This window comes from Oncorhynchus nerka, linkage group LG26 (genome assembly GCF_034236695.1).
Source record: "Oncorhynchus nerka isolate Pitt River linkage group LG26, Oner_Uvic_2.0, whole genome shotgun sequence".
NCBI lineage: Eukaryota > Metazoa > Chordata > Actinopteri > Salmoniformes > Salmonidae > Oncorhynchus > Oncorhynchus nerka.
This window is the reverse complement of record NC_088421.1, coordinates 37803129-37947307: the sequence shown is the minus strand read 5'-3', so window position 1 is coordinate 37947307 and position 144179 is coordinate 37803129. Positions and strand designations below refer to the sequence as shown.

Sequence of the window (144179 nt, the reverse complement as noted above, 5' to 3'; positions counted from 1 at the left end):
GAAGTTAACCTGAAGTTAACGTTACCTTATTCTGAAGTTAACCGGTACCGTTATTCTGAAGTTAACCGGTACCTTATTCTGAAGTTAACCGGTACCTTATTCTGAAGTTAACCGGTACCGTTATTCTGAAGTTAACCGGTACCTTATTCTGAAGTTAACCGGTACCTTATTCTGAAGTTAACCGTATTTATTCTGAAGTTAACCGGTACCGTTAACCGGTACCTTATTCTGAAGTTAACCGGTACCTTATTCTGAAGTTAACCGGTACCTTATTCTGAAGTTAACCGGAAGTTAACCGGTACTGTTATTCTGAAGTTAACCGGTGCCGTTATTCTGAAGTTAACTGTTCCGTTATTCTGAAGTTAACCGGTACCTTATTCTGAAGTTAACCGGTACCGTTATTCTGAAGTTAACCGGTACCTTATTCTGAAGTTAACCGGTACCTTATTCTGAAGTTAACCGGTACCTTATTCTGAAGTTAACCGGTACCTTATTCTGAAGTTAACCGGTACCTTATTCTGAAGTTAACCGGTACTTATTCTGAAGTTAACCGTACCTTATTCTGAAGTTAACCGGTACCGTTATTCTGAATTTAACCGGTTCTGAAGTTAACCGGTACCTTATTCTGAAGTTAACCGGTACCTTATTCTGAAGTTAACCGGTACCTTATTCTGAAGTTAACCGGTACCTTATTCTGAAGTTAACCGGTACTTATTCTGAAGTTAACCGGTACCTTATTCTGAAGTTAACCGGTACCTTATTCTGAAGTTAACCGGTACCTTATTCTGAAGTTAACCGGTACGTTATTCTGAAGTTAACCGGTACCTTATTCTGAAGTTAACCGGTACCGTTATTCTGAAGTTAACCGGTACCTTATTCTGAAGTTAACCGTACCGTTATTCTGAAGTTAACCGGTACCTTATTCTGAAGTTAACCGGTACCTTATTCTGAAGTTAACCGGTACCTTATTCTGAAGTTAACCGGTACTGTTATTCTGAAGTTAACCGGTACCTTATTCTGAAGTTAACCGGTACCTTATTCTGAAGTTATTTATTCTGAAGTTAACCGGTACCTTATTCTGAAGTTAACCGGTACCTTATTCTGAAGTTAACCGGTACCTTATTCTGAAGTTAACCGTACCTTATTCTGAAGTTAACCGGTACCTTATTCTGAAGTTAACCGGTACCTTATTCTGAAGTTAACTGTATTCTGAAGTTAACCGGTACCTTATTCTGAAGTTAACCGTATTCTGAAGTTAACCGTACCGTTATTCTGAAGTTAACCGGTACCTTATTCTGAAGTTAACCGGTACCTTATTCTGAAGTTAACCGGTATTATTCTGAAGTTAACCGGTACCTTATTCTGAAGTTAACCGTACCTTATTCTGAAGTTAACCGTTATTCTGAAGTTAACTTATTCTGAAGTTAACCGGTACCTTATTCTGAAGTTAACCGGTACTCTTATTCTGAAGTTAACCGGTACCTTATTCTGAAGTTAACCGTACCGTTATTCTGAAGTTAACCGGTACCTTATTCTGAAGTTAACCGGTACCTTATTCTGAAGTTAACCGGTAGCTTATTCTGAAGTTAACCTGTACTTATTCTGAAGTTAACCGGTACCGTTATTCTGAAGTTAACCGGTACTGTTATTCTGAAGTTAACCGGTACTTATTCTGAAGTTAACCGGTACCTTATTCTGAAGTTAACCGGTACCGTTATTCTGAAGTTAACCGGTACCTTATTCTGAAGTTAACCGGTACCTTATTCTGAAGTTAACCGGTACCGTTATTCTGAAGTTAACCGGTACTGTTATTCTGAAGTTAACCGTTACCTTATTCTGAATTAACCGGTACTGTTATTCTGAAGTTAACCGGTAACCGTTTATTCTGAAGTTAACCGGTACTGTTATTCTGAAGTTAACCGGTCCGTTATTCTGAAGTTAACCGTTTATTCTGAAGTTAACCGTACCGTTATTCTGAAGTTAACCGTTACCTTATTCTGAAGTTAACCGGTACTGTTATTCTGAAGTTAACCGGTACCTTATTCTGAAGTTAACCGGTACCTTATTCTGAATTTAACCGGAACTGTTATTCTGAAGTTAACCGGTACTGTTATTCTGAAGTTAACCGGTACTGTTATTCTGAAGTTAACCGGTACCTTATTCTGAAGTTAACCGGTACCTTATTCTGAAGTTAACCGGTACCTTATTCTGAAGTTAACCGGTACCTTATTCTGAAGTTAACCGGTACCTTATTCTGAAGTTAACCGTTTATTCTGAAGTTAACCGGTATTCTGAAGTTAACTGTTATTATTCTGAAGTTAACCGGTACCTTATTCTGATTAACCGGTCCTTATTCTGAAGTTAACCGGTACTGTTATTCTGAAGTTAACCGGTACCTTATTCTGAAGTTAACCGGTACCTTATTCTGAAGTTAACCGGTACCTTATTCTGAAGTTAACCGTACCTTTATTCTGAAGTTAACCGGTACCTTATTCTGAAGTTAACCGAATTCTGAACCGGTACCTTATTCTGAAGTTAACCGGTACTGTTATTCTGAAGTTAACCGGTACTGAAGTTAACCGGTACCTTATTCTGAAGTTAACCGGTACCGTTATTCTGAAGTTAACCGGTACCTTATTCTGAAGTTAACCGGTACCTTATTCTGAAGTTAACCGGTAGCTTATTCTGTTAACCTGTATTATTCTGAAGTTAACCGGTACCTTATTCTGAAGTTAACCGGTACTTATTCTGAAGTTAACCGGTACCTTATTCTGAAGTTAACCGGTACCTTATTCTGAAGTTAACCGTTTATTCTGAAGTTAACCGGTAGCTTATTCTGAAGTTAACCGTTTATTCTGAAGTTAACCGGTACCTTATTCTGAAGTTAACCGGTACCTTATTCTGAAGTTAACCGGTACCTTATTCTGAAGTTAACCGGTAACTGTTATTCTGAAGTTAACCGGTACCTTATTCTGAAGTTAACCGGTACTGTTATTCTGAAGTTAACCGGTTAACCGTTATTCTGAAGTTAACCGGTACCGTTATTCTGAAGTTAACCGGTACCTTATTCTGAAGTTAACCGTTTATTCTGAAGTTAACCGGTACTGTTATTCTGAAGTTAACCGTACCTTATTCTGAAGTTAACCGGTACCTTATTCTGAAGTTAACCGGTACCTTATTCTGAAGTTAACGGTACCTTATTCTGAAGTTAACCTTACTGTTATTCTGAAGTTAACCGGTACCTTATTCTGAAGTTAACCGGTACCTTATTCTGAAGTTAACCGGTACCTTATTCTGAAGTTAACCGGTACCTTATTCTGAAGTTAACCGGTACCTTATTCTGAAGTTAACCGGTACCTTATTCTGAAGTTAACCGGTACCGTTATTCTGAAGTTAACCGTACCTTATTCTGAAGTTAACCGGTACCTTATTCTGAAGTTAACCGGTACCTTATTCTGAAGTTAACCGGTACCTTATTCTGAAGTTAACCGGTACCTTATTCTGAAGTTAACCGGTACCTTATTCTGAAGTTAACCGGTACCTTATTCTGAAGTTAACCGTTATTCTGAAGTTAACCGGTACCGTTATTCTGAAGTTAACCGGTAATTCTGAAGTTAACCGGTACCGAAGTTAACCGTTCTGAAGTTAACCGGTACCGTTATTCTGAAGTTAACCGGTTTATTCTGAAGTTAACCGGTACCTTATTCTGAAGTTAACCGGTACCTTATTCTGAAGTTAACCGGTACCGTTATTCTGAAGTTAACCTTATTCTGAAGTTAACCGGTACCGTTATTCTGAAGTTAACCGTACCTTATTCTGAAGTTAACCGGTACCTTATTCTGAAGTTAACCGGTACCTTATTCTGAAGTTAACCGGTACCTTATTCTGAAGTTAACCGGTACTGTTATTCTGAAGTTAACCGGTACCTTATTCTGAAGTTAACCGGTACCTTATTCTGAAGTTAACCGTACCTTATTCTGAAGTTAACCGGTACCTTATTCTGAAGTTAACCGGTACCTTATTCTGAAGTTAACCGTACTGTTATTCTGAAGTTAACCGGTACCTTATTCTGAAGTTAACCGGTACCTTATTCTGAAGTTAACCGGTACCTTATTCTGAAGTTAACCGGTACCTTATTCTGAAGTTAACCGGTTTATTCTGAAGTTAACCGGTACCTTATTCTGAAGTTAACCGGTACCTTATTCTGAAGTTAACCGGTACTGTTATTCTGAAGTTAACCGTACCTTATTCTGAAGTTAACCGGTACCTTATTCTGAAGTTAACCGGTACTGTTATTCTGAAGTTAACCGAAGTTAACCTACCTTATTCTGAAGTTAACCGGTACCTTATTCTGAAGTTAACCGTACCTTATTCTGAAGTTAACCGGTACCTTATTCTGAAGTTAACCGGTACCGTTATTCTGAAGTTAACCGGTACCTTATTCTGAAGTTAACCGGTACCTTATTCTGAAGTTAACCGTTTATTCTGAAGTTAACCGTTACCTTATTCTGAAGTTAACCGGTACTGTTATTCTGAAGTTAACCGGTACCTTATTCTGAAGTTAACCGGTACCTTATTCTGAAGTTAACCGGTACTGTTATTCTGAAGTTAACCGGTACCTTATTCTGAAGTTAACCGGTACCTTATTCTGAAGTTAACCGGTACCTTATTCTGAAGTTAACCGGTACCTTATTCTGAAGTTAACCGGTACCTTATTCTGAAGTTAACCGTACCTTATTCTGAAGTTAACCGGTACTTATTCTGAAGTTAACCGGTACCTTATTCTGAAGTTAACCGGTACTGTTATTCTGAAGTTAACCGGTACCTTATTCTGAAGTTAACCGGTACCTTATTCTGAAGTTAACCGGTAATGTTATTCTGAAGTTAACCTGAAGTTAACCGGTTTATTCTGAAGTTAACCGGTACCGTTATTCTGAAGTTAACCGGTGTTATTCTGAAGTTAACTGTTCCGTTATTCTGAAGTTAACCGGTACCTTATTCTGAAGTTAACCGGTACCTTATTCTGAAGTTAACCGGTACTGTTATTCTGAAGTTAACCGGTACCTTATTCTGAAGTTAACCGGTACCTTATTCTGAAGTTAACCGGTACCTTTATTCTGAAGTTAACCGGTACCTTATTCTGAAGTTAACCGGTACTGTTATTCTGAAGTTAACCTGTAGCTTATTCTGAAGTTAACCGGTACCTTATTCTGAAGTTAACCGGTACCTTATTCTGAAGTTAACCGGTACCTTATTCTGAAGTTAACCGGTACCTTATTCTGAAGTTAACCGGTACCTTATTCTGAAGTTAACCGGTACCTTATTCTGAAGTTAACCGGTACCTTATTCTGAAGTTAACCGTATTATTCTGAAGTTAACCTGTACTTATTCTGAAGTTAACCGGTACCGTTATTCTGAAGTTAACTGTTATTCTGAAGTTAACCGGTACCTTATTCTGAAGTTAACCGGTACCTTATTCTGAAGTTAACCGTACCGTTATTCTGAAGTTAACCGGTACCTTATTCTGAAGTTAACCGGTACCGTTATTCTGAAGTTAACCGTACTGTTATTCTGAAGTTAACCGGTACTGTTATTCTGAAGTTAACCGTACTGTTATTCTGAAGTTAACCGGTACTGTTATTCTGAAGTTAACCGGTACCGTTATTCTGAAGTTAACCGGTACCTTATTCTGAAGTTAACCGTACCGTTATTCTGAAGTTAACCGGTACCTTATTCTGAAGTTAACCGGTACTGTTATTCTGAAGTTAACCGGTACCTTATTCTGAAGTTAACCGGTACCTTATTCTGAAGTTAACCGGTACTGTTATTCTGAAGTTAACCGTACTGTTATTCTGAAGTTAACCGGTACTGTTATTCTGAAGTTAACCGGTACCTTATTCTGAAGTTAACCGGTACCTTATTCTGAAGTTAACCGGTACTGTTATTCTGAAGTTAACCGGTACCTTATTCTGAAGTTAACCGGTACCTTATTCTGAAGTTAACCGGTACCGTTATTCTGAAGTTAACCGGTACCGTTATTCTGAAGTTAACTACCTTATTCTGAAGTTAACCGTACTGTTATTCTGAAGTTAACCGGTACCTTATTCTGAAGTTAACCGTACCTTATTCTGAAGTTAACCTGTTATTCTGAAGTTAACCGGTACCTTATTCTGAAGTTAACCGGTACCGTTATTCTGAAGTTAACCGGTACCTTATTCTGAAGTTAACCGGTACCTTATTCTGAAGTTAACCGGTACCTTATTCTGAAGTTAACCGTACCTTATTCTGAAGTTAACCGGTACCTTATTCTGAAGTTAACCGGTACCTTATTCTGAAGTTAACCGTACCTTATTCTGAATTTAACCGTTATTCTGAAGTTAACCGGTACCTTATTCTGAAGTTAACCGGTACCGTTATTCTGAAGTTAACCGGTACCTTATTCTGAAGTTAACCGGTACCTTATTCTGAAGTTAACCGGTACCTTATTCTGAAGTTAACCGTTATTCTGAAGTTAACCGGTACCTTATTCTGAAGTTAACCGGTACCGTTATTCTGAAGTTAACCGGTACTGTTATTCTGAAGTTAACCGGTACTGTTATTCTGAAGTTAACCTGGTTAACCGGTACCTTATTCTGAAGTTAACCGGTACCTTATTCTGAAGTTAACCGGTACTGTTATTCTGAAGTTAACCGGTACCTTATTCTGAAGTTAACCGGTACCGTTATTCTGAAGTTAACCGGTACCGTTATTCTGAAGTTAACCGGTACCTTATTCTGAAGTTAACCGGTACTGTTATTCTGAAGTTAACCGGTACCTTATTCTGAAGTTAACCGGTACCTTATTCTGAAGTTAACCGGAACTGTTATTCTGAAGTTAACCGGTACTGTTATTCTGAAGTTAACCGGTACCTTATTCTGAATTTAACCGGTACCTTATTCTGAATTTAACCGGTACCTTATTCTGAAGTTAACCGGTACTGTTATTCTGAAGTTAACCGGTACCTTATTCTGAAGTTAACCGGTACCTTATTCTGAAGTTAACCGGTACCGTTATTCTGAAGTTAACCGGTACCGTTATTCTGAAGTTAACTGTTCCGTTATTCTGAAGTTAACCGGTACTGTTATTCTGAAGTTAACCGGTACCTTATTCTGAAGTTAACCGGTACCGTTATTCTGAAGTTAACCGGTACCTTATTCTGAAGTTAACCGGTACCTTATTCTGAAGTTAACCGGTACCTTATTCTGAAGTTAACCGGTACCTTATTCTGAAGTTAACCGGTACCTTATTCTGAAGTTAACCGGTACCTTATTCTGAAGTTAACCGGTACCTTATTCTGAAGTTAACCGGTACTGTTATTCTGAAGTTAACCGGTACCTTATTCTGAAGTTAACCGGTACCTGTAGCTTATTCTGAAGTTAACCGGTACCGTTATTCTGAAGTTAACCGTTATTCTGAAGTTAACCGGTACCTTATTCTGAAGTTAACCGGTACCTTATTCTGAAGTTAACCGGTACCGTTATTCTGAAGTTAACCGGTACCTTATTCTGAAGTTAACCGGTACCGTTATTCTGATTCTGAAGTTAACCGGTACTGTTATTCTGAAGTTAACCGGTACCTTATTCTGAAGTTAACCGGTACCGTTATTCTGAAGTTAACCGGTACCTTATTCTGAAGTTAACCGGTACTGTTATTCTGAAGTTAACCGGTACTGTTATTCTGAAGTTAACCGGTACCGTTATTCTGAAGTTAACCGGTACCGTTATTCTGAAGTTAACCGTTACCTTATTCTGAAGTTAACCGGTACTGTTATTCTGAAGTTAACCGGTACCTTATTCTGAAGTTAACCGGTACCTTATTCTGAATTTAACCGGAACTGTTATTCTGAAGTTAACCGGTACTGTTATTCTGAAGTTAACCGGTACTGTTATTCTGAAGTTAACCGGTACCTTATTCTGAATTTAACCGGTACCTTATTCTGAAGTTAACCGGTACCTTATTCTGAAGTTAACCGGTACCTTATTCTGATTAACCGGTACCTTATTCTGAAGTTAACCGGTACCGTTATTCTGAAGTTAACCGGTACCGTTATTAACTGAATTCTAACCGTACCTTATTCTGAAGTTAACCGGTACCTTATTCTGAAGTTAACCGGTACCTTATTCTGAATTTAACCGGTACTGTTATTCTGAAGTTAACCGGTACCGTTATTCTGAAGTTAACCGGTACTGTTATTCTGAAGTTAACCGGTACCGTTATTCTGAAGTTAACCGGTACCTTATTCTGAAGTTAACCGGTACCTTATTCTGAAGTTAACCGGTACCTTATTCTGAAGTTAACCGGTACCTTATTCTGAAGTTAACCGGTACCTTATTCTGAATTTAACCGGTAGCTTATTCTGACGTTAACCTGTAGCTTATTCTGAAGTTAACCGGTACCGTTATTCTGAAGTTAACCGGTAGCTTATTCTGAAGTTAACCGGTATCTTATTCTGAAGTTAACCGGTACCTTACTCTGAAGTTAACCGGTACCGTTATTCTGAAGTTAACCGGTACCTTATTCTGAAGTTAACCGGTACCTTATTCTGAAGTTAACCGGTACTGACGTTAACCTGTAGCTTATTCTGAAGTTAACCGGTAGCTTATTCTGAAGTTAACCGGTATCTTATTCTGAAGTTAACCGGTACCTTACTCTGAAGTTAACCGGTACCGTTATTCTGAAGTTAACCGGTAGCTTATTCTGAAGTTAACCGGTACTGTTATTCTGAAGTTAACCGGTACCGTTATTCTGAAGTTAACCGGTACCTTATTCTGAAGTTAACCGGTACCTTATTCTGAAGTTAACCGGTACCTTATTCTGAAGTTAACCGGTACCTTATTCTGAAGTTAACCGGTACCTTATTCTGAAGTTAACCGGTACCTTATTCTGAAGTTAACCGGTACCTTATTCTGAAGTTAACCGGTACCTTATTCTGAAGTTAACCGGTACCTTATTCTGAAGTTAACCGGTACCTTATTCTGAAGTTAACCGGTACTGTTATTCTGAAGTTAACCGTTACCTTATTCTGAAGTTAACCGGTACTGTTATTCTGAAGTTAACCGGTACCTTATTCTGAAGTTAACCGGTACCTTATTCTGAAGTTAACCGGTCCGTTATTCTGAAGTTAACCGGTACCTTATTCTGAAGTTAACCGGTACCTTATTCTGAAGTTAACCGGTACCGTTATTCTGAAGTTAACCGTTACCTTATTCTGAAGTTAACCGGTACTGTTATTCTGAAGTTAACCGGTACCTTATTCTGATTAACCGGTCTGAAGTTAACCGGTACTGTTATTCTGAAGTTAACCGGTACCGTTATTCTGAAGTTAACCGGTACCTTATTCTGAAGTTAACCGTTACCTTATTCTGAAGTTAACGGTACTGTTATTCTGAAGTTAACCGTTATTCTGAAGTTAACCGTACCTTATTCTGAATTTAACCGGTAACTGTTATTCTGAAGTTAACCGGTACTGTTATTCTGAAGTTAACCGGTACTGTTATTCTGAAGTTAACCGGTACCTTATTCTGAAGTTAACCGGTACCTTATTCTGAAGTTAACCGTACTGTTATTCTGAAGTTAACCCTTATTCTGAAGTTAACCGGTACCTTATTCTGAAGTTAACCGGTACCGTTTATTCTGAAGTTAACCGTTCCGTTATTCTGAAGTTAACCGTACCTTATTCTGAAGTTAACCGTACCTTATTCTGAAGTTAACCGGTACTGTTATTCTGAAGTTAACCGTACCTTATTCTGAAGTTAACCGGTACCTTATTCTGAAGTTAACCGGTACCTTATTCTGAAGTTAACCGGTACCTTATTCTGATTCTGAATTTAACCGGTAGTTATTCTGAAGTTAACCGGTACCTTATTCTGAAGTTAACCGGTACCTTATTCTGAAGTTAACCGGTATCTTATTCTGAAGTTAACCGGTACCTTATTCTGAAGTTAACCGGTACCGTTATTCTGAAGTTAACCGGTACCTTATTCTGAAGTTAACCGGTACCTTATTCTGAAGTTAACCGGTACCTTATTCTGAAGTTAACCGTACCTTATTCTGAAGTTAACCGGTACTTATTCTGAAGTTAACCGGTACCTTATTCTGAAGTTAACCGGTACCTTATTCTGAAGTTAACCGGTACCTTATTCTGAAGTTAACCGGTACCTTATTCTGAAGTTAACCGGTACCTTATTCTGAAGTTAACCGGTACCTTATTCTGAAGTTAACCGGTACTGTTATTCTGAAGTTAACCGGTACTGTTATTCTGAAGTTAACCGGTACCTTATTCTGAATTTAACCGGTACCTTATTCTGAAGTTAACCGGTACTGTTATTCTGAAGTTAACCGTTACCTTATTCTGAAGTTAACCGGTACTGTTATTCTGAAGTTAACCGGTACCTTATTCTGAAGTTAACCGGTACCGTTATTCTGAAGTTAACCGGTACCTTATTCTGAAGTTAACCGGTACCGTTATTCTGAAGTTAACCGGTACCTTATTCTGAAGTTAACCGGTACCTTATTCTGAAGTTAACCGGTACTGTTATTCTGAAGTTAACCGGTACCTTATTCTGAAGTTAACCGGTACCGTTATTCTGAAGTTAACCGGTACTGTTATTCTGAAGTTAACCGGTACTGTTATTCTGAAGTTAACCGGTACTGTTATTCTGAAGTTAACCGGTACCTTATTCTGAATTTAACCGTACCTTATTCTGAAGTTAACCGGTAATGTTATTCTGAAGTTAACCGGTACCTTATTCTGAAGTTAACCGGTACCTTATTCTGAAGTTAACCGGTCCGTTATTCTGAAGTTAACCGGTGCCGTTATTCTGAAGTTAACTGTTCCGTTATTCTGAAGTTAACCGGTACCTTATTCTGAAGTTAACCGGTACCTTATTCTGAAGTTAACCGGTACTGTTATTCTGAAGTTAACCGGTACCGTTATTCTGAAGTTAACCGGTACCTTATTCTGAAGTTAACCGGTACCTTATTCTGAAGTTAACCGGTACCTTATTCTGAATTTAACCGGTAGCTTATTCTGACGTTAACCTGTAGCTTATTCTGAAGTTAACCGGTACCGTTATTCTGAAGTTAACCGGTAGCTTATTCTGAAGTTAACCGGTATCTTATTCTGAAGTTAACCGGTACCTTACTCTGAAGTTAACCGGTACCGTTATTCTGAAGTTAACCGGTACCTTATTCTGAAGTTAACCGGTACCTTATTCTGAATTTAACCGGTAGCTTATTCTGACGTTAACCTGTAGCTTATTCTGAAGTTAACCGGTACCGTTATTCTGAAGTTAACCGGTACCTTATTCTGAAGTTAACCGGTACCTTATTCTGAAGTTAACCGGTACCTTATTCTGAAGTTAACCGGTACCGTTATTCTGAAGTTAACCGGTACCTTATTCTGAAGTTAACCGGTACCTTATTCTGAAGTTAACCGGTACCTTATTCTGAAGTTAACCGGTACTGTTATTCTGAAGTTAACCGTTACCTTATTCTGAAGTTAACCGGTACCGTTATTCTGAAGTTAACCGGTACCTTATTCTGAAGTTAACCGGTACCTTATTCTGAAGTTAACCGGTACCTTATTCTGAAGTTAACCGGTATTCTGAAAGTTAACCGGTACCTTATTCTGAAGTTAACCGGTACTGTTATTCTGAAGTTAACCGTTACCTTATTCTGAAGTTAACCGGTACTGTTATTCTGAAGTTAACCGGTACCTTATTCTGAATTTAACCGGTACTGTTATTCTGAAGTTAACCGGTACTGTTATTCTGAAGTTAACCGGTACTGTTATTCTGAAGTTAACCGTTTATTCTGAAGTTAACCGGTACCTTATTCTGAAGTTAACCGGTACTGTTATTCTGAAGTTAACCGGTACCTTTATTCTGAAGTTAACCGGTACCTTATTCTGAAGTTAACCGGTACCGTTATTCTGAAGTTAACCGGTACCTTATTCTGAAGTTAACCGGTACCGTTATTCTGAAGTTAACCGGTACTGTTATTCTGAAGTTAACCGGTACCTTATTCTGAAGTTAACCGGTACCGTTATTCTGAAGTTAACCGGTACTGTTATTCTGAAGTTAACCGGTACCTTATTCTGAAGTTAACCGGTACTGTTATTCTGAAGTTAACCGGTACCGTTATTCTGAAGTTAACCGGTACTGTTATTCTGAAGTTAACCGGTACTGTTATTCTGAAGTTAACCGGTACTGTTATTCTGAAGTTAACCGTTACCTTATTCTGAAGTTAACCGGTACCTTATTCTGAAGTTAACCGGTACCTTATTCTGAAGTTAACCGGTACCTTATTCTGAAGTTAACCGGTACCTTATTCTGAAGTTAACCGTTATTCTGACCGTACCTTATTCTGAAGTTAACCGTACCTTATTCTGAAGTTAACCGTTACCTTATTCTGAAGTTAACCGGTACCTTATTCTGAAGTTAACCGTACCGTTATTCTGAAGTTAACCGGTAATGTTATTCTGAAGTTAACCGGTACCTTATTCTGAAGTTAACCGGTACCTTATTCTGAAGTTAACCGGTACCTTATTCTGAAGTTAACCGGTACCGCTATTCTGAAGTTAACCGGTACCTTATTCTGAAGTTAACCGGTACCTTATTCTGAAGTTAACCGTTATTCTGAAGTTAACCGGTACCTTATTCTGAAGTTAACCGGTACCTTATTCTGAAGTTAACCGGTACCGTTATTCTGAAGTTAACCGTACCGTTATTCTGAAGTTAACCGGTACCTTATTCTGAAGTTAACCGGTACTGTTATTCTGAAGTTAACCGTACCTTATTCTGAAGTTAACCGTACCGTTATTCTGAAGTTAACCGGTACCTTATTCTGAAGTTAACCGGTACCTTATTCTGAATTTAACCGGTACCTTATTCTGACTTTATTCTGAAGTTAACCGGTACCGTTATTCTGAAGTTAACCGGTACCTTATTCTGAAGTTAACCGTTATTCTGAAGTTAACCGGTACCTTATTCTGAAGTTAACCGGTACCGTTATTCTGAAGTTAACCGGTACCTTATTCTGAAGTTAACCGGTACCTTATTCTGAAGTTAACCGGTACCGTTATTCTGAAGTTAACCGGTACTGTTATTCTGAAGTTAACCGGTACCTTATTCTGAAGTTAACCGGTACCTTATTCTGAAGTTAACCGGTACTGTTATTCTGAAGTTAACCGTTATTCTGAAGTTAACCGGTACTGTTATTCTGAAGTTAACCGGTACCTTATTCTGAAGTTAACCGGTACTGTTATTCTGAAGTTAACCGGTACCTTATTCTGAAGTTAACCGGTACTGTTATTCTGAAGTTAACCGGTACCTTATTCTGAAGTTAACCGGTACCTTATTCTGAAGTTAACCGGTACTGTTATTCTGAAGTTAACCGGTACCGTTATTCTGAAGTTAACCGGTACCTTATTCTGAAGTTAACCGGTACCTTATTCTGAAGTTAACCGGTACTGTTATTCTGAAGTTAACCGGTACCTTATTCTGAAGTTAACCGGTACCTTATTCTGAAGTTAACCGGTACCTTATTCTGAAGTTAACTGTTCCGTTATTCTGAAGTTAACCGGTACCTTATTCTGAAGTTAACCGTACCTTATTCTGAAGTTAACCGGTACTGTTATTCTGAAGTTAACCGGTACCTTATTCTGAAGTTAACCGGTACCTTATTCTGAAGTTAACCGTTATTCTGAAGTTAACCGGTACCTTATTCTGAAGTTAACCGGTACCTTATTCTGACGTTAACCTTCTTATTCTGAAGTTAACCGTACCGTTATTCTGAAGTTAACCGGTACCTTATTCTGAAGTTAACCGTACCTTATTCTGAAGTTAACCGGTACCTTATTCTGAAGTTAACCGGTACCTTATTCTGAAGTTAACCGGTACCTTATTCTGAAGTTAACCGGTAATTCTGACGTTAACCTGTAGCTTATTCTGAAGTTAACCGGTACCGTTATTCTGAAGTTAACCGGTAGCTTATTCTGAAGTTAACCGGTACCGTTATTCTGAAGTTAACCGGTACTGTTATTCTGAAGTTAACCGGTACCTTATTCTGAAGTTAACCGTACTTATTCTGAATTTAACCGGTAATGTTATTCTGAAGTTAACCGGTACCTTATTCTGAATTTAACCGGAACTGTTATTCTGAAGTTAACCGGTACTGTTATTCTGACGTTAATCGGTCCGTTATTCTGAAGTTAACCGGTACCGTTATTCTGAAGTTAACCGGTACCGTTATTCTGAAGTTAACCGTTACCTTATTCTGAAGTTAACCGGTACTGTTATTCTGAAGTTAACCGGTACCTTATTCTGAAGTTAACCGGTACCTTATTCTGAATTTAACCGGAACTGTTATTCTGAAGTTAACCGGTACTGTTATTCTGAAGTTAACCGGTACTGTTATTCTGAAGTTAACCGGTACCTTATTCTGAATTTAACCGGTACCTTATTCTGAAGTTAACCGGTACTGTTATTCTGAAGTTAACCGGTACCTTATTCTGAAGTTAACCGTTTATTCTGAAGTTAACCGGTCCGTTATTCTGAAGTTAACCGGTTACCGTTATTCTGAAGTTAACCGTACCTTATTCTGAAGTTAACCGGTACTGTTATTCTGAAGTTAACCGGTACCTTATTCTGAAGTTAACCGGTAATTCTGAAGTTAACGGTACCTTATTCTGAAGTTAACGGTACCTTATTCTGAAGTTAACCGTACCTTTATTCTGAAGTTAACCGGTACTGTTATTCTGAAGTTAACCGGTACTGTTATTCTGAAGTTAACCGGTACCGTTATTCTGAAGTTAACCGGTACCTTATTCTGAAGTTAACCGGTACCTTATTCTGAAGTTAACCGTACCTTATTCTGAAGTTAACCGTACCTTATTCTGAAGTTAACCGGTACCTTATTCTGAAGTTAACCGGTACCTTATTCTGAAGTTAACCGGTACTGTTATTCTGAAGTTAACCGGTACCTTATTCTGAAGTTAACCGGTACCTTATTCTGAAGTTAACCGGTACCTTATTCTGAAGTTAACCGGTACCTTATTCTGAATTTAACCGGTAGCTTATTCTGACGTTAACCTGTAGCTTATTCTGAAGTTAACCGGTACCGTTATTCTGAAGTTAACCGGTACCTTATTCTGAAGTTAACCGGTACCTTATTCTGAAGTTAACCGGTACCTTATTCTGAAGTTAACCGTACCTTATTCTGAAGTTAACCGTTTATTCTGAAGTTAACCGGTACCTTATTCTGAAGTTAACTACCTTATTCTGAAGTTAACCTGTAGCTTATTCTGAAGTTAACCGGTACCGTTATTCTGAAGTTAACCGGTAGCTTATTCTGAAGTTAACCGGTATCTTATTCTGAAGTTAACCGGTACCTTACTCTGAAGTTAACCGGTACCGTTATTCTGAAGTTAACCGGTACTGTTATTCTGAAGTTAACCGGTACCGTTATTCTGAAGTTAACCGGTACTGTTATTCTGAAGTTAACCGGTACCGTTATTCTGAAGTTAACCGGTACCTTATTCTGAAGTTAACCGGTACTGTTATTCTGAAGTTAACCGGTACCTTATTCTGAATTTAACCGAACTTCTGAAGTTAACCGGTACCTTATTCTGAAGTTAACCGGTACCTTATTCTGAAGTTAACCGGTACTGTTATTCTGAAGTTAACCGGTACCTTATTCTGAAGTTAACCGGTACCGTTATTCTGAAGTTAACCGGTACCGTTATTCTGAAGTTAACCGGTACCTTATTCTGAAGTTAACCGGTACCTTATTCTGAAGTTAACCGTACCGTTATTCTGAAGTTAACCGTACTGTTATTCTGAAGTTAACCGGTACCTTATTCTGAAGTTAACCGTACCTTATTCTGAAGTTAACCGTACCTTATTCTGAAGTTAACCGGTACTTTATTCTGAAGTTAACCGGTACCTTATTCTGAAGTTAACCGGTACCTTATTCTGAAGTTAACCGGTACCTTATTCTGAAGTTAACCGGTACCGCTATTCTGAAGTTAACCGGTACCTTATTCTGAAGTTAACCGTTACCGTTATTCTGAAGTTAACCGTACCTTATTCTGAAGTTAACCGTACTGTTATTCTGAAGTTAACCGGTACCTTATTCTGAAGTTAACCGGTACCTTATTCTGAAGTTAACCGGTACTGTTATTCTGAAGTTAACCGGTACCTTATTCTGAAGTTAACCGTACCTTATTCTGAAGTTAACCGTTTATTCTGAAGTTAACCGTTACCTTATTCTGAAGTTAACCGGTACCTTATTCTGAAGTTAACCGGTACCTTATTCTGAAGTTAACCGGTACCTTTATTCTGAAGTTAACCGGTACCTTATTCTGAAGTTAACCGTACCGTTATTCTGAAGTTAACCGTACCTTATTCTGAAGTTAACCGTACCTTATTCTGAAGTTAACCGGTACCTTATTCTGAAGTTAACCGGTACCTTATTCTGAAGTTAACCGGTACCTTATTCTGAAGTTAACCGGTACCTTATTCTGAAGTTAACCGGTACTGTTATTCTGAAGTTAACCGGTACCTTATTCTGAAGTTAACCGGTACCTTATTCTGAAGTTAACCGTACCTTATTCTGAAGTTAACCGTACCTTATTCTGAAGTTAACCGTACCTTATTCTGAAGTTAACCGGTACCGTTATTCTGAAGTTAACCGGTACCTTATTCTGAAGTTAACCGTACCTGAAGTTAACCGGTTCTCTGAAGTTAACCGGTACCGTTATTCTGAAGTTAACCGGTACCTTATTCTGAAGTTAACCGTTATTCTGAAGTTAACCGTAGTTATTCTGAAGTTATTCTGAAGTTAACCGGTACCGTTATTCTGAAGTTAACCGGTACCTTATTCTGAAGTTAACCGGTACTTATTCTGAAGTTAACCGGTACCTTATTCTGAAGTTAACCGGTACCTTATTCTGAAGTTAACCGGTACCTTATTCTGAAGTTAACCGTACTGTTCTGAAGTTAACCGGTACCGTTATTCTGAAGTTAACCGGTACTGTTATTCTGAAGTTAACCGGTACCTTATTCTGAAGTTAACCGGTACTGTTATTCTGAAGTTAACCGGTACTTTATTCTGAAGTTAACCGGTACCGTTATTCTGAAGTTAACCGGTACCGTTATTCTGAAGTTAACCGTTACCTTATTCTGAAGTTAACCGGTACTGTTATTCTGAAGTTAACCGTTATTCTGAAGTTAACCGTACTATTCTGAAGTTAACCGGTACTGTTATTCTGAAGTTAACCGGTACCGTTATTCTGAAGTTAACCGTACCGTTATTCTGAAGTTAACCGGTACCTTATTCTGAAGTTAACCGGTACCTTATTCTGAAGTTAACCGTACCGTTATTCTGAAGTTAACCGGTACTGTTATTCTGAAGTTAACCGGTACCTTATTCTGAAGTTAACCGGTACCTTATTCAAGTTAACCGGTACTGTTATTCTGAAGTTAACCGGTACTGTTATTCTGAAGTTAACCGGTACCTTATTCTGAAGTTAACCGGTCCGTTATTCTGAAGTTAACCGTACCTTTATTCTGAAGTTAACCGGTACCTTATTCTGAAGTTAACCGTACCTTATTCTGAAGTTAACCGTTACCTTATTCTGAAGTTAACCGGTACTGTTATTCTGAAGTTAACCGGTACCTTATTCTGACGTTAACCGGTACCGTTATTCTGAATTTAACCGGTACCGTTATTCTGAAGTTAACCGGTACCGTTATTCTGAAGTTAACCGGTACCTTATTCTGAAGTTAACCGTACCTTTATTCTGAAGTTAACCGTACTGTTATTCTGAAGTTAACCGGTACCTTATTCTGAAGTTAACCGGTGAAGTTAACCGGTACCTTATTCTGAAGTTAACCGGTACCTTATTCTGAAGTTAACCGGTACCTTATTCTGAAGTTAACCGGTACCGTTATTCTGAAGTTAACCGGTACCTTATTCTGAAGTTAACCGGTACCTTATTCTGAAGTTAACCGTTTATTCTGAAGTTAACCGGTACCTTATTCTGAAGTTAACCGGTACTGTTATTCTGAAGTTAACCGGTACCGTTATTCTGAAGTTAACCGGTACTGTTATTCTGAAGTTAACCGGTACCTTATTCTGAAGTTAACCGGTACTGTTATTCTGAAGTTAACCGGTACCTTATTCTGAAGTTAACCGGTACTGTTATTCTGAAGTTAACCGGTACTGTTATTCTGAAGTTAACCGGTACCGTTATTCTGAAGTTAACCGGTACCTTATTCTGAAGTTAACCGGTACCTTATTCTGAAGTTAACCGGTACCTTATTCTGAAGTTAACCGGTACCTTATTCTGAAGTTAACCGGTACCGTTATTCTGAAGTTAACCGGTACTGTTATTCTGAAGTTAACCGGTACTGTTATTCTGAAGTTAACCGGTACTGTTATTCTGAAGTTAACCGTTACCTTATTCTGAAGTTAACCGGTAATGTTATTCTGAAGTTAACCGGTACCTTATTCTGAAGTTAACCGGTACCTTATTCTGAAGTTAACCGGTCCGTTATTCTGAAGTTAACCGGTACCGCTATTCTGAAGTTAACCGGTACCTTATTCTGAAGTTAACCGTTACCGTTATTCTGAAGTTAACCGTTACCTTATTCTGAAGTTAACCGTACTATTCTGAAGTTAACCGGTACCTTATTCTGAAGTTAACCGGTACCGTTATTCTGAATTTAACCGGTTCTGAAGTTAACCGGTACCGTTATTCTGAAGTTAACCGGTACCGTTATTCTGAAGTTAACCGGTACCTTATTCTGAAGTTAACCGGTACCTTATTCTGAAGTTAACCGGTACCTTATTCTGAAGTTAACCGGTACCTTATTCTGAAGTTAACCGGTACCTTATTCTGAAGTTAACCGGTACTGTTATTCTGAAGTTAACCGGTACCTTATTCTGAAGTTAACCGGTACCTTATTCTGAAGTTAACCGGTACCGTTATTCTGAAGTTAACTGTTCCGTTATTCTGAAGTTAACCGGTACCTTATTCTGAAGTTAACCGTACCTTATTCTGAAGTTAACCGTTTATTCTGAAGTTAACCGGTACCTTATTCTGAAGTTAACCGGTACCTTATTCTGAAGTTAACCGTTATTCTGACCGGTACCTTATTCTGAAGTTAACCGGTACTTTATTCTGAAGTTAACCTTACTTATTCTGAAGTTAACCGGTACCTTATTCTGAAGTTAACCGGTAGTTATTCTGAAGTTAACCGGTACCTTATTCTGAAGTTAACCGGTACCTTTATTCTGAAGTTAACCGGTACCGTTATTCTGAAGTTAACCGGTACCTTATTCTGAAGTTAACCGGTACCTTATTCTGAAGTTAACCGGTAGCTTATTCTGACGTTAACCTGTTTATTCTGAAGTTAACCGGTACCGTTATTCTGAAGTTAACCGGTACTTATTCTGACCGGTACCGTTATTCTGAAGTTAACCGTTAACCGGTACCTTATTCTGAAGTTAACCGTACCTTATTCTGAAGTTAACCGGTACTGTTATTCTGAAGTTAACCGGTACCTTATTCTGAAGTTAACCGTACTGTTATTCTGAAGTTAACCGGTACTGTTATTCTGAAGTTAACCGGTACCTTATTCTGAAGTTAACCGGTACCGTTATTCTGAAGTTAACCGTACCTTATTCTGAAGTTAACCGTACCTTATTCTGAAGTTAACCGGTACTGTTATTCTGAAGTTAACCGGTACCTTATTCTGAAGTTAACCGTACCTTATTCTGAAGTTAACCGGTACTGTTATTCTGAAGTTAACCGGTCCGGTACTGTTATTCTGAAGTTAACCGGTACCTTATTCTGAAGTTAACCGGTACCTTATTCTGAAGTTAACCGGTACTGTTATTCTGAAGTTAACCGGTACTGTTATTCTGAAGTTAACCGGTACTGTTATTCTGAAGTTAACCGGTACCGTTATTCTGAAGTTAACCGGTACCTTATTCTGAAGTTAACCGGTACTGTTATTCTGAAGTTAACCGGTACCTTATTCTGAAGTTAACCGGTACTGTTATTCTGAAGTTAACCGGTACCTTATTCTGAAGTTAACCGGTACCTGTATTCTGAAGTTAACCGGTTATTATTCTGAAGTTAACCGGTACCTTATTCTGAAGTTAACCGGTACCTTATTCTGAAGTTAACCGTACCTTATTCTGAAGTTAACCGGTACCTTATTCTGAAGTTAACCGTACCGTTATTCTGAAGTTAACCGTTACCTTATTCTGAAGTTAACCGGTACTGTTATTCTGAAGTTAACCGGTACCTTATTCTGAATTTAACCGGTACCTTATTCTGAAGTTAACCGGTACCGTTATTCTGAAGTTAACCGGTACCTTATTCTGAAGTTAACCGGTACCTTATTCTGAAGTTAACCGGTACCTTATTCTGAAGTTAACCGGTACCTTATTCTGAAGTTAACCGGTACCTTATTCTGAAGTTAACCGGTACCTTATTCTGAATTAACCGGTACCTTATTCTGAAGTTAACCTGTACCTTATTCTGAAGTTAACCGTACCGTTATTCTGAAGTTAACCGGTACCTTATTCTGAAGTTAACCGGTACTCTTATTCTGAAGTTAACCGGTACCTTATTCTGAAGTTAACCGGTACCTTATTCTGAAGTTAACCGTACCTTATTCTGAAGTTAACCGGTACCTTATTCTGAATTTAACCGGTAGCTTATTCTGACGTTAACCTGTAGCTTATTCTGAAGTTAACCGGTACCTTATTCTGAAGTTAACCGGTACCTTATTCTGAAGTTAACCGGTACCTTATTCTGAAGTTAACCGGTACCTTATTCTGAAGTTAACCGGTACCGTTATTCTGAAGTTAACCGGTACCTTATTCTGAAGTTAACCGGTACTGTTATTCTGAAGTTAACCGGTACCTTATTCTGAAGTTAACCGGTACTGTTATTCTGAAGTTAACCGGTACCTTATTCTGAAGTTAACCGGTACTGTTATTCTGAAGTTAACCGTACCGTTATTCTGAAGTTAACCGGTACCTTATTCTGAAGTTAACCGGTACCTTATTCTGAAGTTAACCGGTACTGTTATTCTGAAGTTAACCGGTACCGTTATTCTGAAGTTAACCGGTACCGTTATTCTGAAGTTAACCGGTACTGTTATTCTGAAGTTAACCGGTACCGTTATTCTGAAGTTAACCGGTACTGTTATTCTGAAGTTAACCGTGTTATTCTGAAGTTAACCGGTACCTTATTCTGAAGTTAACCGGTACCTTATTCTGAAGTTAACCGGTACTGTTATTCTGAAGTTAACCGTTACCTTATTCTGAAGTTAACCGGTAATGTTATTCTGAAGTTAACCGGTACCTTATTCTGAAGTTAACCGGTACCTTATTCTGAAGTTAACCGGTCCGTTATTCTGAAGTTAACCGGTACCGCTATTCTGAAGTTAACCGGTACCTTATTCTGAAGTTAACCGTTACCGTTATTCTGAAGTTAACCGTTACCTTATTCTGACGTTAACCGGTACTGTTATTCTGAAGTTAACCGGTACCTTATTCTGAAGTTAACCGGTACCGTTATTCTGAAGTTAACCGGTACCGTTATTCTGAAGTTAACCGGTACCGTTATTCTGAAGTTAACCGGTACCTTATTCTGAAGTTAACCGGTACCTTATTCTGAAGTTAACCGGTACCTTATTCTGAAGTTAACCGGTACCTTATTCTGAAGTTAACCGGTACCTTATTCTGAAGTTAACCGTACCTTATTCTGAAGTTAACCGGTACCTTATTCTGAAGTTAACCGGTACCTTATTCTGAAGTTAACCGGTACCTTATTCTGAAGTTAACCGGTTTATTCTGAAGTTAACCGTACCGTTATTCTGAAGTTAACCGTACCGTTATTCTGAAGTTAACCGGTACTGTTATTCTGAAGTTAACCGTACTTATTCTGAAGTTAACCGTACCTTATTCTGAAGTTAACCGGTACCTTATTCTGAAGTTAACCGGTACCTTATTCTGAAGTTAACCGGTACCTTATTCTGAAGTTAACCGTACTTATTCTGAAGTTAACCGTACCTTATTCTGAAGTTAACCGGTACCGTTATTCTGAAGTTATTTATTCTGAAGTTAACCGGTACCGTTATTCTGAAGTTAACCGGTACCTTATTCTGAAGTTAACCGGTACTGTTATTCTGAAGTTAACCGTACCTTATTCTGAAGTTAACCGGTACTGTTATTCTGAAGTTAACCGGTACCTTATTCTGAATTAACCGGTACTGTTATTCTGAAGTTAACCGGTACTGTTATTCTGAAGTTAACCGGTACCGTTATTCTGAAGTTAACCGTACCGTTATTCTGAAGTTAACCGTACCGTTATTCTGAAGTTAACCGTTACCTTATTCTGAAGTTAACCGGTACTGTTATTCTGAAGTTAACCGTTTATTCTGAAGTTAACCGGTACCTTATTCTGAAGTTAACCGTACTGTTATTCTGAAGTTAACCGTACCTTATTCTGAAGTTAACCGGTACCTTATTCTGAAGTTAACCGGTACCTTATTCTGAAGTTAACCGTTTATTCTGAAGTTAACCGGTACCTTATTCTGAAGTTAACCGGTACCTTATTCTGAAGTTAACCGGTACTGTTATTCTGAAGTTAACCGTACCTTATTCTGAAGTTAACCGGTACCTTATTCTGAAGTTAACCGGTACCTTATTCTGAAGTTAACCGGTACCTTATTCTGAAGTTAACCGGTACTGTTATTCTGAAGTTAACCGGTACCTTATTCTGAAGTTAACCGGTACTGTTATTCTGAAGTTAACCGGTACCTTATTCTGAAGTTAACCGGTACCTTATTCTGAAGTTAACCGGTACCGTTATTCTGAAGTTAACCGGTACCTTATTCTGAAGTTAACCGGTACTGTTATTCTGAAGTTAACCGTACCTTATTCTGAATTTAACCGGTACCTTATTCTGAAGTTAACCGGTACCGTTATTCTGAAGTTAACCGGTACCTTATTCTGAAGTTAACCGGTACCTTATTCTGAAGTTAACCGGTACCTTATTCTGAAGTTAACCGGTACCTTATTCTGAAGTTAACCGGTACCTTATTCTGAAGTTAACCGGTACCTTATTCTGAAGTTAACCGGTACCTTATTCTGAATTTAACCAGTACCTTATTCTGAAGTTAACCGGTACCGTTATTCTGAAGTTAACCGGTAGCTTATTCTGAAGTTAACCGGTATCTTATTCTGAAGTTAACCGGTACCTTATTCTGAAGTTAACCGGTACCTTATTCTGAAGTTAACCGGTACCTTATTCTGAAGTTAACCGGTACCTTATTCTGAAGTTAACCGGTAGCTTATTCTGACGTTAACCTGTAGCTTATTCTGAAGTTAACCGGTACCGTTATTCTGAAGTTAACCGGTACTTTATTCTGAAGTTAACCGGTACCTTATTCTGAAGTTAACCGTTATTCTGAAGTTAACTGTTCCGTTATTCTGAAGTTAACCGGTACCTTATTCTGAAGTTAACCGGTACTGTTATTCTGAAGTTAACCGGTACCTTATTCTGAAGTTAACCGGTAATGTTATTCTGAAGTTAACCGGTACCGTTATTCTGAAGTTAACCGGTACTGTTATTCTGAAGTTAACCGGTACCTTATTCTGAAGTTAACCGGTACTGTTATTCTGAAGTTAACCGGTACCTTATTCTGAAGTTAACCGGTACTGTTATTCTGAAGTTAACCGGTACCTTATTCAGAATTTAACTGGTACCTTATTCTGAAGTTAACCGGTAATGTTATTCTGAAGTTAACTGTTCCGTTATTCTGAAGTTAACCGGTACCTTATTCTGAAGTTAACCGGTACTGTTATTCTGAAGTTAACCGGTACCGTTATTCTGAAGTTAACCGGTACTGTTATTCTGAAGTTAACCGGTACCTTATTCTGAAGTTAACCGGTACTGTTATTCTGAAGTTAACCGGTACTGTTATTCTGAAGTTAACCGGTACTGTTATTCTGAAGTTAACCGTTACCTTATTCTGAAGTTAACCGGTACCGTTATTCTGAAGTTAACCGGTACCTTATTCTGAAGTTAACCGGTACCTTATTCTGAAGTTAACCGGTACCTTATTCTGAAGTTAACCGTACCGTTATTCTGAAGTTAACCGTAATTCTGAAGTTAACCGTTACCGTTATTCTGAAGTTAACCGTTACCTTATTCTGAAGTTAACCGGTACTGTTATTCTGAAGTTAACCGGTACCTTATTCTGAAGTTAACCGGTACCTTATTCTGAAGTTAACCGTACTGTTATTCTGACCGGTACCGTTATTCTGAAGTTAACCGTTACCTTATTCTGAAGTTAACCGGTACCTTATTCTGAAGTTAACCGTACTGTTATTCTGAAGTTAACCGGTACCTTATTCTGAAGTTAACCGGTACCTTATTCTGAAGTTAACCGGTACCGTTATTCTGAAGTTAACCGTACCGTTATTCTGAAGTTAACCGGTACCTTATTCTGAAGTTAACCGTACCTTATTCTGAAGTTAACCGGTACTTATTCTGAAGTTAACCGTACCTTTTCTGAAGTTAACCGTACCTTATTCTGAAGTTAACCGGTACCTATTCTGAAGTTAACCGGTTCTGAAGTTAACCGGTTAACCGTTATTCTGAAGTTAACCGTACCTTATTCTGAAGTTAACCGGTACTGTTATTCTGAAGTTAACCGGTACCTTATTCTGAAGTTAACCGTACTGTTATTCTGAAGTTAACCGTTATTCTGAAGTTAACCGGTACTGTTATTCTGAAGTTAACCGGTACCTTATTCTGAAGTTAACCGTACCTTATTCTGAAGTTAACCGAACTGTTATTCTGAAGTTAACCGGTACCTTATTCTGAAGTTAACCGGTACTGTTATTCTGAAGTTAACCGGTACCTTATTCTGAAGTTAACCGGTACCGTTATTCTGAAGTTAACCGTACTGTTATTCTGAAGTTAACCGGTACCGTTATTCTGAAGTTAACCGGTACCGTTATTCTGAAGTTAACCGTACCGTTATTCTGAAGTTAACCGGTACCTTATTCTGAAGTTAACCGGTACTGTTATTCTGAAGTTAACCGGTACCGTTATTCTGAAGTTAACCGGTACTAAGTTAACCGGTACTGTTATTCTGAAGTTAACCGGTACTGTTATTCTGAAGTTAACCGTACCTTATTCTGAAGTTAACCGGTAATGTTATTCTGAAGTTAACCGGTACCTTATTCTGAAGTTAACCGGTACCTTATTCTGAAGTTAACCGGTACCGTTATTCTGAAGTTAACCGGTACCGTTATTCTGAAGTTAACCGGTTTATTCTGAAGTTAACCGTACCGTTATTCTGAAGTTAACCGTTACCTTATTCTGAAGTTAACCGGTACTGTTATTCTGAAGTTAACCGGTACCTTATTCTGACGTTAACCGGTACCGTTATTCTGAATTTAACCGGTACTGTTATTCTGAAGTTAACCGGTACCTTATTCTGAAGTTAACCGTACCTTATTCTGAAGTTAACCGTACCTTATTCTGAAGTTAACCGGTACCTTATTCTGAAGTTAACCGGTACCTTATTCTGAAGTTAACCGGTACCTTATTCTGAATTTAACCGTACCTTATTCTGAAGTTAACCGGTAATACCTTATTCTGAAGTTAACCGTTATTCTGAAGTTAACCGTACCTTATTCTGAAGTTAACCGGTTTATTCTGAAGTTAACTGTTCCGTTATTCTGAAGTTAACCGGTACCTTATTCTGAAGTTAACCGGTACCTTATTCTGAAGTTAACCGGTACCTTATTCTGAAGTTAACCGGTACCTTATTCTGAAGTTAACCGTTACCTTATTCTGAAGTTAACCGTACCTTATTCTGATTCTGAAGTTAACCGGTAGCTTATTCTGAAGTTAACCTGTAGCTTATTCTGAAGTTAACCGGTACCTTATTCTGAAGTTAACCGGTAGCTTATTCTGAAGTTAACCGGTACTTATTCTGATTAACTGAAGTTAACCGGTACCTTATTCTGAAGTTAACCGGTACCTTATTCTGAAGTTAACCGGTACCTTATTCTGAAGTTAACCGTAGCTTATTCTGAAGTTAACCTGTAGCTTATTCTGAAGTTAACCGGTACCGTTATTCTGAAGTTAACCGGTACTGTTATTCTGAAGTTAACCGGTCTGAAGTTAACCGGTACTGTTATTCTGAAGTTAACCGGTACCTTATTCTGAAGTTAACCGTACCTTATTCTGAAGTTAACCGGTACCTTATTCTGAAGTTAACCGGTACCTTATTCTGAAGTTAACCGGTACTGTTATTCTGAAGTTAACCGGTACCTTATTCTGAAGTTAACCGGTACCGTTATTCTGAAGTTAACCGGTACCGTTATTCTGAAGTTAACCGGTACCGTTATTCTGAAGTTAACCGTACCTTATTCTGAAGTTAACCGGTACTGTTATTCTGAAGTTAACCGGTACCTTATTCTGAAGTTAACCGGTACCTTATTCTGAAGTTAACCGGTACTGTTATTCTGAAGTTAACCGTTTATTCTGAAGTTAACCGGTACTGTTATTCTGAAGTTAACCGGTACCTTATTCTGAAGTTAACCGTACCTTATTCTGAAGTTAACCGGTACTGTTATTCTGAAGTTAACCGTTACCTTATTCTGAAGTTAACCGGTAATGTTATTCTGAAGTTAACCGGTACCTTATTCTGAAGTTAACCGGTACCTTATTCTGAAGTTAACCGGTCCGTTATTCTGAAGTTAACCGGTACCGCTATTCTGAAGTTAACCGGTACCTTATTCTGAAGTTAACCGGTACTGTTATTCTGAAGTTAACCGGTACCTTATTCTGAAGTTAACCGGTACCTTATTCTGAAGTTAACCGGTACCTTATTCTGAAGTTAACCGGTACCTTATTCTGAAGTTAACCGGTACTGTTATTCTGAAGTTAACCGGTACCGTTATTCTGAAGTTAACCGGTACTGTTAACCGGTCTGAAGTTAACCGTACCTTATTCTGAAGTTAACCGGTAGGTTATTCTGAAGTTAACCGGTACCGTTATTCTGAAGTTAACCGGTACTGTTATTCTGAAGTTAACCGGTACTGTTATTCTGAAGTTAACCGGTACCGTTATTCTGAAGTTAACCGTTACCTTATTCTGAAGTTAACCGGTACTGTTATTCTGAAGTTAACCGTTACCTTATTCTGAATTTAACCGGAACTGTTATTCTGAAGTTAACCGGTACCTTATTCTGAATTTAACCGGAACTGTTATTCTGAAGTTAACCGGTACTGTTATTCTGACGTTAATCGGTCCGTTATTCTGAAGTTAACCGGTACCGTTATTCTGAAGTTAACCGGTACCGTTATTCTGAAGTTAACCGGTTAACCTTATTCTGAAGTTAACTTATTCTGAAGTTAACCGGAAGTTAACCGTTATTATTCTGAAGTTAACCGGTACTGTTATTCTGAAGTTAACCGGTACCTTATTCTGAAGTTAACCGGTACCTTATTCTGAATTTAACCGGTACTGTTATTCTGAAGTTAACCGGTACTGTTATTCTGAAGTTAACCGGTACTGTTATTCTGAAGTTAACCGGTACCTTATTCTGAATTAACCGTACCTTATTCTGAAGTTAACCGGTAATGTTATTCTGAAGTTAACCGGTACCTTATTCTGAAGTTAACCGGTACCTTATTCTGAAGTTAACCGGTACCGTTATTCTGAAGTTAACCGTTATTCTGAAGTTAACTGTTCCGTTATTCTGAAGTTAACCGGTACCTTATTCTGAAGTTAACCGGTACCTTTATTCTGAAGTTAACCGGTACCTTATTCTGAAGTTAACCGGTACTTATTCTGAAGTTAACCGGTACCGTTATTCTGAAGTTAACCGTACCTTATTCTGAAGTTAACCGGTACCTTATTCTGAAGTTAACCGGTACCTTATTCTGAAGTTAACCGGTACCGTTATTCTGAAGTTAACCGGTACCTTATTCTGAAGTTAACCGGTACCTTATTCTGAATTTAACCGGTACTTTATTCTGAAGTTAACCGTACTTATTCTGAAGTTAACCGGTACCGTTATTCTGAAGTTAACCGGTTTATTCTGAAGTTAACCGGTACCTTATTCTGAAGTTAACCGGTACCTTATTCTGAAGTTAACCGGTACCTTATTCTGAAGTTAACCGGTACCTTATTCTGAAGTTAACCGGTACTGTTATTCTGAAGTTAACCGGTACCTTATTCTGAAGTTAACCGGTACCTTATTCTGAAGTTAACCGGTACTGTTATTCTGAAGTTAACCGTTACCTTATTCTGAAGTTAACCGAACTGTTATTCTGAAGTTAACCGGTACCTTATTCTGAAGTTAACCGGTACTGTTATTCTGAAGTTAACCGGTACTGTTATTCTGAAGTTAACCGGTCCGTTATTCTGAAGTTAACCGGTACCTTATTCTGAAGTTAACCGGTACCGTTATTCTGAAGTTAACCGTTTATTCTGAAGTTAACCGGTACTGTTATTCTGAAGTTAACCGGTACCTGTTATTCTGAAGTTAACCGGTACCTTATTCTGAAGTTAACCGGTACTGTTATTCTGAAGTTAACCGGTACTGTTATTCTGAAGTTAACCGGTACTGTTATTCTGAAGTTAACCGGTACCTTATTCTGAAGTTAACCGGTACCTTATTCTGAAGTTAACCGGTACCGTTATTCTGAAGTTAACCGGTACCCGTAGCTTATTCTGACGTTAACCTGTAGCTTATTCTGAAGTTAACCGGTACCGTTATTCTGAAGTTAACCGGTAGCTTATTCTGAAGTTAACCGGTATCTTATTCTGAAGTTAACCGGTACCTTACTCTGAAGTTAACCGGTACCGTTATTCTGAAGTTAACCGGTACCTTATTCTGAAGTTAACCGGTACCTTATTCTGAAGTTAACCGGTACCGTTATTCTGAAGTTAACCGGTAGCTTATTCTGAAGTTAACCGGTACCGTTATTCTGAAGTTAACCGGTACTGTTATTCTGAAGTTAACCGGTACCTTATTCTGAAGTTAACCGGTACCTTATTCTGAAGTTAACCGGTACCTTATTCTGAAGTTAACCGGTACCTTATTCTGAAGTTAACCGGTTTATTCTGAAGTTAACCGGTACCGTTATTCTGAAGTTAACCGGTTTATTCTGAAGTTAACCGGTACCGTTATTCTGAAGTTAACCGGTACCTTATTCTGAAGTTAACCGGTACTGTTATTCTGAAGTTAACCGGTACCGTTATTCTGAAGTTAACCGGTACTGTTATTCTGAAGTTAACCGTACCTTATTCTGAAGTTAACCGGTACTGTTATTCTGAAGTTAACCGTTACCTTATTCTGAATTTAACCGGAACTGTTATTCTGAAGTTAACCGGTACCTTATTCTGAATTTAACCGGAACTGTTATTCTGAAGTTAACCGGTACTGTTATTCTGACGTTAACCGGTCCGTTATTCTGAAGTTAACCGGTACCGTTATTCTGAAGTTAACCGTTACCTTATTCTGAAGTTAACCGGTACTGTTATTCTGAAGTTAACCGGTACCTTATTCTGAAGTTAACCGGTACCTTATTCTGAATTTAACCGGAACTGTTATTCTGAAGTTAACCGGTACTGTTATTCTGAAGTTAACCGGTACTGTTATTCTGAAGTTAACCGGTACCTTATTCTGAATTTAACCGGTACCTTATTCTGAAGTTAACCGGTAATGTTATTCTGAAGTTAACCGGTACCTTATTCTGAAGTTAACCGGTACCTTATTCTGAAGTTAACCGGTGCCGTTATTCTGAAGTTAACTGTTCCGTTATTCTGAAGTTAACCGGTACCTTATTCTGAAGTTAACCGGTACCTTATTCTGAAGTTAACCGTTACTGTTATTCTGAAGTTAACCGGTACCGTTATTCTGAATTTAACCGGTACCTTATTCTGAAGTTAACCGGTACCTTATTCTGAAGTTAACCGGTACCTTATTCTGAAGTTAACCGGTACCTTATTCTGAAGTTAACCGGTACCTTATTCTGAAGTTAACCGGTGCCGTTATTCTGAAGTTAACTGTTCCGTTATTCTGAAGTTAACCGGTACCTTATTCTGAAGTTAACCGGTACCTTATTCTGAAGTTAACCGGTACCTTATTCTGAAGTTAACCGGTACCTTATTCTGAAGTTAACCGGTATCTTATTCTGAAGTTAACCGGTACCTTATTCTGAAGTTAACCGGTACCTTATTCTGAAACCTTAACTTATTCTGAAGTTAACCGTACCTTATTCTGAAGTTAACCGGTACCTTATTCTGAAGTTAACCGGTACCTTATTCTGAAGTTAACCGGTAGTTATTCTGAAGTTAACCGTTATTCTGAAGTTAACCGGTACCGTTATTCTGAAGTTAACCGGTACCTTATTCTGAAGTTAACCGGTACCTTATTCTGAAGTTAACCGGTACCTTATTCTGAAGTTAACCGGTACTGTTATTCTGAAGTTAACCGGTACCTTATTCTGAAGTTAACCGGTACCTTATTCTGAAGTTAACCGGTACTTATTCTGAAGTTAACCGGTACCTTATTCTGAAGTTAACCGGTATTTATTCTGAAGTTAACCGGTACCTTATTCTGAAGTTAACCGGTGCCGTTATTCTGAAGTTAACTGTTCCGTTATTCTGAAGTTAACCGGTACCTTATTCTGAAGTTAACTACCTTATTCTGAAGTTAACCGGTACTGTTATTCTGAAGTTAACCGGTACCTTATTCTGAAGTTAACCGGTACCTTATTCTGAAGTTAACCGGTACCTTATTCTGAATTTAACCGGTAGCTTATTCTGACGTTAACCTGTAGCTTATTCTGAAGTTAACCGGTACCGTTATTCTGAAGTTAACCGGTAGCTTATTCTGAAGTTAACCGGTATCTTATTCTGAAGTTAACCGGTACCTTATTCTGAAGTTAACCGGTACCGTTATTCTGAAGTTAACCGGTACCTTATTCTGAAGTTAACCGGTACCTTATTCTGAAGTTAACCGGTACCTTATTCTGAAGTTAACCGGTACCTTATTCTGAAGTTAACCGGTACCTTATTCTGAAGTTAACCGGTACTTATTCTGTTATTCTGAAGTTAACCGGTACCTTATTCTGAAGTTAACCGGTACTTATTCTGAAGTTAACCGTTCTGAAGTTAACCGGTACCTTATTCTGAAGTTAACCGGTATCTTATTCTGAAGTTAACCGTACCGTTATTCTGAAGTTAACCGGTACCGTTATTCTGAAGTTAACCGGTACTGTTATTCTGAAGTTAACCGTTACCTTATTCTGAAGTTAACCGGTACCTTATTCTGAAGTTAACCGGTACCTTATTCTGAAGTTAACCGAACTGTTATTCTGAAGTTAACCGGTACCGTTATTCTGAAGTTAACCGTACCTTATTCTGAAGTTAACCGGTACCTTATTCTGAAGTTAACCGGTACCTTATTCTGAAAGTACTGTTATTCTGAAGTTAACCGGTACCTTATTCTGAAGTTAACCGGTACCTTATTCTGAAGTTAACCGGTACTGTTATTCTGAAGTTAACCGGTACCTTATTCTGAAGTTAACCGGTACCGTTATTCTGAAGTTAACCGGTACCTTATTCTGAAGTTAACCGGTACCTTATTCTGAAGTTAACCGGTACCTTATTCTGAAGTTAACCGGTACCTTATTCTGAAGTTAACCGGTACCTTATTCTGAAGTTAACCGGTACCTTATTCTGAAGTTAACCGGTACCTTATTCTGAAGTTAACCGGTACCTTATTCTGAAGTTAACCGGTACCTTATTCTGAAGTTAACCGGTAGCTTATTCTGAAGTTAACCGGTATCTTATTCTGAAGTTAACCGTACCGTTATTCTGAAGTTAACCGGTACCTTATTCTGAAGTTAACCGGTACCTTATTCTGAAGTTAACCGGTACTGTTATTCTGAAGTTAACCGGTACCTTATTCTGAAGTTAACCGGTACTTTATTCTGAAGTTAACCGGTACTGTTATTCTGAAGTTAACCGGTACTGTTATTCTGAAGTTAACCGGTACTGTTATTCTGAAGTTAACCGGTACCGTTATTCTGAAGTTAACCGGTACCTTATTCTGAAGTTAACCGGTACTGTTATTCTGAAGTTAACCGGTACCTTATTCTGAAGTTAACCGGTACCTTATTCTGAAGTTAACCGTTATTCTGAAGTTAACCGGTACTGTTATTCTGAAGTTAACCGGTTTATTCTGAAGTTAACCGGAACTGTTATTCTGAAGTTAACCGTACTGTTATTCTGAAGTTAATCGGTCCGTTATTCTGAAGTTAACCGGTACCTTATTCTGAAGTTAACCGGTACTGTTATTCTGAAGTTAACCGTACCTTATTCTGAAGTTAACCGGTACTGTTATTCTGAAGTTAACCGGTACCTTATTCTGAAGTTAACCGGTACCTTATTCTGAATTTAACCGGTACCTGTTATTCTGAAGTTAACCGGTACTGTTATTCTGAAGTTAACCGTACTATTCTGAAGTTAACCGGTACCTTTATTCTGAAGTTAACCGGTACCTTATTCTGAAGTTAACCGGTACCTTATTCTGAAGTTAACCGGTACCTTATTCTGAAGTTAACCGGTACCTTATTCTGAAGTTAACTGTTACCGTTATTCTGAAGTTAACCGGTACCTTATTCTGAAGTTAACCGGTACCTTATTCTGAAGTTAACCGGTACCTTATTCTGAAGTTAACCGGTACCTTATTCTGAAGTTAACCGGTATCTTATTCTGAAGTTAACCGGTACCTTATTCTGAAGTTAACCGGTACCGTTATTCTGAAGTTAACCGGTACCTTATTCTGAAGTTAACCGGTACCTTATTCTGAATTTAACCGGTACCTTATTCTGAAGTTAACCGGTAGCTTATTCTGAAGTTAACCGTACCGTTATTCTGAAGTTAACCGGTACCTTATTCTGAAGTTAACCGGTACCTTATTCTGAAGTTAACCGGTACCTTATTCTGAAGTTAACCGGTACCGTTATTCTGAAGTTAACCGGTAACCTTATTCTGAAGTTAACCGGTACCTTATTCTGAAGTTAACCGGTACTGTTATTCTGAAGTTAACCGGTACTGTTATTCTGAAGTTAACCGGTACCGTTATTCTGAAGTTAACCGGTACCTTATTCTGAAGTTAACCGGTACCTTATTCTGAAGTTAACCGGTACTGTTATTCTGAAGTTAACCGGTACCTTATTCTGAAGTTAACCGGTACTGTTATTCTGAAGTTAACCGGTACTGTTATTCTGACGTTAATCGTTTATTCTGAAGTTAACCGGTACCGTTATTCTGAAGTTAACCGGTACCGTTATTCTGAAGTTAACCGGTACCTTATTCTGAAGTTAACCGGTACTGTTATTCTGAAGTTAACCGGTACCTTATTCTGAAGTTAACCGGTACCTTATTCTGAAGTTAACCGAACTGTTATTCTGAATTTAACCGTACTGTTATTCTGAAGTTAACCGGTACTGTTATTCTGAAGTTAACCGGTACCTTATTCTGAAGTTAACCGGTACCTTATTCTGAAGTTAACCGGTACCTTATTCTGAAGTTATTCTGAAGTTAACCGGTACCTTATTCTGAAGTTAACCGGTACCTTTATTCTGAAGTTAACCGGTACCTTATTCTGAATTTAACCGGTAATTCTGACGTTAACCTTATTCTGAAGTTAACCGGTACCGTTATTCTGAAGTTAACCGGTACCTTATTCTGAAGTTAACCGGTATCTTATTCTGAAGTTAACCGGTATCTTATTCTGAAGTTAACCGGTACCGTTATTCTGAAGTTAACCGGTACCTTATTCTGAAGTTAACCGGTACCTTATTCTGAATTTAACCGGTAGCTTATTCTGACGTTAACCTGTAGCTTATTCTGAAGTTAACCGGTACCGTTATTCTGAAGTTAACCGGTAGCTTATTCTGAAGTTAACCGGTATCTTATTCTGAAGTTAACCGGTACCTTATTCTGAAGTTAACCGGTACCGTTATTCTGAAGTTAACCGGTATCTTATTCTGAAGTTAACCGGTATCTTATTCTGAAGTTAACCGGTACCTTATTCTGAAGTTAACCGGTAGCTTATTCTGAAGTTAACCGGTACCTTATTCTGAAGTTAACCGGTAGCTTATTCTGAAGTTAACCGGTACCTTATTCTGAAGTTAACCGGTATCTTATTCTGAAGTTAACCGGTACCTTATTCTGAAGTTAACCGGTAGCTTATTCTGAAGTTAACCGGTATCTTATTTTGAAGTTAACCGGTACCGTTATTCTGAAGTTAACCGGTACCTTATTCTGAATTTAACCGGTACCTTATTCTGAAGTTAACCGGTAATATTATTCTGAAGTTAACTGGTACCTTATTCTGAAGTTAACCGGAACTGTTATTCTGAAGTTAACCGGTACTGTTATTCTGAAGTTAACCGGTACTGTTATTCTGAAGTTAACCGGTACCGTTATTCTGAAGTTAACCGGTACCTTATTCTGAAGTTAACCGGTACCTTATTCTGAAGTTAACCGGTAATGTTATTCTGAAGTTAACCGGTACCTTATTCTGAAGTTAACCGGTACCTTATTCTGAAGTTAACCGTCCGTTATTCTGAAGTTAACCGGTACCTTATTCTGAAGTTAACCGGTACCTTATTCTGAAGTTAACCGGTACCTTATTCTGAAGTTAACCGGTACCTTATTCTGAAGTTAACCGGTACCGTTATTCTGAAGTTAACCGGTACTGTTATTCTGAAGTTAACCGGTACCGTTATTCTGAAGTTAACCGGTACCTTATTCTGAAGTTAACCGGTACTGTTATTCTGAAGTTAACCGGTACCGTTATTCTGAAGTTAACCGGTACCGTTATTCTGAAGTTAACCGGTACCTTATTCTGAAGTTAACCGGTACTGTTATTCTGAAGTTAACCGGTACCTTATTCTGAAGTTAACCGGTACCTTATTCTGAAGTTAACCGGTACCGTTATTCTGAAGTTAACCGGTACTGTTATTCTGAAGTTAACCGGTACCTTATTCTGAATTTAACCGGTACCTTATTCTGAATTTAACCGGTAGCTTATTCTGACGTTAACCTGTAGCTTATTCTGAAGTTAACCGGTACCGTTATTCTGAAGTTAACCGGTAGCTTATTCTGAAGTTAACCGGTATCTTATTCTGAAGTTAACCGGTACCTTACTCTGAAGTTAACCGGTACCGTTATTCTGAAGTTAACCGGTAGCTTATTCTGAAGTTAACCGGTACCGTTATTCTGAAGTTAACCGGTACTGTTATTCTGAAGTTAACCGGTAATGTTATTCTGAAGTTAACCAGTACCGTTATTCTGAAGTTAACCGGTACTGTTATTCTGAAGTTAACCGTTACCTTATTCTGAATTTAACCGGAACTGTTATTCTGAAGTTAACCGGTACCCTATTCTGAATTTAACCGGAACTGTTATTCTGAAGTTAACCGGTACTGTTATTCTGACGTTAATCGGTCCGTTATTCTGAAGTTAACCGGTACCGTTATTCTGAAGTTAACCGGTACCGTTATTCTGAAGTTAACCGTTACCTTATTCTGAAGTTAACCGGTACTGTTATTCTGAAGTTAACCGGTACCTTATTCTGAAGTTAACCGGTACCTTATTCTGAATTTAACCGGAACTGTTATTCTGAAGTTAACCGGTACTGTTATTCTGAAGTTAACCGGTACTGTTATTCTGAAGTTAACCGGTACCTTATTCTGAATTTAACCGGTACCTTATTCTGAAGTTAACCGGTACCTTATTCTGAAGTTAACCGGTATCTTATTCTGAAGTTAACCGGTATCTTCTTCTGAAGTTAACCGGTACCTTACTCTGAAGTTAACCGGTACCTTATTCTGAAGTTAACCGGTACCATTATTCTGAAGTTAACCGGTACCATTATTCTGAAGTTAACCGGTATCTTATTCTGAAGTTAACCGGTACCTTATTCTGAAGTTAACCGGTAGCTTATTCTGAAGTTAACCGGTATCTTATTTTGAAGTTAACCGGTACCGTTATTCTGAAGTTAACCGGTATCTTATTCTGAAGTTAACCGGTATCTTATTCTGAAGTTAACCGGTATCTTATTCTGAAGTTAACCGGTCCGTTATTCTGAAGTTAACCGGTGCCGTTATTCTGAAGTTAACTGTTCCGTTATTCTGAAGTTAACCGGTACCTTATTCTGAAGTTAACCGGTACCTTATTCTGAAGTTAACCGTTACTGTTATTCTGAAGTTAACCGGTACCGTTATTCTGAATTTAACCGGTACCTTATTCTGAAGTTAACCGGTACCTTATTCTGAATTTAACCGGTAGCTTATTCTGACGTTAACCTGTAGCTTATTCTGAAGTTAACCGGTACCGTTATTCTGAAGTTAACCGATGGCTTATTCTGAAGTTAACCGGTATCTTATTCTGAAGTTAACCGGTACCTTATTCTGAAGTTAACCGGTACCTTATTCTGAAGTTAACCGGTACCTTATTCTGAAGTTAACCGGTACCTTATTCTGAATTTAACCGGTAGCTTATTCTGACGTTAACCTGTAGCTTATTCTGAAGTTAACCGGTACCGTTATTCTGAAGTTAACCGGTAGCTTATTCTGAAGTTAACCGGTACCTTATTCTGAAGTTAACCGGTACCGTTATTCTGAAGTTAACCGGTATCTTATTCTGAAGTTAACCGGTATCTTATTCTGAAGTTAACCGGTACCTTATTCTGAAGTTAACCGGTAGCTTATTCTGAAGTTAACCGGTACCTTATTCTGAAGTTAACCGGTAGCTTATTCTGAAGTTAACCGGTACCTTATTCTGAAGTTAACCGGTATCTTATTCTGAAGTTAACCGGTACCTTATTCTGAAGTTAACCGGTAGCTTATTCTGAAGTTAACCGGTATCTTATTTTGAAGTTAACCGGTACCGTTATTCTGAAGTTAACCGGTACCTTATTCTGAATTTAACCGGTACCTTATTCTGAAGTTAACCGGTAATATTATTCTGAAGTTAACCGGTACCTTATTCTGAAGTTAACCGGTACTGTTATTCTGAAGTTAACCGGTACTGTTATTCTGAAGTTAACCGGTACTGTTATTCTGAAGTTAACCGGTACTGTTATTCTGAAGTTAACCGGTACCTTATTCTGAATTTAACCGGTACCTTATTCTGAAGTTAACCGGTAATGTTATTCTGAAGTTAACCGGTACCTTATTCTGAAGTTAACCGGTACCTTATTCTGAAGTTAACCGGTCCGTTATTCTGAAGTTAACCGGTGCCGTTATACTGAAGTTAACCGTTCCGTTATTCTGAAGTTAACCGGTACTGTTATTCTGAAGTTAACCGGTACCTTATTCTGACGTTAACCGGTACCGTTATTCTGAATTTAACCGGTACTGTTATTCTGAAGTTAACCGGTACCGTTATTCTGAAGTTAACCGGTACCGTTATTCTGAAGTTAACCGGTACCGTTATTCTGAAGTTAACCGGTACTGTTATTCTGAAGTTAACCGGTACCTTATTCTGAAGTTAACCGGTACCGTTATTCTGAAGTTAACCGGTACCTTATTCTGAAGTTAACCGGTACCTTATTCTGAAGTTAACCGGTACTGTTATTCTGAAGTTAACCGGTAATGTTATTCTGAAGTTAACCGGTACCGTTATTCTGAAGTTAACCGGTACTGTTATTCTGAAGTTAACCGGTACCTTATTCTGAATTTAACCGGAACTGTTATTCTGAAGTTAACCGGTACTGTTATTCTGACGTTAATCGGTCCGTTATTCTGAAGTTAACCGGTACCGTTATTCTGAAGTTAACCGGTACCGTTATTCTGAAGTTAACCGTTACCTTATTCTGAAGTTAACCGGTACTGTTATTCTGAAGTTAACCGGTACCTTATTCTGAAGTTAACCGGTACCTTATTCTGAAGTTAACCGGTACTGTTATTCTGAAGTTAACCGGTACTGTTATTCTGAAGTTAACCGGTACTGTTATTCTGAAGTTAACCGGTACCTTATTCTGAATTTAACCGGTACCGTTATTCTGAAGTTAACCGGTAGCTTATTCTGAAGTTAACCGGTACCGTTATTCTGAAGTTAACCGGTACTGTTATTCTGAAGTTAACCGGTAATGTTATTCTGAAGTTAACCAGTACCGTTATTCTGAAGTTAACCGGTACTGTTATTCTGAAGTTAACCGTTACCTTATTCTGAATTTAACCGGAACTGTTATTCTGAAGTTAACCGGTACCTTATTCTGAAGTTAACCGGTACTGTTATTCTGAAGTTAACCGTACCGTTATTCTGACCCGGTACCGTTATTCTGAAGTTAACCGTACCGTTATTCTGAAGTTAACCGGTACCGTTATTCTGAAGTTAACCGGTACCTTATTCTGAAGTTAACCGGTACTGTTATTCTGAAGTTAACCGTACCTTATTCTGAAGTTAACCGGTACCTTATTCTGAATTTAACCGGTACTGTTATTCTGAAGTTAACCGGTACTGTTATTCTGAAGTTAACCGGTACTGTTATTCTGAAGTTAACCGGTACCTTTATTCTGAATTTAACCGGTACTTATTCTGAAGTTAACCGTACTTATTCTGAAGTTAACCGGTACCGTTATTCTGAAGTTAACCGGTACTTATTTCTGAAGTTAACCGTTATTCTGAAGTTAACCGGTACCTTATTCTGAAGTTAACCGGTACCGTTATTCTGAAGTTAACCGGTACCTTATTCTGAAGTTAACCGGTAGCTTATTCTGAAGTTAACCGGTATCTTATTCTGAAGTTAACCGGTACCTTACTCTGAAGTTAACCGGTACCGTTATTCTGAAGTTAACCGGTAGCTTATTCTGAAGTTAACCGGTACTGTTATTCTGAAGTTAACCGGTACCGTTATTCTGAAGTTAACCGGTACTGTTATTCTGAAGTTAACCGGTACTGTTATTCTGAAGTTAACCGGTACCTTATTCTGAAGTTAACCGGTACCTTATTCTGAAGTTAACCGGTACTGTTATTCTGAAGTTAACCGTTACCTTATTCTGAATTTAACCGGTACCTTATTCTGAATTTAACCGGTACCTTATTCTGAAGTTAACCGTGTTATTCTGAAGTTAACCGTACTATTCTGAAGTTAACGGTACCGTTATTCTGAAGTTAACCGGTACCTTATTCTGAAGTTAACCGTACCGTTATTCTGAAGTTAACCGGTACCTTATTCTGAAGTTAACCGGTACTGTTATTCTGAAGTTAACCGGTACCTTATTCTGAAGTTAACCGGTACCTTATTCTGAATTTAACCGAACTGTTATTCTGAAGTTAACCGTACCTTATTCTGAAGTTAACCGGTACCTTATTCTGAATTTAACCGGTACCTTATTCTGAAGTTAACCGGTACCTTATTCTGAAGTTAACCGTACCTTATTCTGAAGTTAACCGGTACCTTATTCTGAAGTTAACCTGTAGCTTATTCTGAAGTTAACCGGTACCGTTATTCTGAAGTTAACCGGTACCTTATTCTGAAGTTAACCGGTACCTTATTCTGAAGTTAACCGGTACCGTTATTCTGAAGTTAACCGTACCGTTATTCTGAAGTTAACCGGTACCTTATTCTGAAGTTAACCGGTACCGTTATTCTGAAGTTAACCGTACCGTTATTCTGAAGTTAACCGGTACCTTATTCTGAAGTTAACCGTACCGTTATTCTGAAGTTAACCGTACCGTTATTCTGAAGTTAACCGGTACCTTATTCTGAAGTTAACCGGTACTGTTATTCTGAAGTTAACCGGTACCTTATTCTGAAGTTAACCGGTACCTTATTCTGAAGTTAACCGGTACTTTATTCTGAAGTTAACCGGTACCTTATTCTGAAGTTAACCGGTACCTTATTCTGAAGTTAACCGGTACTGTTATTCTGAAGTTAACCGGTACTGTTATTCTGAAGTTAACCGGTACTGTTATTCTGAAGTTAACGGTCCGTTATTCTGAAGTTACCCGGTACCGTTATTCTGAAGTTAACCGGTACCGTTATTCTGAAGTTAACTCTACTCTCTATCATTGCATAGCAATGATAGGAGAGACCATGTGAGGTTATGACAGAGCCAAGTGACTTGGTGTATAGCTGAGAATAGGAGAGGGCCTAGAACAGAGCCCTGGGGGACGCCAGTGGTGAGAGCGCGTGGTGAGGAGACAGATTCTCGCCACGCCACCTGGTAGGAGCGACCTGTCAGGTAGGACGCAATCCATTCGTGGGCCTTGCCGGAGATGCCCAACTCGGAGAGGGTGGAGAGGAGGATCTGATGGTTCACAGTATCGAAGGCAGCCGATAGGTCTAGAAGGATGAGAGCAGAGGAGAGAGAGTTAGCTTTAGCAGTGCGGAGGGCCTCCGTGATACAGAGAAGAGCAGTCTCAGTTGAATGACTAGTCTTGAAACCTGACTGATTTGGATCAAGAAGGTCATTCTGAGAGAGATAAGAGCTGGCCAAGGACGGCATTCGTTCAAGAGTTTTGGAGAGAAAAGAAAGAAGGGATACTGGTCTGTAGTTGTTGACATCGGAGGGATCGAGTGTAGGTTTTTTCAGAAGGGGTGCAACTCTCGCTCTCTTGAAGACAGAAGGGAACGTAGCCAGCGGTCAGGGATGAGTTGATGAGCGAGGTGAGGTAAGGGAGAAGGTCTCCGGAAATGGTCTGGAGAAGAGATTCTGAATTTAACGAGGGAATAGGGTCAAGCGGGCAGGTTGTTGGGCGGCCGGCCGTCACAAGACGCGAGATTTCATCTGGAGAGAGAGGGGAGAAAGAGGTCAGAGCACAGGGTAGGGCAGTGTGAGCAGAACCAGCGGTGTCGTTTGACTTAGCAAACGAGGATCGGATGTCGTCGACCTTCTTTTCAAAATGGTTGACGAAGTCATCTGCAGAGAGGGAGGAGGGGGGGGAGGGGGAGGAGGATTCAGGAGGGAGGAAGTTAACCGGTACCTTATTCTGAATTTAACCGGTAGCTTATTCTGACGTTAACCTGTAGCTTATTCTGAAATTAACCGGTACCGTTATTCTGAAGTTAACCGGTAGCTTATTCTGAAGTTAACCGGTAGCTTATTCTGAAGTTAACCGGCACCTTATTCTGAAGTTAACCGGTACCGCTATTCTGAAGTTAACCGGTGCCGTTATTCTGAATTTAACCGGTACCTTATTTTGAAGTTAACCGGTACCTTACTCTGAAGTTAACCGGTACCTTATTCTGAAGTTAACCGGTACTGTTATTCTGAAGTTAACCGGTACCTTATTCTGAAGTTAACCGGTACCTTATTCTGAATTTAACCGGTACCTTATTCTGAAGTTAACCGGTACTTTATTCTGAATTTAACCGGTACCTTATTCTGAAGTTAACCGGTACCTTATTCTGAAGTTAACTGGTACCTTATTCTGAAGTTAACCGGTACCTTATTCTGAAGTTAACCGGTCCATTATTCTGAAGTTAACCGGTGCCGTTATTCTGAAGTTAACTGTTCCGTTATTCTGAAGTTAACCGGTACTTTATTCTGAATTTAACCGGTACCTTATTCTGAAGTTAACCGGTACTGTTATTCTGAAGTTAACCGGTACCTTATTCTGAAGTTAACCTGTACCGTTATTCTGAAGTTAACCGGTACTTTATTCTGAATTTAACCGGTACCTTATTCTGAAGTTAACCGGTACCTTATTCTGAAGTTAACCGGTCCGTTATTCTGAAGTTAACCGGTGCCGTTATTCTGAAGTTAACTGTTCCGTTATTCTGAAGTTAACCGGTACCTTATTCTGAAGTTAACCGGTACTGTTATTCTGAAGTTAACCGGTACCTTATTCTGAAGTTAACCGGTACCTTATTCTGAATTTAACCGGTACCTTATTCTGAAGTTAACCGGTAATGTTATTCTGAAGTTAACCGGTACCGTTATTCTGAAGTTAACCGGTACTGTTATTCTGAAGTTATCCGGTACTGTTATTCTGAAGTTAACCGGTACTGTTATTCTGAAGTTAACCGGTACCTTATTCTGAAGTTAACCGGAACTGTTATTCTGAAGTTAACCTGTACCGTTATTCTGAAGTTAACCGGTACTGTTATTCTGAAGTTAACCGGTACCTTATTCTGAAGTTAACCGGTACTGTTATTCTGAAGTTAACCGGTACCGTTATTCTGAAGTTAACCGGAACTGTTATTCTGAAGTTAACCGGTACCGTTATTCTGAAGTTAACCGGTACTGTTATTCTGAAGTTAACCGGTACCGTTATTCTGAAGTTAACCGGTACTGTTATTCTGAAGTTAACCGGTACCGTTATTCTGAAGTTAACCGGAACTGTTATTCTGAAGTTAACCGGTACTGTTATTCTGAAGTTAACCGGTACCTTATTCTGAATTTAACCGGTCCGTTATTCTGAAGTTAACCGGTACTGTTATTCTGAAGTTAACCGGTACTGTTATTCTGAAGTTAACCGGTACTGTTATTCTGAAGTTAACCGTTACCTTATTCTGAATTTAACCGTTACCTTATTCTGAATTTAACCGGTACCTTATTCTGAAGTTAACCGGTAATGTTATTCTGAAGTTAACCGGTACCGTTATTCTGAAGTTAACCGGTACTGTTATTCTGAAGTTAACCGGTACTGTTATTCTGAAGTTAACCGGTACCGTTATTCTGAAGTTAACCGGTACCTTATTCTGAAGTTAACCGGTACTGTTATTCTGAAGTTAACCGGTACCTTATTCTGAATTTAACCGGTACCTTATTCTGAAGTTAACCGGTACTGTTATTCTGAAGTTAACCGTTACCTTATTCTGAATTTAACCGGTACCTTATTCTGAATTTAACCGGTACCTTATTCTGAAGTTAACCGGTAATGTTATTCTGAAGTTAACCGGTACCGTTATTCTGAAGTTAACCGGTACTGTTATTCTGAAGTTAACCGGTACCGTTATTCTGAAGTTAACCGGTACTGTTATTCTGAAGTTAACCGGTACCTTATTCTGAAGTTAACCGGTACCTTATTCTGAAGTTAACCTGTACCGTTATTCTGAAGTTAACCGGTACTTTATTCTGAATTTAACCGGTACCTTATTCTGAAGTTAACCGGTACCGTTATTCTGAAGTTAACCGGTACCTTATTCTGAAGTTAACTGGTACCTTATTCTGAAGTTAACCGGTGCCGTTATTCTGAAGTTAACTGTTCCGTTATTCTGAAGTTAACCGGTACCTTATTCTGAAGTTAACCGGTACTGTTATTCTGAAGTTAACCGGTACCTTATTCTGAAGTTAACCGGTACCTTATTCTGAAGTTAACCGGTGCCGTTATTCTGAAGTTAACTGTTCCGTTATTCTGAAGTTAACCGGTACCTTATTCTGAAGTTAACCGGTACTGTTATTCTGAAGTTAACCGGTACCTTATTCTGAAGTTAACCGGTACCTTATTCTGAAGTTAACCGGTACTGTTATTCTGAAGTTAACCGGTACTGTTATTCTGAAGTTAACCGGTACTGTTATTCTGACGTTAATCGGTCCGTTATTCTGAAGTTACCCGGTACCGTTATTCTGAAGTTAACCGGTACCGTTATTCTGAAGTTAACTCTCTCTCCTCTATCATTGCATAGCAATGATAGGAGAGACCATGTGAGGTTATGACAGAGCCAAGTGACTTGGTGTATAGCGAGAATAGGAGAGGGCCTAGAACAGAGCCCTGGGGGACGCCAGTGGTGAGAGCGCGTGGTGAGGAGACAGATTCTCGCCACGCCACCTGGTAGGAGCGACCTGTCAGGTAGGACGCAATCCAAGCGTGGGCCTTGCCGGAGATGCCCAACTCGGAGAGGGTGGAGAGGAGGATCTGATGGTTCACAGTATCGAAGGCAGCCGATAGGTCTAGAAGGATGAGAGCAGAGGAGAGAGAGTTAGCTTTAGCAGTGCGGAGGGCCTCCGTGATACAGAGAAGAGCAGTCTCAGTTGAATGACTAGACTTGAAACCTGACTGATTTGGATCAAGAAGGTCATTCTGAGAGAGATAGCGGGAGAGCTGGCCAAGGACGGCACGTTCAAGAGTTTTGGAGAGAAAAGAAAGAAGGGATACTGGTCTGTAGTTGTTGACATCGGAGGGATCGAGTGTAGGTTTTTCAGAAGGGTGCAACTCTCGCTCTCTTGAAGACAGAAGGGACGAGCCAGCGGTCAGGGATGAGTTGATGAGCGAGGTACTGTTATTCTGAAGTAAGGGAGAAGGTCTCCGGAAATGGTCTGGAGAAGAGAGGAGGGAATAGGGTCAAGCGGGCAGGTTGTTGGGCGGCCGGCCGTCACAAGACGCGAGATTTCATCTGGAGAGAGAGGGGAGAAAGAGGTCAGAGCACAGGGTAGGGCAGTGTGAGCAGAACCAGCGGTGTCGTTTGACTTAGCAAACGAGGATCGGATGTCTGAAGTTAACGACCTTCTTTTCAAAATGGTTGACGAAGTCATCTGCAGAGAGGGAGGAGGGGGGGGAGGGGGAGGAGGATTCAGGAGGGAGGAAGTTAACCGGTACCTTATTCTGAATTTAACCGGTAGCTTATTCTGACGTTAACCTGTAGCTTATTCTGAAATTAACCGGTACCGTTATTCTGAAGTTAACCGGTAGCTTATTCTGAAGTTAACCGGTAGCTTATTCTGAAGTTAACCGGCACCTTATTCTGAAGTTAACCGGTACCGCTATTCTGAAGTTAACCGGTGCCGTTATTCTGAATTTAACCGGTACCTTATTTTGAAGTTAACCGGTACCTTACTCTGAAGTTAACCGGTACCTTATTCTGAAGTTAACCGGTACCATTATTCTGAAGTTAACCGGTACCTTATTTTGAAGTTAACCGGTACCTTACTCTGAAGTTAACCGGTACCTTATTTTGAAGTTAACCGGTACCTTATTTTGAAGTTAACCGGCACCTTATTCTGAAGTTAACCGGTACCTCTATTCTGAAGTTAACCGGTGCCGTTATTCTGAATTTAACCGGTACCTTATTTTGAAGTTAACCGGTACCTTACTCTGAAGTTAACCGGTACCTTATTCTGAAGTTAACCGGTACCATTATTCTGAAGTTAACCGGTACCTTATTTTGAAGTTAACCGGTACCTTACTCTGAAGTTAACCGGTACCTTATTTTGAAGTTAACCGGTACCTTATTTTGAAGTTAACCGGTACCTTACTCTGAAGTTAACTGGTACCATTATTCTGAATTTAACCGGTACCTTATTTTGAAGTTAACCGGTACCTTACTCTGAAGTTAACCGGTACCTTATTCTGAAGTTAACCGGTACCATTATTCTGAATTTAACCGGTCCGTTATTCTGAAGTTAACCGGTACTGTTATTCTGAAGTTAACCGGTACCTTATTCTGAAGTTAACCGGTACCTTATTCTGAATTTAACCGGTACCTTATTCTGAAGTTAACCGGTACCGTTATTCTGAAGTTAACCGGTACCTTATTCTGAAGTTAACTGGTACCTTATTCTGAAGTTAACCGGTGCCGTTATTCTGAAGTTAACTGTTCCGTTATTCTGAAGTTAACCGGTACCTTATTCTGAAGTTAACCGGTACTGTTATTCTGAAGTTAACCGGTACCTTATTCTGAAGTTAACCGGTACCTTATTCTGAAGTTAACCGGTGCCGTTATTCTGAAGTTAACTGTTCCGTTATTCTGAAGTTAACCGGTACCTTATTCTGAAGTTAACCGGTACTGTTATTCTGAAGTTAACCGGTACCTTATTTTGAAGTTAACCGGTACCTTACTCTGAAGTTAACCGGTACCTTATTCTGAAGTTAACCGGTACCATTATTCTGAAGTTAACCGGTACCTTATTCTGAAGTTAACCGGTACCTTATTTCTTGCGTTATTATAAATTCATTCTGGGGATTTTGAGGAAGTGAAATAGACTTCTACAGTGTCTCATGGGGGACAAACACCAAATGAGGAATCGGTCATGAAACACACCTCCAAGACTGAAATCTTGTTTTTCTAATGAGCAACAGAAAAACCCATGTGTCCATCTGCATGTTCAGTGACTCTTTAAACTGTGATTCTCAAACGTAATGGGTATGATGGCATTTATCGAGATAAGGCTACATTTTTCTCAACTCATTTAATCATACAATTATCTTAATAATCTTGGGTGGGTTGCAGTTCCACTCTCCTTTAGTATTTGTTTATGTTTTACACTGACACAGATAGACATGAGATAAAGAGGGAAACGAGAGCAGTGATTCTTGAAAGGGACAAACTAATTTTTTTCACAAATATTTGTCTAAATATGAACAAAATCTGAAATATTTATTTTTATACACCAATGTATCAGATTTCACACCATGTAAAGGAACAGCCAGCTAATAAAATTGTTTTATTCATAAAATGCAACTATATGGATTTATGTACTTTTTCATTTTTACATGAATTGTCCAACAAGTATTTGAAAGCCTTGATTGTTTAATTCTAACATTAGATTATTTAAATATGTAATTCAAATCTCCAAACTTATTTTTGTTTTGTTTTATAGTACTATATAATTCTCCAGGGCTAATTTCGTTATGTTAGATGTTAGACAAAAGTGTTTTATGGCATTGACAAAAATTACATTTTTCTTCTTCATTCAAGTGGTATACAAAGTAGCAATGTTGTTTTCCTCATTTGCTTTGACTCTAAAAAACTCATTTAAATGTAACATATTTGAACCAAAATGAAAATCCTATTTTAATCTATCAGGAAGATAGAGTTGACAGTTTATGGTTGTGAATCACGGTGATTTCAATATAGTTTGTTTAAATCTATCAAAAGTAGAGAATTTTACAGACCATGAATGGTCTTGTTGTACTACATGTAATGAGGACATGAACAAGGAGTCCTTATGGTATAGTTTACCCTGCTCAGTCCTGATTCATTTAGGATTTTAGACAAATCTGACAGAGTTTACCAAATGTCCAGACACATTCTTTAGGGATCACAGGTTTGAGAGAAATAGTCCCCTAGAGTCGATTGACGTGCCCGCGAGTCACAAGTGGCGTCGTATTGTATACCTCCATGTGAGTTTATGCTAGAGACTTACTGTTGGAAGTGGTGTGGTATTGTATACCTCCATGTGAGTTTATGCTAGAGACTTACTGTTGGAAGTGGTGTGGTATTGTATACCTCCATGTGAGTTTATGCTAGAGACTTACCGTTGGAAGTGGTGTGGTATTGTATACCTCCATGTGAGTTTATGCTAGAGACTTACCATTGGAAGTGGTGTGGTATTGTATACCTCCATGTGAGTTTATGCTAGAGACTTACCGTTGGAAGTGGTGTGGTATTGTATACCTCCATGTGAGTTTATGCTAGAGACTTACCGTTGGAAGTGGTGTGGTATTGTATACCTCCATGTGAGTTTATGCTAGAGACTTACTGTTGGAAGTGGCGTGGTATTGTATACCTCCATGTGAGTTTATGCTAGAGACTTACTGTTGGAAGTGGCGTGATATTGTATACCTCCATGTGAGTTTATGCTAGAGACTTACCGTTGGAAGTGGAGTGGTATTGTATACCTCCATGTGAGTTTATGCTAGAGACTTACCGTTGGAAGTGGCGTGGTATTGTATACCTCCATGTGAGTTTATGCTAGAGACTTACCGTTGGAAGTGGCGTGGTATTGTATACCTCCATGTGAGTTTATGCTAGAGACTTACTGTTGGAAGTGGCGTGGTATTGTATACCTCCATGTGAGTTTATGCTAGAGACTTACCGTTGGAAGTGGAGTGGTATTGTATACCTCCATGTGAGTTTATGCTAGAGACTTACCGTTGGAAGTGGTGTGGTATTGTATACCTCCATGTGAGTTTATGCTAGAGACTTACCGTTGGAAGTGGTGTGGTATTGTATACCTCCATGTGAGTTTATGCTAGAGACTTACCGTTGGAAGTGGTGTGGTATTGTATACCTCCATGTGAGTTTATGCTAGAGACTTACCGTTGGAAGTGGTGTGGTATTGTATACCTCCATGTGAGTTTATGTTAGAGACTTACCGTTGGAAGTGGAGTGGTATTGTATACCTCCATGTGAGTTTATGCTAGAGACTTACCGTTGGAAGTGGTGTGGTATTGTATACCTCCATGTGAGTTTATGCTAGAGACTTACTGTTGGAAGTGGCGTGGTATTGTATACCTCCATGTGAGTTTATGCTAGAGACTTACTGTTGGAAGTGGCGTGGTATTGTATACCTCCATGTGAGTTTATGCTAGAGACTTACCGTTGGAAGTGGAGTGGTATTGTATACCTCCATGTGAGTTTATGCTAGAGACTTACCGTTGGAAGTGGCGTGGTATTGTATACCTCCATGTGAGTTTATGCTAGAGACTTACCGTTGGAAGTGGCGTGGTATTGTATACCTCCATGTGAGTTTATGCTAGAGACTTACTGTTGGAAGTGGCGTGGTATTGTATACCTCCATGTGAGTTTATGCTAGAGACTTACCGTTGGAAGTGGAGTGGTATTGTATACCTCCATGTGAGTTTATGCTAGAGACTTACCGTTGGAAGTGGTGTGGTATTGTATACCTCCATGTGAGTTTATGCTAGAGACTTACCGTTGGAAGTGGTGTGGTATTGTATACCTCCATGTGAGTTTATGCTAGAGACTTACCGTTGGAAGTGGTGTGGTATTGTATACCTCCATGTGAGTTTATGCTAGAGACTTACCGTTGGAAGTGGTGTGGTATTGTATACCTCCATGTGAGTTTATGCTAGAGACTTACCGTTGGAAGTGGTGTGGTATTGTATACCTCCATGTGAGTTTATGCTAGAGACTTACCGTTGGAAGTGGTGTGGTATTGTATACCTCCATGTGAGTTTATGCTAGAGACTTACTGTTGGAAGTGGTGTGGTATTGTATACCTCCATGTGAGTTTATGCTAGAGACTTACTGTTGGAAGTGGTGTGGTATTGTATACCTCCATGTGAGTTTATGCTAGAGACTTACCGTTGGAAGTGGCTACAGCTCAATTCCCTCTCTCTGCCATTTCCATAACATGGGGCTTGTGAAACTGAGTTTTTCTAGGAAATCGTAATGAAATCGTCTGTAAAGCCCAAACCTTTTGAGCATTTTTCATTTATAAAAATAAAGATTCCCTGTCAGACAAGTATTGTCCTGACATTGAAAAATGAGAGAGAGAAGGGCTAGTAGAAAACCGGTGGGGCTGGGAATCTAACATTAGTCCAGGGCAGTGGCCATAACCACTAAACTAACGTCAGGCTCAGAAAAGACCCTCTGGTCCTGTGTTACTATGTGGTACATGGATATACATCCAACATTCACACACGTTAATATAGCATGACTAAATAGCAAAAGCAGGTAGCACCATGATAGTTACTGTTTCAGAGCAGATGATGCGTGTGAATATTCTATAGGGTGTGAACCTGTGACACCAGAGTGTATTATCCCACTCGTTAGACCATTCCACTGTAAACCTGTTGACAGTCACTAAACGTACACACACACGGCCAAGTTTATAGCTATTAACACAATGTGTCCCCTTGTTGTCTCATCAAATGAGAGAAATGTTGATATCTGGGCCTGTACGACAGAATACAGGGCTCAACCTGACATTGTCTATACTGGGCTCTGTTACAAATTGTCATGGCTTAACGACATCTATACTGGGCTCTGGTACAAATTGTCATGGCTTAACGACATCTATACTGGGCTCTGTTACAAATTGTCATGGCTTAACGACATCTATACTGGGCTCTGGTACAAATTGTCATCGCTTAACGACATCTATACTGGGCACTGGTACAAATTGTCATGGCTTAAGGACATCTATACTGGGCTCTGTTACAAATTGTCATGGCTTAACGACATCTATACTGGGCTCTGGTACAAATTGTCATGGCTTAACGACATCTATACTGGGCACTGGTACAAATTGTCATGGCTTAACGACATCTATACTGGGCTCTGTTACAAATTGTCATGGCTTAACGACATCTATACTGGGCTCTGGTACAAATTGTCATGGCTTAACGACATCTATACTGGGCTCTGTTACAAATTGTCATGGTTTAACGACATCTATACTGGGCTCTGGTACAAATTGTCATGGCTTAACGACATCTATACTGGGCACTGGTACAAATTGTCATGGCTTAACGACATCTATACTGGGCTCTGTTACAAATTGTCATGGCTTAATGACATATATACTGGGCTCTGGTACAAATTGTCATGGCTTAACGACATCTATACTGGGCTCTGGTACAAATTGTCATGGCTTAACGACATCTATACTGGGCTCTGTTACAAATTGTCATGGCTTAACGACATCTATACTGGGCTCTGTTACAAATTGTCATGGCTTAACCACATCTATACTGGGCTCTGTTACAAATTGTCATGGCTTAACGACATCTATACTGGGCTCTGTTACAAATTGTCATGGCTTAACCACATCTATACTGGGCTCTGGTACAAATTGTCATGGCTTAACGACATCTATACTGGGCTCTGGTACAAATTGTCATGGCTTAACGACATCTATACTGGGCTCTGGTACAAATTGTCATGGCTTAACGACATCTATACTGGGCTCTGTTACAAATTGTCATGGCTTAACGACATCTATACTGGGCACTGGTACAAATTGTCATGGTTTAACGACATCTATACTGGGCACTGGTACAAATTGTCATGGCTTAACGACATCTATACTGGGCACTGGTACAAATTGTCATGGTTTAACGACATCTATACTGGGCTCTGGTACAAATTGTCATGGCTTAACGACATCTATACTGGGCTCTGTTACAAATTGTCATGGCTTAACGACATCTATACTGGGCACTGGTACAAATTGACATGGCTTAACGACATCTATACTGGGCTCTGGTACAAATTGTCATGGCTTAACGACATCTATACTGGGCACTGGTACAAATTGTCATGGCTTAACGACATCTATACTGGGCTCTGTTACAAATTGTCATGGCTTAACGACATCTATACTGGGCTCTGTTACAAATTGTCATGGTTTAACCACATCTATTCTGGGCTCTGGTACAAATTGTCATGGTTTAACCACATCTATTCTGGGACATTATCAGGTATTATGTTGATATGTCATCACAATGGGTTCAGCAGTGGGCAATAACTGTCCCAGAGCACTTTTGTTTTGTGACAGCAACAACATGGTCAGCGTTATTGGCAACGTCAGAGACACACTAAGATAAGTGAGAGAGATGGAGAGAGAGACCTAGAAAGACAGAGAGCGAGAAAGAGACTGACTGAAGAAAGACAGACACAGACAGAGGGAGAAAGAGAGGAGCTAGAAGGGGGAATAGAAAGAGATGCAGAGAGTGTGTGTGTGTGTGTGTGTGCGTGCGTGCGTGCGTGCATGTGTGAGAAAGAGAGAGAGAGAGCAGCGATCAGTGTTGATATGATTGCTGACCTGATCTGTAATCTGATTCAGCTATAATGTGAAACAGGTGTAAAGTTAATCAGATCTAACCGTATGACGCCTCTCGCTTTTCTCTGTTTCCCTCTGATTTTGTCTGTGGCTGAACATGAAAGAAGAGAACAGTTCTTTACATGGTGCTTTGTTGTGTGACACAGGAAGGCTTTTGAGAGATTGGATGTTACGTAACCATTCAGTGTGGGATCATCTTAGACCCCCTGAATGATTCATAATTACATGGAAATTACATTCAAAAGAATGTAAAAATATACAGTACAGTAACACCCACTTGAGTGAATGTATTGTAGGGTAAATGTGTTTACAGGATTATAAACACATAATACCCTTCTTGGTTTTACAGACACGGTGATAGCTCATGTTGTCTCAAGTTCCCCATTTGATTACGTAGTACAGAGTCCATAAAGAGTCACAGAAACACTGTGGGTGTACTTATTCCAAAGCCTCACTAAAGCCATTTGTATTTTAATGTCTACAGCAACAAAGAGAGAAATGTACTGAGAGATATGAAAAATTGAGAGCGAGGGAGTCTGGATATAATGTCAATGTTATCATCACACAGCAGCACGTGGCTCCATTAGGTCGTTCAAAGGAACATCGACATGTGGTGAAATCCCCCTTGTTCTATAGTGTCAGATCTTTCTCTGTTCAATGAAGAACGAAAATAATGAAGTGCTATCATAGACACCTAACTAATTTAGGGTGGTAACGAATCAATTTTGATTCAATCCCTCTCAAGTGTACAAAAGGCCCAGGGAGGGAGGTTGATCATTGCTTTGTGATGCGTTTCCTACTGGCTTGAGCTTATCAAGGACCAAAGAACACATTCATTCTCAGAGTTACATTAAGATGCTGTTTACATGCCTGTGTGTGTGTGTGTGTGTGTGTGTGTGTGTGTGTGTGTGTGTGTGTGTGTGTGTGTGTGTGTGTGTGTGTGTGTGTGTGTGTGTGTGTGTGTGTGTGTGTGTGTGTGTGTGTGTGTGTGTGTGTGTGTGTGATGAGACGCAGAGGATGCTCCAGATGAATTGGAGTTTTAGTCTTGAGGGGCCACGAGTGGTTCTTTCATATCTATTGTATTAGACTGTACACACACCCCTACGAGCCTCATTTAGCTTTAGGAGGCTTGTTGAGGAGTGGTGACAGAGAATAACAATAACTCTCCTGATTCTTTATGTGTGAGAATAGGAACCACAAATATGACAAGACAGGACAAAGGAGAGGAGTGATGCTCAGATCACATTAACCATCTTTATACAATGTAATCAATAACATGTGTGGCCAACAGGCTGGAGTGAATCGTCCACAGCAATAATGGATTCCATTTATACTTTGACACACCAGATGTGACTTTATCAACAGCATGATGACTATTACCATTCACTCTCACTGACGCTCAAGGCTACTGTATGGTGGAGATAAACTCGTCTCACCTACACTCAACCACTCTGGGGACACAAAGGGGGCCGGGGAATAGGAGAAAGTGGTTTGGCTTTTTCAGGAAGGATGATAGAGATGGAATAGAGAGAGTGAGACGGCAGCACACGTCCAGAGTGACTGCTGAGATGTCCCATTATCATTCTGTTATGTCACCTACCTCATTGTTCTGCACCAAGACATGTCAGATTATCATTCTGTTATGTCACCTACCTCATTGTTCTGCACCAAGACATGTCCCATTATCATTCTGTTATGTCACCTACCTCAGTGTGCTGCACCAAGACATGTCCTGTCATCATTATGTTATGTCACCTACCTCAGTGTGCTCCACCAAGACATGTGGTGTGGGGGCTGTGCTTTGGCAAAGTGGGTGGGGTTATATCCTTCCTGTTTGGCCCTGTCCGGGGGTGTCCTCGGATGGGGCCACAGTGTCTCCTGACCCCTCCTGTCTCAGCCTCCAGTATTTATGCTGCAGTAGTTTATGTGTCGGGGGGCTAGGGTCAGTTTGTTATATCTGGAGTACTTCTCCTGTCCTTTTCGGTGTCCTGTGTGAATCTAAGTGTGCGTTCTCTAATTCTCTCCTTCTCTCTTTCTTTCTCTCTCTCGGAGGACCTGAGCCCTAGGACCATGCCCCAGGACTACCTGACATGATGACTCCTTGCTGTCCCCAGTCCACCTGGCCATGCTGCTGCTCCAGTTTCAACTGGCCTGAGCCCTAGGACCATGTCCCAGGACTACCTGACATGATGACTCCTTCCTGTCCCCAGTCCACCTGGCCATGCTGCTGCTCCAGTTTCAACTGTTCTGCCTTACTATTATTCGACCATGCTGGTCATTTATGAACATTCGAACATCTTGGCCATGTTCTGTTATAATCTCCACCCGGCACAGCCAGAAGAGGACTGGCCACCCCACATATGCTCTCTCTAATTCTCTCTTTCTTTCTCTCTCTCGGAGGACCTGAGCCCTAGGACCGTGCCCCAGGACTACCTGACATGATGACTCCTTGCTGTCCCCAGCCCACCTGACTGTGCTGCTGCTCCAGTTTCAACTGTTCTGCCTTATTATTATTCGACCATGCTGGTCATTTATGAACATTTGAACATCTTGGCCATGTTCTGTTATAATCTCTACCCGGCACAGCCAGAAGAGGACTGGCCACCCCACATAGCCTGGTTCCTCTCTAGGTTTCTTCCTAGGTTTTGGCCTTTCTAGGGAGTTTTTCCTAGCCACCGTGCTTTTACACCTGCATTGCTTGCTGTTTGGGGTTTTAGGCTGGCTTTCTGTACAGCACTTTGAGATATCAGCTGATGTACGAAGGGCTATATAAATAAATTTGATTTGATTTGATGTCCTGTCATCACTGTTATGTCACCTACCTCAGTGTGCTGCACCAAGACATGTCCTGTCATCACTGTTATGTCACCTACCTCAGTGTGCTGCACCAAGATATGTCCTGTCATCACTGTTATGTCACCTACCTCAGTGTGCTGCACCAAGACATGTCCTGTCATCATTCTGTTATGTCACCTACCTCAGTGTGCTGCACCAAGACATGTCCTGTCATCCCTGTTATGTCATCTACCTCAGTGTGCTGCACCAAGACATGTCCTGTCGTCACTGTTATGTCACCTACCTCAGTCTGCTGCACCAAGACATGTCCTGTCGTCACTGTTATGTCACCTACCTCAGTCTGCTGCACCAAGACATGTCCTGCCGTCACTGTTATGTCACCTACCTCAGTCTGCTGCACCAAGACATGTCCTGTCATCATTCTGTTATGTCACCTACCTCAGTGTGCTGCACCAAGACATGTCCTGTCATCACTGTTATGTCACCTACCTCAGCGAGCAACAATATTACTGTTTATTCCTGGAATGTATTGATCCAGGAGCAGCATTATGGATTAATAATCACTGTATTCATCTGAATGGATCATTATTGTGCGTTTGCCCACCACACCACAAATAGGGTTAAGAAGTGAACATGGTTATGTGACGACCCTCCCACTCTGTCTGCCGTATTCTCTCTGTTATTTCCTTATTAGGATGCTGGTGGGCGGAGTTGGGAGGGTCGTCAGCTACATGGGAAACACCTGGGCCCGGTGTCTCCCAGGATAAATACACCACTTCCCCATTCATGGAGGAGACTCTCTCCATGCAGACACCCTCTGTAGATTGTGTTGTGGTTCTTGGTGGCCGTTTGTTTGTTTGTTTGCTTTGGCACCTTTCATCACCCTGCATTATCACATTCATGCATGCAAAACACTCACTTACACTACTGATTACTGATTACACACACACCATTGTCTATTATACTTAGTTGCTTTAGGTAATAAATACATATTTTGCTACTCATTATCTCCACGTTGTCTCCCTTTGTTACGGGCTTTGAGCCGGTTCGTGACAAGTGGGGGCTCATCCGGGATATTTGAACTATTGGTTTGGGAGACCGTGGAGGTACGTGTTTGGGTTGCCTTTTGTTGTTTGGTTTGTGTGCTGTGTTGGAGAGACTATAATGGTTAGTTTCCAGGCCCTGCCTAGCCTGAACTCTTGTTCTACTTTCTGTTGGGACATCAGTCTGAGGTGAGTAATCTGCTGTGTACCTCGGTGGGAGATTTGGGTAGGGTAGTGGAACTTGCTACCCGGAGCTATAGCCTTTTTCCCCTGATAGGTTTAGCGACGTGTTTCATTTTTTGGAATATGTTGGGCATGGTTAATGTTTGTTATTTTTGTGTGGTGTCTGTGGACTGAGCAGTTGTCTCGGGGGCACATCCGTGGCTTGGTGGAATTTGCCAGCATGCTGGGGAGTTCTATTTCCTTGCCAGCGGGCTACAGTGCGTAAATTCCCACCGCAAATCTGCACGAAGACTAGGGTTGAGTTATTGTAGGTTTTGGGGAAGCTCCGTATCTCATCTCTCTTCTGTGGTACTCAGGGTGATTGTCAATTCTCGGGTTGTGGTCTGGTGTGCTCAGCAGAAGGGAAGAGCCAGAATTTTTTTTTGTCACGAACCGGCTCAAAGCCCGTAACAAAGGGAGACAACGTGGAGATAATGAGTAGCAAAATATGTATTTATTACCTAAAGCAACTAAGTATAATAGACAATGGTGTGTGTGTAATCAGTAATCAGTAGTGTAAGTGAGTGTTTTGCATGCATGAATGTGATAATGCAGGGTGATGAAAGGTGCCAAAGCAAACAAACAAACAAACGGCCACCAAGAACCACAACACAATCTACAGAGGGTGTCTGCATGGAGAGAGACTCCTCCATGAATGGGGAAGTGGTGTATTTATCCTGGGAGTCACCGGGCCCAGGTGTTTCCCATGTAGCTGACGACCCTCCCAACTCCGCCCACCAGCATCCTAATAAGGAAATAACAGAGAGAATACGGCAGACAGAGTGGGAGGGTCGTCACATCCCCCCCCATAAAACCGGGGACCAACAAGGACCCCGGAACAAAATACCAGCCTCTAAGTTCCAAATTGACACAGCTTCTGCGCCACAAATTGATGAGGGTTTACGTGTTCACACTTACAATTTGCCCCAGCCAACCTCCTCCCCAGACCTCAGCGACCTTCGCACAGGAAGCAACATTTAAGAGGAAAGAAGAAAACAAGACCAGGAGGAAGCAGACAGGACAGAGAGAACATGACAATACGAAACAATGGTCAGTCACGTAAACATTAGGAACAGGGCGCACGAGAGAGCGCATCAGCAATCACGTTTTCAGTCCCCCGGATGTGCCTCACATCGAGATGGAATGATTGTAAAAATAAACACCATCGCATTATCCTCTGGTTTGGACACATCATGGACCTCAAAAAGTGAGGGGGTTATGGTCGGTGTAGACCACAATAGGTACTACCCCGACCCGACATACACTTCGAAGTGTTGTAGTGCCCAAATTAATGCTAGCGCTTCCTTTTCAATAACCGAATAGTTCAACTGATAATCGTTAAACTTTTTGGAAAAAAACTAACAGGCCTCTCAATCCCAGACACATCTGCTTGCAGCAAAACTGCACCTGCCCCCACATGACTAGCATCCACCTGCAAGGTAAATGACAAATCCATGTGAGGAGCAGCCAGCACTGGAGTTGAGGTAAGCAACCTCTTTGCCTCTTCAAAAGCGTGTTGACAACGAGTAGACCAAACATAAACAGCCTTAGCTTTCAGCATATCTGTCAAGGGAGCGACCACAGTAGAGAAGTTATTACAAAAACTACGGTAATAACCAATCATGCCCAAGAAACGCATCAGTTCCTTTTTAGTAGTTGGTGGTGGAAAAGCATCAATAGCCACCACTTTAGCCCGAACAGGACGCACTTCACCCTGCCCAACCATTTTTCCAAGGTATGTAACGGTCGCCTGAGCAAACTCACATTTTGCCAGATTGATTGTGAGGCGACCCGCAGCCAGACGTTCGAACAAGGCTTGAATACGGGACAGATGTTCTTCCCAAGTATCTGCATAGATCACTACATCGTCCAAATAAACAGCGCACCCGGTCAGACCGGCGACAACCCTGTTCATAAGTCGCTGAAAAGTGGCAGGTGCATTGCACAGACCGAAACTCATAACTGAATACGAGTACAGACCAAAGGGTGTAATAAAGGCAGAGATTTCACGTGCCCTACTCGTCAGTGGCACCTGCCAATAGCCTTTTAACAGGTCAAATTTGCTCACAAACTTAGCTGCACCGACTTGATCAACACAGTCCTCCATCCGAGGAAGAGGAAATGAATCTGGTTTTGTGACACTGTTTACCTTACGGTGGTCCGTACAAAAACGGTTTGTTCCATCCGGTTTACTGACCAAGATACAGGGAGAAGCCCAACTGGAGAAAGAAGGCTCTGCTATCTTACTCTCCAGCATGTACTTGACCTCAGCATCCAGACAACGTAGTTTCTCTGAAGAAACTCTATAGAAGCGCTGACGAATGGGGTCAGCACCTCCAATGTCAATATCATGTTCTATTAAGTTTGTACGTGTAGGTGTATCAGAAAACAAACCTGGAAATCTCTGAATCAGACCAACTATCTCTTTCCGCCCATCAACAGGTAGGTGAGTGAGAAGACTGTCTAAAATATCCAGTGTTTCTGAATTTTTCAATCTACCCTGCAATATACAATCGTCAGGACCAGGAACATCTTCCTCCTCATGCACAGATCTAGCACGACAAGAACCCAAGGAAACAACGGTATCAGCCAAAAGAACAGGTTTACCGTCCTCTGTAGAATCCCACTGTTCAGTCTCAGAGGAACGTGCATAATAGGGTTTTAACAGATTTACATGGCACAGCTGGTGTGCTTTCCTCCGTTCTGGAGTGGCAGCTACATGGGAAACACCTGGGCCCGGTGTCTCCCAGGATAAATACACCACTTCCCCATTCATGGAGGAGACTCTCTCCATGCAGACACCCTCTGTAGATTGTGTTGTGGTTCTTGGTGGCCGTTTGTTTGTTTGTTTGTTTGCTTTGGCACCTTTCATCACCCTGCATTATCACATTCATGCATGCAAAACACTCACTTACACTACTGATTACTGATTACACACACCATTGTCTATTATACTTAGTTGCTTTAGGTAATAAATACATATTTTGCTACTCATTATCTCCACGTTGTCTCCCTTTGTTACGGGCTTTGAGCAAAACTTAGCAATAACCATTTGGTCATGAGTAAGTCATTTCTTCTTTTCCTCACGTACAGCAGTGGTTTTCTAAGAAATGTTTTTTTCTAAAATATGGGGTAATTAATGCGTGAAGGCCTTCTTTACAAAAAACAAGCTATTAAAATGTTGGGAAAAAATGAAGTTATGGGGCAATGAGCAATCCAGAGATGGCGCTTAGATAGCCTGAATGGAAGCTTTGTTCTCATCTTAAATACCACATCAATTAGATTTTCCAAGTAGCCCACACCGAGCATGACCAGACAACCCAATCAGATACAGTAAGTTGTGTACACTTGAAGGACAGCAATGGATGGGGGAAACTGGAAAGAAAACCACAAGTGAAAATGAATTCTGTTAACTTCTTTTCATCGTCAACTTGATTGTTTGGAGGTCTTGCAGTTTAAACCGGTTTGATAGTGTTCACACTTATTCTTCAGCTCCTTACAATTGGATGTGCGTATTTAACAGAGCCGGTCCTGACCTCCCTGGGGCCCTAAGCAAAATTCTGCTAAGGGGCCCTCCTACCTGAGCCGTGAGCCATGTAAACCATTTGCCATTTCCACAGTCAGACCCCAGTGCTCACACTACAATCCTCCCTCCTTTAAAACAGTTTGTTCAATCTGTCTGTCTATGAATAAGTAGACCTATACAGAATGAGGTATAAACAAACAATATTTATTGAATATAATATTTTCTATAGAATCTTAAGATAAGTGAACATTAAAGTGTTTCCCCACGTCATGATTTATGCTCATGATGGCCAGATCACTCAAACACTCATGATTTATGCTCATGATGGCCAGATCACTCAAACACTCATGATTTATGCTCATGATGGCCAGATCACTCAAACACTCATGATTTATGCTCATGATGGCCAGATCACTCAAACGCTCATGATTTATGCTCATGATGGCCAGATCACTCAAACATTCCTGTGACAAGGAAGACCTCAGGTAGTTTTTGATCAGCTTTTATTTTGAAAAGCTCCTCTCTGCCGATGCTACTGTTACTGGTAGGGTGACTGCAATTCTTAGGGCTATCCAAAGGTTAGGATAGAGTTAGAGTTCTAGAGTTCCTCCAGGTTCTTCTCACAGAGAAAGGAAAGCAGCTCAAAGGCAGTCATCTTGTCTGATGGCAGATCAGGTACATTCTGAATCTCGTGTGCCAGATCCATTCCACTGATGTCACAGTCATCTCTGAAGGTTAGAGTGTTAAACTTCCATGCAGTGAGCCTTTAAAGATTCACTTGGCATCTGAGAGGCCGTGCTAAAGTTCAGCAGCACTCCATATTTGGTTTTCACCTGGTTGAGTGTTTCAAATCTCTCATCCATGGATGTCACAGCATAGACGACTGTATAAGTATTTGACTTCAAGGTTTTTCAGTGAATCAATTACTGGTTCATCAGGAGGCTCTTGCTGTTGCTCAGTCTCTTCTTTCAGAACAGCCTCCACATTCATTTCTTCACAAATGCTTTTGGCTGTTGTCTGGGCCTCAGAGAATTCAGTTTCCCGGTATGTAGGGAGGTAGTCCTTTGCATCTGAAATGAGTCCTTTGAAACTGCATTGAGGCAGATTGGAGGAGCTTGTTCACCATGTTTGTCAGTATCTCACATCATACAACACAGCAAATCAAGAAGCGGTAGGATCCAACTTCCTCTGCAAGTGCTTGTGCCTGCACTTTGGCCACAGGATCGTTGATTGTCTGTCTGGCTTCCAGTAATGCATCCCAAACCTCAGAAGCCTGATACCTGATTGCATGAACACTTTGGAGCCGACTCTCCCATCTTGTGTCACTCCATGACCTCACGGTTATGTTCACATGTTTCTTCAAAACAATCCATCTTTGTGTGCCAGCTGGAAAGAAGGTGAAGAGCTTTTACACATGCCCAAAAAACCCAACTGCATCTTTTGAAGATTTGGCAGCATCTGCAATGACAAGGTTTAGAGTAGGTGTTCCACATGGGACGAACGCGACGCTGGGATTTTTTTTAGCAGTCTGGCTTGTACTCCTTGGTGCTTGCCCTTCATGTTGGCCCCATTATCATAAGCTCGTCCTCTGCAATCTTCAGCTAATTCAGCTTATCTAATATGACAGTGGACAGAGTCAATCTGTTGTAACCTCAACATTCACAAAGCCGAGGAAGTGCTCCTTGATCTCTGGCTTCCCCTTTAAGGCCACGCTTCTCAAGACTAATGGACATTTGAACCTGGTGACTAATGTCAGGTGTACAGTTCAAGAAAATGGAGAAGTACTTCGAGTCTCTTACTTGAGTCACTATTGCATCCAGAATCTTGTCACTCACAATCTGAATCAGCTCATTCTGTGTGAGCTTCCCAAGTTAATGAGCATGTGTCTCTCCATCTTTAATTTTGAGGAGATTATTTTCCATAACGGGGTCAAATTTTGCCAGTAATTCAACCTCTTTTAGGAAGTTTCCATTATCTGGTTGGAAGAGTTTGTCTGATGAACCCCTGAACGATAGGTTTCTTTCAGCAAGAGAATGGGTGATACTTAAACATATAAGGACATCCCTTTCTTTCAGCCTCCAAAATGGTCATTTGTATCTGGTCAAGAGTCTGTCCCCGACTTAAGTGCAGACCAAATTCTCTTCACTTAATCATATTGTTTGTGTGTTCAGGACTACCCTCATGGTGTTTCAGAATGGCGTTGATATTTGACCAGTCATTCACACCTTCCTTTATTATTTTGTAGTCTTTTGTAGAAAAGAGTTTACAGCAAAAACAATACATAGCGTTGTTTTTGATTGAGTTTGAAAGCCACCTCCTGGTAATGTTTTCCCCATTTAGCCAGCTCCTGGTAATCTTTTCCCCATTTAGCCACCTCCTGGTAATCTTTCCCCCATTTAGCCAGCTCCTGGTAATCTTTTCCCCATTTAGCCACCTCCTGGTAATGTTTTCCCCATTTAGCCAGCTCCTGGTAATCGTTTCCCCATTTAGCCAGATCCTGGTAATCTTTTCCCCATTTAGCCACCTCCTGGTAATCTTTTCCCCATTTAGACAGCTCCTGGTAATCTTTTCCCCATTTAGCCAACTCCTGGTAATCTATTCCCCATTTAGCAAGCTCCTGGTAATCTTTCCCCATTTAGCCAGCTCCTGGTAATCTTTTCCCCATTTAGCCAGATCCTGGTAATCTTTTCCCCATTTAGCCAGCTCCTGGTAATCTTTTCCCCATTTAGCCAACTCCTGGTAATCTATTCCCCATTTAGCAAGCTCCTGGTAATCTTTTCCCCATTTAGCCAGCTCCTGGTAATCTTTTCCCCATTTAGCCACCTCCTGGTAATCTTTTGCCCATTTAGACAGCTCCTGGTAATCTTTTCCCCATTTAGCCAACTCCTGGTAATCTATTCCCCATTTAGCAAGCTCCTGGTAATCTTTCCCCATTTAGCCAGCTCCTGGTAATCTTTTCCCCATTTAGCCAGATCCTGGTAATCTTTTCCCCATTTAGCCAGCTCCTGGTAATCTTTTCCCCATTTAGCCAACTCCTGGTAATCTATTCCCCATTTAGCAAGCTCCTGGTAATCTTTTCCCCATTTAGCCAGCTCCTGGTAATCTTTTCCCCATTTAGCCAGATCCTGGTAATCTTTTCCCCGTTTAGCCACCTCCTGGTAATCTTTTACCCATTTAACCAGCTCCTGGTAATCTTTTCCCCATTTAGCCACCTCCTGGTAATCTTTTCCCCATTTAGCCAGCTCCTGGTAATCTTTTCCCTATTTAGCCAGCTCCTGGTAATCTATTCCCCATTTAGCCAGCTCCTGGTAATCTATTCCCCATTTAGCCAGCTCCTGGTAATATTTTCCAGATTTAGCCAGCTCCTGGTAATCTATTCCCTATTTAGCCAGCTCCTGATAATCTTGTCCCCATTTAGCCAGCTCCTGGTAATCTTTGCCCAATTTAGCCAGCTCCTGGTAATCTTTTCCCCATTTAGCCAACTCCTGGTAATCTTTTCCCCATTTAGCAAGCTCCTGGTAATCTTTTCCCCATTTAGCCGGATCCTGGTAATCTTTTCCCCATTTGGCCAGTTCCTGGTAATCTTTTCCTCATTTAGCCACCTCCTGGTAATCTTTTCCCCATTTAGCCAGCTCCTGGTAATCTATTCCCCATCTAGCCAGCTCCTGGTAATCTATTCCCCATTTAGCCAGCTCCTGGGAAGTCTATTCCCTATTTAGCCAGCTCCTGGTAATCCTTTCCCCATTTAACTAGCTCCTGGTAATCTTTTCCCCATTTAGCCACCTCCTGGTAATCTTTTCCCCATTCAGCCACCTCCTGGTAATCTTTTCCCCATTCAGCCAGCTCCTGGTAATCTTTTCCCCATTTAGCCAGCTCCTGGCAATCTTTTCCCCATTTAGCCAGCTCCTGGTAATCTTTTCCCCATTTGACAGCTGTCTCTGTAATAGGCCTGAATTGAAACTGTCACGACTTCCGCCGAAGTCGGTTCCTCTCCTTGTTTGGGCGGCACTTGGCGGTCGGCGTCGCCGGTCTTCTAGCCATCGTCGATCCACTTTTCATTTTCCGTTTGTTTTGTGTATTTAACCCTCTGCTCCCCCCATGTCTTTGTGCGGAATTGTTTATTGTAAGTGCATGTGCATGTTTTCTCTGGTGCGCGACGGGTTTTGTACCCATTTGTTTGTTGTTCTGGTTACCGGTGGTTTTATGAATAAAACTGCTCCGTTGATTACCCAGTTTGCTCTCCTGCGCCTGACTACCCTGCCGCCAGTTACACACTCCCTTACAGAAACCTCTTCTAGACTTGTCTTTAGCGTAAGTGAAATCCAGTTCTGGTTTTAATGGACCACTGAGCACTAACTCAAAGTCTATTAAGACTGGGGGCCAACTAAACCTTGACTGAGAGACTAGATAATCATTGTCTTGGGGCCTCCCGGGTGGAGCAGTGGTTAAGGGCGCTGTACTATCAGAGACTCTGGGTTCGCGCCAAGGCTCTGTCGTAACCGGCTGCGACCGGGAGGTCCGTGGGGAGACGCACAATTGGCCTAGCGTCGTCCGGGTTAGGTAGGGTTTGGCAGGTAGGGATGTCCTTGTCTCATCGCGCACCAGCGACTCCTGTGGCGGGCCGGGCGCAGTGCGCGCTAACCAAGGTTGCCAGGGGCACGGTGTTTCCTCCGACACATTGGTGCGGCTGGCTTCCGGGTTGGATGCGCGCTGTGTAAAGAAGCAATGCGGCTTGGCTGGGTTGTGTATCAGAGGACGCATGACTTTCAACCTTAGTCTCTCCCGAGCCCGTACAGGAGTTGTAGCAATGAGACAAGATAGTAGCTACTAACAAAAAACAATTGGATACCATGAAATTGGGGAGAAAAAGGGGTAAAATAAAAAAATAAAAAGATAATCATTGTCTTGTTTTAAAAATGATGTGCGCCTATGAGGAATGCCATCACCCATATTGTCTGGACTGGTCCCCACAGAGGTTGCTGCTGGAAGGCTCGAGTTTCATTTTGTGTACGTGCATATGAACACATGTTCAAGCGTGACGTCGTTATCTTTCCGAGGTGCAGTTTATAAACACTGTTGCCCATTGGATATATCAAACGTAATAAATTGTTTTATTTCACTCTCACTTTTGTCAGGCACAAGGTCACAGAACACAGCCCTGGAAGTGGCTGACAAGCAAACAAGATACAGACCAAGAGATGAACTGCCCAGCTAAGTTAGCAAGACAGACTAGAGAGAGACACACTGCAAGCTAGCACATCAACTTAACGTTACTGTTATTTGCTGACAAACTTTGAGAGGAGAGAACACAAGTTAACCTGATTGCTGTTCCCACAATTCACTCTCATGGAACTGTTTCTCACTACGCAAGTTGTAAACATTGACACCCTTTTTCACACAAGGGGGAGGCGGGGCCCTTGCGTAATTTGAGGGGCCCTGCACAACTTGCGTTGTGAGCATATAGGGCCACCCGGCTCTGGCATTTAGCCTTTTTTTTTTAGAGTTGTAGAGCTCCATTGGGAATGGTTTGTGTTTTTTGATGTTGAGCTGTCTCGTCTACAACCCATTCCCCCCTGCCAGTCCCTCCTTCTCAGCCCAGACACAGTCTGTCCCAGCCATGACTCACACTAATGTCCTGTACACTTTCTGCTTTCCTTCAAAAGAGGTTTGGATTACCCCAGCCAGACTGTTTCTCTCTTTCTCTGTGTCTCACAGCAGTAAATAGAGCTTTGGCTTATTTTGTTTTCACATAGACTGCAGAATACATTAGGAAAAGATGTTGAGGAGAAACTATACGATTTAGGAAAACTGAGCTCCCAGATGTGTGCATCTCTGTCTCTCCACACACACACACACTAGCCTACACTCATCTATACACATTACCTCTCCGAAATTAACCATAATCCTGTTCTCCGCTCCTTGACAGTCACCGATCCCATCTCTGTGACATGGTGAGGTTGGACTTAGGTGGATAGAAGAGACTAGATGAGGAATCAGTGGTTAAGGATAAACATAAATACTTTCTGAGAAACAGTAGCCAAAGGATCACAGTACACTGGAAAAACAACAAACACTAAGTCTCGAAACCTCACTCAGGAACCATCTGCACACGGTTAACAATTCAAGCTTCTGCAAAGAAAACCAGAAAACACACCTCTTTTAACAGGGAAATCATAATGAGTAATAGGACACACCTTAGTGTCATTAATGTCTCTAGGACGGTCTCTGCTGCCCTCTGGTGACAGGTGGAACCATGACAATCTCGTCAGTCTATGGAATTACCTAGCAGGCCTAATGTTTGCATGTCAGCCGGCCGCGACCAGAAAACCCATGATGTGGCGCACAATTGGCCCAGTGTTGTCCGGGTTAGGGGAGGGTTTGGCCAGCTGGGATGTTCTTGTCCCATTGTGAACTTGCAACTCCTTGTGGCGGCCGGGCGCCTGCACGCTAGTCTCCAGCTGTACGGTGTTTCCCCCGACACATTGTTGCAGCTGGCTTCTGGGTTAAGCGAGCAGTGTACCAAGAAGCAGTGTGGCTTGGCGGGGTTATATTTCGGAGGTCGCATGAATCTCGACCTTCACCTCTCCCAAGTCCATGCGGGAGTTGCAGCAATGGGACAAGACTGTAACTACCAATTGGATATCACGGAATAGGGGTGAAAAGGGCTATAAAGTACTCCAAAAAAGAAATGACTAGGATATTAAGGATATGCTTGTGCCTTATCCAAACTGCTGATTTGATACATGGATTAGCTATGGTGTGGGTGAGACAGAGCACCAGGTTCTTGTACATCTGCAAGCAAAGGAGATGATAATTGTGTCTGTTTCTTGCTTGCACATACATATGTAGGATCTTAATTTGAGCTGGTTGTGGTTTACAATTAATGGAGATTTTTGTTGGGGTTGATATATTTTTTGTTTAGAACTCCATTCTCAATGTGGAAATTACAAACTTTAGAACTCTTTTAAAAATCTAATACAATACAAGTTTACATTTCCTGCTTTGCAGTAAGCTTCGCAGCAACAAAATAGTGATCAAATTACGATCCTACATCTGTACAGTTGCTAAGGTCTGCTGTGAGCAGAGCAAAATAGAAAACAGCTAACAATAATGAAAGTATATTTTGTGAAACACACAATTTACATATCCCCCCCGACAAACACACACACACACACACACACACACACACACACACACACACACACACACACACACACACACACACACACACACACACACACACACACTCAAGTTAACACAACCCCTCTCCCGCATACACCCACACCTCCAGCTGTTCTCCTTTACCTGTCCTCTCCCATATCAAACTCAGTGGAGGCTGTTGAGAGGAGGATGGCTCATAGTCATGGCCATAATGGAATGAATGGAACTGTATCAAACGATTAGAAACAGAGGGTTTCATGTGTTTGATACCGTTCCATTCATTCCATTCCAGCCTTTACATTAAACCCGTCCTCCGATTTAAAGTGGCATCAGCCACTGATCCACCTAACCTTTTCCAGCGTTGAGTAGACTCCTCCCTCCTTTCCTCCATCCCTCCCAGGCCTGGCTGTCTCTGGCTCTTCTGAACGTACCGCGATAATGTTCTTCGCTGGGTTGTATAAAACATCGTAAGTGTTTGGCTTAAGGATTTACCTTAAGGAATAACTTCCCCTTAACGAAGGGAATTGTTTAAGGGGGTTGCATAGAGCCCCTCATACGTGTTCATTAGATAAGGGCCCATAGGGCTCTATGTAGTGAATAGGGTATCACTCATGACACGTTCACTGAGCTCATGAAAGCAGCCCAGACACATTTCTTATCTGGCTCAGTATTAACATCACTGTTGTTCTCCAGATCACGTTTACATTGCCTTCAGGTGGTTGGTTATGATTCTCTGTTCTTTTATAAGCATAGAATGAAATACTGAATGGAGATGCTGATGTAAAATGAGGATTTAACCTCTTAGGGAAGTAGAGAATTCAAGACGCTTTTCGCAGCTTTTTGTTAAAAATCGCGCAACATTTCAGCGCCCTGCTATTCATGCCAGGAATATAGTATATGCATATGATTAGTATGTGTGGATAGAAAACACTCAGACGTTTCTAAAACTGTTTAAATCACGGCTGTGACTATAACAGAACGTGCGTTTCATCGAAAAGTGCAGGGAAATCTGATCACTGAAAATGGAAAAATATATCCGTCCGCGACTTCAAGGAATTGTTCAAAGTGAACCGAATTAAATGAGGTTCCTACAGCTTCCACACGATGTCTAGAGTCTTGTCATTTGATTCAGCTTTGATTCTTGGTCAAACCGAATCAAGGGAACTGATTCCCTCCGGTCTCCGACCGGATGTTTTGGTCGGGCTCTCTTCAGACATCTTTTCGACACGGACAGCTAAAGAATTTACATCGCCTCCTGATGAATTTGATCGCTTATTAACGTGTACTAATACCTAAAGTTGCATTACAAAAGTATTTCGAAGTGTTTTGTGAAAGTTTATCGTCGACTTTTTGAATTTTAAAAATTGACGTTACGTTATGAAACGCTATTTTTTTCAGTTTATCACACAGTATTCTTAGATCGATATCTAGGCTATATATGGACCGATTTAATCGAAAAAAGACCCTAAATGATGTTTATGGGACATCTAGGAGTGCCAAGAAAGAAGCTCGTCAAAGGTAATGAATGTTTTATATTTTATTTCAGCGTTTTGGTTTGCGACGGCTAACGCAAAATCTGTCGTGTTAGGTGACGTTGCAGTATTTTTAGGGTGCATGGTATCAGATAATAGCTTCTCATGCTTTCGCCGAAAAGCATTTTACAAATCTGACTTGGTGGATAGATTCACAACGAGTGTAGCTTTAATTCAGTATATTGTATGTCCATTTTAATGAAAGTTTGAGGTTTATCAACCTCTATAGGTGGCGCTCTTGAACATTTCCGCTGATTGTGGTTCCCACCACGGGACCACGTCCCTATGAATTATTCAGTTTGTTTTATTAGGAAAAGAGGTGTATTAATCTGCATGAATCTGCTACTAATCCACGTGGGTATGGTTACAACTGCTGCTGCTATTGGGGGGGGGGGGTTGTGTGTGGGGGGGTGGTGTCCAGTTGTGGTCTCTCATAATAATAAACATTTTGCTTTGCAGAGCAGTGTTATGGGTTATGTGTGGCCACCACAGCCTGTTTGAGTAGAGGATGTACCTGTTACAGAGCAGTGTTTTGGTTATGTGAGGCCACCACAGCCTGTTTGAGTAGAGGATGTACCTGTTACAGAGCAGTGTTATGGGTTATGTGTGGCCACCACAGCCTGTTTGAGTAGAGGATGTACCTGTTACAGAGCAGTGTTTTGGTTATGTGAGGCCACCACAGCCTGTTTGAGTAGAGGATGTACCTGTTACAGAGCAGTGTTTTGGTTATGTGAGGCCACCACAGCCTGTTTGAGTAGAGGATGTACCTGTTACAGAGCAGTGTTTTGGTTATGTGTGGCCACCACAGCCTGTTTGAGTAGAGGATGTACCTGTTACAGAGCAGTGTTTTGGTTATGTGAGGCCACCACAGCCTGTTTGAGTAGAGGATGTACCTGTTACAGAGCAGTGTTTTGGTTATGTGAGGCCACCACAGCCTGTTTGAGTAGAGGATGTACCTGTTACAGAGCAGTGTTTTGGTTATGTGAGGCCACCACAGCCTGTTTGAGTAGAGGATGTACCTGTTACAGAGCAGTGTTTTGGGTTATGTGTGGCCACCACAGCCTGTTTGAGTAGAGGATGTACCTGTTACAGAGCAGTGTTTTGGTTATGTGAGGCCACCACAGCCTGTTTGAGTAGAGGATGTACCTGTTACAGAGCAGTGTTATGGGTTATGTGTGGCCACCACAGCCTGTTTGAGTAGAGGATGTACCTGTTACAGAGCAGTGTTATGGGTTATGTGAGGCCACCACAGCCTGTTTGAGTAGAGGATGTACCTGTTACAGAGCAGTGTTTTGGTTATGTGTGGCCACCACAGCCTGTTTGAGTAGAGGATGTACCTGTTACAGAGCAGTGTTTTGGTTATGTGTGGCCACCACAGCCTGTTTGAGTAGAGGATGTACCTGTTACATTGCAGTGTTTTGGTTATGTGAGGCCACCACAGCCTGTTTGAGTAGAGGATGTACCTGTTACAGAGCAGTGTTTTGGTTATGTGAGGCCACCACAGCCTGTTTGAGTAGAGGATGTACCTGTTACAGAGCAGTGTTTTGGTTATGTGAGGCCACCACAGCCTGTTTGAGTAGAGGATGTACCTGTTACAGAGCAGTGTTATGGGTTATGTGAGGCCACCACAGCCTGTTTGAGTAGAGGATGTACCTGTTACAGAGCAGTGTTTTGGTTATGTGAGGCCACCACAGCCTGTTTGAGTAGAGGATGTACCTGTTACAGAGCAGTGTTATGGGTTATGTGTGGCCACCACAGCCTGTTTGAGGAATAGAAAGTAGCAGTGTCATAGGGTTATGTATAAGTGGCCACAGCAGCCTGTGAGAGTAGAGGATGTACCTTCAGGTGTGTGTTCCTGCCACTGTTCCATTCTACTATCCAACCCTTCCCCCCTCCTCTTCCTCCTCCGGGGATGAAGACTTTGTGTACAAGGCTGCCCCTCACCTACTTGTGTTCCTACCAAACAATGTCCCCACTTGGTTGCCGTCTGTAAGAAATGTTGTGTTCCTGTGCATATTAATAGCTGGATGGAATTGTTACATTTGGAAGAGTTTTGAACAAAATGATCACCCTGAACAAAAACAGTGTGACAGAAGTGAAGTTTTTTGAGAGTAGTGGTTCTCAAACCTCTCTTAATGGAGCCCCAGATGTTTCACAATTTTGTTGTATCCCTGAACTAACTCACCTCACAAGGAGAGGTTTGAGAGCCCCTGGTCTACAGGGTGACCTTGATTAAACCCACTGAAGGAAGGGATTCCTCTGCTGAAACTACTCGGTTTATAGAATGGGATAATTCAAATGTATTCACACTCATAGACTTCACTGATGATTTATGGCTCTAATATTGTCATTTTTGGGAGATGCTATCAACCTTTATTTTTAAAAGATTAACCGTCCTCAGACACTGTATTCTTCTAAGCCTTTGGTACCCCTGGTACCCCGGTGCCCCTGCCCCTGCACACCTACATTCTAATTTCTGAGCTAATATCAGAGTCTGAATGAAGGCACTAGATTCATTCTCCTCACCTCAGTTGCACTTAATGCTAAAAGCAAAGACTTGTGCATTGATTCATCTTATACAGTATGGAGTTGAACTAACACCACTTAAGTCTCCCCCAGGCACGGTATCAACATGACCCAGCAGCTGTCTCCTATCTCTCCCTATACTGTACACACAGGGTCAGGTGAGGTTGGTCAGCAGCCGGCTTTAAGTCAACAATCTCAGTATAGAATCAACACTATCTTTAACCTTCACCATAAACCCTTCCAACATTTTTACTCAAAACATTATTAGACTACATTAGCCCCACTCTATGTATGTAACGAAACAGCAAGATAACTCCAAAGCAAAGGCCTTGTCCAGAAACAACCCCTAGACTTTACCCGCCTAAAGGCACTACCCACCTAAAGGCTCTACGAGGCACTTATCGCCTAAAAACACTACCTGCCTAAAGGCACTACCCGCCTAAAATCACTACCCGCCTAAAGGCTCTACAAGGCACTACCTGCCTAAAAGCACACTACCCGCCTAAAGGCACTACGAGGCACTACCTGCCTAAAGGCTCTACGAGGCACTACCCGCCTAAAAGCACTACCCGCCTAAAGGCACTACGAGGCACTACCTGCCTAAAGGCTCTACGAGGCACTACCCGCCTAAAAGCACTACCCGCCTAAAGGCACTACGAGGCACTTATCGCCTAAAAGCACTACCTGCCTAAAGGCACTACCTGCCTAAAAATCACTACCTGCCTAAAGGCTCTACAAGGCACTACCCGCCTAAAAGCACTACCCGCCTAAAGGCTCTACGAGGCACTACTCGCCTAAAAGCACTACCCGCCTAAAGGCACTACAAGGCACTACCCGCCTAAAAGCACTACCCGCCTAAAGGCACTACGAGGTACTACCCGCCTAAAAGCACTACCCGCCTAAAGGCACTACCCGCATAAAGGCACTACCCGCATAAAGGAACTACAGTTTTTACTATAAAACTAAAATACACTCTGGTGCCATAATTGTGAGAGCATCTGTATTGATAAGTAAAAATAATGGTGAGGATCTTAAACTTTATTAAATGTTTTATGCTTGAAAGACCTTTCTCTCTATATTGGGATTTCATTCAATGTCATTCACTATAACAGACATTCAAGAGCCATTTCAGACCATAATGCTTTGAGCTAGTCACATGACAGGATATTGCATCAGAAAGAAGATTCAGAAGGACCCCCTAAAATATTGATAATTTCACCTTTTCGTTTACTGGTGCACTATGGTACAAAATCCTGTGTCTTACGGTACAACGGTACAATGTTGTTTTTATTTTAAAATAGCATATTTGATGTGAAATGTAACATTAAAAAGCTGAAGATCAAGGTCATAGTTTTTTCATAGGTGGTCAAGCAATTGCCTGTAGAATAAGTTCAAACTGTTTTTTGTCATACGGAGTAACGATTATGTCATTCTGTAACTGTTATACCACAATGTCATTTGTTACTCTATATGACACATATACAGTATCGTTTTTGTGTTTTTAGGACATGAGCTTTTACGGAATGTAGTGTATGTGTGTACATTTTATTAATAACATATTTATGTATTTTTATGTGTTAAGGTATATTTTGTCCTTATTACATTGTGAAAAACAAAAGTAATGACAATGTTGGTCAATTTCTTCAACAAATGATCAGGTCTATATAAATATCAAACATACATTAGTAATAGAAAGGAAACAGACTCTTTGTTTAAGTATTAAAAAATACTCTTTTAGTAATATAATTTGTAGGCAGAAGTCGGTACAGAGTACAGTATAACAGTATATGATATTTTCAAAATGTCCAAGAGATCCTGTAACTCATATAGCCTCCACAACTCCCCTTACGTAACTTTCCCTAGCAACAACATTTTAATAAATCTAACCTCCCCCTGACAGCAGGAACCATCTTATGAGCAAGTAAAAACTCAGAAGTGGGTTTGACCGAAACTTGACCTTTCATCAGAAGTATAGGTTCATGACAAGGTGAACAAGTGTAGGTATTTTCTGACAAGGGACTGGTTTCATCAGGTCTGTGGCAGCCTTGTGTTCTCGGAGAACCAGATAACCATGGTGGGATCCAGACAGGAGTCTGAATGTAGACGCCTTCTGATAGTGTCTGAAGGCCACAACACTCAAAACAGGTTTTAACACACACACCAAGGTCTCCTGAAGAGGAGACCTTACAGTTTATCATAATGTAATTTATGAACCCTTTAAAAGGTATAATGCCGTGTTTTAACCCTCTTTAACAACATTATCATTATTATTATTAAATTCAAGTCAGCAGCACTTAATTATTATCATAATGTTTTATTAATGCTTTATCAGTACAGTTTTGATGTTGAGGGAATATGTGTCCTTATAGATGCCTCTATCCAACAACGATAGGGCTGCACGGTTCAGGGCCTGGAAGAACTCAGATCCTCTAGTTAGATAAGAGTCACTTTTGAGCAGGAAAGCAAGGTATTATAGTGGTCATGCAGTTAAGTGACAAGTGCAGTTCAGTAACCAGCAAACCTGAATTATGACTAAGTTCAGTTAGGTTCACACTCATTTGCAGTAGGCTAGATCTTTTATACAACGTATGAGTTTCAGACTAAGCTGTGGGCGGTTACTCAAAGGTTGTTTACAATAGCATTTAGGAGATGTTACTGTAATGGAAGTAATTTTACTATAGCCTGCACTATATCTCTGTAATTATATTTGTCTTGTGTTTAGCTACCACAGACGTTAGGAGGATAGGAACATAGACCATCATCCAGTTAGAGAGATGACGACCTATACAGCGTAAGGAAGTTCGTCAAGAGTTGGCCTGCAGGGACACCACCCTTACCTCCGACCAGCTGGTGGACCTATACATTCGGCTGGATAACCTGCTGGCTACCCGCAGATGTCCAGATCGGGGTCTGTTGGTTCCATCCCCCAGCACCAGTCCGATGCCCATGGAGTTGGGAGGTGCTGCGCTCAGGAAGACCGGAGGAGGTTCCGTCTCAGGCACCATCTGTGGCCACAGAGGTCACACTGCCGGTCGGTGACGGGTTGGTTCCTCTGGGGGTCGAGGCAGCAGACAGGGCACTCCGGCGTCACCCCAGGTGAGAAGGCACCATTCTCACCCAGAACCTTCTGTTGCAAACATGTTTTTGTTCGTCACTTTTCCTGAGTTTTCCCCTCATTCCCAGCATAAGGCGCTCGTCGATTCAGGCGTGGCTGGGAATTTTATTGACAGATCATTTGCCCATAGTTTAGGGATCCCCATTGTTCCTGTGGCTACGCCCTTCCCAGTTCATGCCTTAGATAGTCGACCATTAGGGTCAGGGTTGATAAGGGAGGACACCGCTCCTCTGGGCATGGTGACGCAGGGGGTCACACCGAGATAATCAGTCTCTTTCTCATTGACTCTCCTGCATTTCCTATGGTGCTAGGCCTACCCTGGTTAGCTTGTCATGACCCCACTGTTTCGTGGCTACGGAGGGCTCTCACGGGGTGGTTACGAGAGTGCTCGGGGAGGTGTTTAGCGGTTTCTGTAGGTGCTACTACGGTGGAAAGTCCAGACCAGGTGTCCACCGTGCGCATTGCCCCTGAATATGCCGATTTGGCTCTCGCCTTCTCCAAAAATAAGGCGTCTCAATTACCACCCCATCGAAGGGGGGATTGTGCAATAAATCTCCTGGTAGATGCTGCACTTCCCAGGAGTCACGTGTATCCTCTGTCACAGGCGGAGACATATGGAAACACAAGTCTCCGAATCCCTGCGTCAGGGGTACATTCGGTCCTCCACATCCCCTGCCTCTTCGAGTTTCTTTTTTGTGAAGAAGAAGGAGGGAGGTCTGCGCCCGTGTATTGACTATCAAGGTCTTAATCAGATAACTGTGAGGTACAGTTACCCGCTACCTCTTATTGCCACGGCAATTGAGTCAATGCACGGGGTGTGCTTCTTCACCAAACTTGATCTCAGGAGTGCTTACAACCTGGTGCGGATCCGGGAGGTAGACGAGTGAAAGACGGCTTTCAGTACGACCTCAGGGCATTATGAGTACCTCGTCATGCCTTACGGGGATGATGAATATTCATCATTGACCCAATAACTTTATTGTATTAATAACCAATGTACAGTTGGAAGCTTTACCTTAGTCTTTGCTTGGTTAAAGCCCCGCCTTATCTCAGCTCACTGGTTACCATAGCAGCACCCACCCGTAGCATGCGCTCCAGCAGGTATATTTCACTGGTCACCCCTAAGCCAATTCCTTGTTTGGCTGCCTTTCCTTCCAGTTCTCCACTGCCAATGACTGGAACGAATTGCAAAAGTCACTGAAGCTGGAGACTCATATCTCCCTCACTAGCTTAAAGCGCTAGCTGTCAGAGCAGCTCACAGATCACTACACCTGTATATAGCCCATCTGTAAATATCCCATCCAACTACCTCATCCCCATACTGTTATTTATGTTTTGCTCCTTTGCACCCCAGTATCTCTACTTGCACATTCATCTTCTGCACATCTATCACTCCAGTGTTTAATTGCTAAATTGTAAATATTTCACCACTAATGCCCATTTATTGCATTACCTCCCTTATCTTACCTCATTTGCACACACTGTATATAGACTTTTCTATTGTGTTACTGACTGTATGTTTGTTTATTCCATGTGTAACTGTGTTGTTTGTGTCGCACTACTTTGCTTTATCTTGGCTAGGTCGCAGTTGTAAATGAGAACTTGTTCTCAACTGGCCTACCTGGTTAAATAAAGGTAAAATAAAAAAAATGTTTTAAAAAAACAGTTGGAAGATCTGACTAACCTCTCATATTAATGTGTCAAGACTAGCTAGGCAGACTTAATGAAGTGGTATTTTTAGAATAATTATAACTATTGCGAGTGCTACTGTCGTCAAAGATACTGTAGCTTCTGACTGCAGGCTTATTATATGCACTGTAGATGGGGAGGTTTATCAAAGTAATGTCTCAAGAAGAGACTGTCTGGATGTGAGCATGTCACCCAGACATCTCACTTTCACACTGATTTTCTCCTCTGATGCCATCATCCAGACAAATGAAATGCTAATTTATTCACAAATTAGTACTCTAGAGAACTATCATCAACTGCTCTTCTCAGTCATCTATTTTTAACCCAAGATAAATGGTTCAATATTTTTCTCATAATCGTTGTACAACTCCAGCTGCACAGAGTAAAATTAAGTGAACATTTGGGCCATATTGTCACCTGTTAAATCTACCTCAATCAGTGTAGATGAAGGGGAGGAGACAGGTTAAAGAAGGATTTTTAAGCCTCTAGACATGGATTGTGTATGAGTACCATTCAGAGGGTGAATGGGCAAGACAAAATATTTAAGTGCCTTTGAAAGGACGGGGGGTGCAACTAAATATTAGGAAGGTGTTCTTAATGTTTTGTACACTTAGTGTACTTCAAAAATAAATTTGAGGCAATACTTGTAATTTAATGTATAAATAAATGTAATTTCACTGAGAAGATCTGAGAAGATCCTGATTTACCATCAATGTTAATATACAAGCACAATAAAAAGGATGACAGACATGGTAATATAGTTGTCAAATGGTTTTATTTTCTCTTCATGTTTCTTTCTTTGTGAAAAGTAAACGATGACAGAAGAATAAATATACATTCATAGATTTGTTCAGAATGCAATAAGTGTTCAAGTTCATTTCCATGTTAAACATAATAAAATGCTAAATGTAAACAAGAGTCACAACATTGGTGAAGCCTCCATTCTCCATTCAGTAGAGGCAGATTTTACAGCATGTAGTTGACAAGAATAGGCTACCTCACTGTAGGTTCTCTAAAGCTACATCCCTTTTCAGAGTCCTGACTCCACAGGGACATTTCTGACGGACTGACCATGTCATGCACCTTCTCGGCGAGTCCTGGCATGGTTTGGGATACACACCCGTTTCTGTCACTGCGCCCTGGGGTGCTGTTATCCTGAACTCCGCACACTGGCGAGAAGCCTGGCGGGTATCATCCCTATCGTTGTATTTCGTTACAATTATCCTGCACATTGTCAGTAAATTGCTTAGCTGATGGTGCAACTCTGTTTGCTCTGTCCGCCGCCGATAGCTTTCTCTTTTATGTACCTCAAGTCACTGTGTACGCTTGGTCGGCGCGCGAACGGTGCCACAATCCCGTATGCCTCGCCGTCTTTGAATTTCTTATTTCTGAAAGATTTTCTTCTGCTGTTTTGCAGTACTTCGCAGTACTGTAAGGAAACTTTGCGGTGAGAGTCCGGGCTCATCTCGTTTGGCAGTTTAGCCATGGTAAAAAGAGTCTGAAACATCTGGTCGATATTAGTGTTCCGTTTTGCAGAGATCTCATAGTAGGCACACTGTTCATCACCAGCCACCAGTTTCTCAATCTCCTCATTCTGAACCTCCCGGTTAAACTCCCGGTCACACTTGTTCCCGCAAATAACGATCGGGACATCCACATTCTCTTTGGTTTTGTTTTTTAGGCAGGACTTGGTCTCGTAAATTTGACGCTTCAGGCGCTGGACCTCTTGGAAGGAGTCTCTGTTATCCAGACTGAACACCAGGATGAAAACGTCACCTGAAAGACCAAGGGAAAGCACATTAATATCACAGCTGAAAAGGTCCATCATTACATAGGCCTAGGCTAAATGTGTACAATACAATAAGTGTTGCATATAGCATTACTGCATGCATGATTTATTAAAACATCCCATACATATCATTTCGATGTAGCTATAAATTCCAGTGTAGCTTTCATTCATATTATTTGTTTTGTTAGTTCAGAGTTAAGCTTACCAGTAAGGATAGAGAGTCTCCTCATAGCGGGGAAAGGATGGTTTCCAGAGGTGTCCAGAATGTCCAACTGGTACGCATCTCCCCGAATGCTGTATAATTTTCTATGAAAGTCCTCTATGGTCGGCGTGTACTGGTCCTCGACTCTTTCGTTCAGAAACCGACAGATGATGGCCGTCTTGCCAACTTTTGTAGAGCCCAGAATCACCATCCGGTGGCAATTTTTGGCCGGGATGTTGAACTCGTTCTCGGAAGGAGACATGTTATTTTTCTTTGAGCACCGATGTGTCTTTGGTACGAAGGTGAGATAGTGAATGCAACCACTAATAGTCTAGAGGGATCTTGCCTGTTTGTAAGCGCTGCTGCTTTGCTGAATCTGAGGAAGAGCGCGACTGGGTATATATAGGCGATGCTGACCACTCCTCCTAGGCGCGTCATGCATTACGCATTGGTCTGACGGGAGAAAGTCTCCGTCTGTCTAGTCCGTATGTATGAGCAGACAGTAATTATATAAACTGTTTAGAAAAAAATAAAAAATGATTTATGTGTAAAACAATATAAATATCGGCCTACCTAAAAACTCAAGCATAGATAATGTTTTTGTTGCTGAGTTCAATTCATACATACGAATATGTCTATTAACATAATAACCATATAGTCCAAAGTTGTTTTCATAAATATAAATGTAAAATCATAATATGGTCAATCTCCTCTTTTGGTGGGGACTCAAGGGTCCCACAAAATGGCCTAATCTACCATGGCAATAACATGTATTTTGCAAACGCAATACCCCTCAAACAGGACAAATACTCAAGATGATAGTGTCTTTATTTTGGTAAAGATTATTATTATGATGGCCCGTGTGCATTATTGTGTGTAAATAATTATTATTATGTGCAAAGGTTCCTACGAATCACAATAGTTAATTTGAATAGGCTTATTTCATGTCAACAACACAGTTCACTGCCAACAATAAATTAACATACACCGTAGTTCACTCTGTTTCACGAGACATTTAGATTGTTGTAAACTGCCGTGAAAACCATCGGTGTATAGCTCGCGCTACGCAATGAAGGAGCGCACCCCGGATTTCAGCCAGGTAGACTGCAAGATGGCACTGGAACTAGAAAGGGTTTTTGTTTTGTCCGAGCAGTTACATACAACTCAACACAATGAGCTTGAGGCGAGCACCCCAACGCAGGACAACAGTAATATGCTTAATATCATCAGCAGGAAATCATTGTGGAAAGTAAAAATGACCTCCACCTTATACAATTCAATTCAATTCAATTCAAGGGCTTTATTGGCATGGGAAACATGTGTTAACATTGCCAAAGCAAGTGAGGTAGAAAACATACAAAGTGAATATATAAGGTGAAAAACAACAAAAATGAACAGTAAACATTACACATACAGAAGTTTCAAAACAGTAAAGACATTACAAATGTCATATTATATATATATATATGTGATCTGGGGGAAATATGTATCTCTAATATGGTCATACATTGGGCAGGAGGTTAGGAAGTGCAGCTCAGTTTCCACCTCATTTTGTGGGCAGTGAGGACATAGCCTGCCTTCTCTTGAGAGCCATGTCTGCCTACGGCGGCCTTTCTCAATAGCAAGGCTATGCTCACTGAGTCTGTACATAGTCAAAGCTTTCCTTAATTTTGGGTCAGTCACAGTGGTCAGGTATTCTGCCGCTGTGTACTCTCTGTTTAGGGCCAAATAGCATTCTAGTTTGCTCTGTTTTTTTGTTAATTCTTTCCAATGTGTTAAGTAATTATCTTTTTGTTTTCTCATGATTTGGTTGGGTCTAATTGTGCTGTTGTCCTGGGGCTCTGTAGGGTGTGTTTGTGTTTGTGAACAGAGCCCCAGGACCAGCTTGCTTAGGGGACTCTTCTCCAGGTTCATCTCTCTGTAGGTGATGGCTTTGTTATGGAAGGTTTGTGAATCGCTTCCTTTTAGGTGGTTGTAGAATTTAATGGCTCTTTTCTGGATTTTGATAATTAGTGTGTATCGGCCTAATTCTGCTCTGCATGCATTATTTGGTGTTTTACGTTGTACACGGAGGATATTTTTGCAGAATTCTGCGTGCAGAGTCTCAATTTGGTGTTTGTCCCATTTTGTGAAGTCTTGGTTGGTGAGCGGACCCCAGACCTCACAACCATAAAGGGCAATGGGCTCTATGACTGATTCAAGTATTTTTAGCCAAATCCTAATTGGTATGTTGAAATTTATGTTTCTTTTGATGGCATAGAATGCCCTTCTTGCCTTGTCTCTCAGATCGTTCACAGCTTTGTGGAAGTTACCTGTGGCACTGATGTTTAGGCCAAGGTATGTATAGTTTTTTGTGTGCTCTAGGGCAACAGTGTCTAGATGGAATTTGTATTTGTGGTCCTGGTGACTGGACCTTTTTTGGAACACCATTATTTTGGTCTTACTGAGATTTACTGTCAGGGCCCAGGTCTGACAGAATCTGTGCATAAGATCTAGGTGCTGCTGTAGGCCCTCCTTGGTTGGTGACAGAAGCACCAGATCATCAGCAAACAGCAGACATTTGACTTCGGATTCTAGCAGGGGGAGGCCGGGTGCTGCAGACTTTTCTAGTGCCCGCGCCAATTCGTTGATATATATGTTGAAGAGGGTGGGGCTTAAGCTGCATCCCTATACAACATATTATATGTGTATCCACAGAGGCTTATGGACATGATAAATACACAAAAATGTATCATATCAACCAGACTACTGAGTCACCAATAATTCAAAGGGTTTCGACTCTTGAGTCTTTCTCCACACTTGGGTAAATTAACTGAAATTAAGGCCACTAAAGCATGTCTGCATTTTCCAAACAATGTGATGGCAGATTTGGATAATTTGCTGCACCCTAAACTGCATGAAACCTCAGCCTAGTAGTCCAAATGAATGTGACATGGACACCCACTTTATATAACCCTTGGATAGCATGGAGACAGACTCTGGCAGTTGAGGAAACTGAAACTAGCTGAACTCACACCGTTTTCACAGAGGTAACACGTGATCAGTGCTGAGCTCTGGGTAGGTTATAGTTGTCTGTGATCTTCTGGGCACCGTTTTTAAAAAGGTATCTAGCAGGATTTAGTCTATCAGATAGTATTAAATGCCTATCAAATAGAATGAATAGTACAGGGTCCCCATTCAAGTCAACGATTTGTCCCTTCTTTTCATTCTATTTTTATGCAGTTAATCCTATCCGATAGGCCAGAGGTCGAGGTAGTGAAACACCCACCTCACAGGAGGCAGTAGGCCATCTAACAGGAGGCAGTAGGCCATCTAACAGGAGGCAGTAGGCCATCTAACAGGAGGCAGTAGGCCATCTAACAGGAGGCAGTAGGCCATCTAACAGGAGGCAGTAGGTCATCTAACAGGAGGCAGTAGGCCATCTAACAGGAGGCAGTAGGCCATCTAACAGGGGGCAGTAGGCCATCTAACAGGGCCAGTAGGCCATCTAACAGGGGGCAGCAGGTCATCTAACAGGGGGCAGCAGGTCATCTAACAGGGGGCAGCAGGCCATGTTACCGGGAGCAGCAATCCTCCCAATCAAATGAGTCTGGACTCCTGCTGTGTTCAGATGGAGGCAGCCTAGAAGTATCTAATAGGGTTTATCTAAAGATAGAGCAGGAGGTTGTTGGTGACTCAGAAGACTTTCAGCTCTTCACACACCAACCACCTGGTCTCTGTGTCACCTCCTCAACTTGACTGGGACACTGGTCGGCTGAATTTACTGTAGATCGTGCATTGCTGTCAATGAAAGATTTATGATTTGTAATTTTAGTAAGTCCCTTTGTGCACCTCTAAGCAAGGTGTGTGTTACACAATGTTCCCTGTATCCAGCAGGCTTATAAATCACACTTGCATTTACTGATTAATGGTATAGTGTACTATGCCACCCTGTTCCCGGCACTGTGGTTTGGTTGACAGGATTTATGGTAAGAGGAAGTCCCACCTTCTTCCTTCCCAAACTGTAGACGAGGTTCCTCTTTTGCTTGTGTGTGTGTGTGTCACATTAGTTACTAACCGACCAGGTGAACAGGCCAGGTGTGTGTGTGTGACTGTGTCTGTCTGTCTGTCTGTCTGTCTGTCTGTCTGTCTGTCTGTCTGTCTGTCTGTCTGTCTGTCTGTCTGTCTGTCTGTCTGTCTGTCTGTCTGTCTGTCTGTCTGTCTGTCTGTCTGTCTGTCTGTCTGTCTGTCTGTCTGTCTGTCTGTCTGTCTGTCTGTCTGTCTACAACCCCACAGGAGAGTTTCATCTGTATTCTTTGTAGTTGTTTACATACCACCACAGTCAGAGGCTGGCACTAAGACAGCATTGAATGAGCTGTAATCTGCCATAAGCAAGAAAACGTTCACCCAGAGGTAGCGCTCCTAGTAGCCCGGGGACTTTAATGCAAGGAAACTTAAATCCGTTTAACCAAATTACTATCAGCATGTTAAATGTGCAACCAGAGGAAAAAAAACACTGGACCACCTTGACTCCACACACAGAGACTCATACTAAGCTCCCCCTCGCAATCCATTTGGAAAATCTGACCATAATTCTATCCTCCTGATTCCTGCTTACAAGCAAAAATGAAAGCAGGAAGCACCAGTGACAAGACCGATAAAAAAGTGTTCAGATGAAGCAAATGCTAAGATAAAGGACTGTTTAATTGCACAGACTGGAACATGATCAGGGATTCCTCCAATTGCATTGAGGAGTACACCACATCAGTCATTGGCTTCAGCAATAAGTGCATCGATTATGTCATCCCCACAGTGACCGTACGTACATACCCCAACCAGAAGCCATGGATTACAGGCAGCATCCACACTGAGCTAAAGGCTAGAGCTGCCGCTTTCAAGGAGCAGAACTCTAACCCGGAAGCTTATAAGAAATCCCGCTATGCCCTCCGATGTACCATCAAAACATGCAAATCGTCAAAACAGGACTAAGATCAAATCGTACTACACCGTCTCTGACGCTCGTCGGATGTGGCAGGGCTTGACAACCATTACAGACTACAAAGGGAAGCACAGCCGAGAGCTGTCTAGTGACACGAGCCTACCAGACGAGCGAAACTACTTGTATGTTCACTTCGAGGCAAATAACACTGAAACATGCATGAGAGCACCAGCTGTTTCCTGGAAGAATGTGTGATCACGCTCTCCGCAGCCAATGTGAGTAAGACCTTTAAACAGGTCAACATTCACAAGGCCGCAGGGCCAGACAGATTCCTAGGATGTGTACCGACCCGTAGCACTCATGTCTGTAGCCATGAAGTGCTTTGAAAGGCTGGTCATGACTCACATCAACACCATTATCCCAGAAACCCTAGACCCACTCCAATTTGCATACCGCCCCAACAGATCCACAGATGATGCTATCTCTATTGTATTCCTCACGGCCCTTTCCCACCTAGACCAAAGGAACACCTATGTGAGAATGCTATTCATTGACTACAGCTCAGCATTCAACACCATAGTGCCCTCAATACTCATCAATATGCTAAGGAACCTGGGACTAAACACCTCCCTCTGCAACTGAATCCTGGATTTCCTGACGGGCCGCCCCCAGGTGGTGAAGGTAGGTAACAACACATCCGCCACGCTGACAGAGACCCCTCAGGGGTACGTGCTCAGTCTCCTCCTGTACTCCTTGTTCACTCATGACTGCATGGCCAGGCACGACTCCAACACCATCATTAAATTTGCCGATGACACAACAGCCTGATCACCGACAATGACGAGACAGCCTATAGGGTGGAAGTCAGAGACCTGGCCGTGTGGTGCCAGGAAAACAACCTCTCCCTCAACATGATTTAGACAAAGGAGATGATTGTGGACTACAGGAAAAAGAGGACCGAGCTGCAGTGGAGCAGGTTGAGAGCTTCAAGTTCCTTGGTGTCCACATCACCAACAAACTAACATGGTCCAAGCACACCAAGACAGTCGTGAAGAGGGCACGACAAAACCTATTCCCCCTCAGGAGACTGAAAAAACGTGGCATGGGTCCTTGGATCCTCAAAAGTTTCTACAGCTGCACCATCGAGCGCATCCTGACTGGCTGCATCACTGCCTGATATGGCAACTGCTCGGCCTCCGACCGCAAGACAGTACAGAGGGTAGTGCAAATGGCCCAGTACATCGCTGGCGCCAAGCTTCCTGCCATCCAGGACCTCTATACCAGGCGGTGTCAGAGGAAAAGCCCTAAAAATGGCCAAAGACTCCAGCCTCCCTAGTCATAGACTGTTCTCTCTGCTACCGCATAGCAAGCAGTACCGGAGCGCCAAGTCTAGGTCCAAGAGGCTTCTAAACAGCTTCTACCCCCAAGCCATGAGACTCCTGAACATCTAATCAAATGGCTACCCAGACTATTTGCATTGCCCCCCGCATTGCCCCTGTACATACTACCTCATACTACCTACCCCTGTACATTGACTCTGTACCGGTACCACCTGTATATAGTCTCTCTGTTGTTTTACTGCTGCTCTTTAATTACTTGTTACTTTTTTCTCTTATTCTTGTCCATATTTTAAACTGCATTGCTAGTTGGGGGCTCGTAAGTAAGCATTTCACCTGTTGTATTCGGCGCATGTGACTAATAAAGTTTGATTTTGATATTTGCAAATCAAATTCTGCTCAATAAAGACAATACTTGATAAGTAGATACAACAGAGAGGATATTTACCATGACTTAACTACTGTATTCGTCTTATAACATTTTACATCACTTATTACATTTTACAACACAAAGCATTTTACAGCAATTATTACATTTTACAGCACTCTACTTTTTACAGCATTTATTATATTTTACAGCACATATGACATTTTACAGCACATATGATATTTTACAGCACTTATTACATTTTACAGCACTGCTTTCCAAGTCTGCTCTACGAGTTTTGACCACTTCTAACTCTAACCTGAGAGGACACATTGAGGCCTTCTGTGATGAAACCCAATCAGGTTCCTCTCACCTCCCTGTGACCAGCTCCAACTCTTGTTTTGTGTAACGAGGGCGGAGTGGACAGGTGCTACGGCCCTGTTCATTGGTCGGTAATTAGACCACTGTGTATCATCTGAAGCATCGATACAGAGACAGGTGCGGTGTGGTTCTTTAGCCAGATGCTGATATTAGACTATATGAGGCTGCTGGAACAAATAGCTGCTGGAACGTTCTCACCTAAACCCAAATGAGTAGGCTACTCCTGTCAACCTTAAGTACTGTTAAACCTTTGTGTACCACATCGACCGTTCTGGTAACCTCGGAAAATAATACTGTTTTTCCCATGTCATTTGTTTTGGTTACCAAGTCTGCTTGTAGTTTGTCTGTACTTTCATCAGTTCTACACTGATTTCAGTTATGGGTTCCAGACACATTATAAGGCCCTATTAATTCAAAACAGGTTGTTTTCAGCATAACAACCCTAAAATAATGTTCCTCATCTATTGAGATACAAGCATCTTGGAATTTATGAAAAGTGAGTTTCTTTGAACGCCTGAATTGAACTGAGAGTGAACCCTGTTTCAAATGATATATTCCATAAAGTTAAGTGTTATTGTGTTTCTAAGGCTTTATGTATAAGGAAAACAACTCTGATCCTTGAGAATTTGCATTAAAGGGGCAGTCTGTGATTGCTACATTTATTAATGATATCAACCCACTTAATATCGTTGATAAATGCCTCAGGAATGCTTAGTTCAAATGTCATACCCCATGAGAAACCAAAATATAAGCTTGTTTCAATCCAATGTTTGTAAACAAAGTAAATGTTTAAAAAAAACGCTGTATAGCCTAAAAACATAGTTAAAACGGTTTTTGTTATATCATGGGTGGACAGTCCTTGCATTCATAGCACTGTCAATTAATTTAAGAGTGGTTACATTTTCCCAGCCCCATCCCTCAGCTGTTTATTAAAACAGTGACTGGGTGCCTACTTTGTTATTGTTTGAACTACTGATTGCACCTTTAGTAATTCATGAATAATCACAGCTGAAGTATTCTACTAAGTACCACTGGAAGACCATAATGGATCAACATCAAAATGTCATGAATTAAAGCAAGAGCTCAATCTCCATTGGATTGGCTATGGAAAACAGCCATTGACCTACATATACGCTATTTTTTAAAGTGGCTCAATTAAAATGAGCCACTGAAGGTAATCTTCTGTTTCACCACCCCATATCACAGGGAAACTACTGTCTGTCCAGTAACAATATGTTACGGCAATAACATCAATAAGTGGACTGAAATGGTTATAATGATATCTAACGTGACAGAATGAGAGGGAAGTGCCCTTTTTTAAATACATTTGATTAAAACTTCATTTATCCAGGCAAGCCACTTAGGAACAAATTCTTATTTACAATGACGGCCTAACCCAGCTAAACCCTCCCCTAACCCGGAAGATGCTGGGCCAATTGTGCTCTGCCCCCTTGGGACTTCCAATCACGGCCTGTTGTGATACAGCCCGGGATTGAACCCAGGTATGTAGCGACACCTCTAGCACTGCGATGCAGTGCCTTAGACAGCTGCACCACTTGGTCTCCCGTTTCATTGAAAGGGCTTCCAGGAATATGTCAAACTAGCCCACATCCAAATAAAGTGCCTGCTCTATTCTCTCTCTTGTACTATTAAGATAAACGATCTTAATGCATAGATGGCCGACAGAGCGGGAGTCCAGAAGTGCCTTTATATGTTCTTGAGATTTAGGTTGATCACACAGGTCATTTTAGTCTTGGTGGGGAACAGATCTTTCTGTCCCCAGTCTGTCCACCAATCATCATCTGATATTAAGACGTCTTTCTGCATTTAAAGTTTCTGTCGGTCCCTTTGAGATATTCAGCAGAAATAATTTGATTCATAAATCTGAAATCAATAGCAATATGGTTGGACCTACAAATCCCTGGGCCCATTTGATCTCTAGTGCTGTATAAATGTCATTATATTCTTCTCAGTAAAGGGAGTGTTTCATTCTGTAGTATTGTTTATTGGGTTACATGTTTTACTGGGAGCAAAACAGCCGCATAGAGAGATGAGTGACTACCAATAATACAATTAGGGGCAAGTAGTTTTGTCTACAAATAGCCTACACATTTATAAATATTCAAGTGTTGGGGAGGTAAAAGTTCAAACAAACATGTCAAACTATACAGTATGTGTCATCTATAATAGTCCTCTTTGTCGAGTGGTATGGAAGGACTATGAAGCTGTTTCTTTGGTCAGGTTGAAGTGAGAATGAATGAGAGTGAAGAGAGAACAAGAGATCCTTCACCTCCTTGTCTTCTCATCTTGACCTTCACCTTGACCTCTCCACCAACCACTCACCTCGTCTGTTGCACAGTGTGCTTTTTGTTATCTCAGTCAAAAAGAATATTCATCCCAAGACCTTGAGCCATTTTCTACATTCTACATTCATTTGTTCATTATTTTTAACACTTACTGTTTTATTTGAAATCTGAACCCAAGTCACATTCAGGTGATAGTGTATATTACTCATTAAATATAATCTATGCAATAGGAGCATGTCTCCCCGCAGACAGGGCACGAGGACATTTAGTATAGGGGCTGGCCGGCATGAGGCCTGGACAGCTGTGACAGTAGGTTGCAACCGATCAAAACACTACTGACGTAGTTGATTATAGCTAGGTAGGTAAATGTAGGTTAGACTTAATAAGAAGGAATGCAAGGACATGCTAAAGCCAGCTACATAAGACTGAGATGAGTTCAGTTAACACCTGACTTTATTATTCATTTGACTTTATAAAAGAGGTTGATGATTTTTCTTCCCTTCTTGATTATAATGTTTATAATACACATAAGTGCCAGTCTGAGATATGTGTTTAATATGCATGGCAATAAAGCTTTCTAAAACCTCTGTCTGTCTCTATAGTGACTGAACCAATCTAACAGGAATATTTGTTTTACAGTAGCCCATACATTAAGGTGTGTGTTAGTTTCACTCAGGTTGCTCCATGGACTGTTCTGAGACCTATAGAACCCAGCCGGTAGAACCTACTGCAGAGTTTACACATCATGTATGTTAGTGATGTAGTGATGTTCAGAGTCTACTCGGTCATTTCATCCAACCTCCCATCCAACAGCATTGATATGAGCTGAAAATAGAAACCGAGCTAGAATATTAAGTAAAGAAATTCACCTGCAACCCACCATTACTCTAGAGAACTGATACAGTTCTAATTTAGGTGCATATCTTATTTCCAACAGTCTCAAACAAGGATATGGACAAAGAAATAATATACCATTGACATTAATATGAATATTGCATTGGAATAAAGCTGGTTGAATATTGTTCCTCATGAAAGTGATGACGTTGGTGCTTAGCATAGATCCATTGACAGATATTCAGAGTGACAGTATGTGGAGTAAATGACTGTGATTAAACACAGGGGAGGCATGGTTATCACAGACAGTACATCAACTTCACTGTCAGTTACAGAAGAACCTTAGCAGAAGTCTGGAATGCAGCTTGTAATTGCATCACGTATAACACATGTTAAGGCTGTGTAAATAATCACAGCCTTCTCATGGACATTGCAAAAAAGGAACACAAGTCATACAGTCTTTTAGCACCATATGTGCTTATTTTGCGTACAGAAGATGTTGTCCAAAATTGTACCCAACCCATAAGCCCAAGTCATATGACTTGCTTATAAGGAGAGGTGAGATTAGCCAGCGCTTAGCAACAGCACATCACAGCCACAATCCAAGTCACTATCACCATGGAGACAGCCTCAGGATGCACTACTTTAATTTAACTAATTTAGAAACTAATTCAGAATTCTTTTTTATTCAGAAACTATTTGGTAACCTAATTCAGAACCTAATTCATTACCTACTTCATAAATTAATTCATAAACTAATACATAACCTCACTCCACACTCAAATTACTATTCAGTAGTGCTGTGTCACGTTCTGACCTTTATTTCCTTTGTTTTGTCATTATTTAGTATGGTCAGGGCGTGAGTTGGGGTGGGCAGTCTATGTGTGTTTTTCTATGATTTGGGTATTTCTATGTTTCGGCCTAGTATGGTTCTCAATCAGAGGCAGCTGTCATTAGTTGTCTCTGATTGAGAATCATACTTAGGTACCCTGAGTTTCTCTGTGTGTTTGTGGGTGTTTGTTTCTGTGTCTGTGTTTTTCACCACACGGTACTGTTTTGGGTTTCGTTCATTCCACGTTTATTGTTTTTGTATTCAGTTGTTCATGTGTACTATTTCTCATTAAAAGAACCATGGACACTTACCACGCCGCATATTGGTCCTCCGATCCTTTTCGCCTCTCCTCTTCGGAAGAAGAGGAGGAAATCCCTTTCATGCTGCTAGAATTGTTCAGTTCTTATAAAGCCAATTGCACTTACATTTTAATTCCATACAATTGAGCCATGCACAACAGCAACAAATAATACTCACCATAACCTGCGACACAACAAGGCGATAATTTAACCAAGTTGAAAGGTATTATAGTTTTTTGTGTCTATGCCTTATACAAAATTGTATAGTTCCGTACCCCCTCAAACATTCAACCTCCAGCTGCGTACCCCCTCTAGCACCAGGGTCAGCACACTCTCAAATTTGCCATCATTGTAAGCCATCCACACACACACTATACAATACATTTATTAAACATAAGAATGAGTGTGAGTTTGTCACAACCGGCTCGTGGGAAGTGACAAACAGCTCTTATAGGACCAGAGAACAAATAATAATATAATAATAATCAATCATTTGACTCTTTATTTAACTATCTTACATATAAAACCTTATTTGTTCATCAAAAATGGTGACTAACTCACCACAGGTTAATGAGAAGGGTCTGCTTGAAAGGATGCACAGAACTCTGCAATGTTGTGTTGTATTGGAGAGTCTCAGTCTTAAATAATTTTCCACACACAGTCTGTGCCTGTATTTAGTTTTCATGCTAGTGAGGGCTGAGAATCCACTCTCACATAGGTACGTGGTTGCAAAGGACATCGGTGTCTTAACAACGCGATTTGCCAAGGCAGGATACTCTGAGCGCAGCCCTATCCAGAAATCTGGCAGTGGTTTCTGATTAAATGTTATTTTCACTGAACCGCTTGTTTTCATTTTGATTGGGAGCAACTGCTTGCACCAGCGTTACCACTCCACTATGTCTCCCTGTCATGGCTTTTGCACCATCAGTACAGATATCAACATGAGCAGCAGCTACGTTTGGCTACATACGACCGTTAATGGAATTCCCGCGAGAGTGTAACGGTTAATGTGATTGGATGTTAATTATTTGACTAGGCTGCCTGTATTTGACATTGTATTGTTATTTAGCTGAATGCTAGATGGTTTCATTTCATTTTTTGCAGTGAAACGAGGCTAATCAGGCGAGAAAATAACCTTACCCAAATGTATAGCCCAGTTGGAAAATATAAATGTAGTGTTTGAATTTTTTTTTTAAATGGACATACCCCCGACGGCATTCACGTTCTCAGTTTGGGAATACCTGCCTTAGATTATGCTAAATAAACTGACATTCTTGATAGAAGTCCATTGATCATCACGCCGAATCATCAGCTCCAGCCAAAAGTCTATAGTCACCTTCTCGCCATGCCTCTCACACACCCACCTATGCATAGGCAAAGACAGACAGTGAGAGCAGGCAGGCAGACAGTGAGAGCAGATAGACAGATAGTGAGAGCAGATAGACAGTGAGAGCAGATAGACAGATAGTGAGAGCAGATAGACAGATAGTGAGAGAAGACAGACAGACAGTGAGAGCAGATAGACAGACAGTGAGAGCAGATAGACAGACAGTGAGAGCAGATAGACAGACAGTGAGAGCAGATAGACAGACAGTGAGAGCAGACAGACAGATAGTGAGAGCAGACAGACAGACAGACATACAGACGGACAGACAGACAGACAGACAGACAGACAGACAGACAGACAGACAGACAGACAGACAGACAGACAGACAGACAGACAGACAGACAGACAGACAGACAGTGAGAGCAGACAGACAGTGAGAGCAGATAGACAGTGAGAGCAGATAGACAGACAGTGAGAGCAGATAGACAGACAGTGAGAGCAGATAGACAGACAGTGAGAGCAGATAGACAGATAGTGAGAGCAGATAGACAGATAGTGAGAGCAGACAGACAGATAGTGAGAGCAGACAGACAGACAGTGAGAGCAGACAGACAGACAGTGAGAGCAGACAGACAGACAGTGAGAGCAGACAGACAGACAGACAGTGAGAGCAGATAGACAGATAGTGAGAGCAGACAGACAGACAGTGAGAGCAGACAGACAGACAGTGAGAGCAGACAGACAGACAGTGAGAGCAGATATACAGACAGTGAGAGCAGACAGACAGACAGTGAGAGCAGATAGACAGACAGTGAGAGCAGATAGACAGACAGTGAGAGCAGACAGACAGACAGTGAGAGCAGACAGACAGACAGTGAGAGCAGATAGACATATAGTGAGAGCAGATAGACAGACAGGGAGAGCAGATAGACAGATAGTGAGAGCAGATAGACAGATAGTGAGAGAAGACAGACAGACAGTGAGAGCAGATAGACAGACAGTGAGAGCAGACAGACAGACAGTGAGAGCAGATAGACAGACAGTGAGAGCAGATAGACAGACAGTGAGAGCAGATAGACAGACAGTGAGAGCAGACAGACAGATAGTGAGAGCAGACAGACAGACAGACAGACAGACAGACAGACAGACAGACAGACAGACAGACAGACAGTGAGAGCAGATAGACAGACAGTGAGAGCAGACAGACAGACAGACAGACAGACAGACAGAGAGACAGACAGTGAGAGCAGACAGACAGTGAGAGCAGATAGACAGTGAGAGTAGATAGACAGACAGTGAGAGCAGATAGACAGATAGTGAGAGCAGATAGACAGATAGTGAGAGCAGATAGACAGACAGTGAGAGCAGATAGACAGATAGTGAGAGCAGATAGACAGATAGTGAGAGCAGATAGACAGACAGTGAGAGCAGATAGACAGATAGTGAGAGCAGATAGACATATAGTGAGAGCAGATAGACAGACAGTGAGAGCAGATAGACAGACAGTGAGAGCAGACAGACAGACAGTGATAGTCAGACAGACAGACAGTGATAGCAGACAGACAGACAGACAGTGAGAGCAGATAGACAGACAGTTAGAGCAGATAGACAGACAGTGAGAGCAGATAGACAGACAGTGAGAGCAGATAGACAGACAGACAGACAGACAGACAGACAGACAGACAGACAGACAGACAGACAGACAGACAGACAGACAGACAGACAGTGAGAGCAGATAGACAGACAGTGAGAGCAGACAGACAGACAGACAGACAGACAGACAGACAGACAGACAGACAGACAGACAGACAGACAGACAGACAGACAGACAGTGAGAGCAGACAGACAGTGAGAGCAGATAGACAGACAGTGAGAGCAGATAGGGAGACAGTGAGAGCAGATAGACAGACAGACAGACAGACAGACAGACAGACAGACAGACAGACAGACAGACAGACAGACAGACAGACAGACAGTGAGAGCAGATAGACAGACAGACAGACAGACAGACAGTGAGAGCAGATAGACAGACAGTGAGAGCAGATAGACAGACAGTGAGAGCAGATAGACAGACAGACAGACAGACAGACAGACAGACAGACAGTGAGAGCAGACAGACAGACAGTCAGTGAGAGCAGACAGACAGACAGACAGTGAAAGCAGACAGACAGACAGACAGACAGACAGACAGACAGACAGACAGACAGACAGACAGACAGACAGACAGACAGACAGACAGACAGACAGACAGACAGACAGTGAGAGCAGACAGACAGACAGTGAGAGCAGACAGACAGACAGACAGACAGACAGACAGACAGACAGACAGACAGACAGACAGACAGACAGACAGACAGACAGACAGACAGACAGACAGACAGACAGACAGACAGACAGACAGACAGACCGACAGACCGACAGACAGACAGAGACAGGCTGGCTGGCTGGCTGGATGGCTGGCTGATAGACATACATAGACACCCTCCATGGGAAGGTGAAACAGTTTCAGTCTTGGTGATTTGTCACATTATTTGAAATGAATTCACAGTGGAACACCCATCCAGTTCTCTCAATAAACCCAGCCGAAGGCACTAGAACTCTGTCTATTCCAGGACACAATGATGAGCTGTCACTCGTGAGCTAAATGTATTCATAGGTGCTGCTTGCTTGAGTAAGCACAGCACTCATCTGATATTGATTGTGGAGCCTTGGCCCAGATAAGGGTCAATAAAAATACTATCTCAATTACTTTTTCACTATATTCTACTTCTATCATCTGTAAAAAAAAATGTGTGATTAAGTATTAACAACAGTAAAACTATAAAACTCCAATTTGGTCACCATGCTGCTTCTCTCTCTCAGTTTGGGTTCAGAACATAACATGTTCATAGCAGCAGGAACTTGTGTTACATAGCTGTAATACTGGCAGTGGTTTAGCGCCATAACTAACATCTCACAGTTGTTGTTTTATTCAACAGTCACCAAGACTGGGAGGGGTCAATTAATGAGTAATTTTTTATCGTTTTCAAGACTCTGTGCTTTTATGAGGCAATGTTTAGGTCGAATTAAACAACTACACATCTCAATACCTTGAACGTCTGATTTGTTATCTAACCTTACCAAACAGCCCCTCGCCACCAGGACTTCACCATGACTGATTGTCTAACTCCATCCACACAGGTTGATGACTGGCTCAGTATGAGGTTCTCCTCCTGAATCTGGGGCAGTGGGGTGATGAATCCTCTGCTCTGTAGCCCTGGAACACTGACTAGACTGACTGGGGCATTATAACACTTCTCTCCCCCATCCATTCACTCTGTCCCAGTTCTACTTCTAACCTGCTGTTCTGAAGTCAACAGGACATTCACCTGGAAATCCTGCCATGTTCAAATGGAAAATAACTTTGTCAATGCATTATTCATTGGTTATATGAATAGACTTTATTGAAAGGTGAAACCTTTTGAAAGGTAAATATAGACAAACCAGTTTCACAATTCATTCCAACACAAGCCTAAACATGTTGCCATGATAACCACCTGCCTTCTGCCACATCACTGTCTGTTTACTTTAATCACAGTGTTTCAACATGGATATGTTCCCCTGTACTCCTGAGTGGCGCAGTGGTCTAAGGCACTGCATCTCAGTGCTAGAGATCTCCTACAGACGCTGGTTTGATCCCGGGCTGTATCACAACCAGCCGTGATCGGGAGTCCCATAGGGTGGTACACAATTGGCCCAGTGTCGTTCGGGTTAGGGGAGGGTTTGGCCTTGGTAGGCCATCATTGTATAATAAGAATTTGTTCTTAACTGACTTGCCTAGTTAAATAAAGGTAAAATAAAAAAATACAAAGCCAAGTAACACAATCAAGCAATCAATGAAATGTATTCATAAAGCCCTTTTTAAATCAGCAGATGTCACAAAGTATTATACAGAAACCCAGCCTAAAACACCAAACATCAAGCAATGCAGATGTAGAAGCACGGTGGCTTCTACAACTCTCTAGAAAGGTTCCTGCCTAGGCTCCTACCTAGGAAGAAACATAGAGAGGAACCAGGCTCTGAGGGGTGACCAGTCCTCTTCTGGCTGTGCCGGGTGGAGATTATAACAGAACATGGCCATTTAAGGCCAGATTGTTCTTCAAGCTGTTCAAACGTTCGTAGGTGACCAGCAAGGTAAAACAAATCATCACAGTGGTTGTAGAGTTTGAAAAGGGTCAGTAATTTAGGAGTAAATTTCAGTTGGCTTTTCATTGCCGAGCATTCAGAGTTAGAGACAGCAGGTGAGTTAGAGAGAGAGAGTCAAAAACAGCAGTTCCAGGACAAGGTAGCACATCCGGTGAACAGGTCCCTAGACGCAGGCAGAACAGTTGAAACTGGAGCAGCAGCACGACCAGGTGGACTGGGGACAGCCAGGTGTCATCAAGCCAGGTAGTCCTGAGGCATGGTCCTAGAGCTCAGGTCCTCTGGGAGGGGAGCGGAGGGAGAGAGAGAGAGAATTAAAGAGAGCATACTTAAGTTCACACAGGACACCAGATAAGACAGGAGAATTACACCAGATATAACAGACTGACCCTAGCCCCTGTCACATAGATTAATGCAGCATAGATCCGGGAGACTGAGACAGGGGTGGGTTGGGGGACATTGTGGCCCAGTCTGACGATACCTCCGGACAGGGCCAACCAGGCAGGATAAAACTCTGCCCACTTTGCTAAAGCACAGCCCCCACACCGATAGAGGAATATCAACAGACCACTAACTTACTACCCTGAGACAAGGCTGAGTGTAGTCTACAAAGATCTCCTCTACCACACAAGCCTGAGAGGCCACAAAACTGGACAGGAAGATCACATCTGTGACTCAACCCACTCAAGTTACGCACCCCTCCTAGGGACGGCATGGAATAGCACTATTAAGCCAGTGACTGTCGGAGCCATGCCCCGACAGTGTGGCGGTGCTGGGTGATGGTAGGGTTGAAACATCTGGTCTGGTCTGGATGGCTCCGTCGAACACAGTGGCTAACCTGTTTTGGTCTCTGTGTTGGGGGATGTGTGTGTTTGAGTCTGTCTGTCTGCCTTTGTCCAGAGCTGAGTTTCAACCTCTAAACCAGGTGTATATAATCCTTAACCTGCGAGGTCTGGAGTCTGCTGGCTTTCTGTTCTATCATTAATAATCAATTGTCTAAGTTTAAATCAGTCCCTGATTAGAGGGGAACAATAAAAACATGAAATGGAACTGGCTTTGAGGTCCAGAGTTGAGTTTGAGGGCTCTAAACCAACAACCACCTGTCTGTTATTATGAAGAGGTCAGATTGCATGCATGGAGAATGAAGCATGATGAGGACCATGTTTTAGTTATGAATAGCATTCATGGCAACTGAAGCCATAGTGACTGAGAGGAGAAAATAAAACAGGGTTTTAGCATGAGCATTACAGAACACATTGCTCTCTAGGTCTAAATCATTTAAGCAGTGATCTCGATGAGAGAACAGTGTAAAGCAAATAACATGTTGTATTTTGATATCTCATCTTACCTCTGATCTGAGACCAGTATATTCTCACTACACCTGAGCCTAGATGGTCAGCTTCACTTAACTCAACGCTTGTTAGTGCTTTGATAACGGCCGAGAGTTCTTGAATTAAGGAAATCTTCAGTGACCTGGAGTAGACAGACAAAGAGAGTCCAAAGGGGACGGAAAGAGTCTCTTTTTCTTCCTGTCGTCTTGCGGGGCATTCCGGGGACTCGTGTGCCTGCTTCCCACCACGATTGGGACATTTAACTTCCTTATCTTTTTCCAACATCATGATAGTCACTCATGTACAACTGTCTGCAAATATTTGACACATGACCAAATTCTTTACAGTTTGTATTTCCCCCGTCTTCCCCAGCAGATTTCACATTGCTACAGGTCATGGATGAGTATCAGATGCCATATTCAGGCAGTGACCCATATTGTGTGACCCAGATGATAGAAAGGTAGCAGGGTCAACTAAATAACTGATCATGCTTTATGGTGCCTATATGATGTCATGATGTGATGTGGGTGCTTAAACGATTAAAGACAACATCAGACAGACTAAGTAGACTGAGTAAGGATACAGATAAATTCACTCTCAATAAGCCATACTTGACAGGCAGTCAGACGGCCACATCAATGGGAGCTTGTGTGCCCTGAAACAACATTGTCATGAGCGGAATTACAAGTCTGCATTAACCGGACAAGTGACTCATCTGTCAAATGTATTCCTGGTCATGTTAACCTTTTACTGCAGTGGGCTAATCAAGGTCACACAGAGTGTTCCTTGGTAGTCTGAAATAAATCTACTTTGAAACAGAAGTATACTCCTCACACACATGGTTATGGGCTTAAAAAAATAAGACGCCTGTACCATGTCAGATATAGAGTTGAAATGTACACTACATTACCAGAAGTATGTGGACACTTGCTTGTTCATGGGCATTAATATGGGCATTCATATGGAGTTGGTTCCCCCTTTGCTGCTATAACAGCCTCCACTCTTCTGTGAAGGCTTTCCACTAGACGTTGGAACATTGCTGTGTCCATTCAGCCACAAGAGTACACTCGCAATAACATCTGATAAACACGTGTATGTGACGAATACAATTTGATTTGATTTGATTTGAAGAGCATTAGTGAGGTCTGGCACTGATGTTGGGTGATTAGGCCTGGCTCACAGTCGGCATTCCAATTCATCCCAAAGATGTTCGATGGAGTTGAGGTCAGGGCTCTGTGGAGGCCAGGCAGGTTCTTTCACACCGATCTTGATAAAGCATTTCTGTATGGACCTCGCTTTGTGCATGGGAGCATTGTCATGTTGAAACAGGAAAGGGCCTTCCCAAAAATGTTGCCACAAATTTCGAAGCACAGAATGGCCTAGAATGTCATTGTACTGTATGCTGTAATGTTAAGATTTCCTTTCACTGGAACTAAGGTTTCTCCTCCATCAAACTTTACAGTTGGTACTATGCATTGGGGCAGGTAGCGTTCTCCTGGCATCTGCCAAACCCAGATTCATCCGTCGGACTGCCAGATGGTAAAGCGTGATTCATCCCTCCAGAGAATGCGTTTCCACTGCTCCGGCGTCCAATGGCGGCAAGCTTTATACCCCTCCAACTACGCTTGGCAATGCATATGGTGATCTTAAGCTTGTGTGCGGCTACTGGGCCATGGAAACCTATTTCATGAATCTCCCAATGAGCAGTTATTGTGCGGACATTTCTTTCAGAGGCAGTTTGGAACTGGGCAGTGAGTGTTGCAACCGAAGACAGATGATTTTTACATGCTATCCATTTCAGCACTCGGCTGTCCCATTCTGTGAGCTTGTGTGGCCTACCACTTCGCGGCTGAGCCGTTGTTGCTCCTAGACATTTCCACTTCACAATTACAGCACTTACAGTTGAGCAGAAATTTGATGAACTGACTTGCTGGAAAGGTGGCATCTGATGACGGTGCCACGTTGAATGTCACTGAGCTCTTCAGTAAGGCCTTTCTACTGCCAATGTTTGTCTCTGAAGATTGCATGGCTGTGTGCTCGATTTTATACACCTGTCAGCAACAGGTGTGGCTGAAATAGCCGAATCCACTAGTTTGAAGGGGTGTCCACATACATTTATATATGGTGTATTTAATTTTGAGTTTGCATCCCAACATTACACTTTATAAACATCACAGAAAACTGAAATATAACAAAACCGTTTGACACAGAAACACCATATTTTCGCACTTTAAACAAATATGTTTATTAATTATGAAATTATGAAACATTCCACCCATGAGGCCACTAGAAGGCGATTTGGTAATTTGACTCACTTCTATCGCATTACTAACTGGGGTGTGTCTGTGTGTGAAGTGTCTATGTGTGTGTGCGTGCGTAGCTATCTGACACATGTGATTGTATGTGTGTGTTTGTGCACGTGTCTGCATGCGTTATCTATGTAGGCTACACCATATACATGTATAACCTTACAGAACTGCTGTTATTCAATGTGTTTTTGTGGGCTAATAGCAGTGAGGCCAAATTCAATGTCTAATCAAATATTTGTTTTCATACTTACAGGGGTCCTTAAAGTCCAAATCAAATAGCTAAATGATACTTGGTATGACCATCTTAAAAGAATTCCCTATGTCAGCCTGGTAGAAACCCAGCCCTGGGCCCTTAGGCCTTTTTAAAGGCAACATTCCTGTGTCAGCAGTGATGGTATTCATGGTAAACGCAGCAGATGTCGGTCGAATCGGAAATTACCTTTAACTGTCAAGTGTGCTACAACGCAGGATCGATTTGAATCCTGGCCTAAGTATATGACAGTTCCTGTTTTCCTCTGAGGAATGTACACAAACATTCCATACAGCTAATGGCCAACAGAACATTAGACCTTCCTTAAAGGGTCTCCCAAAAAAAACTCACCTGCTATGACATCAAAGCGTTTCCAATGGCTGCCACTGTATAAGGTACATGTCCACCTGTTGAAGTAAAGCCCTTTAGTGTGATGATAAAGCCAATGGCTGCCACTGTATAAGGTACATGTCCACCTGTTGAAGTAAAGCCCTTTAGTGTGATGATAAAGCCAATGGCTGCCACTGTATAAGGTACATGTCCACCTGTTGAAGTAAAGCCTTTTAGTGTGATGATAAAGCCAATGGCTGCCACTGTATAAGGTACATGTCCACCTGTTGAAGTAAAGCCCTTTAGTGTGATGATAAAGCCAATGGCTGCCACTGTATAAGGTACATGTCCACCTGTTGAAGTAAAGCCCTTTAGTGTGATAATAAAGCCATGTCTGCTGGTACTTGTACACCCTAGTGTCCTTATAATGTCCTTAGTGGAATCCTGTCCGTGTCCCACTGTCTCAGGTCCGCACAATAAATGGTCAGTGAATTACATAATAAAGGTGATGTAAGAATGACATATTAAATGTGCTGAAGCCCGTCACCATCGTGGCTGGTCTGGTGCAGCTGGTTAGTCAGACAGACATGCCTTAAAGGGTGTCCTAATGCCTCTGACATGTCTGCTGGTGATTACACGTCCATGTCCTTACAGTGTCTTCACAGGAATCCTGTCCCATGGTCTTGTCCTTATATAACAGGAATCCTGTCCCACGGTCACAGTAAGGTCTCCATATAATAGCTAATGTTCTCAATAATAACCAAGCCAGAGGCGCAGGGCTAACACTTATCACATTCCAAGAAAACCTGAGTAGTTAGAGGAAGTGGTCGGCCTACTTTCTCACCAAGAACATTCGCATTACATTTTCTACTTCCATTCTTCGTTTGGTATTAGTGTCAAGCTGTGCCCTAAAACACTACTTTCTGAACACCGTCATTGTCGTGGCTGGTCTGGTGCATCAGATTGGTCCGACAGACAGAGCTAGGTGGTCACTATGACGGCCAGTAAGACGTAGCAGTGGGGGCTAACAGGTCATTTCACCATCAGCGCTGTGACTCCACGCTTACAAAGGAACAGATGTGGAAACGTGGGGTGACACAGCAGCCATTATTCTATCTTCCATTTCCATCATGTTTTCTTGAAAAGTGGGCTGACAGAGGGGACAACAGAACAGCCATTATTCAATCTTCCATTTCCATCTCTTTCCCCCGTCCTCATCAAAGCAGGAAGTGTGACTTTAATATTTCCTACCGTCTGACCCCTTTCAGAATTAGACTTAGTCAACTAGAGTCTAGCATCTTGGTCTTCCTATTGACCTTGCTGCTGATGTTTATGGCTTGGTGTTATGTTGCATTCATAACCAAGTGGGAGGTGGGAATTTACCAGTTGTTCAGTTGTAAATACCAGTTGTATGCATTCACGTGTTTTGAACTTGGCACAGATGGTGTCGTGGCACGTAGCCATTGGTTGATGCATGCAACATCTGAGCAGGGAAACACAACCTTGATGTTCTACTTGGGGGTACCTGTCACGCCCTGGCCTTAGTATTCTGTGTTTTCTTTATTATTTTGGTTAGGCCAGGGTGTGACATGGGTGATTTATGTGTTTTGTCTTATCTAGGGTTTTTGTAGTCTATGGGGTTGTGTTCAGTTGAGTGTTCTAGGTAAGTCTATGGTTGTCTGGAGTGATTCTCAATCAGAGGCAGGTGTATATCGTTGTCTCTGATTGGGAACCATATTTAGGCAGCCATATTCTTTAGGTATCTTGTGGGTGATTGTTTCCTATCTCTGTGTTCTCTGCACCAGTTAGGACTGTTTTGGTTTTGCCACGTTTTCTTATTTTGTAGTTGTATAGTGTTTACGTTTTCGTCTTTATTAAAGATGCTTAACAATAACCACGCTGCATTTTGGTCCTCCTCTCCTTCCCAGGAAGAAAACCGTTACAGTACCTCCCGCTACTCAAGGAAAACAGCCTCAGGTGTGAGCCTACTCACTGTAGAGAAGCATCAGGTGTGGTGGTTGTGTGCAAGTACCAATCAGAATGCTGCAATTGGCACCTCCCACCAGGTATAGAAAGCCTGCATTTGGGTTGCTCTGATGGAAGATCTCACTCAATGTCTAAACCGGCAAGGAGGCACATGCCTATGGCCAAGTTTCCACCAGTGATGTACTACACTTTTAGAACAAAATGTGCTATCTAGAACCTAAAGGGTTCTACGATTGTCTCCATAGGAGAAACCATTGAATAACCTTTTTTGCTTCCAGTTAAAACCCTTCTGAGTTATATGTAGATCGCTTTCCTACATGGAACCCAAAATAGTTCTACCTGGAACCAAAAAGGATTCTCCTATGGGGACAGCTGAAGAACCCTTTTTTCGAAGAGATGCTTGCAGTCAGTGATTTCATATCGTGGACAAATGTGGCAACATTGAGATTCTTACGTCGAACCGATATCATGAACAATTGTCCCACCATCGAGTTCCTGACATTAATGGATATCGTGGACAATGTCCCAACATCCAGATTATGAGCTGGCATGAAAAATAAAACTCACTGCACAACATAAACCCTCGATTTATTTGATATAGCAAGGAAACCAGTATTATAAAATAAAGAGATTGAATTAGTTAAATAAAGGAGAAAGCTATACACCCCTACATGTATTTATCATTAATAACCAGAGCCATTAGCTGATTACTGAAGTAGCATTTGTTCATTATTAAGTAGGCATTTGTTATTGAAGTTGTGACGTGGCATCGCCATGTTCAGCTAATGATCCGTCTTCCCGTTATTGCAACAGAGTCGACTTGGGCCTTAACACTTGGGCCTCAACACTTGGGCCTCAACACTTGGGCCTCAACACTTGGGCCTCAACACTTGGGCCTCAACACTTGGGCCTTAACACTTGGGCCTCAACACTTGGGCCTTAACACTTGGGCCTCAACACTTGGGCCTCAACACTTGGGCCTTAACACTTGGGCCTTAACACTTGGGCCTCAACACTTGGGCCTTAACACTTGGGCCTCAACACTTGGTTCTCAACACTTGGGCCTCAACACTTGGGCCTTAACACTTGGGCCTTAACCACTTGGGCCTCAACACGTGGGCCTCAACACTTGGGCCTCAACACTTGGGCCTCAACACTTGGGCCTTAACACTTGGGCCTTAACACTTGGGCCTCAACACTTGGGCCTTAACACTTGGGCCTCAACACTTGGGCCTCAACACTTGGGCCTTAACACTTGGGCCTTAACACTTGGGCCTCAACACTTGGGCCTTAACACTTGGGCCTCAACACTTGGTTCTCAACACTTGGGCCTCAACACTTGGGCCTTAATACTTGGGCCTTAACCACTTGGGCCTCAACACTTGTAAATGAAGTGAGCAGGGCTAGCTTTCCCGAAGCCTTCGTTGCTCAAGTTGAATGTAATTTCTCTGCACCACCATGCTGCACAGCCAAACAAATAGGAAATAAATCCAGGTTTGATGGTGAATCTTCTATTCATCAATAAACTCATTTTGTATAAAAGGAACTAGATAAGGTAGGATGTTAATGTAATCACCCTGTTGCAGGAGAACGTCCCTGCAATACAGGAAATGCAAAACCTGTACTGTATTTGAGGTTTAGAATGGCTTCTGAAGTTTGTAATTTCCTCTTTGAAATTTCAGACTTGATTTTCCCTTAAGACAAATGCTACAACTGTCCATTAATTATAATCCACATGATAAATCACACTGGATTATTTTCATGCTGTAGCAAACTGTCTGAAATTAAGATTCTACATCTGTACTAAGCGTTTGTGGTCATTTAAAATCTGCTTTACACACTGTAAGAGTTAGTCATTAGTCCACACTTGAGTGGCTCACATATTGATTGGCAGAAAACTGACATAGAACCCACAGGTGAAAACTGAAGAAGTCTGATGTGACCTGCTTTGCATTTGGCACATTTGGAAGTTTAATTGGATTTCTCTCTGAATGCTTTGGGGAGTGCTGGCATGGCTGGCATGGTTGGCAGGGCTGGCATTGCTGGCAGGGCTGCCAGGGCTGGCAGGGGTGGCAGGTCTGACAGGGGTGGCAGGGCTGACAGGGCTGGCATGGGTGGCAGGGGTTGGGGGATTGGCATGTGTCAGACGTGGCTTAAAGGTGATTGGCTTATCTCTCTGACCATTTCTCATAAATGCTCTCTTTCTCTATCTCTCCCTCTCTCTCTTGTTCTGTATCGCCCTCACCTCTTGTTAGACCTCTAAGCTAAAGCTAATGAGCTAGTCCTGCATCCCTGTGTTTTGCTAGATAAAGTTCATTCCTCTCATTTCGCTCTGATTTAAATAATGAGTTGAATTAGAGAGCAAGAGCTACAAATAGACTTAGCTGTTTCTCTGGGAAAACAGAATGGTCTGACAAGGACACTTTGAACGAGTTCCATTGTCACGTTCTGACCATAGTTCTGTTATTTTATTCTTTGTTTTAGTATGGTCAGGGCGTGAGTTGGGGTGGGCAGTCTGTTTGTTTTTCTATGTTGGTTTTTGTGTTCGGCCTAGTATGGTTCTCAATCAGAGGCAGGTGTCGTTAGTTGTCTCTGATTGAGAATCATACTTAGGTAGCCTGGGTTTCACTTTTGGTTTGTGGGTGTTTGTTTGAGTGTTTGGGCCACACGGTACTGTTTCGGTTTTGGATAGTTCACATTTATTATTCCAGTGTTCAGTTGTGTTTTTTGAATAAATCAATATGGACACTTACCACGCTGCGTTTTGGTCCGATCCTTACTCCTCCTCAGACGAAGAGGAGGAAATCCGTTACATCCATTATGAAATGTGAATGTATAGCTAGTGGTGATGACAGCATGACAACAAATATTACTGAAATAATGCCATGCCTTCCGTTGACCCATGTATGTGTACAAAATCATCTACTAAATAGAAGATACATTGGAAAAGTTCAAGCAATTACTTTTTTGGGTCCACACCCCATTAGGCCATTCTACCAATCTCTCTCCATATGATGTCACTCACAAGCGTTGTCTGAAATCCATACAACTGGGTAGCGTTATGTCTTTACTCCATGGACTGGATTCAACTGGCTTTCTCAGTACACACCATAAACAACAAAGATCATTATATTAATATGGGTTACATCAATAATGTGACATAATATCTTCCCAAACCAAGCCAGTCAGCTCTGACACAGTTTTCATCCAAAGACCATATAAACTACTCATTTCCACAAACCATAACATCCTTTCTTCCTTCTTCTGTCAAATGTGTGAACAGTGAATACAAGAATACATGTTAATGTTTTCTAAATGAAACATCACAAAGTGCAAATATTCTTTGAATGTGTTGATTGGTTTCTGCCTTTGTCCAAATCCTTGCTCTAATTCTTCATACAATACTGGATATATACTGTACGTATAGTGATGATTATATCACAGTTTATCCTAACTGATGCTGTGATACTCATTGATCTGTGAACTAATTCATGATCGAGATAGAGCGAGAAGGCCATGGGTGCGTTCAGTAAGACAGAACGTTGTGCAATGTTTAATTCAATGGAAACGGTACTGTACAACCAGTTAAATAAAGGCGTGATTATGGTGGCCCAGAGGGTGACTGTGTATGGTGTGCTGCACGACTTGAGATTTCAAATTGTGAGACCCATAACAATCAGAACACACCTCGCCATACCTACCAAACGGGAGAAAACATACTTCAAAGGCTTTTGAAGAACAGTGAGCATCGCTTTGGGGAAACTTGTTGTTCAGTACAAACCGTCACAAAATATAGCAAACATTGAACCCAACTGAACGCACCCCTGGAGTCTGTTTGTCTGTTTCCTGCACTAACGAGACATGAGGGAAACCGCTTAAGGCCTGGTTGTGTAATGGAGGGAGAGAGGAACAATACACCTCACTGTGGATGACCAGCTCTTCCAGACATTCAGCAGGAATTCACCTCCAAACACTTAATGGGGCTTCTGCAGATTCCAGCCCAATAAACGCACAATGCAAGCAAAAATACAGCAATACCAAAAGCACGTAAACTAGACTAAGGAGAATTTAGTTGCATAGTTCATGGCACAAACAGGCATCCAAACTGGCATCCAACTACAATTGAGTTGAGCTCGAAGCCAAGTAGAGGAATTTACCTTCTCCCCGATAGCTACAGTAATTAGAAACAGACAGCATCAGTATGGAAGTTGATTTAAGGTGATTTAAGAATGACATAATAAAGGTGATTTAAGAATGGCAAATTAAAGGTGCTGCAAGAATGACATAATAAAGGTGATTTAAGAATGACATATTAAAGGTGCTGTAAGAATGACATAATAAAGGTAATTTAATAATGACATAAAAAAGGTGCTGTAAGAATGACATAATAAAGGTGATTTAAGAATGACATATTAAAGGTGCTGTAAGAATGACATAATAAAAGTGCTGTAATTATTACATAATAAAGGTGATTTAATAATGACATAATAAAGGTGCTGTAAGAATGACGTAATAAAGGTGCTGTAATTATTACATAATAAAGGTGATTTAATAATGACGTAAAAAAGGTGCTGTAAGAATGACATAATAAAGGTGATTTAAGAATGACATAATAAAGGTGATTTAAGAATGACTTAATAAAGGTGGTGTAAGAATGACATAATAAAGGTGATTTAATAATGACATAATAAAGGTGGTTTAAGAATGACATAATAAAAGTGCTGTAATTATTACATAATAAAGGTGATTTAATAATGACATAATAAAGGTGCTGTAAGAATGACGTAATAAAGGTGCTGTAATTATTACATAATAAAGGTGATTTAATAATTACATAATAAAGGTAATGTAATAATGACATAATAAAGGTGCTGTAAGTATGACCTATTAAAGGTGCTGTAAGAATGACATAATAAAGGTGATTTAATAATGACGTAAAAAAGGTGCTGTAAGAATGACATAATAAAGGTGATTTAAGAATGACATAATAAAGGTAATTTAAGAATGACATAATAAAGGTGATTTAAGAATGACATATTAAAGGTGCTGTAAGAATGACATAATAAAGGTGATTTAAGAATGACATAATAAAGGTAATTTAATAATGACATCATAAAAGTGATGCAATAATGACATAATAAAGGTAATTTAATAATGACATAATAAAGGTAATTTAATAATGACATCATAAAGGTGATGCAATAATGACATAATAAAGGTAATTTAAAAATGACATAATAAAGGTGATGTAAGAATAACATAATAAAGGTGATTTGAGAATTATATAATAAAGGTATTTAATAATGACATAATAAAGGTGCTATAATTATTACATAATAAAGGTGATTTAATAATGACATAATAAAGGTGCTGTAAGAATGACGTAATTAAGGTGCTGTAATTATTACATAATAAAGGTGATTTAATAATGACATAATACAGGTGATGTAAGAATGATATATTAAATGTGCTGTAAGAATGACATAATAAAGGTGATTTAATAATGACATAAAAAGGTGATTTAAGAATTACATATTAAAGGTGCTGTAAGAATGACATAATAAAGGTGCTATAATTATTACATAATAAAGGTGATTTAAGAATGACATAATAAAGGTGATTTAATAATGACATAATAAAGGTGATTTAATAATGACATAATAAAGGTGCTGTAAGAATGACGTAATTAAGGTGCTGTAATTATTACATAATAAAGGTGATTTAAGAATGACATAATAAAGGTGATTTAATAATGACATAATAAAGGTGATTTAATAATGACATAATAAAGGTGCTGTAAGAATGACGTAATTAAGGTGCTGTAATTATTACATAATAAAGGTGATTTAATAATGACATAATAAAGGTGATGTAAGAATGATATATTAAATGTGCTGTAAGAATGACATAATAAAGGTGATTTAATAATGACATAAAAAGGTGATTTAAGAATGACATATTAAAGGTGCTGTAAGAATGACATAATAAAGGTGATTTAAGAATGACATAATAAAGGTGCTATAATTATTACATAATAAAGGGTTAATTCAGTATTGTTGGAATTGTCATTATTACAAATATATATATATTTTTTAAACGGCCGATTAATCGATATCGGCTTTTTTTGGTCCTCCAATAATCGGTATCGGTATCGGCTTTGAAAAATCATCAGCCGTCGACCTCTAGTGTCTACTGCTGAAAGGGATCTGAACAAACACATGTTAGTGAAAGGCATGTAAGACCTCCTCACAACTGGACTAATCTCGATTTCCTTCCAGTCTTCTCAACCATTCTGGTGCACTTGCCTTTCCAATTTCCATCAGTGGGATAAAATGTGCAGGAAAGATTCTTAAAATACCATTTACCACATTAGGCACACAGGGAGCCTGGAATCAACCATTGCCCTAATCACAGACTCCATCAGAGAGTGGAGAGAGCAGTAATGTGAGGATACGTTTGAAATGGCTCTGATTGAATCCTCTGGTCAAAGACCCAGACAGCTTTTCTGTGAATCAATCAGAGGCGACATTACAGAACCGATCCAGGCCCACGTTTCATCTAATGCCTGCTGTGATAATGGTGGAATTTCCAGGGTTACAAACTAGTAGTTGGAATATGTATAGCTTTTAACAGCTCAAAATACAGAAAACAAATAGAATGAATTGGATCAGGAGAAGCATGTCTGGCTGGTATGAATTTATTACAATACCGCTTTGATGGAAGGGTGTAATATTTTATTTAATGTAGATTTAGTGGAGTTATTTGAATTCCAACGCCTGACATTCTATTGATTCTACAACGGGTTGATCAAAACAAGCATTGTGATTGGTTGAGACACGTTCTAAGCTTTCTTGCTAATACAATTTTCCACGGGTATGACGCAGAAGTACTTGTTTAATGTTCCATTTTAAGTATCACTACGCTGTTCTTGATACCATGGAAAACGACAAGCGAAAAGCAATAAAGCTTTTATTAAACACATGATTTCCCGTCCAATAGAAGGAACAGCCAACATGCTTGGCAAGCAACCCTAGATGTGTGTCAGGATATCCTCGTGGAAGGATGATACAGTATAAATACATTTATCAAAATAAAGTTTCATGAAAATTGTCATACATTTGTTGTATGTTGATAATCCTTTGTAGGGTTATAGGCTTGCCTTGTATCTATGACCGCAGCACAGCCATGCTAAAAAAGTCACAACACATGCCCTCTCGTGTACAATTGCTTTTGAGAACTATTCCATAAAATATTTGTAGTTGGGTGTTTTGGGGTGTAATGTTCAGTGTTTTACTTTGGGATCATGTATTTTCATACTATCTTGGTTGTGACAGACACAGAGAGTGAGATAGACACAGAGAGAGAGGGAGACGAAGAGAGAGAGGGAGACGAAGGGAGAGAGGGAGACGAAGGGAGAGAGGGAGACAAAGAGAGAGAGGGAGACAAAGAGAGAGATGGAGACAGAGAGAGAGGGAGAAACAGAGAGAGAGAGGGGGAGAAACAGAGAGAGAGAGAGGGAGACAGACAAAGAGAGAGGGAGACAAAGAGAGAGGGAGACAGATGGAGAAATAGACAAAGACAGAGGGAGACAGAGTGAGAGGGAGACAGAGTGAGAGGGAGACAGAGGGAGACAGAGGGAGACAGAGAGAGAGAGAGAGAGAGAGAGAGAGAGAGAGAGAGAGAGAGAGAGAGAGAGAGCAAAGAGTGTGTTAAGAAAAACAAGGGCCCTGGCTGGCACTACCTGAATCCCATCAGTTTAGGAATAATGGAAACATTGTGGAGAGCAGGTTCCTTGCTGTTTTCCATCGATTGCACTCTGAACAAGATGTGCTTACACTCATTGCTCCCAACTAATATGAGTGGGCTTTGATAAACCCATTGAATGAGAAATTATATTGTACACCCACAGACAGTGACACACAGACACTCACAATCACACACTAAATCACATATCCTACCTACAGCGTGCGTCTCTTGTCCCTTGTAGCTATAGCTTTGTGAGACATTAGCCTGGCTTGATGCTAATCAACAGCTGGGGTCTACTGTATTTTTAGCCTGGCATGATGCTAATCAACATCTGGGGTCTACTATATTTGTAGCCTGGCATGTTGCTAGTCAACAGCTGGGTTGTACTATATTTGTAGCCTGGCATGTTGCTAGTCAACAGCTGGGTTGTATTATATTTGAAGCCTGGCATGATGTTAATCAAAGGTGGGGTTTACTGTATTTACCAGATTAATACTAAGTGTGTGTGAGCCTGGCATATTTGTGAAGAGAGAGAGAGAGAGAGAGAGAGAGAGAGAGAGAGGTCTGCTCACCAACCAAGAATTCACTAAATGGGACAAACACCAAATTGTGACTCTTCACGCCGAATTCTGAAAAATTATCCTCTGTGTACAACGTAAAACACCAAATAATGCATGCAGAGCAGAAATAGGCCGACACCCGCTAATTATCAAAATCCAGAAAAGAGCTGTTAAATTCCACATCCACCTATAGCGATTCCCAAACCTTCCATAACAAAGCCATCACCTACAGGGAAATGAATCTGGAGAAGAGCCCCCTAAACAAGCTGGTCCTGTGGCTCTGTTCACAAACACAAACAGACCCCACAGAGCCCCAGGACAGCAACGCAATTTGACCAAATCAAATCATGAGAAAACAAAAAGATAATTACTTGACACATTGGAAAGAATATACAGAAAACAGAGCAAACTAGAATGCTATTTGGCCCTAAACAGAGAGTACACAGTGGCAGAATACTTGACCACTGTGACTGACCCAACATTAAGAAAATATTTTACTATATACAGACTCAGTGAGCATAGCCTTGCTTTTGAGAAAGACCGCCGACCAGGCTCTCAAGAGAAGACAAGCTATGTGCACATTAACCACAAAATGAGGTAGAAACTGAGCTGCACTTATTAACCTCCTGCCAAATCTATGACCATATTAGAAACTCATATTTCCCTCAGATTCCACAGACTCACAAAGCATTTGAAAACAATCCAATTTTGATCAATTCCCATACACAGTATATTGGGTGAAATACAACATTGTACAATCACAGCAGCAATATTTGTGACCTGTTGCCACAAGAAGGGCATCCAGTGAGTAACAAACACCATTGTAAATACAAACTATATTTATTTTCCCTTTTGTACTTTGTACTATTTGACATCATTACACCACTATATATAGACATAATATGACATTTGAAATGTCTTTATTCTTTTGGAACTTTTTTGAATGTAATGTTTACTGTTAATGTTTGATTGTTTATTTCACTTCTGTTGATTATCTACTTCACTTGCTTTGTCAATGTTGACATATGTTTCCCATGCCAATAAAGCCCTTAAATTGAGAGAGGGAGAGGTTTCTGTATGGTCTTGGTTGTTGCTCTCCTACTGTATGTTTCTGTATGGTCTTGGTTGTGGCTCTCCTACTGTATGTTTCTGTATGGTCTTGGTTGTGGCTCTCCTACTGTATGTGTCTGTATGGTCTTGGTTGTTGCTCTCCTACTGTATGTTTCTGTATGGTCTTGGTTGTTGCTCTCCTACTGTATGTTTCTGTATGGTCTTGGTTGTGGCTCTCCTACTGTATGTTTCTGTATGGTCTTGGTTGTTGCTCTCCTACTGTATGTTTCTGTATGGTCTTGGTTGTGGCTCTCCTACTGTATGTTTCTGTATGGTCTTGGTTGTTGCTCTCCTACTGTATGTTTATGTATGGTCTTGGTTGTGGCTCTCCTACTGTATGTTTCTGTATGGTCTTGGTTGTGGCTCTCCTACTGTATGTTTCTGTATGGTCTTGGTTGTTGCTTTCCTACTGTATGTTTCTGTATGGTCTTGGTTGTGGCTCTCCTACTGTATGTTTCTGTATGGTCTTGGTTGTTGCTCTCCTACTGTATGTTTCTGGTTTGGTCTTGGTTGTGGCTCTCCTACTGTATGTGTCTGTATGTCTTGGTTGTTGCTCTCCTACTGTATGTTTCTGGTTTGGTCTTGGTTGTTGCTCTCCTACTGTATGTTTCTGGTTTGGTCTTGGATGTTGCTCTCCTACTGTATGTTTCTGGTTTGGTCTTGGTTGTTGCTCTCCTACTGTATGTTTCTGGTTTGGTCTTGGTTGTTGCTCTCCTACTGTATGTTTCTGGTTTGGTCTTGGTTGTTGCTCTCCTACTGTATGTTTCTGGTTTGGTCTTGGATGTTGCTCTCCTACTGTATGTTTCTGGTTTGGTCTTGGTTGTTGCTCTCCTACTGTATGTTTCTGGTTTGGTCTTGGTTGTTGCTCTCCTACTGTATGTTTCTGGTTTGGTTTTGGTTGTTGCTCTCCTACTGTATGTTTCTGGTTTGGTCTTGGATGTTGCTCTCCTACTGTATGTGTCTGTATGTCTTGGTTGTGGCTCTCCTACTGTATGTGTCTGTATGTCTTGGTTGTTGCTCTCCTACTGTATGTGTCTGTATGTCTTGGTTGTTGCTCTCCTACTGTATGTTTCTGGTTTGGTTTTGGTTGTTGCTCTCCTATTAAATGCTTCTGGTTTGGTCTTGTTTGTTAGTCTTCTACCATATGGTACTGGTTAAGTGTTGCTAAATTACATAGCAGAATACTGGGTACACGATGTGAATGCATCATACTCTTATCTACTAACAATTTGTGTCTGACCTTCTCTGTGCATCTGTGTGATGCTTCACAGAGAAGGGAAAGTAGGTCAATGTGTTTCAGCAATTCACTGTGTGATGCTTCACAGAGAAGGGGAATAGTAGGTCAATGTGTTTCAGCAATTCACTGTGTGATGCTTCACAGAGAAGGGGAATAGTAGGTCAATGTGTTTCAGCAATTCACTGTGTGATGCTTCACAGAGAAGAGGAATAGTAGGTCAATGTGTTTCAGCAATTCACTGTGTGATGCTTCACAGAGAAGGGGAATAGTAGGTCAATGTGTTTCAGCAATTCACTGTGTGATGCTTCACAGAGAAGGGGAATAGTAGGTCAATGTGTTTCAGCAATTCACTGTGTGATGCTTCACAGAGAAGAGGAATAGTAGGTCAATGTGTTTCAGCAATTCACTGTGTGATGCTTCACAGAGAAGAGGAATAGTAGGTCAATGTGTTTCAGCAATTCACTGTGTGATGCTTCACAGAGAAGGGGAATAGTAGGTCAATGTGTTTCAGCAATTCACTGTGTGATGCTTCACAGAGAAGGGGAATAGTAGGTCAATGTGTTTCAGCAATTCACTGTGTGATGCTTCACAGAGAAGAGGAATAGTAGGTCAATGTGTTTCAGCAATTCACTGTGTGATGCTTCACAGAGAAGGGGAATAGTAGGTCAATGTGTTTCAGCAATTCACTGTGTGATGCTTCACAGAGAAGGGGAATAGTAGGTCAATGTGTTTCAGCAATTCACTGTGTGATGCTTCACAGAGAAGAGGAATAGTAGGTCAATGTGTTTCAGCAATTCACTGTGTGATGCTTCACAGAGAAGAGGAATAGTAGGTCAATGTGTTTCAGCAATTCACTGTGTGGTGCTTCACAGAGAAGGGGAATAGTAGGTCAATGTGTTTCAGCAATTCACTGTGACGTACAAACAAAGATACAGGTCATTGTGGTTGAGCTAGATATGACCTTACTGCTATATCTTCACCTCCTCTCTAGTTTATAGCAGGGTATGCTCATATCATGGAGAATATGACTTTCTGACTCCATCGTCATCCACGATTTAGACCTTGGAGGCTAATCTTCCTAATTAACCACTTGGGACAGAGGAGTAGAGACAAGAAGGTATTAAAGATGCTGAATCGTACACAAGACACTTGAGATTTAGAGGACTGGCGTCAGGGAGGTCTTACCGATACTGAATCGTACACAATACAGACAAACACATGGTTAAGACAGACGGAGAGACAGACAGACAGAAATATAAACAGGCTGGCAAGTTGTGAGCTTTCTATAAACCTGTACAGAAAAATACTTTGGGGAGACCGATATCATACTGTATAAGATGACATATTCATGATATAAATACTCTACTAGGACATACAAAATGTGGTAGGTGCTATGTGCAGAAGTCAACCAAACACGTTTTCAGCTCTATGCCAACATATTTTTATCCCACAATAAATACGTTGCACTCTCTGCACTCCCCTCTCTGCAGCCAAGAGTTGTACGTCAGAGATGCTGACAAAATCAAACTACTAAAATCTTGTATCTAAAAATAGATCACTGATGAGAGCAATTCTCTACAGTGCTAATTGAAATCACAAGTTTCCAATGCGTGAGGGCTGGCTAAGTGAATAAATTGCTATCTATGACAACAGTAGCACTCGCATTCGTTATACTTATTATTTAAAATACCAGTAAATTATGTCTGCCTACCTACTCTTGCCATATTATTTAAGAGGTTCATCAGTTTGCAACTGAGCTTAGCGTTTCGAGAAAAATAAAACTATTGCAGATGAAATTGCTACTTTTTATCTCCTTGGCAAGATGAGTTTCCTGTAATGAAATCTAACTAAGGGGACAGATAAAACACCACTATATTCTCTGGCACTGTCCTGAAACAACACCTGGCCTCTAGTCCCGAGGCACATGTTTAGATCTGAGAGGAGTGGATATATTCCACCTATAGTAGCTTATCAGAGGAACATGTGGAGCAACTACCATAGTAGATTAGGACCTAGAGGTAGAGGCCTAGTGAATGTCTCTGGACATTTGCCAACACAATATTTGTGCCTTTTCGTGACATACATTGAATGGATCAATATGCTGTAGTATTTATATATAGTAGTATTTATTTGTCTTTTTATGGTGTTTTGAGTAAATATGGTTCTTTAGGGTTTATGGATGAAGGTTAAAGTTAGTGTTGATTCTACACTGAGATTGTTGACTTAAAGCCGGCTGCTGACCAACCTCACCTGACCCTGTGTGTACAGTATAGGGAGAGATAAGAGACAGCTGTTGGGTCATGTCAATAATATGCCCGGAGGAGACTTAGGTTGTGTTGGTTAAATTTCTTTAACATGCCTGGAAAATACTTATTTTGTGTTGGTTAAACTTTTTAACATGTTCGGAGGAGACTTAGGTTGTGTTGGTTAAATTTCTTTAACATGTCCGGAGGAGACTTAGGTTGTGTTGGTTCAACTTCTTTAACATGTTCGGAGGAGACTTAGGTTGTGTTGGTTCAACTTCTTTAACATGTCCGGAGGAGACTTAGGTTGTGTTGGTTCAACTTCTTTAACATGTTCGGAGGAGACTTAGTTTGTGTTGGTTCAACTTCTTTAACATGTTCGGAGGAGACTTAGTTTGTGTTGTTAAACTTCTTTAACATGTTCGGAGGAGACTTAGGTTGTGTTGTTAAACTTTTTAACATGTTCGGAGGAGACTTAGTTTGTGTTGTTAAACTTTTTAACATGTTCGGAGGAGACTTAGGTTGTGTTGTTAAACTTTTTAACATGTTCGGAGGAGACTGTGCAATTTTGGCCAAATCAACTCAATCATTTGTTTTGACTTTATTTAAAGGTGATTTGACTGTAAAAATAAAAATAACTAAAACATTGCATGTTTGCCGCTGTCACTCCCATTCTTTTTTAGGTAGAGGTGGGACCAATGATCCCACTATCCCATTCTATCAGCAGAATAGTTGTAGCAGGGATTTCTACATGGCCAGTCTTCCTTCAAAGGGTTTAAACAGGGTCAGCCTGTACTCTCAAATAATCCACACTCAATCTGCCACTGTGTTTTTGTTTGGGGCAGCCATTTTGTTCAAAGCTCTTCCTCATGTAATTATACCGTCCAGCTATTAATAAGCACAGGAACACAGCATTTTTACAGATGGAACAAAGTGGGGACATTGATTGGCAGGAACAAACGTAGGAAGCGAGGGGCAGCCCTGCACACAAAGTCTCCATCCCTGGAGTAGGAAGAGGAGGGGGGAAGGGTTGAATAGTAGAACGGAACAGTGTCAAGAACACACCTGGTGTGCAGGTACATCCTCTACTCAGACAGGATGTCGTGGCCACATAACCATAACACTGCTCTGCAAAAGGTCAGATGAGCACATCTAAAGATGAGAGAATAGTATGAACACAACTCCCCCAGTACCCAGTCAATAGCAGCAGTAACAGAGAGAATAGTATGGACACAACTCCCCCCCCAGTCTCTAGCAGCAGTAACAGAGAGAATAGTATGGACACAACTCCCCCCCTCAGTCCCCAGTCTCTAGCAGCAGTAACAGAGAGAATAGTATGGACACAACTCCCCCCCCAGTCTCTAGCAGCAGTAACAGAGAGAATAGTATGGACACAACTCCCCCCCAGTCTCTAGCAGCAGTAACAGAGATAATAGTATGGACACAACTCCCCCCAGTCTCTAGCAACAGTAACAGAGAGAATAGTATGGAAACAACTCCCCCTCAGTCCCCAGTCTCTAGCAGCAGTAACAGAGAGAATAGTATGGACACAACTCCCCCAGTCTCTAGCAGCAGTAACAGAGAGAATAGTATGGACACAACTCCCCCAGTCCCCAGTCCCCAGTCCCCCCCAGTCTCTAGCAGCAGTAACAGAGAGAATAGTATGGACACAACTCCCCCCAGTCTCTAGCAGCAGTAACAGAGAGAATAGTATGGACACAACCCCACCCCCCCCAGTCTCTAGCAGCAGTAACAGAGAGAATAGTATGGACACAACTCCCCCCCAGTCTCTAGCAGCAGTAACAGAGAGAATAGTATGGACACAACCCCCCCCCCCCAGTCTCTAGCAGCAGTAACAGAGAGAATAGTATGGACACAACTCCCCCAGTCCCCAGTCTCTAGCAGCAGTAACAGAGAGAATAGTATGGACACAACTCCCCCCCCAGTCTCTAGCAGCAGTAACAGAGAGAGTAGTATGGACACAACTCCCCCAGTTTCTATCAGCAGTAACAGAGAGAATAGTATGGACACAACTCCCCCCCCAGTCTCTAGCAGCAGTGACAGAGAGAATAGTATGGACACAACTCCACCCCCAGTTTCTATCAGCAGTAACAGAGAGAATAGTATGGACACAACCCCCCCCCCAGTCTCTAGCAGCAGTAACAGAGAGAATAGTATGGACACAACCCCCCAGTCTCTAGCAGCAGTAACAGAGAGAATAGTATGGACACAACCCCCCCCAGTCTCTAGCAGCAGTAACAGAGAGAATAGTATGGACACAACTCCCCCCCTCTCTAGCAGCAGTAACAGAGAGAATAGTATGGACACAACCCCCCCCCCCCCCCCAGTCTCTAGCAGCAGTAACAGAGAGAATAGTATGGACACAACTCCCCCAGTCTCTAGCAGCAGTAACAGAGAGAATAGTATGGACACAACCCCCTCCCCCAGTCTCTAGCAGCAGTAACAGAGAGAATAGTATGGACACAACTCCCCCAGTCTCTAGCAGCAGTAACAGAGAGAATAGTATGGACACAACCCCCCCCAGTCTCTAGCAGCAGTAACAGAGAGAATAGTATGGACACAACTCCCCCCCAGTCTCTAGCAGCAGTAACAGAGAGAATAGTATGGACACAACTCCCCCTCAGTCCCCAGTCTCTAGCAGCAGTAACAGAGAGAATAGTATGGACACAACCCCCCAGTCTCTAGCAGCAGTAACAGAGAGAATAGTATGGACACAACCCCCCCCCCCCAGTCTCTAGCAGCAGTAACAGAGAGAATGGTATGGACACAACCCCCCCCAGTCTCTAGCAGCAGTAACAGAGAGAATAGTATGGACACAACTCCCCCAGTCTCTAGCAGCAGTAACAGAGAGAATAGTATGGACACAACTCCCCCTCAGTCCCCAGTCTCTAGCAGCAGTAACAGAGAGAATAGTATGGACACAACCCCCCTCCCCCAGTCTCTAGCAGCAGTAACAGAGAGAATAGTATGGACACAACCCCCCCCCCCCAGTCTCTAGCAGCAGTAACAGAGAGAATAGTATGGACACAACTCCCCCCACAGTCTCTAGCAGCAGTAACAGAGAGAATAGTATGGACACAACCCCCCAGTCTCTAGCAGCAGTAACAGAGAGAATAGTATGGACACAACCCCCCCCAGTCTCTAGCAGCAGTAACAGAGAGAATAGTATGGACACAACCCCCCCCAGTCTCTAGCAGCAGTAACAGAGAGAATAGTATGGACACAACTCCCCCCACAGTCTCTAGCAGCAGTAACAGAGAGAATAGTATGGACACAACCCCCCCAGTCTCTAGCAGCAGTAACAGAGAGAATAGTATGGACAAAACTCCCCCCCAGTCTCTAGCAGCAGTAACAGAGAGAATAGTATGGACACAACTCCCACCCCCAGTCTCTAGCAGCAGTAACAGAGAGAATAGTATGGACACAACTCCCACCCCCAGTCTCTAGCAGCAGTAACAGAGAGAATAGTATGGACACAACTCCCACCCCCAGTCTCTAGCAGCAGTAACAGAGAGAATAGTATGGACACAACTCCCCCCCCCCCAGTCTCTAGCAGCAGTAACAGAGAGAATAGTATGGACACAACCCCCCGCAGTCTCTAGCAGCAGTAACAGAGAGAATAGTATGGACACAACCCCCCCCAGTCTCTAGCAGCAGTAACAGAGAGAATAGTATGGACACAACTCCCCCCAGTCTCTAGCAGCAGTAACAGAGAGAATAGTATGGACACAACCCCCCCCAGTCTCTAGCAGCAGTAACAGAGAGAATAGTATGGACACAACCCCCCCCCCAGTCTCTAGCAGCAGTAACAGAGAGAATAGTATGGACACAACCCCCCCCAGTCTCTAGCAGCAGTAACAGAGAGAATAGTATGGACACAACCCCCCCCAGTCTCTAGCAGCAGTAACAGAGAGAATAGTATGGACACAACCCCCCAGTCTCTAGCAGCAGTAACAGAGAGAATAGTATGGACACAACCCCCCCCCCAGTCTCTAGCAGCAGTAACAGAGAGAATAGTATGGACACAACTCACCCCCAGTCTCTAGCAGCAGTAACAGAGAGAATAGTATGGACACAACCCCCCCCCCAGTCTCTAGCAGCAGTAACAGAGAGAATAGTATGGACACAACTCCCACCCCCCAGTCTCTAGCAGCAGTAACAGAGAGAATAGTATGGACACAACTCCCACCCCCAGTCTCTAGCAGCAGTAACAGAGAGAATAGTATGGACACAACTCCCACCCCCCAGTCTCTAGCAGCAGTAACAGAGAGAATAGTATGGACACAACTCCCCCCCAGTCTCTAGCAGCAGTAACAGAGAGAATAGTATGGACACAACCCCCCGCAGTCTCTAGCAGCAGTAACAGAGAGAATAGTATGGACACAACCCCCCCCAGTCTCTAGCAGCAGTAACAGAGAGAATAGTATGGACACAACTCACCCCCAGTCTCTAGCAGCAGTAACAGAGAGAATAGTATGGACACAACCCCCCAGTCTCTAGCAGCAGTAACAGAGAGAATAGTATGGACACAACCCCCCCCCCAGTCTCTAGCAGCAGTAACAGAGAGAATAGTATGGACACAACCCCCCCCAGTCTCTAGCAGCAGTAACAGAGAGAATAGTATGGACACAACCCCCCAGTCTCTAGCAGCAGTAACAGAGAGAATAGTATGGACACAACCCCCCCCAGTCTCTAGCAGCAGTAACAGAGAGAATAGTATGGACACAACCCCCCTGTCTCTAGCAGCAGTAACAGAGAGAATAGTATGGACACAACCCCCCAGTCTCTAGCAGCAGTAACAGAGAGAATAGTATGGACACAACCCCCCAGTCTCTAGCAGCAGTAACAGAGAGAATAGTATGGACACAACTCCCCCCCAGTCTCTAGCAGCAGTAACAGAGAGAATAGTATGGACACAACCCCCCCCAGTCTCTAGCAGCAGTAACAGAGAGAATAGTATGGACACAACCCCCCCCCCAGTCTCTAGCAGCAGTAACAGAGAGAATAGTATGGACACAACTCCCCCCAGTCTCTAGCAGCAGTAACAGAGAGAATAGTATGGACACAACCCCCCCCAGTCTCTAGCAGCAGTAACAGAGAGAATAGTATGGACACAACCCCCCCCCCCCCCAGTCTCTAGCAGCAGTAACAGAGAGAATAGTATGGACACAACCCCCCCCAGTCTCTAGCAGCAGTAACAGAGAGAACAGTATGGACACAACCCCCCCCAGTCTCTAGCAGCAGTAACAGAGAGAATAGTATGGACACAACCCCCCCCAGTCTCTAGCAGCAGTAACAGAGAGAACAGTATGGACACAACCCCCCCCAGTCTCTAGCAGCAGTAACAGAGAGAATAGTATGGACACAACCCCCCCCAGTCTCTAGCAGCAGTAACAGAGAGAATAGTATGGACACAACACCCCCCCAGTCTCTAGCAGCAGTAACAGGGAGAATAGTATGGACACAACCCCCCAGTCTCTAGCAGCAGTAACAGAGAGAATAGTATGGACACAACCCCCCCCAGTCTCTAGCAGCAGTAACAGAGAGAATAGTATGGACACAACTCACCCCCAGTCTCTAGCAGCAGTAACAGAGAGAATAGTATGGACACAACCCCCCCCCCAGTCTCTAGCAGCAGTAACAGAGAGAACAGTATGGACACAACCCCCCCCCCCCCCCCAGTCTCTAGCAGCAGTAACAGAGAGAATAGTATGGACACAACCCCCCCCCCCCCAGTCTCTAGCAGCAGTAACAGAGAGAATAGTATGGACACAACCCCCCCCAGTCTCTAGCAGCAGTAACAGAGAGAATAGTATGGACACAACCCCCCCCCAGTCCCCAGAGAGAATAGTATGGACACAACAGTCTCTAGCAGCAGTAACAGGGAGAATAGTATGGACACAACCCCCCAGTCTCTAGCAGCAGTAACAGAGAGAATAGTATGGACACAACCCCCCCCAGTCTCTAGCAGCAGTAACAGAGAGAATAGTATGGACACAACTCACCCCCAGTCTCTAGCAGCAGTAACAGAGAGAATAGTATGGACACAACCCCCCCCAGTCTCTAGCAGCAGTAACAGAGAGAATAGTATGGACACAACCCCCCCCAGTCTCTAGCAGCAGTAACAGAGAGAATAGTATGGACACAACCCCCCCCCCCCAGTCTCTAGCAGCAGTAACAGAGAGAATAGTATGGACACAACCCCCCCCAGTCTCTAGCAGCAGTAACAGAGAGAATAGTATGGACACAACTCCCCCCCAGTCTCTAGCAGCAGTAACAGAGAGAATAGTATGGACACAACCCCCCTGTCTCTAGCAGCAGTAACAGAGAGAATAGTATGGACACAACCCCCCCCAGTCTCTAGCAGCAGTAACAGAGAGAATAGTATGGACACAACCCCCCCCAGTCTCTAGCAGCAGTAACAGAGAGAATAGTATGGACACAACTCCCCCCCCACAGTCTCTAGCAGCAGTAACAGAGAGAATAGTATGGACACAACCCCCCCAGTCTCTAGCAGCAGTAACAGAGAGAATAGTATGGACACAACCTCCCCCAGTCTCTAGCAGCAGTAACAGAGAGAATAGTATGGACACAACACCCCCCAGTCTCTAGCAGCAGTAACAGAGAGAATAGTATGGACCCCCAGTCTCTAGCAGCAGTAACAGAGAGAATAGTATGGACACAACCCCCCCACAGTCTCTAGCAGCAGTAACAGAGAGAATAGTATGGACACAACCCCCCCCAGTCTCTAGCAGCAGTAACAGAGAGAATAGTATGGACACAACCCCCCCCCCCCAGTCTCTAGCAGCAGTAACAGAGAGAATAGTATGGACACAACTCCCCCCCCCCCCCCCCACAGTCTCTAGCAGCAGTAACAGAGAGAACAGTAGACTCATTAGGCTAAGAGTGCTTCCATGGAGAGTTGTCCTGAGGACAGTATAATCACGTGGGGACCTCCTCATAGACAGCACTGTCCATCAGACTGACCACGCCAGGGCAAAGCAGACAGAGGGAGCGAAAGGAGAGAGAGATCACTAAACAAATGTTTCTGTGTGTTTATATACATCACATTTTGGGGTTTGTGTGTTTCTGCTTGCATGAGTATATTTGTGTGGGCCTGTTTCCTTGCATGAATGTGTGTGTGCATGTGTGTATTTTGTGTATGTGTGTGTGACAGAGAAAAAGACAGCTCTATTAAGTTCCCTAATTGGTGCGTCACACCAACGAGCAGTACCTTCCTAAGTAAACATTGTTCTAAATGTATCACCAGAGGGTCATGAGAAAAAGAAGTGAACGCAACTTAAACCAGAATAGCCTCACTGGGTCATTGTGTCACTGTGTCACCGGGTTAGTTGGAAATAAAACGGAAACTTCACAGGAAACTTGAAGTTCCTCTACTTGAAGTATTATTTAGAGATGGCTTTTACGTTTTGGAAAACTGGTTTGTCTTACAAAAATACTAAAAAAGACAGTCCAGAAAATCTATGGTTATATTCTAAATTCCCTTTTCTATTATTCCAGAATAATAGAATGCTTGTTTTCTCATAATTAGTGTGTGAAAGTTATTCACAAACCTTAAAAAGCACAAACATACTTATTACATATCTTTTCTTATTGAAAACCAACATGAAGCATTAAATCCTGTTCTTACCGCACCATCCCAATGCAGACTTGCATTATATTCTATAGAATGACTAAAAGCACCAAACAAGAAGATTCAGGGATGAATCCAATCCAGGTCAATTTAATCAGACACCTGAAGGTGAATGTGATGTGGAGAACAACAGTAAAGTCAACACTGAGCTAGATGTCAAAGGTACGGGGCTGCTTTCATAAACTCGGTTTCAGCTACAGATGTTGGATCATAATTTGATCGCTCTTTTGTTGCTGAGAATTATTTTCCAATACAGAAGGAAATGCAAACTTTGAGTTTTAAAAAGGCTTCTAAAGGTAGTGATTTCCACTTTGAAATATCTATCTTGATTTGCCCTAACGAAAAATGTGTCAACTCTTACAAAATTATCCATTCATTATAATCCACATAATATTTAAAATGTCCTGTTGCTGCAGGATTATTTTCCTGCTGCAGAAAACTGGCTCAAATGAAGATCCTATATCTGTAGGATCACCAGACCTTCAGTTAAGAATATCACAGGGCTTAATTTAAAAGGCCAGAACATTATCCCTGTACGTTCGGTAGAGACAGAGACAGCCAGGCTTGGGAGGGAGGGGAAGGAGAAAGGTGTCTACTCTACACTGGAAAAGGTTAGGTGGTAATGGGAGAGTACGCCTAGATCTCCCTCTGCAAAAGCACAGAGCAGTAGTGGACAGACTGTTCTCTCATTCCCCTGAACTAGCAGGCAAAGGTGAACAGCTGGCGGTGTGTGTGTGTGTGTGTGTGTGTGTGTGTGTGTGTGTGTGTGTGTGTGTGTGTGTGTGTGTGTGTGTGTGTGTGTGTGTGTGTGTGTGTGTGTGTGTGTGTGTGTGTGTGTGTGTGTGTGTGTCTGTGTCTGTGCCATGCAACAATTTTAAATATTTTACTGAGTTACAGTTCATATAACGAAATCAGTTAATTGAAATACATTCATTAGGCCCTAATCTATAGATTTCACATGACTGGCATGACTGGCAATACAGACACCTTTAAAAAAGGTAGGGGCGTGAATCAGAAAACCAGTGTGACCACCATTTGTGTCATGCAGCACGACACATCTCCTTGGCACAGAGTTGATCAGGCTGTGGAATGTGGCCTGTGGAATGTTGTCCCACTCCTCTTTAATGGCTGTGTGATGTTGTTTGATATTGGCGGAAAGATGAACCCGCTGCCGTACAGGTCGATCCAGAGCATCCCAAACAATCTCAATGGGTGACATACAGTATCTGGTGAGTAGGCAGGTCATGAAAGAACTGGGACATTTTCAGCTTCCAGGAATTCTGTACAGATCCTTGTGACATGGGGCTGTGCATTATCATTCTGAAACATGTGGTGATGGAGGCAGGTGAATGGTACAACAATATGTCTCAGGATCTCGTCACGGTATCTCTGTGCATTCAAATTGCCATCGATAAAACGCAATTGTGTTTGTTGTCCATAGCTTATGCCTGCCCATACCATAGTCCCACCTCTGCCATGGGGCCCTCTGTTCACAACGTTGACATCAGCCCCATGACCTGCCTAGAAATAAAGGTGAAATAAAAAATGTAATAAAAAGTCAGCAAACTGCTCGCCCACATGACGCCATGGCTGGTCTCATACGATCTCGCCGGTGAAGAAGACGGATATAGAGGTCGTGGGCTTACGTGGTTACAAATGGTCTGTGGTTATGAATCAGTTGGACGTGCTGCCAAACTCTCTAAAACGATGTTGGAGGCCGTTTATGGTAGAGAAATTAACATTAAATTCTCTGGCAACAGTTCTGGTTAACATTTCTGCAGTGAGCACGCCAATTGCACGCTCCCTCAAAACTTGAGACATCTGTCACATTGTGTTGTGACACAAAACGGCATATTTTAGAGTGGCCTTTTATTGTCTCCAGCACAAGGTGTTAATGCTGTTTAATCAGCGTCTTGATATGCCACCCATGTCAGGTGGATGGATTATCTTGGCATAGGAGAAATGCTCACTAATAGAGATGTAAACAACTTTGTGCACAAAATTTGAGATGTAAAGTATTTTATACATGGGACTGTTACGCACGCCTCTATGAAGAGGGAACGCAACACCCTGCTACAACTAAACTCTCCGTGAAGTGAAAAAGGTATGGACTGTAGGCGTGAGTAAGGATGACAACATGCAGAATGTGGTACCATTTACAAGGACTTTATTCCTTTACACGGTAATATGGGGAAAAGGAGGTTGACCTGATTACTCATTCCTCAGAACATGAAACCACTGAGGAGGTTGACCTGATTACTCATTCCTCAGAACATGACACCACTAAGGAGGTTGACCTGATTACTCATTCCTCAGAACATGACACCACTAAGGAGGTTGACCTGGTTATTCATTCCTCAGAACATGACACCACTAAGGAGGTTGACCTGGTTATTCATTCCTCAGAACATGACACCACTAAGGAGGTTGACCTGATTACTCATTCCTCAGAACATGACACCACTAAGGAGGTTGACCTGGTTATTCATTCCTCTGAACATGACACCACTAAGGGTTCCCATGGTGATTGATGGCATATCCTGTTGTATGCTGAAAGGTGTGTGACTGTAATGTCCAGACACCTGACAAAAATACATCTACAGGGATATATCAATAGCATTGTCCTCATAATTGGTATCTATGAATGTTTTGTAGCAATGTTAGGGTTGATTATGCATTTAGTCCACGTGGGAATGACGTGAAGAGCTATTTTATAGACTCAGCTGTGTGGTGTGTTGTGTTCCCTGAGAGGACTTGGTGTTCGAGATCAATGTCTATTCATTCCTCAGGTTTCTTTTGCTGCATTTCCCTGGCTATAAATGCAATTACGGGTTTTAGGACATTCTGCCTTAGCAGGCTTACTCCAACTGACTATATTGACCAGGCACCCAGGCCTGTACTGTCCTGTCCGTAATGTGTGAAACGAGGAGGAACTACCGGGTGACAGTTGCCCATGTCTCTTTCCCATTATTCACAATTCATCACCAACCTCTGTTTAGTAAGGCAGACAAAGTAACACAGGGCACAAAAGAACAACTAAATACTGTGTGTTACTTTGTTCCCCGGTCTCCCCTAACCCATGTCTTGTGATGATCCATGGTGACATTCCATCCATGTCATTCTCATCTTCCTATATGGGAGATTATTACATGAGAGGAGGCCAAGAGTTTTTGCCAATAACCTCTCTGGGCCCTAGTTATACCCTTAAACCAGGGCCAAGAGTTGCTAAATTGAATTTGTAATTATTACCTCCAGCTCTAATCAAAAGCAGAGTAACAGCTGAGTAAGAGAAACAGAGGTTAGGATAGACACAGGAAGTCATCATTCAAAGACTAAGACATTGATAAGAAAAGCCTTTGTGACACAGACTGTTTCCACTCCCAGCAGTTCATTTTTCTCAATGGGACAACGGCATGCATGTTCACTGCTGTATTCAAGCTGGTGTGGCCGCCGCCTGGCACACTTTCCACTGCTAAGCTACTCCGGCCCCGACATTGAGTCTCACTCCCTCTCTCTCTCTTACACACACACACACACACACACACACACACACACACACACACACACACACACACACACACACACACACACACACACACACACACACACACACACACACACACACACACACACCCCGTGTCGTGCTGGCTCACCAAGGTGATTGTATAAGCCCTGAAGTGGTGACCAATGACTGCTTTATTGAGCTGGCGCTTACGTTGCCATGTGCAGTTCATTGGTCTCCGGCTGTGGATAGAGGGAGCGAGGGAAGAGGAGGTGAGTTTTTAGAAGAGTAGAGTCCAGTAAGGGAAACTAGTTAAGGTGTGTTTCTCCCCTTGCACACGACAGCACACACAGGCACACACACACAGTCCAACACACATGTTCTTGCACACACCAGCTACTCATCTCCCTCAGTGTGTCAGGTCTAATGAGCTCAGTGAATCACCAGCAGCAGGCCAGCCTCTGACAGAGATGGGCCTCACTGGAAACCAGATCTGGTTTATTCCCCCTTATTTGGTTCTGTGCATTGGCCCTATGGGCAGGACTGGACATCAGCAGGTCAGATTATGTGGAAGAGAGAGACAGGGCTCTAAGGAAAGATGCAATGGTCTGTCATAGCTCTCTCTCATTTTGCATGGAAAGTGGATTACTTCACAATCTGTCAAATGTGAACACAACCGGACACACCTTCTCATTTTCAAGGGATGTGTTCGACAGAACACGGTTACTAGCAAGCTTAGTCATTAGTAGCTAGCTAGTTACGATGACTAACACGAATCACTAGCTAGCTAGCTGTAGCATGAGTGGAGAGTTGAAGTCATTTGGAGAACCATGTTCCACCTGTCACTTGCCAGTCACTGTCTATTTCTGCTTCATGTTGCAAGTTACTGATGGCCGACTGGATGTAGCTAGCAACTCCTTGTGCATTAGCTAGACCACCAATGTTTGTTAGCAAACTCTTTGTGCATTAGCTAGACCACTAGGTAGCTAGCTACAGTAGCAAATAACAATCACTTAGCTTGCTAGTGTCACACCCTGGCCGAGAGGGGCTGGGACTGAACTCAAATCAGTAACATATATAGGACTACACCACCCTAGGTTTACACAAAGAGCATAGGGAGCTGTGAATAATACTCGTAACATAGGCTACACAGGTTCTCTTCGTTTCGGGTTGAGTGGAAGAACATAGAAGGTGAGAGGCAGGTCACAGTTCAGTTTATTTTAATTCTCCCATTTATTTCAGTTTCTATAAACCAAGTTATCATTTACCCATTTGCTTCATCTCAAAAGGAGTGAGCATATAACAAAACAATTAGCACAATCAACCAATAATGAAATCAAACAAAGACAGCTTTCAGTGTAGGTGAAGGGAAAGCATTCTAACTTTAATCATAAGGTGCGGCAGGAAGCCTAGTGGTAAGAGCGTTGGGCCAGTAACCAAAAGATCGAATCCCCGAGCTGACAAGTTAAAAATCTGTCATGCTACTCCTGAACAAGGCAGTTAACCCCCTGTTCCTAGGCCATCATTGCAAATAAGAATTTGTTCATAACTGACTTGCCTAGTTAAATAAATAAATACAAATAATAAACTGGGTGGTTCGAGCCCTGAATGCTGATTGGCTCACAGCCGGGATATATCAGACCATATACCACAGGTATGACAAAACAGGCATTTTTACTGCTGTAATTACATTGGTATCCAGTTTCTAATATCATTAAGGCACCTCGGGGGGTTGTGGTATATGGCCAATATACTATGGCTAAGGGCTGTATACCCCACCCCCTCTGGCCTTATTGTTTAACTATAACTCAGGCCATAATTTTATCCACGTCCTTCTCTTAGCAAAACCAAGGCTTCTAAGGGAGCTCTGCTACAGTTTCAAACAAAATGTCAGGCTCCCTTTCAGAATCCAATTAAGAATCTCTGATTCCATCGCTAGAAGCCAGAACAGAGACAATTACCCCTCAGGTACACTGTCACTTTCAAAGAGAATGCCACTAAACTCTTAAATGCCTGTTCCTCTGATGAACGTCAATGGGTTGTTTAAAGCCTTTTCATCTGAACAAGTATTACCTAAATAGGCATTCACGTTTCCTACTCATGTTCTTTCTGTTCTTATCTTTCAGTTGTAATTATTACTTATCTCCGACTCCTGTTGTAATCTGTCCTCTTTTCATTAGACCTCTTGTTCCTTTCCTACAGACCACCGCAAACTGGATGGAGCGTGATGGCAGAGACCTTTAAGGGATCAAACAGCTGAAGGGCAATTGGTGTCATAGTACAGATACCACCTTCCCCTTTAACTAACAGTAACACCTCAGCTCATTAGATGGCTTTCATTCTATTTTTACTTCATTTTCTGACAGCATGGTTTTTTCAAAGAGAACTAACACGTAGGGCCTCCACCAATAACTGTACAATGTACCTCTGTAGAGCCTAAACTTTTATTTTAGGATTGTTCAGGTTCAATATGTGTGTCTGTTACTTAATAAAGTGACATATACATGTAGTATCATATTGTAATATAAACTGTGGAGACAAGCATTTGCAGATACACTTCCTGAAGAATCTGGATATGTATGACATCACTTCCTTTCTGTTCCTTGTCGTGTGACCCCAGGTGAACGAGAACAGCTCCAACAGAAAGTTCCTGGTGTAGACAAGCCAGATATAGACATTAGAAAATGAAGAGGAGAATTAGTTGGTCTTAGAACATAAAGATAGCCAACATATCTTCACCAGAAAAATAAGGAAATGCATTGTCAGTTGTCTTCAATTCATATAGCGCTGTCCTTATGTTAATCTGACATATTGTTTATCAGGTGTCACGCCCTGACCTTAGTTATCTTTGTTTTCTTTATTATTTTGGTTAGGTCAGGGTGTTACAAGGGTGCTTTGTTTAGTTTTAATATTGTCTAGGGTTTTTTGTATGTTTATGGGTTTTTGTAAGTCTAGGTGTTTATATGTCTATGGTTGCCGAGATTGGTTCTCAATCAGAGGCGGCTGTTTATCGTTGTCTCTGATTGGGGACCATATTTAGGTAGCCATATTCCTTGGAGAGGTTGTGGGTTCTTATTCTATGTTTAGTTGCCTGTTCTGCACTTCTCATATTAGCTTCACGGTTTGTTTTGTATAGTTTGTTCAGTATTCTTTCTTTGATTAAAGAAGTATGTACGCTTACCGCGCTGCGCCTTGGTCTCCTCCATACAACGACCGTGACATCAGGTGAATAAAAATCTGATTTTGAGTTGTTTTGAGAAGGCTTTGAGGTGTTTACAACAGTTTCATCTGCCAGATAGCTTTTTGAGTGATTTTTGTGGATTTTTTTTTTTTAAATGTACAGAAACCAAATAGGTTGCCATTTCAAGATGTAAGATTTATAATAAACCCATTGGGCCTGAAAGATTGGAAGTTAAATGAAATACTCTGTTGCCTGGCAACAGTAGCTTACTGCTGGTCCTGCATTTACATAAGAACAAAAAGTATGATGGGGAATGACAGATGAAGAGCTTTAATAGCTTTCCATTATTTTATCAGTCCCTTTGGCTGTAAGTGCTGAGGTGTCGAGGGTTGGACAGATGATGAATCCAACAGTGCTATGTATGTTATCTCTTCAGCTTGGTAAAGCACATCATTTGCTGGAAAATGTTCTATGAACAAGTTGGGTACAACCCTTTTGTCACATTAGGAAACATAACTGTATAACTGGTTATAACATGATTACAGCTGTTAGGGTTAAGACTATTGTTAAAGTTCTCTTTAACAAAGAGAGAAATATTACAAATGATCCACTTTTCTTTGACTTTTCAATATTCCCCCCAGTAGTCAGAGACCAAAACAAAAACACCAATGGACTGTGTGGAAGTAAGGTGTGTTTGAGAGGATGCAACCAGGGGGATCTACTATGAATCTAGCTACATCTATTCAGGATTTCAGTTACTGTAGCTTCATATTCCAGGTCAGGCTTCATCCGTGTTACAAAGGTGGATATAGATGGAGTCTGCTCGAGCCGGGCTTCAAACTGCACGTTCATGTGGCAAGTCGAACTCCAAACTTCATTGAGACAATGCTGAAACATCCATCCGTGGGTGAGTCAGTGCACCATTACATTTTTTGCCAAAAAATAAATACATTTACTTTGCATGACGTTTCAAATGCACACTGTCATTACTACATGTCAGGTGTTATATGTACTTGAAAATGACTATTTTTAATAATAACATTTTATTAAAACATTTAACCAGTAGTCTTCCTTAAAAATATGATCTGGAGAATGACACACTCTTAGCAAGAGGGTGGGCATCTAATTTGATTGGTCCACAACTTGCGGCTCAAACACTTAATTCAGGATAAGCGACGTCAGCCAAGAGTTAGCCAGCCCTGTAACCGGTTAATTCTGAAGGATTGGTTGCCATAGAAATGTACCTGTCTAAAAGGTGAGCCACTTTCGTGTCACCGGTTATCCCGAATTGAACACTGAGATGACCAAAGTTAGCTTGCTAACTTCCTGATGTACATTCGTTGTACACCCCTCAGCGCACACTGAAACAAAGACTTTGGGCTCGGAAGTATGGCAGTCATAAAGAGCTGGAAATTAGACACACACACAATTACAAAGCCAACGAACACACTGTATTTGCTGACTTTATGTAGGTAGAAATGAGATTTAATGATGGGTACTTTCAGTCTCAGGTTAATGGACAAACAGCAGAATATGACACAGAGAAATAAGTCAAAGGTTACTGTCTAGAACAGGGTATATTCTGAGAGAAGTACACATACCTGATCAGAAAGAACATTGCTGATGTTTCTCACAGACAGACAGAAATACACACACACACACACACACACACACACACACAGACACAATGTAATGCTATCTGCACAGCATCAGATACTTGGGCAGCAACCCTAGTCAACACTAGTCATAGGAGTGATGTCATAACGTCAGCTGTTCAGACAGACTGACCACAGCATCAGGAGTAGTGGGAATCCTGTATCTGCCCATCCCTCTGACCAATCAGAGAGGATACAAAGGACATGGGTCACAGGGGTCCTCTCCCTTCCGCCCACCATCTCTGTACAGCCATCTGCCCACTGCTGCACCATCGCAGGGGCTTGACTGGTACCAGTTCCCTGGTCCTCTCTAACCTCCACTAGCAGAGAGAAACTGGCGAGGCCCCAAACAGATGATACGATAGGATTTAAGCTATTCTCTGTGAGTCAGACTGGGAGGACATAGAGGCCAATGGCTGCACGATCTGGCCACAATGAGAACATGTGAGAAATCGTATGCATTTCAGACATGTGAGGGTTGGTTGACCCATAAAAAAAAACACATTGAGGCAATTGAGCTATCAAGAGTAGAAAAAAACTACTGCGATTAGATCATGTTGATCAGCAAAGCCCTAAGGGGAAAGACAAATCAGAGATGCACTACATGAGCAAAGGTATGTGGACACCTGCTTGTCTAACATCTCATTGCCCGCTCGTCGGATGTGGCAGGGGTTGCAAACTATTACAGACTAAAAAGGGAAGCACAGCTGAGAGCTGTCCAGGGACACGAGCCTACCAGATGAGTTTTGAGGCAAGTAACACTGAAACATGCATGAGAGGATCAGCTCTTCTGGAAGACTGTGTGATCACACTCTCCGCAGCTGATGTGAGTAAGACCTTTAAACAGGTCAACATTCACAAGGCCGCAGGGCCAGATGGGTTACCAGGACGTGTACTCTGAGCATGCGCTGACCAACTGGCAAGTGTCTTCAATTATATTTTCAACCTCTCCCTGTCTGAGTCTGTTTCAAGCAGACAACCATAGTCCCTGTGCCCAAGAACACTAAGATAACCTGCCTAAATGACTACCAACCTGTAGCACTCATGTCTGTAGCCATGAAGTACTTTTAAAGGCTGGTCATGGCTCACATCAACACCATTATCCCAGAAACCCTAGACCCAGTCCAATTTGCATACCTCACGAACAGATCCACAGATGATGCAATCTCTATTGCACTCCACACTGCAATATGCTATTCATTGACTACAGCTCAGGGCTCAACACCATAGTGCCCTCATCACTAAGCTAAGGACCCTGGGACTAAACACCTCCCTCTGCAACTGGAACCTGGACCTCCTGATGGGCCGCCCCCAGGTGGTAAGGGAGGTAACAACACATGCGCCATGCTGATCCTCAACACAGGGGCCCCTCAGGGGTGCATACGCAGTCCCCTCCTGTACTCCCTGTTCACTCATGACTGCACGGCCAGGCACGACTCCAACACCATCATTAAGTTTGCTAATAACACAACAGTTATAGGCCTGATCACCAACAACGATTATATAGCCTACAGGGAGGAAGTCAGAGACCTGAGCGTGTGGTGCAAGGACAACAACCTCTCCCTCAACGTGATCAAGACAAAGGAGATGATGGTGGACTACAGGAAAATGAGGACCGAGCACGCCTCCATTCTCATCGATGGGGCTGTAGTGGAGCAGGTTGAGAGCTTCAAGTTCCTTGGCTTCCACATCACCAAAAAACGAACATGGTCCAAGCACACCAAGACAGTTGTGAAGAGGGCACGACATAACCTATTCCCCCTCAATAGACTGAAAACATTTGGCATGGGTCCTCAGATCCTTCAAATGTTTTACAGCTACACCATCGAGAGCATCCTGACTGGTTGCACCACTGCCTGGTATGGCAACTGCTCGGCCTCCGACCGCAAGGCACTTCAGAGGGTAGTGTGTACAGCCCTGTACATCACCGGGGCCAAGCTTCCTGACATCCAGGACCTCTATACCAGGCGGTGTCAGAGGAAGGCCCTAAAAATGGCCAAAGACTCCAGCCACCCTAGTCATAGACTGTTCTCTCTGCTACCACACAGCGGTTCTCTCTGCTACACACTAGGTCCAAGAGGCTTCTAAACAGCTTCTACCCCCAAGCCATAAGACTCCTGAACATCTAACCAAATGGCTACCCAGACTATTTGCATTGCCTCCCCCTTTTACGCTGCTGCTACTCCCTGTTATTATCTATGCATAGTCACTTTAATAACTCTACCTATATGTACATATTACCTCAATTACCTCGACACCAGTGAACACGCACATTGACTCTGTCCCGGTACCCCCTGTAAATAGCCACGCTCATGGACATTAATATAGAGTTGTTCCCCTTCTTGTGTACATTTATACATTATATTATCCAAGAATAGAATCAATGCTTCAATAATTGAATTTACGATTATTCCCAAATTCCAGTGTAGCCTACCAATCAACTCAAGATGGAACCTTGTGTCTATTCACTGATTGTTATCATATGCTGCAAAATTCACCTGAGCTCTTCCCTGGCTGTCTGACCTTGCAGGGACACCTGTCACCATCTGATCCTAGTAAGACATGATGGCCATACTGTTGTGTACTGACTGTGCGCCATGACAATGAAGCCTGTAGAGCTATTTATACCGTATCAGCGTGAAAAGTAGGGAATTAGCTAGTGTCACGAGTCCGACCGAGGGTGGCTTCCCTTCCCGGGCGGGTGGCGCTCGGCGGTCGTCGTCACCGGCCTATTAGCTACCACTGATTGTCTTACCTCCCCCTCCTTGTATGTTTATTGGTAGCACCTGTTTATGTATGATTAGTTTGTCTTTATTAGACAGCCGGCCCGCCTGGTTGTTGTGCGGGATTATTTCAGTGTAACCTTCGGCTCTGTTGTAGAGGTACGTGTTAGTGCCTGGTCGTGATTTTTCCGTTGTACATTTTCATTCCCTGTGTTTGGGGCCGTTACTATTGTGAGCACCCTGTGGTGCGTTGGTGCTATTAAAGACGCACAGCATTGCACTCTCTGTCTCCTGCGTGTGACTCCATACCCACGACACCCGGAGCATTACAGAATCCCGTACCTATCAAATTGAATGGAGTCAGCAGGAGCAGCAGCCAACCCTCTCCCATCGATGGAGGAACGGGTTCTCCACCACACCACCGTCCTCCATCGGATCGGATCCGCGATGGATCAGGTGATGGAGAGAATGGACCGATGGGAGAGGAGTGGTCTCCTCTCTCCACCTTCGGCACCGCCGGCTCCGGACTCCCCATCTCCCGACTCCAGCACTGACGCTACCGAGGGTTTATGATGGAGCGGCGGCAGGTTGCTAGGGGTTTCTGCTTCAGCTGGAGCTATACCTGGCCACCGTCAGACCCACTCCCTCAGGAGCGGACAGGGTGAGTGTCCTCATCTCCTGCCTCACGGGTCGTGCTCTGGAGTGGGCGAACGCAGTCTGGAATGGCCCAGACTCAGCGCGGGAGCACTACCCAGAGTTTTCCTGCCGCTTCCGTGCCGTGTTTGATCACCCTCTAGACGGCCGAGCGGTGGGAAACGACTATTTCATCTCAGGCAGGAGAGGAGGAGCGCCCAGGTTTACGCGCTGGAGTTCCAGACCTTGGCAGCCGGATCTGGGTGGAACGACAGGGCCCTTATGGACCACTACAGGTGTAGTCTCCGAGAGGACGTCCGCCGGGAGTTAGCGTGTCGGGACACCACTCTGTCACTGGATCAGCTGATTGACATGTCCATTCGACTGGACAATCTGCTGGCTGCCCGCGGGCGTTCAGAGAGGGTCCTGTGCGTTCCACCACCCAGCCCCTCCACTCCCATTCCGATGGAGTTGGGAGGAGCTGCGCCGAGGGGTACCGGAGGAGGAGGCCTTCCCTGCACCAACTGTGGTCGGAGAGGACACACGTCTGATCGGTGCTGGGGGGGTCCGTCTGGGAGTAGAGATGGCATGCGGAACGCTTCTCGGTCACCCCAGGTGAGTCAGCATCAAACTCACCCAGAACCCCCTGTTGGCCACATGTTTGTCTTAACCTTTTTTCTTCACTTTTTTCCCTATTCCCAGCATAGGGCGCTAGTCGATTCAGGCGCAGCTGGGAACTTTATGGATTGCGGACTCGCCCTTAAGTTAGGGGTTCCGCTGGTGCCGATAGATTCTCCTTTCCCCGTGCACTCCCTAGATAGCCGGCCATTAGGGTCAGGGATGGTCAGGGAGACCACGGTCCCACTGGACATGGTGACGCAGGGGAATCATAGGGAGCGTATCAGTTTTTTTATTATTGATTCGCCTGCGTTTCCAGTGGTGCTGGGGACTCCCTGGCTGGCCCGGCACAATCCTAAAATTTAGTGGAGACAAGTGGTTCTCCAGGGGTGGTCAGAGAAGTGTTCTGGAAGGTGTTTGGAAGTTTCCATCGGTGCCACGTCGGTGGAGAGTCCAGACCAGGGTTCCACGGTGTGCATTCCCCCCGAGTATGCCGATTTGGCAATCGCTTTCAGTAAAGTGAAAGCGACTAAATTACCACCTTATCGACCGGGAAGGGATTTTACGATAGATCTCCAGGTAGACGCTGCGCTTCCCAAGAGTCACGTGTACCCGCTGTCCCAGGAGGAGACGTTGGCAATGGAGACATATGTCACGGAGTCACTGGGACAGGGGTACATTCGGCCCTCCATTTCACCCGTCTCCTCAAGTTTCTTTTTTGTGAGGAAAAAGGAGGGAGGTTTGCGTCCGTGTATTGATTATAGAAGTCTAAACGCCATCACAGTGGGGTATAGTTACCCTCTACCTCTCATCGCTACGGCGGTGGAATCATTCCACGGAGCGCAGTTCTTCACAAAACTGGATCTCAGGAGCGCGTATAGTCTGGTGCGTATTCGGAAGGGAGACGAGTGGAAAACCGCATTTAGTACCACATCAGGCCACTATGAGTACCTCGTCATGCCGTATGGGTTAAAAAATGCTCCAGCCGTTTTTCAATCCTTTGTAGACGAGATTCTCAGGGACCTGTGCGGGCAGGGAGTGGTTGTTTATATCGATGACATTCTGATCTACTCGGCCACTCACACCGCGCATGTGTCTCTGGTGTGCAAGGTGCTTGATAGACTGCTGGAGCATGACCTATACGTCAAGGCTGAGAAATGCGTGTTCTCTAAACAAGCCGTCTCTTTTCTGGGATATCGCATTTCCACCTCGGGGGTAGTGATGGAGGGCGACCGCATTAGGGCTGTGCGTAATTGGCCGACTCCGACCACGGTAAAAGAGGTGCAGTGGTTTTTGGGTTTTGCCAACTACTACCGGAGGTTTATCCGGGGTTTTGGCCAGATAGCGGCTCCCATTACCTCACTGCTGAAGGGGGGCCCGGTGCGGTTGTAGTGGTCAGCAGAGGCGGACGGAGCATTCAACAAGTTGAAGGCGCTGTTCACTGATGCGCCCGTGTTGGCGCATCCGGACCCCTCTCTAGCATTCATAGTGGAGGTGGACGTGTCCGAGGCTGGGGTGGGTGCCATGCTATCACAGCGCTCGGGTACGCCACCAAAACTCCGCCCCTGCGCTTTCTTCTCAAGGAAGCTCAGCCCAGCGGAGCGTAACTATGATGTGGGGGACCGGGAGTTGCTAGCGGTGGTTAGAGTTCTGAAGGTGTGGAGACACTGGCTTGAGGGGGCTAAGCACCCCTTTCTCATCTGGACCGACCACCAGAACCTGGAGTATATTCGGGCAGCTAGGAGACTTAACCCACGTCAGGCAAGGTGGGCCATATTCTTCTGCCGTCCCCTTTTCAGTGTGTGTTGGGGTACCAGCCGGTCCTGGCACCATGGCATCCGAGCCAGACCGAGGCTCCTGCGGTGGAGGAATGGGTACAGCGCTCCAAGGAGACCTGGAGGGCCGTCCAGGAATCTCTACAACAAGCGAGTGGACGGCAGAAGAGGAGTGCTGACCGCCACCGCAGTGAGGCCCCCGTGTTTGTACCGGGGGACAGGGTCTGGCTCTTGACCCAAAACCTACCTCTCCGCTTGCCCTGCCGGAAGCTGGGTCCGCAGTGTGTAGGGCCCTTTAAAGTCCTGAGGAGAATAAACGAGGTGTGTTATCGATTACAACTCCCTTCCTATTATCGAATTAACCCCTCGTTTCATGTGTCTCTCCTCAGGCCGGTGGTAGCTGGTCCCCTGCAGGACAGTGAGGTGCCGGAGGTCCCTCCCCCCCCTCTGGACATCGAGGGGTCCCCGGCATACACGATCCGGGCCATTCTGGACTCAAGACGCCGGGTGAGGGGCCTGCAGTACCTCGTGGACTGGGAGGGGTACGGCCCGGAGGAGAGGTGCTGGGTACCGGTGGGGGACATCTTGGATCCATCCATGTTGAGGGATTTCCATCGCCTCCATCCGGATCGCCCTGCACCTCGTCCTCCGGGGCGACCTCGAGGCCGGTGTCGGCGCGCTGCGGGAGCCGCGCGTCAGGGGGGGGTACTGTCACGAGTCCGACCGAGGGTGGCTTCCCTTCCCTGGCGGGTGGCGCTCGGCGGTCGTCGTCACCGGCCTATTAGCTACCACTGATTGTCTTTCCTCCCCCTCCTTGTATGTTTATTGGTAGCACCTGTTTATGTATGATTAGTTTGTCTTTATTAGACAGCCGGCCCGCCTGGTTGTTGTGTGGGATTATTTCAGTGTAACCTTCGGCTCTGTTGTAGAGGTACGTCTTAGTGCCTGGTCGTGATTTTTCCGTTGTACATTTTCATTCCCTGTGTTTGGGGCCGTTACTATTGTGAGCACCCTGTGGTGCGTTGGTGCTATTAAAGACGCACAGCATTGCACTCTCTGTCTCCTGCGTTTGACTCCACACCCACGACACCCGGAGCATTACAGCTAGGGAAACTGACAGACCAATAGCATTACATTGCTATACTGACTAATAAAAACTCACATTTTAATTCAGGTCTAGAGAGGCAAAAATAATAGCTAAAGTAAAAATAATAGCTAACATTAGCCAACTTTTGGCTAGCTCTAGCTAATGGTGCAAGGAAAGCTGAACTGGCTGTAGCTGTGGTAAATACTTGCTAGCTCACTAGCTGCTAGTAGTTTATTCACTTCAGTGATAGCTCCGCACTGGGAATAAAAAAATGTTTTCTGTCAAACAGCAGTTACCTAGATCAGTCAAATAAAGAGTATCCAGTTTCTGCTCTGCTTGCTTTTACAACTCAGAGAAAAAGTACAACACACTACAGACAGCAGCTGCCTCTGTTCATCTCTCCTGTGCTGGTCATATGTCAGCCAGGCTTTCAGAAGCTTTTCCTTCACACAGCTGCTCTGCGGTGCCCGAGTGGTCCTAATTCCAGCCGGCTAAATCCGTAAAACAGCCTACCTGACTGCTCTGAGGCATCAGCATGGTCCTAAAGCACATCGGTGCCGAATTATATATCACAGTGCAATGACAAAACTGAGGGGGGTCATTTCCCTCCGTCCCCAGAGAAAGTTGCACCCCTGCTGTATGTTACGGTAGCAGATGGCATAGCCAGGGATGAGAAGCTCAGGAGAATCATGTCAGACGCTACACACGGGGCCAAATGGTGTTGGCAATGTGATACATAGACACAAAAAGAGCTGTGTGTGTATATGTACGTACAGTATATGCCTGCATGCATTATTTATTTTAGTGGTATATAATGGTGGTAATTGAACAATCCTGAATCTACAGTCTCACACAGCCGTGATGTGTCTGTGGACCATCATACCTCTTGCTATTGTGTTTGTGTAGAAACTCAAGGCAAAAGTGATCAATTAGCGCTATTCATACATATTACGATTTCTCTATTTAAAAAAAATATTATTATTTAACCTTTATTTAACTAGACAAGTCAGTTAAGAACAAATTCTTATTAACAATGACGACCTACCCCGGCCAAACCCGGACGATGGTGGAACAATTCTGTGCCGCCCTACGGGACTCCCAAACATGGCCGGATGTGATGCAACCTTTTAAGGAGATAATATAAAATAAAAATGCAATATTGCGAAGAACAATTACACTATTTACATTTTAATTTTAATTTTCTTACTAAAATTGATGAAAACAAGATGGACACAAGTCAATGGACATGAAGACTTTTATTCCATCACCCGTCATTTAGGGCAGTTGTTGCCTGTTTTGTATGTCATTTTGACATTAATACGTGTCACATATCAGTTTGCAAACAATGTCAAAAAAAATTTGAGTTAATAAAACTGCATACAAACATGGTCTCTTTTCTGCTTTCTTGAGTGAAGCAGCTCCAAAATGGAGGTGGTTCAGCCTAGCTCAGTGCTTTCTGTGGTGGGGCAGTCAGAGGAAAATACATAGCATGCTAGGGGTTGGTAATGTTCTGTAGTTGCGCTGTGATTGGCTCAGTGTTCTGTCATTCGTGGGGACACTACATCACTGAAAAATCAACAGGGAGAGCTAGAAAGTTCAAGCCCCTTGGGTGCAGCCATAGATTTACGTTAGAAATGTCCATCCAAGAAGGCTCAAGGTCATTGGCTACAGATATATCTACCAGCTTTGATTGGACTGATCATGTCAACATCATACTTAAAAAAAAATTGCTCATAAGCTAAACAAGCAGTCATCATCATGAATCAAGTCGACAATCTACTGGCAAATCCTTTTAAATCCTTGTCATATGAAGAGAGATTATAGATAAAAAAAACATCTATAAAACTCATGCTCATCTGCCATTGGACATAAACATTACACAACCAGTTGGAAATTGCAAATTCCACAATGACTGGTTTGGAAGGAATCAGTGGCTAACTGCAAGCTTTGCAAAGCAATCACTAGCCTGCTATTCAGTGGAGATGGCATGTGGTCCAAATCTGGTTTTAAGGGTCTCTTTTCCAAACTTAAAAGGATAAACATTCACATGCAACACCATGGGCCAGAAAAGGTTGAATGCATTGACCATGCGGTCAATCCAGTATGACTTCTGCCGCCTTCAAAACAACTGGAAACTCTGAACTGGGAAATATCAGACTTCGTGAGTTCAAGACATCTGGGAACTCTGGGAAAAAAGAGCTCTAACTGGGTAAATACGTTTTGAACAGTCATCCAAGTCAGGAACTCAGGCCTCTTTCTAGAGCTCCAACCTGAAGATCGCTGACTTCATGATTCAGCCTTGTTTTTTCAGAGTTCCCAGTTGTTTTGACAGCACCATAAATCCACAGAATGCCAGACTTTGATGACAAAGATTGATGACCTAAATGTGACCACAAGAAGGACCGCCATGCCACCTTCCTGTTCAAATGAGCACAGCACAACAAGATGAGTCAAAAAATGTATTGTATGCTGCTACATAAATTATGTGATATGCCATGGAGAAATGTATACTGTAGCTAAGAAAGTAATACTAAGTGTATGTTGTGTAGTAACTTGTTAGTAGCCCATGTGCCTCACCCATATAACTTTGTCCCTTTCTGTTCTGACTTGATGATGCACATGTAGCCTATAGCCTGTTTAAGAGAAATGTCATCATCAAATATTGTAAGAGCTTTCATTGTCTCCTTCTATGCCCTCTTAATTTATCCTAGGGTTCTGACTTGGTGTACAGGGAGAATACTGTAAGAACGGACCGTGTTCTGAATTCTGTCGCTGTACATTTAAAAAGTGCTGAACAAATAGTTTAGACTATGTCTGTCTTAGCTCACTCATTAATGTATTCATCTAAATTATGGATTGCCTCTTATCTGCTCATCGTTACCTTATGCCATAGTTTGTACATCTCTATTCTCAGTAGAAAACCACATTTTTTAAGCAAGTCAGTCATATCAGCTATGTTTTTTTCAAGGCAGTAAATGGGGCTGAATGAACTGTTTCGCTGCCAGACAAGGCTCTGCTAATAGCCAGTTGTAGTATTGGCAAGGATTCACTCCATGGAGTGGGAAAGAAAGCTCTGCTCTTCAGACAGCTTTATGTCGGACCTAACTGTTTGTGGGCACCATTTGTCACCGTTATAGTGCAATTCATGTATTGTTTAGTTTTGTGTTGTGTAGTGGATTTGCTGGCATGCATTTAAAAAAATGTTAAGTTTGCCCCACCAAGATTTAAATGCTAAAAATGCCCCTGGTTGTACTGAGACTATTAGTGACTCAAGGATACGGAATAGCTGTCAAATACTTCAGAGCATAATGGCTGTCAGCCACAGGAAGGAAGAACACCCATTGTCTGTTTACACCATATGATAATAGTTGTGTTAACAATACAATAGTATATGCTAATACATGGAGGATCCTCAGAGGAGGAATGAAGGGCCATCCTCCTCTGTGAATTTCATAAAAATAAAATAATGAAACATAAAAAATATATATTTACTATACTAAGTACAGTATATTCACATATCCCCAAATCATTTATTAAAACTGTTTTCCAATTAAGGTCTACAGTATCCTAAACAGCACTCTTTAGGGTATCGCCATGGTGTCGCCAGTGGGCAGCTAAATTCCATCCTCGTCTGGGTACATTGACTTCAATACAAAATCTAAGAAGCTCATGGCCCTCACCCCCTTCCTTAGATTTACACAGTAATTGTGACAGCTTCTGGAAGATGTCCTCCAACCTATCAGAGCTCTTGCAGAATGAACGGATATGTTGTCCACCCAATCAAAGGATCAGAGACTGAATCTAGTACTGAAAGCGTAAGCTACAGCTAGCTAGCACTGCAGTGTATAAATTGTGGTGAGTAGTTGACTCAAAGAGAGTTAAAGATAATTGAACAGTTTTGAACAAATACATTTTTTCTAAAGTTAAGGAGAAACAAGATAGATGTTTTTCACTTTCACTTACTTAGCTAGTGATTGCAGCTAGCTAGTTTAGCCTACTCAAACACCTGGCTCAAACAGGGAGGGATGCTATGTTATCTAGCTGGCTATGGCTGTCCAACACTGGAACTCTTCCAAGTCAAGTTTAATTAATTTATACCTGCGGGGGCATGCACGTATAACTGCTAAACTGCTTGCTAACTGTACACTGTCGCGGCATGATTGTAGCGGGTTTACAAATGCGTTAGTTCTAGTAGCTATGTTAACTTGACGTTAGCTAATAAGAAGGTTTGGCTTGGAAAGGTTTTTTCATCTGGTCACAGACAGTTGATGTGCTGTGCACTGAAGTCCACAAGCGAAGGAAAAGGTGAGAGGAGGAGAGCGTATAGATGCAAGAAGGAATTATCCAACGAACAAAGGGATGCTGTTTATGTGTGGCTATTGTTAAAATGAATTGTGTTTGGCGAATGATCAGAGGTGTATTCCGATTGCCGATTCTGTTGAAAAACATTTCTCAAATGGATGTAAACAGAACTAAACGGGGATAAATATACCTGAATCTGTCCAATAGAAACTCTCATTTTCAACTGTTGAACTATTGAACTGTTGAACTAACACACTAGATCAGCTAGATAAAGGCAAGATTGTGCAAGGCGGTATTGAATGTGTCAATGTCTGTCACCTTGATTACTGTTCACCTACAGTTGAAGTCGGAAGTTTACATGCACTTAGGTTGGAGTCATTAAAACTTGTTTTTCAACCATTCCACACATTTCTTGTTAACAAACTATAGTTTTGGCAAGTCGGTTAGATTACATTTACATTTAAGTCATTTAGCAGACGCTCTTATCCAGAGCGACTTACAAATTGGTGCATTCACCTTAGGACATCTACTTTGTGCATGACACAATACATTTTTCCAACAGTTGTTTACAGACAAATTATTTCACTTATATATCACCGTATCACAATTCCAGTGGGTCAGAAGTTTACATACACTAAGTTGACTTTGCCTTTAAACAGCTCGGAAAATTCCAGAAAATTATGTCATGGTTTAGAAGCTTCTGATAGGCTAATTGACATCATTTGAGTCCATTGGAGGTGTACCTGTGGATGTATTTCAAGGCCAACCTTTAAACTCAGTGGCTCTTTGCTTGACATCATTGGAAAATCAAAAGAAATCAGCCAAGACCTCAGGAATAAAAATTGTAGACCTCCACAAGTCTTGTTCATCCTTGGGAGCAATTGAATGTAACGCCTGAATTGAACGCCTGAATGTACCAGGATCATCTATACAAACAATAGTGCGCAAGTACAACACCATGGGACCACGCAGCCACCATACCGCTCAGGAAGGAGAAGCGTTCTGTGTCCAAGAGATGAACATACTTTGGTGCGAAAAGTGCAAATCAATCCCAGAACAACAGCAAAGGACCTTGTGAAGATGCTGGAGGAAACCGGTACAAAGGTATCTATATCCAGAGTAAAACAAGTCCTATATTGACATAATCCGAAAGGCCACTCAGCAAGGAAGAAGCCACTGCTCCAAAACTGCCATAAAGCCAGACTACGGTTTGCAATTGTAGTGGGGTCAAAGATCGTACGTTTTGGAGAAATGTCCTCTGGTCTGACGAAACAAAATTAGAACTGTTTGGCCATAATGACCAGCATTATATTCGGAGGAAAAAGGGAGAGGCTTGCAAGCCGAAGAACATCATCCCAACCGTAAAGCACGGGGGTGGCAGGTGTTGTGGGGGTGCTTTGCTGCAGGAGGGACTGGTGTTCTTCACAAAATAGGTGGCATCATGAGGGAGGAAAATTATATGGACTGATGAATGTATATTTTTTCTTTTCAATATTATGTCTATCTCTGATAAGCTACCCATGGAAGGGCTGAAAATAGCCCATATTAATATATGTAGCCTTAGAAATAAGGTTCATGAAATCAATAATTTCCTAACATCAGATAACATTTATATATTAGCCATTTCTGAGACTCACTTAGATAATTCATTTGATGATATATCAGTAGCAATACAAGGATATAACATCTATAGAAGAGACAGAAATGCTTATGGGGGAGGTGTTGCTGTATATATTCAGAGCCATATCCCTGTAATGCTTAGAGAAGATCTTATGGGGTAGGTGTTGCTGTATATATTCAGAGCCATATCCCTGTAATGCTTAGAGAAGATCTTATGGGGTAGGTGTTGCTGTATATATTCAGAGCCATATCCCTGTAATGCTTAGAGAAGATCTTATGGGGTAGGTGTTGCTGTATATATTCAGAGCCATATACCTGTAATGCTTAGAGAAGATCTTATGGGGTAGGTGTTGCTGTATATATTCAGAGCCATATCCCTGTAATGCTTAGAGAAGATCTTATGGGGGAGGTGTTGCTGTATATATTCAGAGCCATATCCCTGTAATGCTTAGAGGAGATCTTATGGGGTAGGTGTTGCTGTATATATTCAGAGCCATATCCCTGTAATGCTTAGAGAAGATCTTATGGGGTAGGTGTTGCTGTATATATTCAGAGCCATATCCCTGTAATGCTTAGAGAAGATCTTATGGGGTAGGTGTTGCTGTATATATTCAGAGCCATATCCCTGTAATGCTTAGAGAAGATCTTATGGGGTAGGTGTTGCTGTATATATTCAGAGCCATATCCCTGTAATGCTTAGAGAAGATCTTATGGGGTAGGTGTTGCTGTATATATTCAGAGCCATATCCCTGTAATGCTTAGAGAAGATCTTATGCCAAGTGTTATTGAAGTGTTGTGGTTACAGGTTAATACTATGCATGCCAGTCTCTCTTGGCTAAGAGTTGAGCAGAGACTGACTGCATCACTTCTTTCTATAAGAAACAATGTGTTGAAAATCCCAAATTGTTTGCATAGTCAACTTACACACAGCTCTGACACACACACTTATCCCACCAGACATGCCACAGGGGGTCTTTTCATAGTACCCAAATCCAAAACAAATTCAAGAAAACGACAGTATTATATAGAGCCCTTATTGCATGGAACTTCCTTCCATCCCGAATTGCTCAATTAAATAGCAAACCTGGTTTCAAAAATCTGAAAACGCAACAGCTCGCAGCACAACGCCTCTCCCTTATTTGACCTAGACAGTTTATGTGTATGCATTGATATGTAGGCTGTTTGCCTTTAAAAAAAATGTATGTAGTTCTGTCCTTGAGCTGTTCTTGTCTAATGATGTTCTGTATTATGTAATTCTGTATTATGTTTCATGTTTTGTGTGGACCCCAGGAAGAGTAGCTGCTGCTTTTGCAACAGCTAATGGGGATCCTAAGAAAATACCAAATACCAAATCACCACCACCCTGACCTCAACCCCATCGAACACCTCCGGGATAAATTGAAACGGTGTTGACTGGTGTTTGCTAGCTAGGACTTTGGACAAGCAACCTAATGTTAGCTAAAGTTATCTAGTTGCCTAGCTAATCAAAATATCTGTTTGCATTTATTGATTAACCTACAATTGAATACCACCATTTTGCTAGCTATTTACAGTAGCCTAGGTTTGTTGGCAGTCTGGTACAAGCAGCTGTGTTGTTGCCAAGCATTCGACCAGGCATTCGACTCTGAGCTTCGGCTGAAACGGATGTTAGCATTGTCAGAAATGCTACAAAAAGGTAGCACATCATTGGTTCTTAATGGACAGAAATTAGAAACTGAGAGAGACCAATCAGAACTGTTGCCCCTACAAACGTATTCAGTCTGAAAGGTAACTTTATGGGAGCTGTAGTCTCTATCTTATCTGACACCTAGATATTGAGCTAGGTCTGACAACCCTAATGGTAACAACCCTGTTAAAAACCTAATCCCCCCTCCACCCACCCACCCTCCCCTCTTCCTCATACACCTCTACCTCCTCCCCCCTCTTCAAATCCCCATATCCTCACCCCTCTCTACATTATCCCCCTTCCTCATGCCCCCTTTACCCCTCTCCCTCGCTACCTCTCCCTCTCGCTACATCACCCCCCTCTCTACCTCATCATCCCCCCTCTACCCCACCCCCATCTCACCCCCTCTTCCTAATCCCCCTCTACCTCTCCCTCACTACCTCTCACCCTCTCTACCTCACTCCCCCTATCTCACCCCCTTCCTAATCCCCCTCTACCTCGTCCCCTCTCTACCTCATCCCCCTCGCTTCGTCATCCCCTCTATACCTAATCCCACCCTTTTCCTCGTGCCCCCTCTAACTCATCCCCCTACCTCATCCCCCTACCTAGTCCCCCCACTTCATCCATCCCTTTTCCTAACCCCCCTCTCTACCTCA

General features: G+C 42.1%; 1 protein-coding gene across 1 annotated transcript; it reads right to left on the bottom strand.

Annotated features, from left to right (window-relative positions):
* Positions 1 to 75968: 75968 nt before the first annotated feature.
* On the bottom strand, positions 75969 to 77558 carry LOC115121993 (dexamethasone-induced Ras-related protein 1-like). Its single transcript, XM_029651145.2, has 2 exons — positions 77205 to 77558; positions 75969 to 76986 (listed from the first exon to the last, which is right to left on the bottom strand). The coding sequence occupies exons 1-2, from the start codon at positions 77461 to 77463 to the stop codon at positions 76457 to 76459; spliced, it is 789 nt and encodes a 262-aa protein (XP_029507005.1). The 5' UTR covers positions 77464 to 77558; the 3' UTR covers positions 75969 to 76456.
* Positions 77559 to 144179: the final 66621 nt, after the last annotated feature.

Coding starts and splice junctions, on each gene's coding strand:
- LOC115121993 (XM_029651145.2), bottom strand. CDS start 77,463: ATGTCTCCTTCCGAGAACGAGTTCAACATCCCGGCCAAAAATTGCCAC. Junction 76,987..77,204: donor GAGACTCTCTATCCTTACTG/GTAAGCTTAACT, acceptor TTGGTCTTTCAG/GTGACGTTTTCATCCTGGTG.